Here is a 144,179-nt window from a genome sequence, read left to right on the forward strand (position 1 = left end):
ATAACATCATTCCTAATATGTATACCTGTCACAGGTATACTATATTTTAAGTTACTGTACCTTTTAACGGAATGTAATAATATGCCTACTGTTGGTGATCCAATAAATAATCTTTTACTAATCCAAGAGAGAACCAAATGTATACAAATCATAATTTTATCACACTTGTTTAATTGTTTTCAATTTTAACTTATTCACTATCGCCGGAAGCTATGACTCCCTTTGTAATCATGGTGGTAGTGTACACGACTGCTGATCAGGAGGTCTCGTATGCAATTTTTAGGTCGGGCAATGTGCTATTGGAATTATTAATATTAGAATATTCTCAATAGCTGTAGCTGTATTCTACCGGAGTTTGGCAATGTGCTCAGTATATGGAAATTATTCTTACTCCCTGTTACGTGGAACTAACTTTGTAAATGGCAAATGTAGGTATATTTCATACACCTTTGCTTACACCTTCGAATGTAAAAGGCGTTCTGTGTATGTAAGTGTATAATGCCATATGAAGATTTAAATGATCTAAGTACATGAAATTGTTGGTTCCTATTTAAGGAATCTGATTTTTTGTATAGAATACTAGTTTTAAAACCGTTTTAACCTCAAAATTAGGTCAAAAATCCTTGTATATAATCACAAACCTGACCACAACGACCCTTCCGCAATTAAGCAAAGAGTTTAAATGTAATAAGGTCTTAATTAGACGTCAATCGTTCGCCGAATCGCTTTAATTTCAGTGTTGCTACGCGAATTAAAAGTGTAATCGCGTTTCGGGGTTAATGTCTATGGTGATGGGCGTGAGGAATTATAAAAATGTTTTGCAGGAATGTTTATAATATTTTGATACAGTTTATATTGAATACATACATAAAATCACAACTTCATCCCATAGGTATAGACCAGAGATCGCCATAACATGATCTTATGTTAAAATAAATCAAAGATTAAGAAAGCACATTGATAAAATTATAACCTATTAAGCAGAAGCCTATTACCCAGCAAGGACTTCCTAATCGTTGCGCATCGTAAGAATGCACCTACATGTATACCTATAATCCAACCTCTCTGTAACGCGACGCAGGTTCTACTGAATATCAAGAATTTGACATTTAAAATGTGCTGCAAAAATAGTTCATAGGACGCCCGCTAGGGGCGCTGCTTTTCATGCAAAGTGTCTCGATAGCTAGCCGGTTCTCGATAGTCGATAGTGATAGAGTATCGCGCAACTGGTATCGAAGCAGTAGTGATATTCGCTATAATTTTTAAAGTATGTTAAGTACGTAGATGAAGCTCATTACTCATTTACTACAGACGCCACCACAGCAGCCACTTGCTCCGTTAATTGCAAAGTTCCACGTAATGAGGTGTAAATTAAGTGACAATCAGCTCGATTCGGTTGAATTAAAAATTGTACTGCACTGGTCACTGTGGTTAAGCAGGTAATGTTTCATTTTTAAGTTCAATTAAAGCGTTAATCATATATTGTATATTTCTTATTTCATAGCCTTAATACACTTACTTAACTATAAAAATATAGTTTAAAAATCCTTAAGTAATTTTATTCCTTTGTGTTTTCTAAGGCTTTTGTCAAGCTTTAAATAGACCAGAGTCATGATCTCCTGTTCCCTATGCCTCACTCTAATGCTCTGAAAAACGGCGATATAATGCCCTTACAATTCTAATAGAACCAAAAGAAAAAAGATTAACGATAAACCAATGCAAAAACAAATAGGTAATACCATAAAAACAATTCAATTAAAACAAACCGAACGTTTAAAACCCATCTGCGATTCACAAAGCTAATCCGAACCACTACTATAATCCAACTTTATCTACCTCCACGAATTCTGCAACTACACCAATTTATCATCAAAAACAAATCTACGAGAAACATCACTGAGTCAAAACTAACTTCCCGACAGTTATATTTCATTGGATTAATAATTCAAACGTCCAGCTTTGAATACGCCAATATTTACGGACTAGGTTCTGCTTGTGGCTTTCGCTGGAAATTTTATTGGATAGGAACTCTATTTAGGTAATAAAACGAAGTTTAACCACCAAAATATGAAATTTATTACACACAATTATATTAACATAAGCGAAATTACGCTTTGCTCTCGCGACTATAGCAAAGAATATGTCGCTAGCTATTCCTTCCTTCGTTAAATTTTTTTGTTTATTCACATACACTCTACGAAAAATGTACCAGTCTACTCTTAGTAAGAGGCGGTCGCACGATCTACACTACACACTGGAACAATGCGAAAAGAACACTATGCAATAAATAACTAATAAATAAAAAAAAACAGATGAAACTTCCGTAAACATGAATGACACTTGATTTCTTAAAATCTCCTATCATGTTAAAGAACCTCAAACCCGTAGTAAAGGTGTCAACAAATAGTTTACAAATAAAATGTTTCATAAAGCACTCCTGTGATTGACCAACAAACATCAGTTTAACATTTAAATATCAGGATTGCAACTCGGGAGACCAGTCCTTGCAATAATAATCACAAGTTAATTGAGCTGCGAGTCACTTCAGTGGAACTTTTTAATAAAATGAATTATGCATTTCAAAGGGACCTCCTTGTTCTTAGTCAAAGTGTTGGGAATTCTTTGCTCTGTTACGAAGGGAATTCAGATAATTAAGCGACAATGGAGTTCGTGTCAAAAAGTTATGTTGGGGCTCCCCGTTTACGAGTAAAACGAGGAATGCATGTATATTATGGTGAAAAGAATTCGCGACAGGGATTTGTAATTTAGATGGTTGTCATGACGGAATAAAAATGTATATTTGTAATGTAACGAAATGCTTTAGGCGTATTTTTTGCGTGTATGCCGTGAATCTGTGTGTTTGGTAATTTTTGTAAATGTTCTTGTATTGCATTACGGTTTTCGGAATGATGAAGATAATGAATTGCAATGCAATTACTCTAACTGTGGCGATGTATTATTTAGTTTGAATTTTCCATATTAGAATTACAAAGTATCATGACGGGATAAGATACTGGACAGACAGATTTGAAAGGGAGGACTTGTCCCAGCATTTGGGCACATAAAAAAGTAAGTTCTTTACTGTAGTTCTACATAATGCATTAAAAATATACCAATACAGCATTTATCGGTAACTAGAATGAAATTATGGTCATATATTTTAACGTAGACCACTTGATCTTTACACGTACTATTATAATGCTGACAAAACGATATAAACCAATATCAAAACCTCAAAATAGAAATAAAAATCAAATATTAGTCCCTACACAATAGCCCCAGTACCCCGCCCTAACAATATCAAAAACTGGAAAACGACTTCTAATAATTGAACTCTCAAAACTTATTGTGGAAAGGTTCTATTGTGTCAAACCAATAACTGCTTACTACCACCTTATCCAATTCTCACTATATGCTAGACACTTTGTTGTTTGAGAGATAGAAATCACAAGTGGAATGCTAAAAGATTGGGAAAAATAAAATAGTAACTTATTCTGTATCTGTGAAAGTTTGTGAAGGTGTTTGTCGGTCTATCTCATAAATACTAAGAAAAACTTTGGCAAAGATTACTATAGTAAGGTATTTTATTTTATTGAAAGTATTAGCTTTTCATATAAAATAATTTTGATAAATTTTATAGACGAACTTTACTTGTTGTAATTTAAAGTTCCTATTTTTAAAATTAGATGGCATTAGTGTCTATAATAGTGACATTGTGTTTTTGGGTTTCTGAAGGTTTTTTGAATATCTTCAGTGTGTTGTATTTTTAATAAACAATTTCAACATTTAGTAATCCCTTAAACGTGCAACGGATATCTGAAGACCTTCGTGGAAAAACCGCTATTCTACCTAATCCAATCAGACTGTAACAAAGTTCAAATACGGTTAAAAAAAACAGATTATGCTACTCGTGTATGTATATTCTAAGAACAACTTTACTAGTTCAAGTGTCCAGTAACGCGTCTTTGTACAGTCGGTACTTTCGAGTATCGAAAGTTTGACATTTAAAATGTACTCCAGAAATAGTTAATACGACACCCGCTGGAGGCGCTAAACCGGTTGTCATACATTTTTTTTTTCGAAAGCTAGCCTGTTGTTGGGTGTCGATAGTGGTAGAGACACGCGGTACAGTTCTGTATTTATAATTTTATACAACGTATATCTGGTACCGGACCAACTGCAGCGCTAGACAAAGAGGTTTTTCCTATTCCTGTTGGAGTATTCTCTGTAATATGCTGTTAGCAGCTCGGAGTTTGGTGACAAGCTCCGTATATGGCAAACCCCTTGATAGTAGTCACATAGAGTGACTTACATTAGCGAGTGGCGAAACTTAGTTGTTATGAATATACCTATTTTTTTAAGGTTTATGATCGAAGGTTCATGTCAGCTTCTCCGAAACGGTCAAAGATTATAGTTCATGGCTACATCTAATACTTTGTATGTTTACAAAATAAAGGATATTTTGAAAATAGCTTACATGTAAATTATATTGCATAGAGTTAGGGAGACAGAAATGCGTGAAGCAGAATCGAGAGTAACAGCTAGTGTATATGTCATCGTCTCTTTTTTGATAATAACGTCCGTTGGAATGGAATAAATGGATTATTGTCCAAAAATATTTGTAACGGCGCCGATTTTTTGTTCGCCTTTGACTAAGGTCGCTTAGTCAGATGGCTTTTGTTCAATATTTCGTATTAAGATATGAGTGTGCGAATATTCTTTGACTGTAAGGTCAAGTGGATAGACAGGTGACAAGAGACTTGGCAATTTGATTGAGTTATAACTGGATCTAGATCTCAAATAGGGTAAGTTCTTTTCACGGGTTAACGCGACTGTTAGCAGATTAACTAATACGAATAAGAGTTATTTATGGTATGGTTTTCTTACTTATGGTAACAAAATAAATAAACAAGGCAAAAAAATCGGTCAATATTTAACGTATTACTTAACCGATACTTTTCTGGGGATGCACTTGTAATAAACATAAAAGAAAAAACGTCTATTAGCATTTCGTTACTACACCAACAATATAATATCCCGTTCACACACTGAAAAAAGTAATCATACATTTACAGAGAGAGAGAGAGAGAAAGCTTTAAACAAATACAGAAACAATTCACTCTGTTCTTGCATTTGCATGAGATTAACCTGTTCATAACACAGAGCTGACAAACACTTAAAATAATTATATTATAATTGATGGAAACCGATGTAATACCGTGAAAGCCTTTGGGAGCATTCAATGTTTATTAAATCGTCATTCGTTTACTCGCGGAATCGTCATAATTGTATCAGAAATTGTATTGAATTCACTTCCAATATTCGCTGACAGAAACTGTAACGATTTGATCTGTGTTTCTTTTTATATTATTATCGCTGGTAATCGGCTTTACATAATGGTTGGAAAACATGACAAGTCATCTACGTTTCCTACCATTTCGAAAACTGTTACTTTATTACTGAAACTGGAATTGACTAAAAATACGCCCAAATCTTGCTGGTACTTTTAGCACCTATTCTTCGTATTCGCTATAGAATGTAAACAAAAGATTTATACTTCGTGATTTCAAAGCGAGTAAATTACTTTTACAAAAGATTTGTAAATAAAGAACAAGTGATTCACGTAAACGCACAAACTTCTCACATTTACTTGCACGTGCCTACAAAAACGACCATAAAACATTCTTCGAAGCTATATAAAATAGATTGCTTCAAAAACTATTCGTGACACAGAAAGCAGTTTTTAACGACGAATAGCAAACGCAATGAATACTAAATGGACGACCTTTCGACCCATCCCACTTGAACGACGAAATCGCCTCACAAATTAGAATTCGTTCAAATCAACTTTTCCTTTACACAAAGGATCACGGTATTAAGCGCCAATAAAGCTATAATAATAAAACTTTTATTCAAACCTAATATTTACGTAAGATTCGGAAACCCGAGGGAGATTGGGGCGAACTTAACAACCGACAGGTTTAATTAGAGAACGGAGCTAATTCCCAAGTTTTGATGAATGCGATTTCACGGATACAACCCCTCCACCCTCACAGGGAGTAGCATAATTTGAAATTTTGATTTAAAGCCTTGTTTGGTTAATTGCTGTTAATACTATCTGTGTGGGCTTGGTTATCGCGACCGATGTGATCGTAGCCCCTTTTGTGATTATTATCAGATTCAGTTACGTGAGTTTTTGATTGGATACTCTTATTAAAGTGAGACTCAAACTGAGATTATCTGTGGAATGTAAATTTTCAAGTCGTTTGAGTAATTGCTTGTATTATATGAAGGTTGGGGTTCGTTTTACGGTGACTGTTCTGACCTTAATCATGTGTGTGAGTTATGACTTGGTTGTATCATAATATTCTCCATTTTGATTTAAATGTAGGACATTCAAGGGTAATTCGCAATGACTTATGACTACTCAGGAATGTGAAAGATCTTGCAATTTGACATTCTAATGTCCAGTTTTTTTTATGTTTTATCTTAGAAAGACCGACTGCTGACATATTTCTGCAGAACATTATTATTGTATGATATTTTCATGTCAATTGTATGCTCATAAAGATATCAAAACGTCCAAATGACTAAAAAATACTTAGACAACACGCTCTCAAATCTGTTTAGGAAGATCACTAATGTTTCAATGAAGAAACAAGCAAGTTGAATGACCTCCAAAAATAAAATATTTTAATTACTTACTTTACTGCGCTACTTTGTTCTCTCTTCATTAATAATGTAATGATTACTCCACTCCCGCAAAATGTCACGTGACCTTAAATAACCTGAATCTTTCTTCTTGAATTTGGCAGTCATACTCAATAACATTTTCAAATATGTCTAGTCTTGCCAACTAGTACCTAGATATAGCAATTATCGTGCTCAAACATAAAACTTCTGAGCAAATACATTAATAAAGATTGACAAGAGCCATCAATATTTTAAACTTAATAGATTTTATTTCACGAAATTTCCATGGAATTGCACCGAACCGTATTATGAGAGTTGAGCCGAAGTTATTAAGGGTAAAGCCGGTAAATGTAAATCAAGTGATTGGTTTCAAACAAGATTAATGATAATTTAATGGCGCTTAAGTTAAAAAATGTAAAAACTTGGGTAATTCCCTAAGAGTTTAGAATAATTTAACGATTGGTTTCTCTCGTTTAGTTTATTAAAAAATGAATTTTCGAAGAATACTGAATATCATTAAAATATCTCATTTGTAAAAACTTGAAAGAAAAACATGTCAATATTTTAAATCTATGAATAAAATGACTTTGGTAAATTTGTAGAATAGAAATTTTACTTTACGCATAATTATAGTTTCAGTGCGAGTGAGACGTGATTATTGAGAACTTGGGTTCAATTCTCGGATTAGGATAATTTATAAAGGTGTTTCAATTTTCATTGAAATATTCTCAATAGTACTTTAAAGGCTTATTCTCTGTTATATGGAGCCCATTATAATATTGCAAAACGCGAGTATACACACTTAAACACGTATAACGCAAGTATACACACATATTCGACTGCCTCCGTGGCGCAGTGGTTTAGGTCGCCACGCCGATACCACTGAGTCGGGAGGTCGTGGTTTCGATTCCCACACGGAACAATTATTCGTGCGATCCACAAATAATTGTTTCGGGTCTGGTTGTACTTTGTGCCCGTTGTTTGTATGTTTGTAAAAGTCCCAGCGACACAAGAGCAATTCTTAGTGCGGGAGTTGTTGTTGTTTTTTACACTGAGATACCTTCTAGCCCCTAGTACACGCTAGCTCATAGATGAATAACTGGCGTATATAAAACTAATATTCTGCCTCTTGTATATTTCAATTAGAACCTGCAACTTACTATAGAATTCTTAATGAAGTATCGTTGTAGTCCCACGATGACATTACTGTCTCGCAGAACTAATTTCCTTTGAAACTCTGTTATGCTAACAAGTTATAGAGAACGAACTGTAATGGACAATTCCTGGAATCTGCGTTCCATTACTCGATTCGTTTGAAAAGGCTTGATGGACTCTAAATGAATGAGAGAAATGATCAACGGGAAACGTATTTTGCTCGCTATTAGGTTACTTGGATGCGGAAAGTTGGCCAGATATTTTCAATTTTTGTTTTCTATTGCTTGTGTGCATGAATTGGTTTTACTAGAATGATGTGTGTTACTAATATGCATTTTTCGGGTGTTATAATTTCATCACAATAATAAATAGCGGTTTGTGACAAAAATAAAATCTATGTAACTACACACTGCTGGGTCTCTTCCCGGAATGAGGAAGGGGTTAAGCCTTAAGTCCCAACCTAATTAAAAACAGAACTATCCCCAAACCATAATCTCAATAATAACCCTAAAATTTGTATTTTCATAGAAAAATACACGAAATCAAACTGTCACAATTAAATCAAATTGAAAAAACTTCACAGTTAACGTTTAATGCACTTCATTCGAACAAACGAGTTCGTTATTTCAAAGAATAGCTGAATCGCGCAATGTGACGCGGACATGCCTTAGTTTCTCCTAGATTTATTACTGCTGACTCCGTCCATACGGAGACTACTAAAAGAATTTACTGTTATGTACTACCATATTCTGAGCTAATGACTTGCTTTTTAGCTTATTGTGAATATTTTTTTAAAAACTGCTTCTAACTTAGCTTCTGAAGTTTTTTTCCTTAGGTATAATAAGTGGGGTCTTTTGAAAGCTAATATCTTTATTCTTATCGTCACTTGCTATCAGGTGATATAGGAGAAAATACCTAATCCAATATAAGGCCTGAAAAGACACGAAAAATTGGGTTTTATCGATAGACACTTTTGAGATTTTCTCATAATTTCTACTGTTTTGGGGATTTGAGTCTAGTCCCTCATACATAACAATTTTTTTTGCTATAAAATTGTGAAAATTTATTTATAATAACACATAAATAACCTGACACCTATTCTCATTGAAAATATAACGAAGGAGAAATAAACATTTCATGATAAAACAGAGCCTTTTTATTTATCTGAGGGCTATTTATAACTAAAGGAAACCAATATAATTTCCTTTACCTACTAGTTTTATAATAGCCCAAGTTATTCGAATATAATCTCCAAATAAAATGTTGTGTACATATTTATAAGCCGATCCGTATTAGATTTCCTCGAAATCGGCATTATAGCTGTAAAATTTTAATACGTCGATGTTTGACCCGATTGCGAAAGACTGAGGTTAAAGCTCCGCTATAAATAAAACCGATCGTAAAATTTTGACAGTCGAATCCTTGCTTCAATAAAACAGAAAAGCAAAACAATTGGAGCATTAAATTAAAAATAAATTATTCCGTAGAATCAATTCAAAGTTAAATACACAGATATAATGCAAAACGTTCATCAGTATTTTCAGAATTCAACATAACTTTCCACCCAATTTTAATCATAAAATTTCATCTCCATACCTTCCCATAAAATATTAAACAAAACCCTTGAAAACACAAAAGCCCATTAGCATGATATCAAACGGCTTCACCCGACCGGAACATCTAAAAACTCGATTGAAACATTTATCTTACGATCCTAAAACATTCAGTTTTTCATTCACCATTCACCGTATTTTAAACTGTGACACTTCGGTTTAATAGTTCCCTCTAACGATCCCTGGGTACATAAAAGATAAGATAATACCAGACATCGACACTGTGAACGGAAAATTTCCACAGTATTTGATCGTTGGGGCGTGGATAAAGGTCCATGGTTAAATTTTAAAATTCTCATTTTGATCTTTATTCTTTCAAGCCATTGGACGTTATCGTACACGTAAGCGACAAATGTTTGGTGGGAAAATACACGACTCACATTGTCCAGTTTCGAGGTACTTGTGTGAAATTTGTTGGGTACGGGATGAGGTATAATATTGCTTATGGTTATGAATATTTTCGGCTAGCGATATTATAATTGTGTCTATAATTTTAGAATTTGTTGAGCCCGTTTGAAATGAACGTCAAATAGAAAAGTTAATAACGGTGCTGATATGGATAGTCCGATTGTTTATGTACTTCAAAAGTAGGCATTATGTTATTATTTGAACTTAGTTAGAAAACCGCTTGGAAGTTCAATTATAAATGCAGTGTTGAATTACCGTCTCAACAATGTTACTTAATCCAACCAAAGAGTAATTCATCTAAAGCATGAATAATAGCATAAAATATAAACTTTATTCCTTTGTAACTTAACTTTCATTTCCTATAGCACGATAACATTAAACAGCACTCAATATCAAACTAAGATCGCAATTGCAATTAAATTCTACCTTTGAAATTCAGACGGATTCCTTTTCAACAACTTTAAAGCAACATTGAATGAGATACGTTCACAGTGACCCTATTCTCTAAGGCCAGTAACACACGGTACCGCGCATCGCCGCGGGTGGCGGTGGCGGTTAAACGGATTTCGTTTCGCGCGGCAATGAAGTTTGTGCGATCTCTTAAACCAATTCGATTATCACTACATATTATTAAATGTGATCCGCTCCTGTCTGTTCGCGATAAACTCAAAATCTATTTATAGGATTTTTATGCAGTTTACAGCAATAGGTTGTAATTCTTGAGAATCACTAAGAATGGACGCTAAAATGTAAGTGATTTGTGTCGAGCTCTTCCGTGCGGCAAACTGCTTTGAAAACGATAGCATCGCTTGACCGCGCGGTTGGCAACTTAGAGGGGCAGTGCAATGACAACGAGAGCATCACTTGCCCGCGTGGTTGGCAGTGTAGAGGTTTAAGAGCGATGGTAGCACCAATTGATCACGCAGCTAGCCGGTATGCGTGTGTTTGACACTAACCGGTTCCATATAAACCGCGTGACCGCCTACCGCGGCAATCCTCCGTGTGTAAATCGCCTAAGTCTCATTTGAAAACTTAAATAAAATAGTGAAATGTACTTGGAACAGTTCGTTTGTCTCTAAGGACTTGACACCAACTGAGGCTGTGAAATATGCAAAGGAGCAACTTGTTGGTGTAAAGGATTAACCGTTGTGCCAGATACAACGTCTTTAGTCGATCGCTTGAAATCACATTGTAAATGTTTTGAACAATTTTGTATAATGTAATCGTGTAAAAGTTCATAGGTATACTGTATAGATGGAGGTTTAAAATAATTTTACGATCGATGTTTTTTCAGTTTTGCTACAATATAACAGTTTGAAAAAATCTTATCATCAATGACAGGTCCGTTATGGGGTTTATCTATATACATAAAATACAATATAATAAAAAGAATATTAGTGTATTAAGTGGGATTTTAATACAAGCTTTTGCACATTAGTTTGCATATAAATATTTAGTTATCACATTTTTATATGCAGTTATGTAAGTTATGTGTTTGCATTGAAATACAGAAACATGTAATAAAAGCTTTAATTTGATCAATCACCAATTGCTAATAAACATTCGTTAACATTAACTTGTTAATTCTTTAGTTCAATAGTTCAATTAATCCTAAGTATCTTTGAATATAAAATCTATATCATAAAAAATACAACATCAAAAAAACAAACAGCCCGAAGCAATTAGAATAAAATCTCTATATTACGTGCCAAAGCGAACTACTCGTTTAGCAGTCGAGTAAATCCAAATGAAATGAAGGGTAGCTTGTCTAATTACGGTGGTATTAAGTGTAATGATCGCTGAACACGGCATCCGAACACGCGAGCAATAGACCAACATCACTACTGTACAGATGTTTTATTTTTTTGCGCAGATGCATTGAGTATATAGAACTTGTTTTGTGTATTGCGTAAATTATTTAGCTATAGCAATTTTTTATTTATAGTGACCAGAGTAATAGAACAACATCACTGGAGTATAGATGTTATACTTTTTTGCGCAGATGCATGGAGTATATAGAACCTGTTTTGTGAATTGCGTAAATAGTTATCATACATAAGATTTTATATTTTTAAACCAATGCAAGAGTTATAAGTTTATACCTCCCATGCAAGTGGTCGCAGGCTCGAACCCGAGGCAACACACCAATGACTTTTTGAAGTTATTTGTGAATTAGAAATAATTATCACTTGTTCCGATTGTGAATGCTTGCACTTGCATGCCTGAGAGTTCTTTAGAACAGCAAATTCTTGAAGTTATGCGAAGTCCCCAACCCGCAATTGGCCAGCATGGTGGACTCAAGACCTAACCCCTCTCTAGTTACGAGAGGCGGCCTTTGCCCAGCAGTGGGACAATAATGGGTTAAATTTATTATTATGAAGAACTTGTTGTTTTTTACTCTTACCAATTGTTTCAAATCTACACAATTGAAAATCTGAGGAGTCAAAAAGGTTCCAATCCAATACAAAACATCTGCAATATTTTCTGAATGATTAATTTGATGATATGAGATTTTCTGCAAAAGATATGACGTAAAATAAGAATTACACAAATAGGTATTGGATCTTACAATAGGATAATTATTACTTCTGTAAGAAGCAATGTCATTTTTCATAGTAGTGTGACGAAATACGGTAAGGCAATCTAGATCCTTTGATTTGAAGTAATTGAATATACTGCTGTTTGCGACGTCCAATTTCTAGTTTAAGTTTACGTTACTAAACTGCATTTAACTCAGTGACGACAAAGTTGCAAAATAAACTAGCAAAGACTTCCTACTCGACTTAAAACATATTGGTAAAGTAATCCTTCACTCATTATTCATAAACCCTTTATAGCTTAACTATTTTTATTGCTGTCTCTTTCCCTCTAAGTACATTTTAAGTAGGATAAAGTGAGATGGAACTATTTGCGGTATTAGCTCTAGACACGTCATTGTAACACGCAACCGTTGCGCATCGTTTACGAAGCGAATGGATTAATTCTGCTGTTCTTTTTTCTGTAATATATTGTAGCTGATTATTTTCTTACCTTTATATTTTTTCTAGTCTTTCTTTTATCGTGTGGTTAGTGGTCAACCATGTCAATGCGGTTCATGCCGCTCGAAAGGCCTTTGGTATGGCTTAATGTCTGTTAACACAATTGAGAACAGGCGGGAACGTCTTTTCACATGCATCCCGAAGAACGCATCCATCTGTGGAGTGACTGCGCCAAGGGTTGCTTAACCCAAAGATCGTTCCGACTGTTGAGCGCAGCCACTATGAGCGCTTCAATTTGAAATGAAATATTTAGGGCAATCTAAATCAAAGTTAACGGGATTTCCAAGCCGACATTTTCAACCGTATCATTTTGCAAGAACACTATTTGATTTTATTTTCCTGAAAAAGGGTGTGTTCACCTTTAATCACAGCATTTAATTAAAATGCAATATCAATGTATCGAGTAAAGTTTCTGCTGTGTCGTTGATGTGAAACTAACGCATGTTCAGTCGTGCGTCTAAAAAACGCGGGAAAAAATGGCGCGCGAAACACGCGTGGTTCTTATTAAGTTGTCACTTCGGTGAGGCTAGCAGTTTTAAAACAGTAAAAATATATTTTTGAATGATATCGACAAAATCTGATAGTGGAAATATAAGGTACAGAATTGGTGAGAAAACTAATGATAATAATGATAATTTTATGTGTATAACCACAAGGACTTTTGGATGTCTTATCGAAAATACTTTATGTTCAAACTGCTGGGAACCAAGCTCTTCCGATTTTGGGAGCGGGATTATGCCTTTAGTCCATCATGCAGGTCAAGTTTAATCTTTATTTATTGTTGAGGATAGAACAACAAGTAATGTATTATTTAGCTTTAGCTACCTTTGTTGTACATCAAAGGCAAATCACTCTGGCCATAGTGACAAGCAAAGCACAGTAATATTTCTAAAACAAAATAAAAAAAAATCAGAAACATAAACAAACAATCACAAAATATCAAAATTCATTAAACTGCTATTTAACATTTAAAAGACAATTTCAAAGAAAACTGTCTCACAATAAATAACGAAAAAAAAAACAATAAGCGACCTCGTCCAAGGATATAAATAAGGACTTTAATCTAAAATTAAAAACGGGATCCTCAAAAAAGTTACAACCGGGGAAACGATGTATACTCTTAAAACTTTTTACATTAAAACGGTTTTTATTATTCGGGAAAAAGTTCACCGTTTATAATATTATGAATGCAAGGCGCGTACTACGTGCGTGTTTCAATTATAACCTTGGTAGAATTAAATGGAGCTAGTAAACAATGTAGGAGATAAAGGTAGGAATAACTGCGGAAAAGACCTGAATATAATATGGGGATGTTGATTTTTTTGCCGCTGTTTGCATTTAGTGTCGACGTGTGGATGGAGTTGTTTTGTTTTTGTACTTGTTTTCACTGTAGGTCGGAAAGCGTACTTTTGAAAGTTACCAAAATAGTGTACTATTTTTCCTGCTTCTATTATAAATGCAAACATTTGTGCTGATGGGTGTGATTGTGTTTCTCTTTCACGAAAAAACTACTGAGAATATTTCAATGTTTGATACACACATAGTTTATTACTTAGATTTTCACGTAGGATGAATGTGTTTCATCAATTCTGATATACCAAAAAATGTACACCTTTTGCATTTTTCGGTCCACAAATCCTCTCAAAAGTATTCTTTATACAAATAATAAACTCGTATCTAGCATATCGATCCATCACTATTGTACATTACGGAGTAGATTCAAAACTTCCTGAAGGTAAGAGTATAAAAAGGGAAACAAAACCAAAATGTTTGACGTGTTTTCCAATACTGGCCGAGTCTCAGGAACTAAGTTCCGTAACTTTGAATGGCCCGGTCCGGCAAAAACTGAGCGTAAAGTTTTTAATTTAACTTTAAGCACAGATTTTGCAGACTTCCTTTAATGTAAACATTACTTTCTAGTCAAATTAGTTGTGTTTTTATCATTTAAAGTTGAATACGGGACTACAAGAACATGTTACGTGTAGTTAGTAAGTCATGTATTTAATCTTTATAGACGATGATTGAAAATTAGTTCGAAAAATTCAATGTTTTTGCTGTGGATGTCTGCTTTTATCTTCTTAGGATGAAGTAATGCTAACTTAAATGCTATGAAAAATACGGTCTATGCAGTTTTTTAATTATATGATTGAATTTACATTTCTAATTTCCAATATTGTTATTATAAACACTTATAGATTCTCAATTCACAAAAAAGACACCCTTACAATACAAACCTGCTTCTGCTGAAATCAGTTACGTATGTTCTCATAGTTACTAAATATAGCAAACATTCAAAAATAATGTATAAAATATACTAACATAAGTTATTTTAGAAATAAACTCGAACTTTTTCTTCTGTAAAATCTTTTATTTAACTTCGTGCACTGTTTATAATAAAAATAGCAACACTGTATTGTATTAAAACTATGTAAGAAGAAGAAAAGTTGTAAGTACGTCAAACCTGTCGGACCCGAGTGGAATTTCTTGTTGAACCAAATATTCAAAATATTCCATAGTTTCTTGTTGAAATATAAGTTTTTGCTCAAGAAATATAGTGGCTGCGAAACTTTATCCATATTTTTTTATTTATGTGTCATTTTTGTATGGATTTCTTCTGATTTAGGGAGTACTGAAATCGAATGTTTCGCTAGAAAAAATAGTGCTAATAAGTGATAGTATATTGTAACAAACCATGGAAAGTGACCGGAAATTCAGGAATTTCCTTAGAAATTTGACTTCGAGCCGAGCTATATAAAAATATGATCTTTTGTTGGTGTTTTATGTATCCTATTTGTACCTATGCACGTGTAAGAACCTATATCTAAAGTTAACTATATAAAACTTTCGTATAAAATGTATTACTTAAACTGTTAAATATAAAAATTGGTATGACGATTCATTTCGACCATTATTTTATATAAGGACTAAATATAATCTTATGAGCTTATACATGTGAATTAATATTATAAATACATACATAAACTACCAGCAATTTCAAGTAACACAAACATTTTCCCTAAACAAGATCATTATCAAGCATTCACTCGCTATCACTTGCTATTCGCAAATGAAACTGCCGCACACTAATCAATTACATACACACACTAATAACTCAGTGTTTCTGTGTACGTGAAATATGGCCAGAGGTTTGGCATCATTTTAAGGGGTCGTGCAATGTGGAAACTGTGCCCTGTAGTTCGACAACTTAGTGGAGAGACTTGACATATACAATTTATCTGGATTATCAAGAATATTGTACAAATAATTTGTAGACAAGGTTCTTTAGTAAGTTGTTGGACTATACATTTACTTTTGTGTTAGTGTATAGACACGTCCAACGTCTCAAAAACCATTTTAATATTTTTGATAATTTTTGCAATATTATGTTTTTTATGATTGCTAGCTAAATTAATGTGTTTGGAGTAGGTTTACATTGTACCATCATTCTATCGAAACTTCCCTGCAATAGGCAGTGACTTTTAAGTATTATTGTTGCTAGTATTGTAAAATACAAAAATCAATACCGAATGTTCGGTATCCATTTTCAAGGTTAAGTTTCGCTAGTTTTAAAAGGATCTTAAAAAAACTTTACGTTTTTAGTCAGCAAGAAAATAAAGGTACACTTTGTACCATTAAATATACTTCCTCTGCACATTGACGCTCCACCCTAATACCCGTATAATAAATTTCAAAGAGTCCATTCAAGTTATCTTTGAGGGCTAATATCAGTATATCACGTGAAAAGAAATATTGGACAAACAATCTTAGACCCTCCATGATGCAGCTAAATAAAAAATACTTCATGAAGCTGTGGTTTGATGACCGATGTTTTTTTTATAGTTGCGGCAATAATATAAAGTGTTATTTTATTTAATGACTAGCTGACCCGCGCAACTTCGCTTGCGTCACATAAGAGAGAATGGTACAAAATTTTCCCCGTTTTCGTAACATTTTTTACTGGTACTCTGCTCCTATTAGTTATAGCCTATAACCTTCCTCGATAAATGACCTATCTAACACTGAAAGATTTTTTTAAATCGGACCAGTAGTTCCTGAGATTAGCGCGTTCAAACAAACAAACTCTTCAGCTTTATAATATTAGTATAGATTAGTATAGATTAGTATAGATATTGTGCACTAATAAGGCCATCTCATATAAAATTAACAATGCTACAGCTTACAACTTAGCTGTAGAGAGATTCAGAGATTAAAATTAAATCGAACTATCGACTTCGTATTGAGAATTTAACATTCAAGATGATTTAAAAATAAATGAGTATTTATAAAATAAGCTAGGGGCTGATCAATATTTTTATCAAATACTCAATAATTCCCTCAACACATACATAAAATCCCTCCTTTTTCTATAGGGTTAGGCAGAGACCAGAGAACATCACTTGGTACCCTTCCAAACTACCGATGCCTCATTCGAATTCATACATCTTATGAAACAGGACCGCCGGTTACAAGTGCTACACACCTTTTGGCAAGACTGTCAGTTTCTTAAGGATATTTTTACTTGCTTTATCGGTCACAACTTGCGGTTAAAGTCATGTACAACAGCCAATACAAAATAAAATAATGGACAAACAAAGGAGCCCCCAGAGTTTAGAGCTCCGGGCCAATATTGGTTGAGTGTACACAAAAGATGTTTTGAAGTTCCGAGTATGTACTGAAAGTTTCACAGGTAAAGTTCCACTGTCCAAAAGAAAGAAGGATTTATACGATGCTTCGAATAGTTTTTGAAGCTTTTTGTTGTAAGTTACTGGTATTGGGTGATTATTTTTCAGTGGTTGAAGTAGTCATGTTGCTCTATCGGAAGTGTCGTAGGTTCGATTCCCAGAAGCAAAGAGTGATGAAAGTGTTCTAGTTTCTTTGTGTTTGAAAGTATTATGTGTGATGTTAATAAAATTATGTTTAATTTCGGTATATTTTACAGGTCTTTGTTTTTAGTGAATATTCGAGCTCCTATAATTTTATGCTACAAACATTTCAGGGTAAAATAGGAACTTCTAAAAATGTATTAGTGCGTATATTTTTAACAAAAACAGGGGCTAGCTTTGTCCTCTTTTGTTACAAAATAGTGTTGTATTTTACCGAGTCAATGTGGTTTGTTCAGTTTTAGGACCTTTACGTGGGCAGCACATATTTCCAAATATCTTTAAACATTCCTAAATCGTATAGGATTACAGGCAATCATTTTAATCACTCGTTCATCGATTAGCCCAAAATTTTCGTTGAACGATTTCCTTTTGGAAAATTGCCGTGTCATGGCCAAAGTGCCACCGAACCTGGCCACTCATAAAGCCCATTTTACGATCCATTTTGGACCACAAAATGGCCGTTTGCAGGGTACAATGTGTTTCAGAATCACGCCGACGTCTCTCCTGTAAGCTATTAAAAATAAATATTATGTTCTACATTTTTGATGTTTTTGTAAAGTAATAATGAATATTTAAAATGCCCTTTAAAGTGTTTTGGATTTGGGTAATTAATGAGCAATATAATAACACTAAACAGTATTTAATTTTACCCTCTTGGGTAACTGAGATAATTCGTAATTACTATTTCTAAACATACATACACACATACGCAAAATTTTACAATACGTTTTTCTATTAGTTTCATTACGGGTAGACAGAGACCATAAAACACCACTTAGTACTATGTACATACATCACATCCATACATCTTGCCAATCAGATCAGAACGATCCTTACAAACTTCCTTTGTTTCGTTCACATCCATACATCTTGTCATACAAGATTATTTTCAATAAACATACTTAATAGCTATCAGTTTGCAGTCTCATAATAAAAATCAGGAATCTTAATTATAGCACCTACTAACACGATCCAGCAAACGTGGGCTTCTGTCACCCACGTTTTGTTTCTCAGAATTCACAGTATATTAGATAAACAGTTGATAAAGTAAAGTAATATCCAACTGTTTTAATTTAGTTCAAATATCAGACATAAAGTTAAAGCTTTCAATGCTATAATTAGCCAAGGTTTCAAATGCTAATGAATACAATACGATCTTCCTACGCACGGTACTTGAAAACTAAGACCTTGTTTAAATACTTGCCTATAAAACTATTTGTTCTTTTGGTAGATGTAATATGAAGTAGGTTCTGGTTGGAAAAGGATGGCCTTGTTCGTACTTTATATAGCTATCCTCTTTCACTGAGAGTACTCGGAGCGCTTTAAAATGAAGTACAGCCTCCGATGGTGTTTAAACGCGGAAAGACATGCTATTTCCATTAATATTTTGCGTGAACTTGACTTAAACGCCTGCAAAATTATGTATTTTTTTTTCAGTATATGTTTTGTGCTGCAACATTTTTTTTTTGCCTTCATTGTTACCTAATTCTTTTCTCTACCAAAACTCTCATCCGCTAATAAAATCAATTCCGAATTAGTAAAAAGGTCTCAATGTATTCAATGCCTATTTCAATTCTTTCACATGTCAACCAATAACCCCGCATGATACTTTTGTCTCATACAAAACAAAATAACATGAAACCAAGCTGCGTCATAATAAGACATAACCAACTTTTCCAATCTCTTTCCCCATAGCTGCAATATTGAATTTTGAGGTGGCGAGATTCTCGTAAAAGCACAATGCGACCGAGGTACCCTCTTTTAACGTAATTAATGACAGACTGTTGTTTAGCTGTTTTGAAATTCGTATGAATGTGGTTCCCTTTGCTTGTGGGAACTTTTTGCTGTGGTTTTTTAATGGACGTGAGGTGCATTTGATTTGTTTTTCAGTAGTTTTTCCAAGGGGTGATGTTATTCTTCTGTTATATGGTAGCCAATGTTGCTTTAACAAGCTAGAAAGAGCATTTGATAGGTCTTTGTTAAAAAAACATTAAATATGACTTAAATATGACTGGACTAAATTATAAATGCGACTAAATAAAAAAATGTTATTTCCAATGGTCTTAGAAAGATTTAGGACTGACTTAAGCACAAGAAAAGGACTTAAGGGGTTTTCAGCGGATAATGTCGATAACGTCAATATTTTGTGACCAGAAATTTGTTGTATTGATTCCATTTTGTGCATGCTGTTTATAATATTATAGAATATTTGCTATTGAACAAAACATGCAACCTCCAGAACAAGATTTATTCTTAGCGGCTCTCTTTAAAAAGAACATAGAAAGTTCACCGCTATATCCAAACCAATATAGCATTATTCACCTCTGCTTAAACCATTAGGGAAATAAGCAGTAATTTATATAACGTTAGTACATTAATAATTACCGAACAACGCAATAACAGTATCGTTTTGTTCATGATTTACAAATGCGATGTAAGTACGAACACCAAATAAATTTACAATTTTCAATCGTATTTCAAATAACAATTATAGATACTCGTAACTTTATACTCATATTTCTTTGGTTAAATTAATATAAAGGTATGCACACGTTAGTACATATTCCCCGAACTAACAACGCGATTTTATTGGTAGTATCGAGTATTAAGAGCTAGAAATTTTAAATGTAAGGTACCTGGGTCAAATATGGCTAGCCAAAAAATATGGCCACATGCCATTATTCTAAACACGAAATATTGTAACGTCACTATAAATTGTCGCTAGTGCCACATGTACACTTCCAGCGCTCTGCTAAAATGAAACACGCATGAGGTTTGGAATGATGGTATGTGCCCATATTTTTCGGCTGGTGATTTTTGACCCAGGTACTTTACTTGAAAAATTAGTTCTTTCGGACCACGCTAGAGTGTCACTGGTCACTTTTCTAAATATTTTTTTGTATAGAAGGGTGTTCGGTAAAATTTATCTGATTGTCGTTACCTACTTCTACCTAATTATCTTTATTAAGATTCATAGCGCAGACTTTTTGGTACAGATTTACTAATGAATGACTAACGGATCATAAAATTGTGTTGAGTAAAATATCCATTACGCACGAATCTTATCTTTTGCGACTTGCGCATAAATCTACACACATCTATTGTAAAATAATTATATCAATATCCCTTACACTGTTTGCAGCATAGCATAGTCGTAAATGTACACACACCTTTATTGAACCCCCTCTCATATCAAAGTTATAACATAATAAAATCAAAATGGCTTAATTACGAATTCAACATTAATTTATTCATGAAATTGTAGGTTTAATTGCGGTCTAAAGCCAGTTTCTAATTGCTCCTTTGTAAGGGTAACAAGACTATATTTTGCTTTAAGTGTATGAAACCCCGTGATGGGCCAGCGTTTACTTCTAGCTATGACTTTGGCTTCTTCGTAATTAAATTTAATTTGATTAATAGGTATTGAGTTGGTGTTGTATGAATGACAACATTTTACACGTGTTGGTATATAAAGCGATTTATAAATAGGTTCAAAAATGTAATTAATAAATTAAGCTTTAAGCTTCTTCTTTAAGTGATGGACGCAATGTGAAGCCTGAACAAGTGACGAGCGCAATCTTTACAAAAGCTTACCTTTGTCGCTTATGTCATACGTGGATAACAAGTCCCATTGCATTGCATTCCATAGCGTTGTTTTTCAGTCGTTAAGTGATGTAATATAGAAGAATTATCGTAGTAATCACAAAATTTTTGCTAAATTTAAATGAATTGTGAAAGAATACTGTCTTACTAAACCGAATACACAACATTTTGTGGACGTTTTGTAAGAAGTAATAATGGGATTTCGTGCAGGCTGGCTATTTATGTCCAGAGATTTTCAAACATATCAAAATCATTTGATATTTTTCTCCTAGCAGTCATAAACTCACGGCCAGTTTATCGCTCCAAATCCTCGTAATGTGTTAATGAGTAACGTAATGCGCTACATACAAGAAACTTTAAGCCGTCACCTGCCCAAAAAGCCTGCGTAAGTCTAGGATTTACGCTTAAATGTAAAACATAAAACTTCTATGTACTGGACTAATTAACTTTACTGCATTCTACGTAGTCTGTATTCACTCGGTTAATTTAGGACGGTCGCCGGTAATTTCCAGAGCCCAGCGCATGTCCTTACATAAAATCGTACAAAGCCTAATGACCACCTAAGCTGAAATTTCAACCCACTCACAATTTACCCTCAAATGTACATTATCTGATATTTTTTCAAGCTTCATAATTACTGCGACAGAGAATCTGCGGTAGTTCTTACTCCTTGAAAAGCCATTTCGGTAATTAAAATTGTGAAAGTAATTATGCCTGTAGGTTGAATACTTAAGCCTAGAAAATGTAGCAGTAAACTGGAGTTAGGAATTCTATGAAGACGGACTTATTTGTTTAGAGAAGGGTCAAGAAGTTCCGCTAAAACGAGGTCACATATATCAGCGCTATTACAACAGACTAGACATTTATAATCTAAGCTCTAGGCATTTGCTTGTCTTGCAATATGTATTCCAGGAATTATATCATCTTATTTAAATATTTCTACACTATCTCCTTTCTTTGTCATAGTTACATTTTCTTTAAAAACCTTCTACTGAATATCTACCTTTTCATAAACATCTAAAATTATCTTTTTACCTTTCATATGTTTTGTCTCCTTTACTCCTTTCGTATTCGGTATAAGTTAGAAAGAGAGGGTTAATGTAAACTTAAAGTCTGTAACAACACTGCCCTAGTACCCTATTTACAGCAACTATTCTTTATCAAACCTTTTTTGTATGCTGATGTGGATTAAGGTCGTCTTCATTGTTCTGAATTTTATGATCTTAAAAAGAAAAACCTAACGACATACTTTTGAGACTCTTACTTTGAATACAAGAAAGATTTAAGTAGTACAAAGTATTGTGTTTGAAGTTTTATAGATTTTTCTTTGACCCTCATATAATAGTCGTCTAGACTAATTGAAGCTAAAAATATAAGCGCTATAGTAATTTTTAAATCAATATTATTTGAGACTGTACAAACATTTTTTAAATGTCCAGTCAGCATCGTAAAAAAAATCTTTACAATGTCTAATTTTCAAAAGCATTTTACAGCGAAAATAGTGAAATTACTACTGCATATAAACATTTTAGTATTTTCACTGAAACTGTGAATTGTGTGTTGACAATAGCCATAACCGAATTTAAAATGTCGTACAAAATAGTAGGTACGACAGAAAATGTGTATACTTACTTTTGACGTCGACTGTACATCGGTTCTAACTTAAGATATCGGAAGTAAATAGTAGATGTCCCAGCGTCCTTGCGACTGAATTCAAGTAGTCACGTCTCTGCGTCATCCGGAGCCTGAATAATTTACAAGACTGGAGTTCTTAAAAACCCTTCATCGAAGACTCCAAAAAGCGCATTGCAGAAGTTATTTAAAAATTCGATCAAACACATGTATTAAAGTACTTGTCTGTAGTCCAACGCAATAAAGCCTTCGGTCGAAACCGGCGCAAATGAACTTTTTAATTACACTTCCTCCTCAATTTCGTTGCTGTTTCGTATTGACGTACAAAGCCAGCAATGGAAATTGTATTTTCGGTAATGTCAACGCGGACGATGTAGTGTAATATGTTTTTAATTTTTTCGTTGCTGCTTTTTTATTTTTAATATATTCTCACTGTGGATTTTGAACTGTGTAAAAGTTTAAGTTGGAAGGTCAGTTTATTGTAAAAATACGACTCACGAGTTATTTTATATATAAGGATTTAATGTTAAATTGCATTGTGTTGACGTAGTCGATGAAGCTGTATTTTCTTAAAAAAGACTTAGATTTATCTTTCTCGATACAGAATTTTATTTAGATGACATAGTAGAAAATAAAATCGCCATACCAATACTTAAAATACCGGATTTTATTACAGCAATAAAACAAACCGTGACATATATATAATTTGTATTAAATCAACAATATTCTTAAGTCTTTACATTCTTTGGCATAGTCGTCAGCTCGTTAGGTACAATTAACTATTTTTCATTTAAATTCACAATTTCATCCGACATAATCGAATACATCTACCTATTTATATTTTATTATTTAATTTATATTTATACACATTTTATTTTTCGTATAACGCCTATGTGTTGTTTGCCCAAACGATAATATGAAGTAATAGTAGAAATTGGCACACTTGTAGATTGGAGGCTGACCCCGGTGATGTCACTGGAACAAAGAAAGGCAATTAGTTCGTCAATTTGGTAAATATAAAGCGAAATTTGGCTTTATTCATAAAATGAAGTAATTAAAGACTTGTAGTCTGAATAATGTGATTATTTTGAATATATACATGATTCACGCTTCCAAAAATCATTAAAAATACGGACGTATAAAGTATTTGGGCAATCAAAGGCTCATATAAATAGAACAGTAGCTCGATATTCTACTACTATCAACTACCGACAACCGTCTATCAAGAAATTTTGTATAAAAGCCTGCTCAGCGCCTCTAGCGGGCGCTGCAAGGACTATTTTAGCAGTACATTTAAAATGTCAAACTCTCGATTCTCAACAGTTCCGCCTGCAGAAAATCGCGCTACAGTAGTATTTATTAGCTAAGGTATAGTTAATGACATTACCAAAAAAAATCTATCAACATTTTAAAAACAAACAACAAACGAAACCATTCAACAACTCGATTACAAAGCTAAAACAATGAACCAAATATTCAAACCGTTTCTACGAGGTATGTAAAGAAGAACACATAAAGAGCACTTGGCTCCACCTCTTGAGCTCTAATACTCAGTTACTCAGGTTGTAGTGGCAACGATGGTACCCTATTTTGCCTTTGAAAGCCTTTACTAATTTAATTTACGCCTTAAAGGTTTTCGCACACGGAGGAATGAAACCTTTGAGTTTTATTGCGATGCTGTTCTCACAAAGCCAGTCTTGGAGTATTATGTGGAGTGTCGACACCTTGATTTAATTAGGTGGACTGTAATCTGCTTAGTGTTTTGTTGGTTAATGAAAAACGCTGTGTTGAAGTGCATTTTAATTAAAATAACTTGGTTTTATTTAAGATTATTTTAATTTATCTGATACCTGATATTTGAAAGTTATATCTACATAGTGATGTTAGATTTGATTTGAAATTTGACAAGTTAAATTGTGAACATTTTTCATTCTGTATTCAAGCCTGAAATTAAACTTTTGGACTAAATAAAATTTGTGTTTACAAAACTAGCATGATCAAATTTTCATTTAAATTATACAACGGAATAAATTTGTTTTGAAAAACTAGGAGAAAGTAAAAATATATGAAAAAAGAATAAGTTTGATTTATATAGTCGAGCCACCATAAAGATGCTTCATGTAAATTCGAAACACGCGTCGATTTGTTTTTTGTAGCGGAATATTGGAAATTGGGCAAATCCCGAAGGGCCCTGACATTCCTGACTAACAACAGAGGAGTTTGGTTTGCCAACTTTTTTCTATTGCAATGGTCTGACATGCCCCGAGGGTAGAAGAGGGTTTCCCTCCTCAATCATTGTTATACTCCCATTTTATAAGAACCAAACCAATAAATCGGATAACTTCCCTCATAATATTTACATAAGAGACTCATTGTATCAATATGAACGGACTTGTTCTCAGAAACAATTTCAAACAAGCAACGTTATTGTTTACGAGTAAGCGTGTATCCTGCAACTCTTGCCGTGTGCCAAAGATAAATTTATTATCTACCAACAAACGCCTCAGTGTAGCCCTCAGAGGAAATTGTCTGGGCAAATGAGACGGGAGGCAATAACTCATTGGGCCCTCAATGCCCTCTTTGGTTCTCGTAATCTTATTAGCTGGGCTTCCTCTCCACGGATATTAAAGAGATGCGGGCGTGTTAGAACGTGTTCTGCAATTATTGGAGTTTGCCGCGTGAAAATATTTCCTTTTAGATTTTATGTCACGCTTTGTGTGTTTTTTGTGAGACAAAATTGCCGTTTTCATGTCGAATCCGTTAAAATACATGCAAGCGTTTTTGCAGCCGTTTTGAATTGAAATCACGATATTAACTTTTGGTCTTTTGTCGTTGATATAAATAGACGACACGGGAATTTTATTTAAAGCTGCAATATCATTCGATATCGTAAAGCTGTGAGTGTTTTTTGATATGAATATTTCAAGTATTTCGTATACAGTTGCATTATTGAGCCGATTATCGATTTTATTAAATACTTGAACTCAAAAGATTTACGTTGAATATATCTGTAGTAAAATTAAATACAAAATCATTTCCACCTCTGACGGCTTATTCTCGACAGGATCGAATTTTCATGCAATCAAGTAAAGATCGGGCATATATCAAATCGTACTCTTAAACTACAAACTAGCGCATGTGTGTGATTCAAAGTGAAAATAATGTATATAAGTTTAATAAAGTTTGACTGCCTCCGTGGCGCTGTAGTTTGGGTCGCCACGCCGCTACCATTGCATCGGGAGGTCACGGGTTCATGGTCCCACACGCAATAATTATTCGCGATCCAACTATTTGTTTCGGGTCTGGTTGTACTTTGTGTCCGTTGTTTGTATATTTATAAAAGTCCCCGCGACACAAGAGGAATTCTTAGTGCGAGAGTTGTCTTAAAAAAAAACAGTTGTCTTAAAAAAAAGATTCAAATTGAAAATAATGTGAATCAAACATTCCTCATTTTCACCTCTCTCTATAACATTCCCACCCTAATGTTTGTCATAATGATTATGTATCACGTAATGACGTGCCGTTAGTGCGTTTGACGACGTAATCGGTTTCAATATGGCAGGTGATAGCTTAATTAAAACGTTTATAATCAATTTGGATGACGCTTTGTATACGTCATAATGGGTGGAAATAACATGTTTCAGTTTTGATATGAGAAGTTTGTTGCTATGTCAATCATTAGTTAGATTATTATTTGGAAGGGGTTTGTTGATATTTTTGGTATGAATAAACCTTACTGGAGTATTAAAAGGCAGTATTCTAGGCCCTATTATTGGTACCTTTTAATAAGTTTTTTTTCTGGTAAGCTTTAATCTGATTTTAATCATGCTGGACTCAAGGCTTATCCTCTCCCTTGTGAGGAGACTCTTGGCCAGCAGTGGCACAGCAACAGGTAAAAATATTCAAATTCAAATTGTTTATTTCGTTAACAATATCATAAATATGGTTCTACAGATCATACATTTAGGTAAATCCGGCCCAAATAAGGGTAGTTAGTCCAAGACTGTGACATGTAACGTGATAATCTCAAGATTTAATAACACAAGAACGTTATGGGCTGTCATGAAAATTGCAATTATGCTTGAAGGGAACACGACGTACAAGCCCTTTCTCAGAACATTGTAATGAATAAATTTCCTGAGTGCTGTTGGGTACTTTACATAATTTCACATTATGAATCCACCCTCGAGATTACTGAAATCCAGAATCCAGTGAAAGGTATAATTTTAGTTGCGGTAATTCAGGCAATTGTTGTAATTGGAGTAGGAAAATTCTAATTTCAGTATAACTTTATATTTTGATTATCTCCGTGTTTGCCAGATGTAATAATATCCATATCTATCTGAAGTCATTATGAGAATGTGGTGTTTAGATGTTTGGAATTGTTTTCGCAATGTTTTAACTGGCTATTATTTTTACGTGGGAAGTTACGTTTATACTTTGACTAATTGAATTATTTATTACGTGTTAATTGTTTATTCTATTTGTTGCAGGTTTATTTACTGTAGATATTTTTTTATTTCTGATTCAGAATGTCCGAGTCTAGAAGTGAAAATAAATAGGAAATTTCTTAAACAAGAAAAAAATAATTGTTATTCGTTTTAAAACTTTAAACAACATTTGGTACTTAACATTTTTTGGTACTTGTTACGTTTTTCTAACTTTGATAATATATATGGTTTAGGATATAATGTTTCTAAATTAAATTATGATTAAACTAAGATATGTTTATAAATAAATATTACAAGCATCAATATAATTTAAACTCACCTCTCTCAATCTTAGGATCACTATTTCCAGAGTAAAGAGCGACGACGGCATCATCTTTGTACAGGTCTCCGATCCTGGCCTGACAGCGAAGCATCGGAGCGCCGCGCTCGAACTGCGCCGGCCACAGCTGGAAGTTCACGTACAGTTCGGAGCGGAACAGGCCTTCTGGAGCCGGGTACACTTGGTGAGAGCCTGGAGTCACCTGGTGGAAGCAAAGAAGAAATTAGCAGGTACTAAAGAATAGCAGGTTGGTAAGGATAGGTGATGTCATGGAAAATTCATATAGGGCTGTAGTTTGATTAAAGTGATTTTTTTCTAATTTTATAATGGTTTTTGTATTCCTATTTGCTTAAACGCTAAGCTACGACGCTAAGCTTTAAAAACATGTACAAAACTAATCCTATGTTTTTTAAATTGTGATTTAAACAACTAAATAAATGTAAAGCAAGTGACTGCTGCGCTTATTTATCAACATAAAATCAATGACATGTTTTTTTTTGTTTCCACTAGATATGATATATTATTTTGTTCCAGGTAAGGCACCAGTCACTACATATTCCTCCGAGTATCTTTTCACATTTTAACTTCATCAACATTTTAAAAACTTGACAGCACTGCGCGACAATAATAACAATAATACGACACAATAGCACATCCAGGTAGTTTTCAATACATATTTCATATTAAACATGAACAATAGCAGCAATGAAAAAGAATTATTTAATTTCGTTCCGTTCATTTTCGTTGGCACTCGGATACAGTAATACGGTAATAGAAATTTGATGTTTCAAGCACTGTTAAATACTATTTGAGTGATTTGAGCTACTCGAATCGTTAATTTATGTACATTTGTATAATATAGCAAATGTAACCATTAGTATTAGTCATTTATATTCTACGATGGGACGAATATTTTATGCTGAATTGCACTTTATGAATTTATAAGTGACGCTAGAGTTTTTTACGATTGAAATCTGTTCTTTGATGCATCCAAACACGTGTCATGGAATACATAATTATGTACATACATACATAATATCACGCCTTTTTCCATAGGAGTAGGCAAAGACAAAAGAACGCTTCTTGCTACGATCCTTCCCTTGCCTCATTCACATCCATACATCTTGTCATATAAGACCGCCGGTAACAAGAACTACGCACCAGACTTTTTTTCAAGACGTCGCAGATCATGGGTTTTTGAGTAATAAGAGATCATGAATAAAGCCAGATATGTTATTGACATTACTGAGTGAATTTTACCAACGAACAATAATTCATTCAGCCTAAGGGCTGTACAAATGAAACTTACTTCAAAATATGTAAATACTAAATTTATTGTATTTCGACACTACAAAAGTTATAGCTAAAATAACACAATAGAAGTATTCAACAACTTTGACAGTCCCAAATCTAACAAATAACATAACAGAATAACGTAATTACTCAAGTTGTACAAACGAATTCGCACTCTATACATATTCATATAAAGTTGAAATTTCCATTAAAACGGCCGATGCAGATGTGATTAAATCTGAAGAGCCCTCGAGGCAGACGGAGCTGCTTAACGTAGGAAAATTGCAAATATCAACACAACAAACAATGAGTCAACAGTTGTTGTGTTCGCGCCGCAACGATTCCGAGCGACTGTTTGCTTGTTTGACGACACACGACAATTTTGTTACGTAAAAAGTAACAACTTTATTTGGTTTAATGGAAATATTGTTGCTTGAAGTTACCACGTGGTATTTTTATCAATCTTATCTATTCAGCTGAATCCAGAGAGAGTGAAAGCCTACTCCAACGATGTAGGGAGAAAAGCCAGGCTAGGATGATGATTTTTATCGATTCAATTTAACAAAAGACGTATGATTGGGACACTACTTTTATATTTGGACTGAAAGCGTTCGTCGTAAGACGAAAATAAAGAACAAAACACAATTTTAAACGTGTTTTCAAATGGACCAACGTCTTTACTACAGGCTACTGATTTTGTTAACTCTGACTTTCTGATGATTAGATATGGACTGTAAGTACCTTTGAAAAACATTGTTACCTAAAGATTTTGTTTTCGGTAACTCCGCGTGTCTTTATTTTTTTTATGTTGTATATTATTTGTCAATGATATTATTATATCCAATAATCTTTTCAAAATCCATTCACCAAATGCCGGCTTACACACATGCCTTTCCGTTCCCCTGATGATCAAATTCACATAACGTACTACACAAATATATTGTTCAAACAAAATTTTATACAGCAATGACCTGCGGCGAGTATTTTAATATTTAATACTGAGATAATTGAGTTACCAAAAGTTGTAATATTATTCCGTTTGTTCTTTGTAAATATGAAATTATATGGTTTAGGTTAATTTTGTGCCGGATGTTTTAGGCATGGAGATATTGTTTTTGTTTTCAAAGCTGTAATTTGTTCTGATAGTTTTAATGAGGATGCAGTAACGGGTTTAATGTTGAAATGTTATAGTGAAGCGCAAATTTTAATGAGCATTGATTCAAAGGGACTATCTACTCTGTAATGGAGTTCGTTACAGGATATTTTAATGTAAAAAGATCAACGCTTATGTTGTTACTTCATTTTCGTAATGGGAATGTTACTTGCTGTAGCGCTATTATTATTCTGTATAGACCGTACTGTCGAGAGTTATCGAGAGTTTGACATTTAAAATATACTGCCAAAAATAGTTCTTACGGAGCCCGGTATAGGCACTGGTCAAATTTTCATACAAAATTATTCTACAGCTAGCCGGTTGTCGATACTCAATAGTTGTAGAAAATCGGGCCAGTGATATTTCGTTCATATTGATCCTTCGTTTCATAATATTATGTTGGATGGTACTAAAATGTCTCGTTCGTTATGCTCCTCTGTGGAAGTTACCTAAAATCTTCTGGGTCGATGATTATCTTAACCAGTAACTAGTGTGAGCGTTGAAAATTAAACACGAACAAGACGACAACAAGTCCTTAAACTACTTAACAAAATATTTCAGACTAAATAGTCCCAAAGTTTTACACCAAAAGTAGTAAATAAATACACAAAATGGGACAAAATCCATCGCGCTATTTAAAATAATATCGTCACTAGTAGTTTGTTCAGCTACCGTCGCACAATAGCATCGGAACGACGCTCTAGATACTAAAATTTCTGAAGCATTCGCCGTGGTATCCGCGAAATGTGAAACTGTGAAGGCATTAAAACTTGCCACTATAGAATTTGAGTTGAAACAACTGTAGCTTTGGTAAAGTTATTTTAAGTTGTCTTGAAAGATGGCGAACGTGGGTGCGAGGGATTTCTTAAGCGGATTATTATGTTGGACCTGTGGCAATATGTATTAAGATTGTGTGACATCCGATAAGTACTGAAACTAAGCTGGGTGATGAAACAGATCAGTGTCCGAAGCAACGGCTATGCATAAAAAGTAGCGACTATTTTCTAATGACTAAAGTAAAGCAGTATGTGCGATTAATTTTGTTAAAAGATAGATTATTTTTTCTTATCGTAGCGTAGAATCAGTAAAAAAATCAGTGTATTGATTTCACAATAATCTGGCTTGAATAGCTTGGAAATTAAGACTTTAAGAAGGAATTAGGAATTAAGACTTTAAGGAAATCAAGAACTTAGAATTGAAATCTATTCCACAGAATAACTCATGAAATAAAATCATTTTTGATAAAAAAGTAAGTTCATAACGAAAACATTCTCAAAAACCGCTTAGCGCCGTAAGCTATTTAAAAAATTACGAATTCATATTCAGCCGTCCGCATCCAAAATTTCTAAGAACCGCTTTGCGTATCCTTCATAAACTATGCAGTTATTGTTTGTTTAACCAGTTGTTTATGCCAATAAATTAGCTTTCTGCTAAGCCATAAATACCTACTGTACTAAATATTGCTTTAAGATAAAGCAGCCTATAAGATAGCCGTTCCGGATAAACCGCAAATATCCGGATAGAGAGTTCAATTCTGTTTAATGCTTTCGTAAAATCAATATAAATTGTACTTAATGAGTATTTCAACGATTTCCTGTCGGTATGTTTGGGTGATTGTTAATTACATTGACTTAGTAGCGTCTTTCATACTAGTTTCAAAAACGTATACGCTGCGGAAACGTTGCGTAAACGCTACGTAAGCATTTTTGTGCTGTATTAGCTTTTTATAATCTATCACCAGTAAAGATATAAATCGTTTTTCATAAACGTTAATTTTCATAAGTTCATTTGTTATAGAGGTATTATGGTTTAGTTACAAATTATTTCATTAATATTTCCGCTATTCTATGTGAAAGTACTGTGTATATTTGGTGCTCTCTGAAACAGAGACACTCAAACTACTATACAACCACTAATCGAAAAATTTACTACAAAAAAAATTAAGTTACCATTTATATTACATATTTATATTAAATGTGTTAAAAACTACGCGCACTGCAAAAAAATCAAGTGACCGTTTGCATTACATTAAATGTGTTAAAGCACATGCATTTGCATCGTGCCCGCGCTATCGCAGCATTCCCGTTGCAAATACATTGATCGATTTGTGAATCATAGTGTGAAGGACTTTTAACGCGTGTTGAGATATTTTGTCAGTATTTAGGTCATGTTTCGTTGTGTGCCCACATTTGTTTTATTACCGGCTTTGTGGGGAGTTGCGTGACGTCACGTACTTTATGGCTCTCTCCGTAACAATACGACTCTAATGACATCTCATTTGTACGCTATCGATTGGAACTTACTTTGTAAGTTACTGCTTGTTTATCGCCAGCTTTACTTATTTTGATTGCGTAAGTTTTGAAGATGTGTTTATTTAGAATACAACTCTACTTTACGAAGAAGACTAACTCTATTTTATGGCACCCCTATGTCAAAAACTATTTGTATATTTATGCTATTGTGAATGGCAAATGTGTCTTGTACCTATTAATATTTTTTTAACATGTTTGTTACCACATTTTACGCAAATAAATAATAATTATTATTGTTTTTTCTTCTATTCTACGAAATCGATGATAGTTTACCAACCGGTGCGGACGTAGTTCGCAAGTTTGTAATGGCCCCAGTATAGATACATATGCCTCTACATTTTCTGTAATTGTAACGACTATCATAAGTGTCAATATTTTACCTAAATGAATAAATGATGAAGTTCCATGTTAAAGATACTCACAGGCATATCATTGATGTAGAACTCGAGGTCTGCGGGCGGCCGGCTGGGTCCGACGGAGCAGTTAGCTCGGAGCACGTCGCCCGGTATATAGTAGTGCTGGCTGGTTTGTATGGTCGGCATCGTTGGCGGGAGGGCTGGTAGAAAAAAAAAATAGTTTGAAGTACTAAAGTCATTTAAAATGTTAATGATTGTGTAGTTGTAAGTCTTATAATAATAGTCGTGGACACCTTTACGCTCTGACGCTTCGCAGACGCTTTGGTCGCTCAGGTTTGGCCGAAACTTTAATGTTGAGAGACACTCGGTAAGCATATTTTAAATGAAAAAGTAGTTTATGGAATCAAGTTTTCTTTAAACTCTCAACTTCAAAAACAGCTTCTTGCCGCGGTAACGTACGAGGTAACCCATACCCACGTTCTGACACCCGAGGTTGCTGTATTTTTTTCCACCAAAGTTACTACTTATGTCATACGCTAAAATATTATTTCATGGTCATAATTTCTATGGGTAGTTTACTTAACGATTTTAAACTGTCGCGACTTGTACACATAATATTATTATGTACTGACCTCAGTCTCAGTCAGCTCGTGACCACGGTCGCTGTAATGCGATCGAAAGGTCGGGTGAACATATAAGGTATTCTAACCTTTAATTTTCAATCGCGATTAAGACCCGTTACATTATAATATTATGGGTAGTGTACTCACCAACAACCTCCATAGTATTAGAAACGATGGAGGTAGCGAAGGAGGGCGCGTCGGCCGTCACCTCGCAGCTGAAGTTCCCGGACAGACCGAAACTCACGCGCGTTAGCACCACTTGACTTTGATTCGATCGCGCCAACTGTTGAACAAAAAACAATCGTTTAATAAAGAAAAGCAAGCAATTTATCTATACTAATATTATAAAGCTGAAGAGTTTGTTTGTTTGTTTGTTTGAACGCGCTAATCTCAGGAACTACGGGTCTGATTTGAAAAATTCTTTCAGTGTTAGATAGTCCATTTATCCAGGAAGGCTTTAGGCTTTATATAACTTCATGCTACGGCCATAAGGAGCAGAGTAGCAACGAAAAATGTTACAAGAACGGGGAAAGTTCTCTCTTATGTGACGCAAGCGAAGTTGCGCTGGTCAGCTAGTGTATTATAATACGGTGTCAATAATGTATAATGGGATATGGAAATTAATGCGAGCACGCATTCTACTTTGGAATGCCTAAAGTTTTCGCGCACTGCGTGCACTTGGCTTGGTCACGGCCAGGCCACATCTTGTCATAATATATTAAACATGTATCGCGAAAGTTTAAGAGTCGTTATAAAATAGTTTTAATTATATGTCTATAAATTAAATTATTTGCTGGAAAAGTTACAAAATGGACATGTCCTTCTCAAAAGTGAAAATGCATATTTTCGATAAAATATTATCCAGCTTAATTATGTACAAAGATATAATATCATTATAATATAAAGTCGATTAATTGAATGCCCTTTCTGAATAACTCGACACAAAAGTACTGTAAAATTTTCCGAATACACTACTATAATTTCAATAATAATTCGTAGAAATCAACTCCTGATGCCTCTTTTGTATACATGATCCTTCTTAATGTGAAAAGCAACAAAAAGTCTCTTCATTCGTATTCCGATTTTTTGATTTTATAATCTTATAGGTGCGTAGTACTCCTGCAACCGGCAGTCCTATATGACAAAATGTATGGATGTGAATGAAGCAAAGGAAGTTTGTAAGGATCGTACCAAGTGGTGTTCTCTGGTCTCTGCCTACCCCTATCAGAGGAAGATGTGATTTTATATATGTACATAATGAACATAACAATAAGTATTATGTATGTTATCTCATAGGACAAAAGTATGAGCACTTCTACAGAAAATGTGTTTAAATGTAAGAATTAACCTCAATCACATTTCCTCACTCTTAGTCAACATAAAAACTAAAAATAAAACATTTTATCGTAACTTTGTTCCTCACCAAACTCTAATTTATTGGATAAGGACGCTATGGCATTAATTAAGTTACATTACTTTCTCTCGGTCATTATTAGAGGCCTTGGTCCCTTACTAAGTTAAGAAGTGGAGAAATAAGATAAAAAAGTAGTGGTAACGATTTCACAGGAACTTTTTTTCTTTGGACGGGAGGATATTGGGAAGGAAGTATTTGGAAAAAGTGACTAAGTATTATTTGGATTAACAAAATTATTATATAGAAAATATAATATGCTTATCTTAATGAAAGGAATTATTGGTTATAATGTAGTAGACTATTAACGGCTGATTGAAATAGGCTAAAACATGAAAAAACCCTTCAAACTAAGCCCATTTGTGCGTTGACTACTTCTTTGACGCGGTACATACTGTATGCGACTGCTGCGTAGGAGTCACTGGTTCGCTTTATAGGTAGGACAAAGTGTTATTTGTTTTTTTCTAATTTGCATTAAATAATTCTCAATAGCAGCCAAGAATTTATTACGTGTCCAGTAAAGAGTAGGCTGATGAGCTCCTAAAACCAATTTAGAACTAACAATTTTGGACCCTAAAACGGCTGCAAAATTGCCAGACAAAAAACATCAAATCCTTCTTAGAACTCCCAATAATCGTATTTTACTTAAAGCAAAAGTCAATAAAGATAAAGTACTAAAAAGGTTACTGGAATAGATAGAAAACCTTAGTGTTCTTTACAAATTAACGTCGTTTGTTCTAGTAACAAGTTAACAAGCAAGTTTAATCTAATTCCTTGGCAGGATTGGGTACAGATTCATACCAATTAATCCTTGTTCTACTGTATTTTTCTTAGTGTTCGATTGCTTGTAAGTTTCTATTTGTAGAACTTAATTATTACTTGTAGCAAATATTTTTGTTCAGATTTTTAGGGTTTTCACTGCAAATATCTACAAAGTAAAAAGGTTTCTTAACATTGGTACATTGCACCAATAGGGGCTATTAGGGTTAATGCAATGTACTAATATCAAAACCCAATAGCTGCCAGTACATAATAAGGATTAGGTATTTTGATGACTCGAAAATTATTAAGTTTCAAGTTTACTTGGTTTTATTCCCGTAAGTATAGCATGATTTATAAGTCGTCAGTCGCTGCTTTATATATAACATTTAATTTCTTAATACTAAAAAGAATATTAAACCATAAGTTACACATTTGCTTAAGACAGCACTAAATATACTAGTCTCTCTTTCACTATTCAAAACACTTCAAAATAATTCCCTACGTATGCGTACCACCTCATAACAAATCACCCAACCGCATGCGAACACATCAACATGCGTCACACCTCGGCATGCGTATCATAACTTTGTATTTCCAAACACAATACAACAATAACATTATGTATTGCATAAACAAATGAATATCGGGTTCAAACGCAGTTCAAATCTGTTCAATAAGCAATTGTTCTATGAAATTATTGATATTACTACCGTAATTTAGTGAAACGGTTTCCCTAGAATATATTGTTATCAAAATTAGATTATGTTTTAGTGTTCTAATATCAACGTGATAATATAATTAAGCTCGGATCAAGTTGGGTTAGTTATATTGGTTTATTAATAGAGAGTCTATAGTTAATGTTGAACGCAATCTTGTAGTTTGTGCTTCTATGTGAATAGTGTTAAGTGAACTTTATGATAATAATATTGTGTTCACTAAATCTTGGATAATAAATACTAAGATGTTACGTGTAAACTCTTATAGCGCATTACAATCTGCAGATCGTTATGCATATTTTAGCTTGTCGCAAACAGACACACAGACATACACGCAGACAAACTTCATGGTAAAAATATGATTAGGTAATATCAAATATCATTGAATATTTTTTTTAAACCTGCCTATAAATAAAAGGCACTACTTACAAAACCATTAGAAATAATGTACTTTTAAATAACATTTCGCACTCGTAACACGATCTTCTGCACTTCGGTACTATCGAGTTTCAAAAGTTAGACATTTTAAATGTACTGCCAAAATAGTTCCTTCAATGCCCGTAGAGGCGCTGATCAAATTTTCATAGACAATTTCTCGATAGCTAGCCGGTTGTCGGAAGTCGATAGTGGTAGAGAATCGAGCTATCGATCACGCTGGATTCGTATATAGTAGTACAAAATATTTCCCTACAACTACTGAATAGTAAATAGTGACAATATAACGCCGCATTCTCGCTAATAAGGTTTAACGTCAAAGCAAATAGACATAATGGACAATTAAGTCAATACAAACAACGCTTAACACATTAAATTCATTGGTAGACTCAATAATACACTAGTTGACTCGCACGGCGTCACTTGCAAACATTTTATCCCCCATTTTAACAATTTAAGGGTTGATTTTTGGATAGTTTATTGACTCAGGATCTTAAACTACATACATTAATGTTATCAAGTTTGTTATATACGAAGGTTTGGCAAAAATGTATTGGCAAGTTTCGCTATTAACAAAGCTAATTAGGCAAGCCTATTGCAATTTACCGGACACGTTATCAAACAAGAAATATTTTTATGTAAATTAGAAAAGAGCCATTGTACCCTGCCCGATCCGGGAATCGAAGCGGTCGGATGCTGTACTGGCCGTGCCCCAAAGGCATTCTAAGTTTAACTATCTCCGTGCCAAATTAGATGAAAATCGGTTTAACGGTTTAGTTACGGCTATGGTAACAAACAGATAGACTTTCCTATTTATAATATTTGTGTATATTCGCAACTTCCATCTGACTTTTACGATAATAAAGTTTATTAACTGAAATTTACCGCAAATTGTCATAGCATTTTAACCGCTAAATATTCAATGTACCCTCTCTGTAAATTGCTCAAATTACCGTTAAAATTCGATTCGGTGAAATTTTCTGACGAGTTTCGTTCCAAAGATTGCGTACAATGACAATGATGTAGTCAAACAGTCGATTTGTTCTTAATGTGAACGCGCATTGTAAATTAAAAATGTACAAAAGTCGTTTTAAGATGTAGGCTTAGAGGTAGGTAGGCTTTTTTTGTTAGTAAAATACAGTAGCGATACGGTGGCTCTATATTCGATGATTTAGATGCCGCTTATAGTGGAATTTTGATTTTGAATCCCCTAAGATGTAAAATCAAATTAAATTGTTTGTTGCTGGTAATGTGTTTATAAAATAATATCCAAGCCTTTCAAGATAAAATTGAAAGTAAAATTGCCTTAAAACCTGATTGGGCGTTTCAATAATGGGTCGTGTCAAGGAAATATATAAAACGAGATATATTTTTTATTTTAGTATCATTTGAGCCGGAACTAACATCGCCCACGCATGTGTTGTCTTATGTAAAAAGGTTCATATAAGGAAAACTGGAAATAAAAACGAAACAAAACGACCCATAGAGTTATTATCGCAGCGAGACTGCGAAATAAGAGGCAGCGATAAAGGGTTGGATTTATGAACATGTGCTTCGTAGCCGACTACGAGAAATGGCTCCTTTCTAAGGGAAAAAAAATGCTCAAACTCCTCCTTGGGACATGGTATAAAGTATGTGAAAATTGCTTGGATTTCCTTCATACTGAGTGAAGTGAATGGTTGATTGTTTTTTTAGGGTTGACGCATTCGGAATGGGACGCAGCTGCCCCGAAATTAACTACAGAATTGCCGAGTTTATTTTGCTGAAATAACACATGTTTGAGCCCATTGTTCTCTCACGTCAAAGAGAGGGTTAACATTTCTTCCGAAAAATGTGACTTAAAATGTGAATGCATATTTTTGCATATTTTCTCCTCGTGAATAGGATTATGTGCATAGTGTTTTTCAGAGTATATTAAGCGTCTTTTATTTAAGGTATCAAGCCTGGAATGCTTTATGAATATTTAAAATGCGAACAAAGCACTTCGGATGGAAAATAAATATCAGTGCGAACGTTTCTTTCATTCACTAGGAATTGCAACAGCAAATAGAGTTAGGTACAGATAATTATGAATATTAATGAATGAGCAGAATACTTATTTAGACTATATATCTATGTATCGAATATTATTATTTGCTTTCATTAGTTATCAATTGATAAATTGAAGCAATCATTCATAATTTGATGTCTTAAGGGAGTCGAAAATCTAGATATCTAAATCTTAATCATCTTACTCAACATCACACTATATATACTTGGATAATTACTATGTATTATCATTTTATGGGGCTTGCTCACAGACACATATTATGACGTAGTTCACACATTCATAATGCGTCAATGCGGGGGAATTTGAACAGCACAACTAACTCAGAAACAAACGAACGATACCTTTAATAATACAATTAACCGATTTCCTAAGCTCTTGAATAATTAATCACAAATACATTGACTCAATACCCATTGTGTTCACAAACAGTTTTTACCTAAACGTCAAAGTATCATGATCATGATCCTTTGAAACTCAGCCAATCCTCAATTAAAATTAATAACGTTTGAAATAAAATATCTTTTCAAAATATTGTATTCAATGGAAACTGTCTTCAACAAACAGATTTTGGTTGTCGTTTATTATTTGCATTATTTTATATTTAATTTTGCCGTTTTCCCTTTGAATTAATTAAATTCGTAGTTATTTGGGCTCGGTTTAAAGGGACGGTTGACGGGTACATTGCTGTTGAGATAGCGGAATTGATTTTAAACAAATAGGCAAATTGTGTTTTGGAGCAGATGGTATTGCTGTGTTAGTAGGTTTAGTGTGACCTTATTTAGGTTAAATTTGAGTTAATATGTTACATACTCCAATAAAAGTACAGTCCCACACTTGAAGCTTTCTTGTACATTCCTACTTGGCAAATTTTATAATTGTTGTATCCATATTTAAAAGTAACTTATAAAACTGACATCTGCAGCGTAATTCTTTACCACTATCGTTTATCGGCAATCGCTTAGCTAACGATAATGTTGTATTGTTACTAACTATATTAACAAAACATTCTTAATTTCGAGCTCTTGATACAACAGTTTGTAGATGATCACACCACTGAAGTCAAGCAAGAGTAACCGATATTCTAATAATAAAAAATAAAAAAGACACACTCGTATAATGTCTTTAATTTCAAAATTGCATTGTTACATAGGATTGAACTATTATTTCCTTATTATCTTCACCCACATTATTTTTATTAAAAGGGTTACAAGACTTCACACCTTACGTAAACATATCTACCAAACACTACATAACACGTCAGTCCTAAAGCTTTCACGCCCTACACCTCCCACAACTTGCGCCACCTTCAACACAAAGCAACGGTTCAACGCCTCTAAACAATATTCTATAATACATAGTAATTGTTATCTTTCCGTCCCTTTGTTACAAACACACAAGCATTTAGATTAAACTATTTAATTGAATATCCTAATTGTGTTTTGCATAGTTCTCGTTAGGTGAACGGCTTTCGGATACTATTTTCTGTAATTGGGTATAATTTTGTTTAGCTTGGACGGTCTATTTTTGGTTGAAAAATAATGTCATTTATTTTTGTTTAAAGTATCCAAAATTATTTTTGTACGTTAATATATGTGTAGTTAAAAAATGCATTGTCGTTATTAAATTTATTATAAGTCATCGGACTCGACTTACCCCCGGTTTCTGAGGTACATTTAGCGGTAGTTTATCTTTTCAATAGCGTTTAAACTCATACAAAAAACGCTATTGAATAGATAACCTACCGCTAAAAGCCTAAATGTACACGGAAACCGGGGGTTAGGGAAAGAAAGCGTCTTTTTTTTCAATTATTCATAACTCTTTCGTTTAACTTTGTCACGGTCAAATATATTATTAATTTATCGTGACGTGGGCTTTTTACTACATTATTTTGAATGTTGCTACCGCTAACTAGTAGAAAGTGCAATACAATTTATTATTATGAAATTTGTGTAAAAACAAGACGTAACTTTTCAATCTTCAAGATAATCTAATGAGAAATACTCTTAGAAACACTAAACAAACTAGACAAGGCCTAAATTTATTCTTTTGCTAGAACTAAGCACTTAAACTTGATAATTTGCTTTGAAACTAAAACACTACAGTACTATTTTGTTTTATCTTTAGCCTATATCTTAAATACAGCGCACTTTTGCGTTGACTTAAAAATTACTTCAAAGAGTTGGAAACTGTTTGCATCGATTGCAAATAAAAAAATTAAGTGAGTCAATGTCTTTAACGTATCATGTTTTGACACATATATTTTGAGAATTTACGGACCACATTTTGTTACTATCATTTTATTAATAACATCATATTATTTATAGTATCACAGAGTGCTTTCACGTTTTATTAAAGGGGCTTTCATTCAAGTTCGTTAAAGGGATGAGTAGGCACTCTGATGTGAGATTCGAACCCACTGCTCCCTACGCAAATGTGAACTCATGATAGCAACATCAACCACTAAGTATCGACTTAGTATAAAATACACCTTCTACAGTAGCTCGATTCTATACTACTATCGCGACAACCGATCTGTCAACGAGAAATTATGTATGAAAATCTGATCCGCGCCTCTGATGGGTGTCGTAGGAATTATTTCGGCAGTACATTCTAAGTGTCAAAATTTCGATACTCGACAGTACCGACTGTACAAAATCGCGCTACTGTACAAAGCAATCATAAAGTTAAAATACTCGGCACAGAATTGTTCCACAAGATGTCCTTTTTCATTACAATCTAATAGAATATGGCTTCAGCAATTGAGACTTGAACAGTAACATAGTTAGTTTTTATTTACTTAGGAACGAAATAATTAAGAGCTTGTTGATAGTGCGGTCTCGAATATTTGTTTTAGAAAATGTAGATGGATTCACGCGCTTTTAGGTCTAGATAAATTAATACATCAGAGATATTTATTTTTGAATCAACTTTTGAGATGTAATTATGTTTGAATCAACGCCTTTATAACCGAAGATGTATGGTACCGGTGTAAAATAAACCTGCGTTTTGATATTTCTAAAATATTAGGTCCTATAAAATGGTAACACGTAACCAAACTGCGGGCTGCTATTGTATCACATTTTTACATAAATTAGATATAGAAAAGTATTTATTTACCAAAGAACAGATCCTAAGACCTCGTAATTAACAGCCGTATACATTTTCGCCTGGGCCAAGAATATGAATGAAAAATAAATAAAACGTAATGATAACATTTTATACCCCAGAGCTAAAATTCAGTTCTAGTAAATGAAAAGTAAAATTACTATGTTTTCATTCAACAAAATTCTGTCCTTTCCGTTTACAAAATAACTTTGTTTGTCCTACGACAATGTAACAAATGTAATCATCACAAGTGACCTAGAAAGGTCTAGAAATGTACTTCATGAGTTTAAGTAAAAGCTTAGTCATCTTAGGTCCGGCGCCCACTGGCGGGACGACGCATCGGGGCATCTAACATCAATCCTCATGTATGTATAAAATGTAGGCGTATTTTGGTACGAAATTTATCCTGTGTACTATAAATAAAACAAATAACAAATAAAAAGATGTAATATAACAACAATAAGTAAGGTGTAATCCATTTGCATAATAATTAGGCAAACTAAAAAAGGAAACGTTGTGCGAGGAAGCAGGTTACTGGCTTCTTGCCTCTAGTCTTGAAAGCTGCTTAAGCAAAGCACGAATAAATATCAGAGCAGCCCAGAGGATACCAGTTATATCTAAGCATACCACGATTTTCAATTAATATCTATAATAATTATCATTTAAATTGCAATTTTGTCATACTGACGATTCAAACAAGTCCTATTTGAATTTTTTGTCTAAATATTCAGTTTTTCGCGATGCCGCCAGTGAGCACTATACCTTGGAATTCTCCTCGAATTTAATCAGAAGTAAATTGCAGATGGTGAAACAATAAATCCACTTCTCTCTTTAGCAACGGGATACGAAGGAGAATAACTGATTAATTAAATACAGGAATAAGCAAGCTAGCTTGTTTTGTTCCGGACATTTACATTTTAAATTAAATTAAAACTAATTTAGCATTACACGATGACCAAGATTTTAGTACATTTTGCTACAAATGGTTTTGTTGTGGAGTTTTCAGTGCTCTAGATTTTCGCAAATATTATGCAACTGCTCAGACATTATGACGATTCTCTACCATTATTGTCTATCGACAAACGGATAGTTCATAAACAAAACGTATGAAAATCTTATCAAAGCCTTTAGCGGGTGCCGAAGAAGGAACTATATTGGCAGTACCTATCAAATATAAAGCTCTCCACAGGTGATAGTACTGATTAGGGAATAACGCTACCTCTACCTACCTACTTTAAAATAGTTGTTGGAGCAATTAATTGGGCATAAAGCAAAAACTAGTATTGTACACTTTTAGCACAATCCTATCCATCGCGTAAGTAGTACTTAAAAAGCAAAACCAATGGCATCCGCTTTTAAAACTGCAGCATTATTTTACTCTGACATATATCTCCCGTAAAATTTACGTAAACTATAAACAAAACACTGTCAGTCCCTCGCCGCTGCGACCCACACACAATCGACACTTACTTGCAACAGTTGATAGCCAACATCAGCATGAAAATAGCTCTTAACTGATATAACACTCCATAAATCCCTCATATTTTTACCCTGGTATAAGGCAAAAAGGAAGAAATATATCCCGCGCGTAAATTTTACGTAATACATGTACTGTGACGTCAGAAGGTGGATTAGCTTCGGGACCCGTGTTACGGATTTTACTGTTACTGCTTAATTCAATATGGAACTTTCGTGAAACATTTTTTAAAAGATTTTTGACGATATTTTGGTCTAATTTTAGATTTGAGAACAGAGAGCTTATATAGTATACTTGCCCGTACTGTTTTTTTTTCATGAGATTTTTTTTTTGTTAATTAGTGTCCGACCGAAACCAGTTTTACGACGAACATTCGGTCGGACACTTTTTTGTGTAGCAAAGCATAATAATTTTGCAAATGAAATACCTTAATTAAAGCATTCACATACATAATCCCAAAAAAAATAACAATCCAAGCAAAGAGAGCACTGAACAAGCAGATTACAAAATTATTTAACCGCAAACATTTCGGAGATTTTAACAGAGACTCAACACATTTTCCCTTCCGCTAAACTGAACCAGTATATTAACCAAATTCCACACCATAAAATACATTGTTCTACCAACTCAACAGGTAAAAATAATTGCTGCGAAGTTTTCTCTGGTCGACGACAAGAATAATGGCCGTTAAAGGCATTTCGTCTGATATTCAACATTTTTCTTTAGTACCCTCCGAGATTCGCATATTTTCCCCCCCGACAAGAGTTTTTACATTAGATATAATAAATCTGTTTTGTGAAATGAAGTTTTAAGTCGGTACAACACTGAGGCGAAGATAATGCGAGTTTGATGCGATGCGAAGTTTTTTTAAAGTCGGATTATAGAATGTTCTGTTTTGAATTAAGTTGGATTGTTGTTGTATTAAGTATTAAAGATAGTTCTAGATTTATCTTGTGCTACTTGAATACTAATTTTTGGTTTTTATTAAGAAATATACACAAATCATTGGTGATTTTTTCATTCGGCGTCGATTATAAATTAAAGCTTAGGCGACCCTTGAAGCGTAAGAACAAAAAATGTAATATTAATCAAATAAACATACGGTTTCCTGTGTTAAAGAATTTCAAACGACATACCCTAACACAAGTTGGTCGCTTAAATGACACAAATTCACTAAACACTCAACTACTCCTGATCGCACTATTAACATTTCATCTTCACACAAAAACACTATCATATTTATCCAACATAACCGATCAATACCCCATTACTAATTTAATGCACATTTTCGATACTACACTTGGCAAGCTCCATGCATTCGCTCCCATAATTTATATCTTCGTATAGCTATAGCGCTCTCATTCGCTGCAGACTTTACGTACATGCATTTACATGACATGAGCAGTCGTTTGTGACAGTCTTGCGAAGACAAATTGTTCCGTGTACGAGTTCCCAAGAATTCTGTATACAAATTCATTGCAGTGACTTATAAGAGAAATTTGCTTAAAAGCCCCACAATGTTAATATGTAGAATTTTTAGCGACTACACTGACAAATGAGGTGTGTTTGTTGGGATAACTCTGTTTGAGTTACTTTACTGTGATACTATGTATGTTTTGTGGATCTGCGTTATTGTGTGGATTCGGTTTTAAAATACATACTTTTACTGAAAATCATTTTTTTTTAATTTTGTTGTTGTAGTGTTAAATTGAATATTGTGCGGTAGTGTAAAAATAAAAATATAGCTTTTTATTTTGTTTTTCTAAACGTTTCAAATTAACACGTATTTGGACATTTTAACAAAATTAAGTGTCAAATCTGTTGAAAATTTTACACGTATAGTTAGTATGATCAATAACATTAAAGGCAAATAAAAACAATTTAATGTTAAACATTCGGTGTATCCCATTTTCTGATTCCCTCCGAAAGATGTGTATATGTGTATAACAACAAATATCAACTAATACACGACCTCCTAAAAAAGCATCTAAATAAAATACAATAAACTACACTCACATCAACATTAATCCCAGCAAAAGGGAATATCTTAGTCGTAGGGTTCTCAGTGGGCGAGTAGCGGTAGAACTCGTGGCGGCCTCGGTACCACTTGACGGAGTAAAGTGGCGCGTCCGTCAGCTCGTAGAGGCACGCTAGAGTCGTGTCGTTCCCTCGCTGAACTACGGGGGGCGATATCCGAAGATCTGTTGCTCGGAGACCTCCCACTCCTGGGGAAAGAGAAAATTGTTAAATAGTGATTTTAACTTTTGAAATTAGGGTGATATTGGTAGATTAACGCGAAAGTATACGGTAATGCAAATTTATTTTCTAAGATGTCGAAGTCGTGACATTGGTTTTAAAATTTAGGTGATTTTGGTAGATTAACGTAGTATACGGTAAAGCAAATTAATTTGTAAGGTGTCGAAGTCACTTGGCCAGTGTAACCTAGACCAAAATATTAGTTTACTATTAGATTTCACTTATACTATAAAGCGAAATCACGCATCGTTTGCGATCATAGCAAAAACGACGAATAATCCAAGGTTTCTTTGTAATAACTTTACGTCGACAAGTTAATTGACAAAAAACATATATTATTATGTTTTTCGTAATTACTCGTAAAGCATAATTACTATGTTTTTCGAAATTACGCGACAATTTATGATGATCTTGCAAAATATTATTTATCTGTAATTTCAGATTCTAAATATACACAATGGAAAAAGCCACCTTTATTTACATTTTGAAAGTAAGTATTTTATTTTAGAAAAAACAGTTTAAGGTATCCAGTATAAATATCCAATCTTTAATTGAAGAAATACTTCTAGAAAAAGCTTGTACTCTATTATATTCAAACTTCAACATTTCGTGTATCAACATCAAAATATTCGCCAAAACTTTCATTGTTTTCAACTTTGCTAATACTTTATTTAAACTAGGCGGTGTGTAAACCAAGAATTGGCAAGACAATGCTTATTCAAACTTTATTACGTACAATACTTCGGTTTGAAAGAAAAACAAAATGAATCAGCTATTTGTGTTATTAACTTTCAAAATCAACTTGCGGTTTGTAGGGTTTATGTTTTGAGTTGGACCAATTATTTTATAATAACATGCCTGTTTTTGGTTAGAAGCTAATCTTATGTTTATGCACAATAATTGGTAATTACTGCTCCTATTATTTATACATTCATTGTAACGGTTAGTAGTCAACCTGGTGTCAAAGTTCTCATCATCACTCATCCATAAAACATCCGCGCAAAGGTTACTTAACCCACTGATGGTTTACCGACCGGTGATCGAGGTAGTCGAGCAACTCATCATTGTGACAAGGGCTCTATTCAGAAACTTGAGTAAATTTTAATCAACACTTAGCCCAATATGTAAAAATCGAAACTAAAATATCTTAATCCACAGTCACATATACGTTGGAAAAGCCGAGATAGTTACCCTAGAACAAAATGCTCTAGCAATTTTCTTTGTACACTACGAGAGCAATACAATAGGCAACAATCATAAGTCCCTTAGGCCTTGTACAAATAAAACTAACCCAACAGCAGTAAAACCTACGCAACTTCCTAGAAACAGAACAAAAAAGCAACTATCATCTAATCCAATTTTGACAGTTTTATCAGATACTGCACTTACGACTTTTTTCACGCGAATTTCGGAAAATAATGTACTCTACACTTAATTCCTTATTTATTTTAATGCTGATTTTCATTAAAGCTGATTTACGGCTGCTTTCAATGCCCGTTCTATCCACTGTTTATTTATAACGAAAGTCATGCATCTATCATTTTATCGTAACTTCTTCCTCTATACCTCATAGAAACGTCATTTAAGATGGCATCTATACACTAAATTTGACAGAGCGTCTGTTAGATTTAGAATTGGACGGACGGGTTAATTTTTAATCTTAGCGAGGAATACAGCAATTAATTCTACACCACTTCGTACAAAACTTACAAAAAAGCAACTAACATCAAATCCAATTCCGTCAGTTTTATCAAATATCACAAATTCTACCTCACCTCACGTGTTCTTGAAAAAAAATATAGCGAGACTCGTATTATTAAAACTCTTTGACCGTAACAGACAATGGGCAACAAAGGCGGAATCATAAAAATGTGATGTGAAACACAAAGAGAACGGTAGGTTGGTAGTAAAATGGAAGGCGACGCCACCTGTGACCTCAACCCGTCGAATGGAATAGCGAAAATTTAGAAAATTGAATGTCAGGGGTCAGCTTTAGAATTATATGTCGGTACATTTTGTTTTATTAGTGGATTCCTCAAGATTGAGAGATGTTAAGAATTTGACGGTTTAATGTGGGTATTATGTCGGCTGTTTCGTGCTTTTTGACGGCTTCGCGTTTCATGATTTTTCCTCTATTTGTACTGATTGAATTCGTACTACTTTTTGTTAACTTGTTAAAGTAGTTGAGCTATCGGTAGCATGTATTTTTTAATATGTATTTAACCGTTCCTAAATCAATAGTTCTAACTCGAGATATCTCTTAAGTATAAATTTTAATATATTACTGACTTTATCGATACTTGAATGACACATCGGTTTCCATGGAAACTCAACTAAGAACTAGATATTGAATAGTAAGGGTTTCAACTTGAAATGCAGTTGATAGGATTTTGTAAAAAATTATAATGAAGTTAGCTTGTAACATAACACATTTTTCCCCGAAAAATCTTTTCTCATGGACGAAGTCGCGGGCAGAAACAACTCCATAATATACTTAAAATAATCAAGCCTCCGTGAAAGATAATAAGAAACACTCTGATATCATTAGGAGAGCCAAAAGAATATTTGGGTCAATTATAATACTTTGATTTGCTAAGGTTTTCCTTCTACGTTGCTAAGATATACCAATGATCAGCTTATTGGAGTCACAAAAAATGATTTTTATATAAACAAGAGCTCGTTATTTTGAAATTGAGAGCCTTTTAAGATGCCGCGGATCAAAGTATCAATGTTTTGGATTATTTGCTTTAAAAGATTTATGAGACGGACATTTTTTTGGAAGAAAATAAAATTGAAAGAGTTGGATTTTTTGTTTTTATAATTGTGATGTTGTTAAGATTAATATGGACGGTAACTTGAATTATTATTTTTACGACATTGTTAGCAAAATTTATGAAAATAAATTGATATTTTCTGCTGTTTTTTAAAATGAAGTATTTTGGGTTTCATTCTTCATTGTTATTTTTTTAAATAATCGTTTACTATTGGCGTATGCAAAGGATTTTCGCAATCCCCTTACAAAAGTTTATAAAAGACGGTTTAGTTGCCTAGCCATGAAAACATAACTAGAAGAAATACTTTTGTGAGTTTATAATATCACAAAATAGATTTGTCTTTCCCGTGTACTTGTTTTAATAATCTAAAATTACATCAGTAATAATTGTAGAAAATATACAACTTAAGTCTAACGACACACCCGCGCAACGTTCGATGCTGAACATTTTGTACACCACGCTTTTTGTTAATTAATACACCCCAAACTATGAAAAATCAGCCAAACCTTCCGTAGCTAAATATTATGTTCCGCAATTTCGGCAGGTGTGTCGCTTCCCTTACTGTAAAAGCTAGATTTTTCGCCTAAAATGTATGTCGTAACTAATAGTCCTTATCTCTGTAAGTTTCATGATATTGCCTAACTTATATGCAACTTAGTTCTGAACGCAAAATAGTCTGGTAAACAAGTTTGGATAACTAAGAGTTTATGGAACACAATGTTGTTACTTTAGCGTTAGTAAGTTGATTTCATTTTAGTCAGATATTTTAATATTAGTTTGCAGTTCCTGAATATCATTTAGTGAATCGAACTATTGTTTCTTTAGTAAGTGTACCTACTGTTGGAATATTTTGGTACAATTTCCGTATCGATAAAAATGTCATTCGTTTTATTTACAGTTAACGTGCATATCAATGCAATTTTTACCAGAACTTTTCAGAATAGTATGTAGTAGGAGTAAACTAACTACAAAATTATGACAATTTCATTTCAAGTATTAGTAAGCAATCGGTAATCTTCTTCGTTATTTTTATTAAAGTCTTACCCTCTTATTCATAAACACACTATAAACCTATTTTAGTTAAAAAACTACTATAATATGTTTTCTCTTTTTCATTTTGCTGAGGAGTGAAAGAAACAAAACCCTATATATGAGTTTCATAACTTAATATATTTTTATGAATACGAGGATTATATTTTATTGCCAATAGTATTTTTTTACCTTTGTACATAAAGTTTATTTCCGTTTCGTTAAAAAAAGTAACAGCATTCTTTGACGCTGCTATCATTCTAAAAATGCTGGTTACTCATGAGTAAAATAGTTATAACGGTGGGCCTAATTAAACTAAAGATACAACAGTATTATAGACTGGTACATACCAACAACATCAAGCCTCGCTGTGGCGGTGTAGTGTGGGTAGGACGAGGGCGCGTTCAGTATCACCTCGCAGCTGTAGTTCCCGCTCAGGTTCGGCGTCACCCGCAGCAGAACCACGTGGGTTTCATTCGATCTATACCTCTGTAATACAAAATATTGTTAGTCTTTGATCCTTGGGACCCATATAATTGGTTTGAAATCATAAATGTGTTATTTATTGCAACACTAGCTGACCCGCGCAACTTCGCTTGCGTCACATTAGAGAGAATGGGTGAAATTTTCCCCGTTTTTGTAACATTTTTTACTGGTACTCAGCTCCTATTGGTTGTAGCGTGATGATATATAGCCTTCCTCAATAAATGGGCTATTTAACACTGAAGAATTTTTCAAATCGGACCAGTAGTTCCTGAGATTAGCGCGTTCAAACAAACAAACAAACTCTTCAGCTTTATAATATTAAGTATAGATTTGACTGTCATAAAATTAGCTTTTCTACTATAAAACAGATAGTGCTGTGTTTCAAGAGGGGTAAACTCAGTATTTATAGTGCTGGGATTCGAATCTTATACATTGAGAAGCAACACCTCCGAACTTGGTAAGACCGGAAATGGATTGTAACACACAATATAAGTAAATGTAAATTCTGCAATAATTACAATTTCTGAATCCTGAATCTAATATTTTCAAAAGTAAACTATTAATTGAACAAAAATAATATTTTTTAGTTTTAAACTAATATTTAGTAAATTATCTTCAAAAACTATACAAGTTTTAAAACACGACACTACTTTTCTTGTCAAAAAACCTTAAAACTCTACGTAAAACTCTACTTACATCAATTTTAATCCCATTTACGGGCAAGCCCCTCGTCGTAGGGTTTTCCAGAGGCGAGTATCTGTAGAACTCCTGAGTACCCCTGTACCACTTTACTGAGTATATACCATAGTCGTGCAGTTCGTACAAGCACGCCATCGTCACATTCCTTCCTCGTTGAACGACTCGCGGCATTATCCGCAGTTCCGTGGTACGGAGGCCGCCGGCACCTGAAGAAAAAAAAAGTTGAAACAAGTTCGCTTTGTTAACTTCATGTTTGGATTTTTTGTGTCTACGAAGTAGTTTAATAGGAAGATGTCATTATGATGTCATTTATTATCATTGGAAGATTTGCTGTCTTGTCAATGCCGTCTTTAAGTTGATTGATATTGAAACGTTACCTATATTATTTTAAGTCGCTTTATCTGTAATAATATCTGAATCTTGCACAAATATAGCACAGGTACTACATATTATGAACACATGTAAAAAATCTCGTTTAGTTTACAAAATGTATGTGAATAAATAAACCCCTTAATGTCCCACTGCTGGGCAAGGATAATATATACTAACGGCAGTGTCGTCCATATTAATCCTCAAAGTCACCTTTTTGCTAATGGCCCACTGTTTTTGCATTATTACATGTTTAGAAACAATCTTTATCTACGAAATAAATAAACAAGCAGTTGGAAAAATAACTCAACAACAAAGAAACTCTCGTCTCAAGACATATCTAAGCAAACTGAACAGGAGCCAATAACTTGCTCTGCGAAAGCCCATTTATCTGCAGAACGATTTCAGTCTAACTAATAAATAACGTCACTACCAAAAAGCCGACAAACAAAACCACTTAAGTTTAAGTCACATTGAAACAATGGTTTCGTAATTATTTTATACTATTTTAAAGAACAAAGTACAGATAACTAAGTATTTTCATCATTTTTCTCCCATGAGTGTAATCATGGCTACCTTAGGCTCCTGCTAATGACTTTTCGAAAGTATGTCGTGTATGACACCAGAAATAATTATCAATAGCCTCAAAGACTTTTTCAAAAAAGTTCTCAGGGAAGGGATGCAATGTACCCACATATGACCAGCATGACGGACTTGAATAACCTAAGGAATTATACATATAAAGAGATGTAAAAAATATTCGTTCTACTGTTTGCAATGTTAGTCCCATTTAGTAGAGGTAACCTATTGCCATAAAAAGGTAACGTTTAGTGCTTTTTTTAAACTGGGTAAACCTGAAACTTTGTATTTAGCACTTGTATACACAACTTCTACGATCACAGAGGCAGCAATAATATAGTTATAGAAAGTAGAAAAACTCCATACCACCTTCCTCGATCCGGGAATTTAAAGTTATATTCTTCAATTATGAAAATATCACATTTACAGTACCCTGATTCTCTACCAATATCGACTACCGACAACCGGCTAGCTATCGAAAAATGTTGTATGACAGCGCCTCTAGCGGGCGTCGTAGAAACTATTTTTGCAGTACATTTTAAATGACATACTCTCGATACACGAAAGTACCGACAGTAGAGAATCGCGCTATTATATGTCTCAGATTCAAAGCCATCATTAGCAGCATCTCTTATACCCACTCCTGGTTCATTTCCATTCAGTGAATTCTCAATTTCGTAATAAGATATAAGTATTAATTTCTCCGTTACCCTTATATTCTGTAATACAGTTCGTGTATTATTAACGGAATTCGGCCAGCTGTTGAGATAATTAGTGTTGTTGTCTAATAAATAGTTATTTGCTGGATTAATAATGTTATATTTAAGAAGAATATTGTGTTTATGTATTAGAGACGGTAGCTGTTTGTTAGTGCTTATTCTTCGACATTTAGTTCATGTTTTCTGAGCCTACAATCTCAATTTCTATTCAAATTTGCGCTAGCAGCGTTTAGCATCAGAGTTATTCTTTATTGATGTACGTTATTTAAAACTCAATTTGATATAATTTCACGGTTAAACCTCTGAATCGATTTTAATAAAAAAATGTATTGTTGAAGACCTGTGGCCAAACACAGGCTACATTTTTGTTTTAATGTTTAATTCTCGAAAATTGTGATCTTGATAAAAAACTTGATCAAATCTTGATAAATGCAGGCGGAATCGCACTACCTAGTTAGTAAAATATAAATGTGCTTCATAATTAAAAAGACTTATAATTATTATCATACAATTATTACTTTATAATTTTAGTTCATTTATCTGATGATAAAGCTCATAGTTTCTAAATTAATTACACCAATTAAATTGTTGTTTGAAAATGTGAAAATATTTTATCTGTCATTTATTTAATAACGCCTGCTTTTTATATGAAATGCTTTTTAATTATTCGCTGTCATCGTTCGTTAGTTGTTTATTTATATTTATTTTAAAGTAAATTCTCTTTCAACTGTCCAAATTGAGTTGATTGATATCGTAATTATAGTTTTATTCAACATTAATACGTCAAAAGTATTTTTGCTGTATATTTTTTATACACTTTCAGGTTTTAATTTTGATTACGGATATGCATTAAATCTTTTGCTATAAGCTACTCACATGAATTGATAAAGGACATGTAGGCACAAAGGATTTATCATCATTAAGGCTTAATTTCTTAACTGCCTAATATATTTATTATAAGTACCAATTGTTGTATTAAGTCTTATATGATATGCTACTTGCATGGACCTCTTCAAACATGAAGCAACAAAGAATTAGTTAAGGCTCTGGCTTTTAACTGCCTTATACAAATCGATTAAGGTTGCTAAGGTCGGTACAGCGTGCTGTCTTTCTTAATTAATCTTTTTCAGTTCTCAACATGACAATTCACTTGTGTTTGGCAGTAGAGTACCCGTTTTTAGTGACGCCTAAATTTTAGCGAAACCGTGAGTCTTTTTTGGCCCACTTTTGCCTATCATTTGGGTTAAAGAAAATATACCCAAACACCGTAAACTCTTATTCTTGTAATTCAATTCAAGCAACAGCCTCAAACTCGTATCTGTACAAGGAACGTTGTCGTCCGCAATAAAAAATGTTCCAAATTAAATCTCGGCCATTACGAATGACCTTTCTCGACTAATTCTTCTGTACGTGATGCATTGTTCTAAGTGTTGCGGTGCAGTTGTCCTTGGACAAGAATAATTGGTAGCACAGTTTCAAGTAGGTTGGCTTTTATAGCTAACGTGGTTCTTTGGGCGACTTTTTTGTAAAGAACAATTTTTTGTATGTATATAGCTTTTTTCGAGTTATATTTTTGACAGATTATTAAATTACATTTTATGTTGCAAAAGTCCCATTTAAGCACATTGCTCATAAGTCGGAGAGTAAGATTCGATAACACCTATCATGATTTTTAACTCTCGCGGTTTGTTCACATAATAAAATGGTGCAACGGGTTTTAAAACAAAAAAGGTATTGTATTCTTTAATTTCCGATCATCAATTAATTAACACCATCGTCGTCTTTGCAAAAAAGGAAATTACAGTGACATCTAATAGATAAACCAATATCGTAGAAAAATTTAATTATGACAACATTCACAGAACGTGATTTTAACATCGTAACTTCTAATGACCACATTCAACGGCACCCAATAAATGTACTCATTCATCTAGGACTTACTAGGAAAAGGGAGAACAAGAAATTCCTACCATTCTCAAATAAATACGGTATACAATACCTAAACGTGTAAAAGAGATGTACATAGATAATTAACTTCCTAGAATTTAATTTCAAATGCCACAAAACTTACAAGAGTGAAAGAGACGTGAATACTATGTTTTACTAGCTAGTAAGTGACGACAGATAGTAAGATGCGTAAACTGCAAGTGATGCTGAAGGATTAAGAACTTGTTACTGCTACTGGGTATCTACTTAGTGCTTCACGGGCTCTTAGTAATGGTAGATTCTTAGAAAGAGGTTTAAATTTTGAGACGCGCTATTTAGTCATAGTATATATTTTTTTGCTTGATGTGTGCTACTGTTGCACTGGAGGTCTTGGGTTCTATTTCTGTGATAGTCAAAGTGTTAGTCAGTGTTTTTAGATCGGGCAAGATATTAAGATTATCTCAAATGATGAATATTTTTAATAAAAAAATTGTTGCTTGGTGACAAGCCCAAAATATGCTCGCTTACAAATAAAATAGTCTTGCATTTTGTAGCACTAAAAATGTGCATGGTTAATTTTTGATAGTAATAAAAAAAAGAAAGTTAAAACATTGCGTAATATCTAAAATATGAATATAACTTTAGTATTCAATTTAGAAATGAAAAGCGCAAACAAAATAAAACAAAACTTTTCTATCAGCATAAATCAATACAAAATATTATATCAAGCGCAATATTTTACAATATATCTAAAACTGATGACCTGAATTTCGACAGCTAGTCATAACATCAGTTAACCATTTATCATCAAAACGATTCGTTCAATAAGCTTTGAAAATACACACGAATAACAATATTATTCTCATAGCTATTTGAATTTTCTTTCGGCTTATAGAAGTACGTTTTGATTTTTACAAGTTGGGAAAGTATGCCCAGAGTTGCTTGCCAAGTTTGAAAAAATCTCTTTAAGAATTGTGCCACGCAAGGTATCTCTACGATATTATTTTATGCCATGTATTCATTAGCATTCATAGAAACCACAGAATTTTCGTCAATAGAAGTGCAGGAAAATTTAATAATGTTCAACATCGACGAACGCGATGTGATGGTACCGCGACTGCGACGCAACAGCGACGCAACTGCAACTCAAAATTGTCCCAATGAACGATTGTCAAAGTCTATGAAAATTATTTCGTTACTTTAGAAGGTAATGTTTCGCAATTTAATTGATTATTATTATAACTCTTTACGCCACAAGTCACCGTGCCTTCTAAAAAAAGAAAGCGACGCTACAAACGCATCAAACACTATTTTGTACAGAATTTAGTTTTTAACGTATCTTGCATCCACGGGACTAGACAATTTTTTTTCATATCCTATACAATTTTGACATACACTTCTCTCTAAAATGCATCGCGTCGCATTCTATGATCAATCTCATATCATGCATCAAAAGGTTCAATCTAACAGAACGATTGTCTGTACATTATTTTGTTCTTTGGCGTATCAACGTGTCTAGTCAAAGTTGAGCCCGATATTCTAAAATACGAACTATTCAAGCATTTGATTCAGTAACGCAATATTGAACTATGCTTGGAAATATCCGAGAATACATATTTTCCTTGAGAAATGCGAAGATACGCCGGTTCTGTGTATGAGTTATTTTGTTATGTCATTCTTTGCTCGGGTATCAACTTAAGTATTGGATTTTATAGTATATTTTCTAGGAAATACACTTTTATTTACAATACATGTATAACATGAAATATTTAAAGATTAACTTCGCTGTGCTGTGTATCGTTACTATTTAAAGAACTGTTATCTTGCAATCAAATTTTGACAATATAGGTACCCTTACATTGGTATAGTTTAAGCACATTACGATAAATAAAATATGTAATATTTTTTTTATTTCGTTAATTGAAGTGATCCAAATGTCGGATAAACAAATAAGGTTTCATGCAATTTAAAATTGAACGAAATAAAAACTATGTGTAAAAGTCGCGAGAGTTAAAATCATTTATTTTCTGACAGTTGTTTGAAGACGATGCATTATTTATGAAACGAAGTCAATATAATTGTGATGTAGAATCACGTACAATATACATATTTGTTTTAGATTTAAGTAGTTTCGTAAAGTAAATTGTCAAAGTTTTCACACTTTCAAAGAGCTGTTTATAAAAATCTTTGTCATATTTTCTTATGACTTCGAAAAGTCAATGAAGCGTGCTTTGAATACAAACGGAAACTTTCTTCACTAAATCAAAACTACTTTAAGTTTTAAGCTAATGTTTTTGAAGTAAACCAGCTTAGGATTTTGAAATATATATCTATGTACAAAAATAAAAATAAATTGCCGAATGTGTTGATCGAAACAGCTAGCCGATTGCGGCTTATATTTTGTGTCGTATTTTCTTTAGAATGCGCAAAAGATTTAAGGAGAATAAAACATAAACATTAATAAGATAATAATAAAAACAAAGGAATTTGTAAGCAGCGGAGTGGTTTAAAGTAAAAATTATCACTAATTAATTTGAATGTCGAACTTCAAAAGACTTAAGTTTCAAATAATAAGCTCAAAATTAAACAAGATCAGTTTCTAAATATAACTTCAAAATGTTGTATAAGTCTATATTGTTTTCTATAATTAACTAATTAAATTAATGTTGACGTTTGACGCGCGTAGGCATAGCCATTTTTAATGTTTTAGTTTCTGCGTAGGTATCAACAAAAATTTACCCAGTAGCAGGATTCACTGCAAATGGTCTTGTCTTATATTAGGGGTGGGGGTTGCGGCTAATAGCCGGCTGACACTTCGACCACAATTGATCCTTTATGAACCCTCTCCTTTGCTACTTTAAATGTGGGGGGCAGAGCAAAACTTATTAGTTTTGTTATGCTCTGCATCGGTAGCAGTCTATAATCTTGGTTTGGGGTATCCGTATCCTAGAAGATTAATTATTTTCCTTCCTGAAGCGTTTCATTTACACACTGGTAGAAAATCGCCCCTCAGAATATAATAAACACGTTTTTTTTTTGTCAATTTCAAAAATGACATATCTCACATCAATAAGTGAACGACGTGTGCCCTTTTCAAACTGCGTACTACAATATCCTCATCTATTTCTTTTAAAATATTGGAAAGTTTTATAATCCAAATTATTATTAGCACTACCATTATTTTGTATTTTATTGGCCTCTTCGATATAACAACGGACATTATTTTTAGACGAAATCTTTTCATCCCCGAATTTATTATTAGGTAGGTACTAACACAATATAAATCTTCGCCAACGGCAATGTGTATCTATTTTACTATTAAAGGCCTTATAGGTCACGGCGTCTGGGGAGATTATATAGAACATTTGTACCTACTATTTTATTTCATTCATAATTTTTGATGAATTGGGCTTTAGCCTCGTCTCGAAGTTCATCAATGAAAAGCTTATATTCTTTTGCTAACGTACGAATATTTGTTATACCAACATCGTGTGATCTGTCATCCACACCTGGCATGATCGGCCTGGCCTGTCCTTATAAATGTGTATCGATTATAAGTTTTCAATAATCGAATTGCGTGTTTATTGTTTTATAGCTGATCTGCGCAACTTCGCTTGCGTCACATAAGAGAGAATGAGTCAAAATTTTCCCCGTTTTTTGTAACATTTTTACTGGTACTCTGCTCCTATTGGTCGTAGCGTGGGTAGGTGAATTATATAGCCTATAGCCTTCCTCGATAAATGGGCTATCTAAAACTGAAATATTTTTTTAAATCGGACCAGTAGATCCTGAGATTAGCGCGTTCAAACAAACAAACAAGCTCTTCAGCTTTATAATATTAGTATAGATAAAATATGGGCATTAACACTAACACAAATTTCACCGTGGAATATCTGACGTTTCGACGCAGGTTGTACTAGCCGTGGTCTCAGGCAGACATTTTAACTTTCCTATATTTCTTCACGAAATCGTTCTAATAACTTCAATTGCATTTTTCTTCATAGCTGTCTAAAATACCAACATTATTTACCCCTGTCGTATTGATTTATTTTTAAATAAGTCCACCGTTATTTACAGCCGAGCTTGTTATTGCGATAAGTTGAAACTGAATTTATGGGACAAGCGACACGAGCGTAAATCTATATTTAACCTGTACAATACTATCAGGGTTTATTTGCATGGACGTTGGCAGGAATTGCGAAGGCTAACATTATATTTACTTTACTGCTTGTAAGATATTATTATCTCCATCTACGTAGAGAATATCATGACACATGCTTGCTTACAATCTATTGCCTTTTAAGTAATGTTTACTTTGTTCCTCGGTTTCTAGGAACCCTAGTAATCAGACTTTGGAGTCAGGGTTTGTTCTTTTGGATCATAGAACAAAGATTATAATGTGATTGAACGGCTAGAAGACTACCACTATAATGTGTAACAGCCATAGAGATCAATACAGCCTAGCTTCTAAAAAGCAGCTATGAATGTATGACCTACACTTGCGATTTGATAACTTTATGTTTGGTACTGACAGTCTGGAAAATGAGAACTGCAAATTATGTGCTCTACTTTTCAAATATCTGATGATAATATTCACTAAATACGTATGTAATGCTCAGCAGTACTGATCACATTACACCTTATTACACAAAATGGGCAGAAAGTACTAAAAGATAGTCATCATACTTTCTTCCACGTAATTTAAGCTGTACCCATCAAAGTATCTTTATTAAATCTACCAGCAAGACAGTTTTCAGTCCCTTGACCTAATTCCGGATTGCAATGTTGCTTTAGAAAATTCTATTAAACTAGTTGCCCTATCTTTTCAAAGGCCTTTAGCAAGTCCAATGCATCACAATGAGTTTTTTCGTTCCTTCTTTTTTCCAGATATCATAACGCGAACATACCCTAGAGGATTACCAGTACAATGAATATAGAATGGATTCTTTTTTGTCGGTCGTAGCAGAGCCTACCGTTTATTTAATTTTGCCCTGTGATATTTATCTGGCTTGTATTTTTTTCCACGTTTATAGAGAGGGTTAAATTGGCTTCGGATATGTAGGTTTTGTTTTTGCGTCTCTGTTTTTAAAAAGGTTGGTTTGAACAATAATTTCTTTTTTATTTTGTTATGCTAACTGTTGAAGAGTTAGCATAACATGCTTTTGTTTAAATAAAAATGTAGCTTTGTTTTTTTTAAGTTCGTTTGAAGTAGGATTATCTTAAAAATAATATGTAAAAAAGCAAAAATACATAGTTTAAAACGTATCTATAAAAACATATAAAAGTACTGTAGACTGCCAACTGTGAAGGAAACTTGCGCAGGACCTTTCATTAAATTGATGACATAAATGAACATGAAAATAAAATACCTAATGGCTCAATAGATAAAGATGTCGCTTTACAAGATTCTAGGATAAGAATCAACTTTGTAAAAAAATACCAATAAAATACCGTTTGAATTCCAACAAAGATCCTTGACACTTGAATTCAAATTTATGACTTCTAAATCCAAAAATTACAACCAAATGCGTTCAAGTCAAAACAACATTTTTTACCTTCAAATAAATATCCACATAAATCCTCTACTAAATGCTCGAAACTCGCTTAATATCGAGCAATAACCGTAAGTTTGAACGAATATAGACTGCTTTAGTTCTTATTGGTGTGGAGACACACCTGCTACAGTCCAAGTGGTAATAATTTCTCGCTATCTTTGCGTTTCGAGTTGGTACGTGGTAGGGGCGGTGCGCGAGCGATTTTCAAGAAATTTATTGGTTCATAATTTCGTATTTTTGAGAGGGAAAGTTATAATTATCATTACTTCGAGGTTTTTTCGCTGCAAATTTTTGTTTGGTTATTTATTTTTGTCGCGTGTTCAGATTTGGTTCTGTTTGTTATGAAAAAACAATTACTTTGCTTTCTAGTATTATGTTTTGGCTAGTTAAGTCATTAATACCACTACTAATTATGGTGTGATTTACCATTAAAACTTATTTATTTTAGTGTGTAGTGTAATTTATGAAAATCTGAAAAAAGATTTTGAACGCGATTTTTTGTATTATCTGATCGATATGTCTAGGTCTAACAGAAGGTCTATGAGCCTATCAATATAGTCATCAACCATAAGAAACGGTTCATCATCAAATCGCTATCTCTTATAACTGCACAACCCACAGTTAAAGATATACAGACTGTCAGTTACAAATACGATAATAATTCAAGACAATATATTGTTTTATTGGTTTCCATCGCAATGTATCATTCGTGTTTTGTGCTAAACTTGGCGTGTATGTAATGCGAGTGTATTTGATACAAGTGGATGCGTCTTGAGCTTTTTGTAGACATGTATATTTGAAAGACTAAGGCCCGCGGTTTGACTACTTTTAAATAGACATTGACAGTACTGCGATTCTCTACAGACGGTATTTTCGAGTACCGAGAGTTTCACATTTCAAATGTATTGCAAAAATAGTTTTAACGATGCCCGCTAGAGGCGCTGAACCGATTGTCATACAAAATTTCTCGATGGCGATCCCGTTGTTTATAGTCGATAGAGGTAAAGAATCGGGTGCAGTCTTCATTAATTTGCTGTCATTTTATTAAGCCGATAGGTTATCTGACTCTTATCCATAAAGTGTGCAGGTATGCGTATATATCACATTTTTGTTTAAAAAGATATTTATAAGAAATAATAGAAGCATTTCGAATTTAACAGTAATTTTATAGTATGAACTTTATAAAAAAAACAGCCATAATATAAACGGGGAAATCTGTAGAAACTTTTTCGATGTAAACTAGCATTCAGAAACATAAAGAACCGATGTCAATCACAGGCTAGGTTTTGTTTTCAATCAGTCCTTCTTTCCTTTCCCTTTTATTTAAACCTAATTACATGTGAGCAGAACCGTGCGTGTCAGCATGTAATAATGCTAAAAAGTTAATACTATGTCTTAAGACAACGAAAAAATTATTACACGAGATCACAGAAAAATTAAAGAGAACAAAAAAAAGAAACATTTTATCACACTACAAAACAGTCGTTACAATCAACAAACGATCTCATCAATCGTTCAAATCATGCCATAAATTAATATATTCAAATCGAATTCAAAGCCTATAAACATGAGTTACGCGTCACGCTATTATTCAGAGTGGAAGTCACGTCTTCACGCCGAAGTCTTCCAACAAACCAACACGCGCGGAAGAACTCGGATCGGTGAATACGGCAAAAATAATTTGCACGACGATGTAATGTGTTCCTTTAAGAGAACATACGAGGATGGAATTGGGATGGTACCGTTTTCAAGTTGTTATAACAATAAATGTTTGTTTCTTCATTTACCGTTATATTTAACACGTTAAAATGTTACCGTGCAACACGCTGGCCAACTCGCAGTGGGCCAGCGTGGTAGACTCACTTAACCTTTGCTTCGTTTGTTTGAGAGGAGACCCTTGCCCGGCAGTGGGACATTAACAGATAGAAAATAAGACATGTTATTCCTGGAATATTTTGTGGAAATCTACTAGCATAGAAATTATGAACCATTCGCACTTCACTGGTCAGTGTAAGTGCCCCAGTGCTGTGTGAATGCTGCTCTGATTTTCATAGATAAAATATAAAATCAAAAGTATAATAATTATTTATCTCTAGAAAAGGAGAGAAGTGTCGAACTCTACGGAATACCGGATAAATAGCAAATGAAATTAGTTCTAAACTACTAGTCTTTGTATTCACTTAACGACTTTCAGTGACACTGTTTCTCTAATACTGAAAACACAGACACAAAGCAAAATGTTTTACACTAGAGCCAACGATTTGTGGATCACGTTTTTTCCGATCCTAAATCGCCAATGCACCGAGTGTTTGTAACAACAGCACATAGACAATCGCAAAACGAATGTTTCAACACTAACAGTATTTTATCTAAGGTTCTAAACAAACATTTTTTTGTATTATTTTGAGTTAACACGAAGTAATTTGTATTTAATTATCTCAGGTATGTTGGAATGCATTGCTATTAGTATTATCAATACGAAAATCTGTATTTACTAGCAAACGAAATTTGTAAGGATCGTACCAGGTGACGTTTTTTGGTCTCTGCCTACAGTTATTGGAAGAAAGCATGATTTTATGTATGTGTATCCCAACTAGCACACAAGCGCTATAACAAGCTGCACAATGGCCGGTTAAAGGATTTTTATAACGCCTTAGGCTCCTTAGTAAGAAGTATAGTGGTTCTATAAGCGGCTACAGATCTCTTGTAGCGTCAAATAGGCCCATACTGTCCAGCTTATAGCTCGACATTGGATCTACAGTGGTCGTAAATAGTAATTATAATAGTACGTAGTATAGTAGTAATACAGGAGCGCTAAAATAAGATGAAGGTGGTATAATCGCGCTACAAGAGCTTTTTCGCAGCTTCGTGGCGCTTACCAGCTGTTGTACAGAGGTGGTTAGCGCCACGAGCGTTCGAAAAAGCTCTTGCAGCGCGATTATACCACCTTTACCTTATTTTAGCGCTACTGTGTAACGGTTATAAATGCTAACGCTCTAAATTAGTAATATAGTCGGTTTATTATGGTGTAAACTAAATATATTTTTTTAAAATGAATCATCAGTGACAAATGAGGAGACATTTTATTTTTACGGATTGGATTATTAAAATAACAAGTAGTCTATCGCTTTTATTTCTTTGTGTACGTGATATGAAAGTGCGAGTTCAAGTTTGCTGTCAATATATATGTATATTATCGTCAATATTTTCATGCGCCCTCAAAATATTCAGTTTTAAGTGCAAAAATTATATAGATATGTGGATTCGGAAATTGTATTTTGAACATAAATAAGACTTTGAGGGTTACAGATAATTTAATTAGGGTTATAGGCAATAAAAAATGATTTTAATTATGTTAACGTTACCAGGCTATAGATTTATATGATCTTCAAAAGATCGTAATAACCTCAAAAAATATGTTTACCAAATGATATAATGGCGTCTCGATCAAGCAGCTCTCAGAGTTGGTTACATCTGCTCTAGCGCCTTAAGCTGTACAAAGGCTCTAGTGTTTGCTGTTGTAGACCTCAAGGTTTTGCAGTTGTGGCATAGGAGTGCTTCAATATAACTGTTTTGGTCGCACACCAGCATTTTACTCGTACTTTTAGGGGTCAGTCGTTGAATATTAAAATAGTTTGAAAATCATTTTTTTTTATTTATATTTATTTTATTTATTTTATTTATTTTATTTATTTTATTTATTTTATTTATTTTATTTATTTTATTTATTTTATTTATTTTATTTATTTTATTTATTTTATTTATTTTATTTATTTTATTTATTTTATTTATTTTATTTATTTTATTTATTTTATTTATTTTATTTATTTTATTTATTTTATTTATTTTATTTATTTTATTTATTTTATTTATTTTATTTATTTTATTTATTTTATTTATTTTATTTATTTTATTTATTTTATTTATTTTATTTATTTTATTTATTTTATTTATTTTATTTATTTTATTTATTTTATTTATTTTATTTATTTTATTTATTTTATTTATTTTATTTATTTTATTTATTTTATTTATTTTATTTATTTTATTTATTTTATTTATTTTATTTATTTTATTTATTTTATTTATTTTATTTATTTTATTTATTTTATTTATTTTATTTATTTTATTTATTTTATTTATTTTATTTATTTTATTTATTTTATTTATTTTATTTATTTTATTTATTTTATTTATTTATTCTTTAAAAACAGTTGACAGACTGAACCACCACTGCACCTATGTAAATATATTATGATAATAATTTTAAGCTTTAGTATAAAGGTATATTACTCGGTTATAGCGCTTTAGGTGCTTAACAGAATTCTGTAATCCCCATGGCTGTAAAAATGTTTCGAATGATACCTTATACATCTATTTGCCGTACAGAAGCCATATAAATATCTGATATAACGCTCAAGGCGCTATTAAAGACCTACGCAACTCTTTTATAGATGAGTAATACACTAGCCCTAAAAAAATCTGTTATAGAACCTAAGGCATTACAAAAAGCTTATTTACGCTCTTGAGCGCTATAAGCGCAACGCATAACTCCGTTTAAACTCCTTTATCTCCTAAAGTCCGCTTATACAGTTAACGGTGTTATAGAAGATTCCATTAACTCAGTTATACTTCCCTAGGCTGTCTAGCGATGCAATTACATGCTCATATATCACTATAAGTCATTAGTTTCCTACTAAACGGCTACTGTCCCGCCTAGCTGTTAAAGGGTTTTTTAAATAGCTAGTATACAACTTATAGAGAATTGTACAGCATTTGAACGACTCTTATGCAACTATCAGGCTGTATAACGACTGTATAAGCAGCTTGTGTGCTAGTTGGGATGTATATAAGATGCGACCACTAAAATATTTTTGATATAGCATGAATGTTATTAAAAATCTGTGGTCACGGGTCAGCTACATTTTACGATTTTTAGCCGCTTAGACTCCTTTTTTTCTTGTATATTATACAATTAGTATCTTTGCTCATTGTAAAGTAAACTTATTTGATTCTAAGATCATTTTACAATCGTATCTGCAATGAAATGCAGACTAATACTAGTCAATGATCGAATTTCAACAACAGTATTCCAATGCTTAGTGCCATTGCCAGTTTTGAGCTACATAATATTAAACCGGAGCTAGCATCTAGACTAACTGGATTAGACTGAAAATTAGTTATTCTACGGAGCAATTGCCATCCAACCTCCGCATTCCGCAGCCAAAGGAATAACTGATATTCTAATTATTGATAGCGCCGCAACCATTAATAACTAACCATTTCGTTTGAATCCTAACTTTATTCTTCATTCATTTTCGCCTAGACTTTCTATGCAATGTTTGGTTTTTAAATATTATAAAGTTATCGTCAAAGTGATACTGTCGTTTAATACTTAAGTTGAACCTATAGACAGATGCACAGACATACTTCTTGATTACTAATAATGGTATAGAGCCCTATTTTTAAACCAAAGAGATAAAGAATCAAATCTATCTTTCAAGATTTCAAGAAAGATATCAAACATGCTTCGGTACATCATTATATAACGAACTACTTACCTACTCATTTTTGTAACAAAATTGTGAGCATCTTTATTGTTGTCCTAAACATTTTTTTATTTAATATTATAATTTCAAATATATTATTGTCGTCTGTAAAAGTCTATAAATCTCGACATCTTTTTTGTTCCTATAAAACACAATCCAAAAATAGCGAGTAATTGTATAGTTCTATAAATAAATCGTTTGAAGCGTAAATAAAAACAAAGCAAGGGACTTTTTACGGTCGTTATATTCCCAAATAACTTTGTAGTAATTATGTTGACGGGATGGCTCATTTAAATCTAATCTTACGAGAGACTGCCGTAGAACTAAGGTAATTGTAAAATTAACTTAATTACCTGTATATTTTCGAAATTGGGGGAAAGAAGAATGTTTTGGACATTTTGTTTTTAGTTTATTAGGTAAACGTATAATTAAAATTTTATAATTGTTATTTTTATAGGTGCCCATGCTTTTTTTAAATGACTTTTTTTTTAATTAAAAGTATTTTAGGAAAGCGTTTAAAGCGGTGATCGTTATAAGAAAGTCTATCTATAAGTTATAAAACTTCTTACGTGTACAAGTATTTTGCTGTTATATAGGTACAAGCAAGTGAAACATAAATACTGAAATTTTATTGCAGGTACAAATATTTGAAGACAGAATTTTTACGAACCAGCAAGAAAATCAAAAATTATAAAATAAACCGTAGCGTTTTCTGTCAGAATTTCTCTCCGTATGTTTTAAAGTAAATAGATTCAAATTACTCCTAAAATTGACATTGGTGTCGATGCTATAGATTGCTCGAAGCTTCTTCAAATTTCAAATAACGGGACATGTTTTTCTAACAGGAAAGTAAGAAATAGGAGAAAATATTTATTAGAATTTTAGCTAAAAATACGAAAGTTTGTTTATCAGTGTGTTTGCTTTTACATCTATGGTACAGAATCAATTTAGATAAAATTTGCGAGAGATGAAGATAGATAACGTCTCTTAAAATGATATAGGTAGTAGGTTTCCCCATTTTCGAATTATCGTACACAAAATGTGCTATTACCTTGAAATGATCTCTCACCAGCGGGCTTATCACGTATCTCAGTTGACAGCTAGTGTACGTCAAATTGATGGTCATTATTCAGTACATTGCTGCTTTGACGTAACGTGCTAACTACAGTATTCTAAGGGAGAAAACAATGTACAGGGTAGTGTCTTTCAAATATTTGACAACTGAGATACGTGATAGCCCCCCTGAACAAAAATTACCCTAGGTACTGAAGAATTTTTTTTCGTTTTTTCTTTTCTAAAACACAATTCCCGCACTATGAATTGCTCTTGTATCGCGGGGACTTTTACAAACAAACGGACACAACGTACAACCTGACCCGAAACAATTATTGTGGATCGCACAAATATTTTTTTCCGTGTGGGAATCGAACCCACGACCTCCCGTCGCAATGGTAGCGGCGTGATGATCTAAACTACTGCGCCACGGCGGTAGTACTCTAATCATCAAAAGTAGTTTTCTTCCAAGTAACAAATTTAACCTGGCATCAAAGTTTAGATAAATTAATATTTCAGTATCCATTCCTTTTGAACTGGCGTCCCAAGACATCTGAATAGGAATAATGTAATTGGTCAAGTAATTCGTAACATTATAATAATCTCAACCGTGCTTCATGCGGGTAGGACCTTGAAAACGGACTTATCTTCCACTAGAATACTCCAAGGGTAAATTTATACTAGCGCAGTTTCGAAGCGCAGCGAAGCCAATTTTTTTACAGGTAGGTATAGCAAAGTTTAGAAGTATTCCAGCGCGTTCGCATTTTTTTATATCTAGTACTAGCTGATCCGCGCAACTTCGCTTGCGTCACATATAGTATAGGTCATAATTTTCCCCGTTTTTGTAACATTTTCACTGGTACTCGGCTCCTATTGTAAGTGGCGTGATGATATATAGCCATCCTTAATAAATAGGATATCCAACAATAAAATAATTCTTCAATTCGCATCAGTAGTTCTAGAGATTAGCGAGTTCAAACAAAACAAACTCTACCATTTTATAATATTAGTATAGATAACGACAGATATTAGTCGTCCGTTGATTCTCATGGTTAAACAACATGAAAGTTTGTCATTGATTCTGGAGCGCAATTCACCACAGACAGTACTATCGAGTATCGAGAGTTTGACATTTAAAATGTACTGCCAAAATAGTTCTTACAGAGCCCGGTAGAGGCGTTTAAAATATTTTCATGTAAAATTTCTCGATAGCTAGCCGTTGACAGTAGTCGATAGTAGTAGAGAATCGAGCTACTTCTATGATTATACGTATATCGAAAGTGATTGACTGCGTTAATTCGTACTATACTTGGATTCTAGCAAACGCACGCCCTTTTTTGCATCAGGAAAATGCTTTACTGCATGTCCCGCCCCAAGGAGGAAAGCGGGGGTGTGCTCTCCCGCCGGCTAGGCGTTCCGGCTAACGTGGGCATACCGACTAAAACCTGACGGTGTTCCTTCCACGGTCACCATAAGGTGGCCAGGACGCGGTACCTCCGATCGGATACTCCGTGTCCCAAACGCACGCCTACCAGTCAGCGTTGGTAACGCTTCTACGCGCGAGTTCGCATGCGCGTCTTTTTGCCTGCGAAGAAATACGCGAATTATGTTGTCAAGATAACTGTGAATTTGCTGTGTTTCAGATTGTCGCTCCGATGCGTTTCGACTAAACCCTAGTATGAATTGCCCCTTACAGAAACGTAGACTTTACTAAAGGAAATATTCAAATCTGTATTGTATTGTAGATGTCTGACATCTGACTCGCGCTGCCTCGCTCCCATTGTTTCTAAACATTCAGTATTCCAGTTTGGTATTCATATTTCAAGTATCTTAGTTCTTTATACTTTGTTCGATATAGATTTGGGTTTCTTGATACTTTTGGTTTTTTATTTTTGGATAGTGAACGAGATAGACTTGGTATTAGTTTTCGAAATATATATTTTAGAATATTGAAACAGGAATTAAGAAAATATTATCATGTTCCTCTAAAAATTTTTGTATCCCTCTAAATGATTTAATTCTCATTATACGTCATATGTACGCACATACATACATAATATCACAAGAGCAGTTATTTTATATGAATGTATAAACATTTATATCCAGAATACAACAATAATAAAATAAATCTGCCTGTTCGAACCCATATCAAAGATTAAAAGTTATGTTGCGAAATCTTGCTACCATCATGATTCATTTTCTTAAGTCCAACATAATCTTAATTTTCAAAGTTCATCACTCATCTTTTATATGGCAAAAGATTACTTCCAAACAAAGTTAGAACTAAATAACTTAGAAATAGCTACAAAATAAACAAAACACTTTATCTAAAGTTATCTTTGTAGTTACTTTCATAAGATAATATTAACCCCTAAATAATTTATCTTGGAATTTTCTCAAAACGAAGTAAGAGTATGTAGATAACGTAATACATATTCATATATACCTAGAATTAAATAACAAGACTTGCTATTCTTCGCTTAACGAAAATGTTGTAAAGTAAATCGTGATATGTTACAGTACTAATTTAATCTATACTAATATTATAAAGCTGAAGAGTTTGTTTGTTTGTTTGTTTGTTTGTTTGTTTGTTTGAACGCGCTAATCTCAGGAACTCCTGGTCCGATTTGAAAAAATCTTTCAGTGTTAGATAGCTTACTTATCGAGGAAGGCTATAGGCTATATAACATCACGCTACGGTCATTAGGAGCGGAGTAGTAACGAAAAATGTTACAAAAACGGGGAAAATTTGACTCATTCTCTTAGGTGACGCAAGCGAAGTTGCGCGGGTCAGCTAGTAAATAATATAAAAATAAATTTAACCCATTTAGGTGCCACTGCTTTGCAAGAGTCTCCTCCCGTAATGAGGGAGGGGTTAGGCCTTGAGTCTACCACGCTGGCCAAGTGCGGTTTAGGCACAATTTATCGTGTAACTACGTCTACAGCTCAATTTTACTACTTCTTCTTCTTCTTAGCGTGTCGATGGCAAACAAATTATAGTATATTATTAAAGCTTAAAATAGTGTGTGACACTTTCTGTCTTGTTATATACTGCCAGCCCAGTATTCAGCTACGTACTACCGTAGTACGTAGCTGAATACTGGGCTGGCAGTACAGAAAACGCCGTACGTACGTAACGTACGTACGGCGTTTTCTGTACAGCTCATAAGGTCCTGGTTTGAGCAAGAGTCAGGGCACTACTAAGTAAAGGTCTATGTTTGCCTTTTCCACGGTCGTCAATCCAATGCGAGTCTCATCCAGTCATGCTATGTTTCCAGTATGGTCAACCTAGTGTGCCATCATATGTTAATAACTGCTGTTGCCATACATTGGATGCAATTTAGTGCTATCTACCATCATGTTCTGTTTGAAGGTACAATGCTCGCCGAGTATTTTACATGCACGCCACTAACCTTGCCAGCTATGCGCAGAGCGATCTCTGTATTGCCTTTTTTCAAAAAGGCACTCCCAGTACCGCAACCGCGTAGACGGTTATTTGAACTATATGAATATGAACGATGAACAATTCGTCAGTTCACAGTAAGCGGACGAAATCAAACGCTCACAGTGGATTCGTTACGAATGTAGTTTTTACGCTTAGTTGTATTCGATGTTACGTTTCATATTACATACTACTAATCTGTAAGCGCCATTAGGTCTTTCGCAAACTAGGCTATCACATCTCCGACTTTTAAAAAAATTAGACTTCAAGCAACTACCGTCATACAAATCCAGTAGCGGCACAAATGTTCGCGACTCGTGTACCAACCTCAATAGATTTGTATGGCAGCAGTTGCTTGAAGACCGCAGATTTGCGTAGCCTTGTGTACGAAGGGCTTAAGAACGTAACAATATATTATATTACGAAGCTACTCGAGAGCCCGTATAAATCTTATAACGCGATACGCCCCTAGACACAGCCTTTCAAAACGGTTGGAACCTTCCAAGGAATACAGAAAGTGAGTGAAACTATTGAAATATTACTCTTAAACGATTCGAGTCGAGGAAGCGGACTCTTGATACAAAAGATGTCTCGATTTGAAATGTTAAATGCGATTTGTTTTGTATTTGAGATTTGTACCAATCCTGGAGAGTCGTACAATTTGACTGAAGCGATCCAAGAGACACAAAATTCTTTGAATAAACTTCCCTCAAGAAGTTAATTTTGTTAACGGTACTGTCCCAATTGTTGCCCAAAAATGTCCCCTATTCTTTTCTATCAGCAACATTCTTCAGCCGTTACTTTCATATCACACGATAGGGGTACAATTCCAATATTTTCTTTACAAAATAAAGAAAACTTGCTGCCTCTCTAGCCTAGGCGGTTGTATATTCGACTGCTGGGCGTAAGGTCTCGATTTCGATACCCAAGACGTGCAAAATGCTATTGGTTACTTTTTCAACCTTTTACTGCCTCACTTGGCAGGGGTCTCCACCCAATCAAGGGGGAGGGGTTAGGACTTGACTCCACCACGCAGGCTGGCAAGTGCGGGTTGGGGACTTACCATGCCCTCAATAAATGTATTACTATTTTAATAATCTAATTAAATATTCATGTCATAATCTAATTTAAATTACAATATTTATCAATTGTAGCCTGGGGTTTAATTACTTGGAAATATATAGCAATAGATTCACCTTCTATTACAAGGGACTAACATTGTAAAGTTAGTGATTTTCGTAACATTAAATAAACACAGGCGTGATTTTATGAATGTAAGTTATACAGATCAGTAGTTCGTACTACAAGTTCCTTTAACTAGAAGACGCACAATAAGATGTAAATGTCATCTACAGAACTTCATGGAAAGTTGCTATCTCAGAAGCCTACTTCCCAAGCCGTTACGCTTCCATACAAGCCATTATCATAGTCTACCGCGTCGATATTGTGTCGGACAGTCCATCAAACGGCTGATTGCAATCTCGCGCACAACTGACCGGAAACTGCACGCAGCGTACAATGTTAGCTGTGACGTCATCGTGTGCCAGTTGTCAAAGCTCGCTGTGGTCATTTTGAACAGATAAAATGGTTCTTCAGTAGTCATTTTCAACTTACAGCAAAAAAAAATGTTTCACTCTACACAATTTGAGAAAATTTCATAAAAATAGATGGGAATGTTTTTTACGCCAGCTAAAACAATAAACGAAAACCTTCTCATTTTTATAAAATAGCGTTATATTTGAATAAACAAAACTAATTTCATTGTGAGAAAAGACTAGTTTAAAATGAACCATCTTTTTATTTTTCTCTAGTAAAAATTATAAAAAGTATCTTCTTAGTCTTCTCCTTATTCTACGTAGAGTCGATACAGCATGCTTCTGATTTGGCTAATATTTTATAAGAGCAGCGGAGCCCACGCCTTTTTGAGATTTTCACAAAAATATTGTTTACAATTTTACTTTTTTTTACAAAAATCAATTCCCACTATAAAATACTTTGAATCTACACACGAAAGCCAAACACCACGGCAGCCACCTAGTAAATATTTGTAATAGAACACAAAAACGTCACTATCTGATGTTATCAACGCCACAATGGATGTCAAACGCAAGGCCACTGGTATCCTCCATATTGTCATGTATTCTCCTCGCCGTATGAGTCGTATCGCGAGCACGGCAATTCCAGATACTTGATAGCTTGGAAAATGTTTAAAGAATTTTCATACGTTTTCACTTGACTTGGTTTATGATTTTTGTTTGGGAATATATTTGTGATATTTATAATATTTGGTAATATACAATAACTACCTAATGAAAAGCTAGTCCATTTTGTAAAAACAATTGTACTAAGAAATAAAAATCAACCTTCTAATTTAGCATCCAGAATTATGTAATGAGTGGGTTCCAAAGTCATGCCAGACTCGTAACACTACACATTTTGCTATCACGCTGATTTAAATTACAAAGAAAAGGGATCCCATTGTTAAAATTTAACTAAATCATTACATTCAAATTAAATCATCGTCACTACTATGGCAGTAATACAGCAGATTCACATATTTACCATAGCAACCACGTCTTCCAAAATTCCACAATTATGAAACGAAACCAAAATAAAAGCAAAATAATCACTCTTTTACCAAAAGTCCAAAACCTTAATTTTACTATCCTTGTAGAAACAAATTCAAGTCCTCTCTCCTACAACGCTATCCATATATCCATAGTAAGTCTAGTAAATTGCACACAGGTCATAGTAGCCTCCATTAAGGACAATGGGACACTACGTCAGTGAGCACGTGAATGTCAGAGGTGAATTCAGCGTTTTGAATAGATAAAGAACGTCTATTGATAGCTAGTATATAGTTCTATACTTTTGATGTAGATCAAAATGTGTTGTGTGATATTCGTGATAATATTTTCTTATAGAATATAGGTATCTAAAAAGACACATAAATGAAGCCATGTAAAACCATTTTTAGGTCTGAAACTAAAAATGAAAAAATATTTTGCCACCGTTGCTCAGTAGATTGATTTTCTACTGCCAGTACTAGCGAGAGATTGATGTTTAAAATTTATTGAAGGAAATAGTTCTCGCATACATCGCTAGGGGCGCTGATAAGATTTTCATAAACAAATTGTCCATAGTTATTCGGTTATTGTGACTTGATAGAAATAGGACATCACATCACACATGTGTGTGTGTATGAGTGTTTAGGTTAATTATGAGGGATTTTAGTATGATAAATTATACATAAAATTTTAAAAAAGCTGCTAGTTAACAAAAACAGGGTGATTTTTTACGCAAAGTGATTCTACAATCTAAAGTTAGCAGTATTTTGTCTTTTCAGCATGTTTGTTTTTAGAAACTAGACTTTTAATTAAACTCTGAACTTGATCACAGTTTGGTAATTAACAAAGGACGTGATGCGACAAGAACCGTGAAGCATATTTGCATCCCACTCTCTCTTAACCTACTGATGAACGAAAATGAGATGCACTTATTCATTTATGCGAACACGTGCCACTGACGGCCTTACCCGTTGTCAGTGCGCTGAGCAATGAAAAAAACAACGTTATACAACGACCGATAACGGCATAAAATTCTAGTAAAAAGAAAAAAACCCATCAAGTTGATTTACTTCGCTAACAATATCATAAACTGAAATGTTTTCTTCGAGATAAACATTGGAACAACAGCTCTATACTTATAATTTTTTCTTAACAAAAGTCTTGCTGAGTTTTCTGTTATTGGCAGGTTCCTTAGGCAGCTAAATATATAGAAAGCTAGCTTGGCTAAGCAAACTCGCCGGCGATGCGGAAAATGTTAAACTCTTTTTGAAACTCTTCAAAGTTTTTTGATTAAAGTAAATACGCCTCGTTAGGAATAAAAAACAGGGCTCTAGTCTTAGATTAGTTTTGAAATGTTTTAGCAAACTGAATGTCGAAGAATTTGGGTAAATATTTTTTTGAACTATACCGCTTTGTGTTATGTAATTGAGGGGGAAGAGTTGATAAAAAACTGATTGCTCGATTTTCTATAAAACTTATAGTACCTATAACATTTTTTCAAACAGATTATTTGCTATTCCATTCGGTTTTAGGAGTAAAAAATAACTGTACAAAAATGTTCTGAACCACCGTATATCAAATTCGCATGTTTTCACAAACGTATGAATTTTTGTATGTTGAGTGGCTTTACAGACAGGAATCACTCATAGCTGTTGCACTATTCATAACGTCGAAATAAAAATCACTAGTACATTTAATAGAACCGTCATACGAAATACTAAAAAAAAGGCTAGATGGATTGATTAATTGGGACTCTCTTTAAAAAGAAAGAGCTATTTTACGAACTGAAATGGCGATCATTTATGGCCTAAAGTGTTATATTAAATCCTCATTATATAACTTTAATAACTCTCTCCGTTACAATCCAGTTTTCAAAATAATCCATCATTTTCTTATTAGAAAACAAATAAACCCTGGATAATCGAGAAAAGAGCTTCAAAGTATGGAAAGAACATTTATCATAAACTTGAAGGAAACAATCTTAAGTCTTTCAATTTGAATGCTCTACAAAAAAGTGTTTAACTTTTAGTTGGACGACTTTGCTCGGCTAGTGCAGTTTTTTTTAATATGCAAAGGAAATTTTCTTGAAGCGTTTCATCGGTGCAAGACCGTGGGAAATTCGCTTCCACTTCGCGAAAAAAGGTTTTATTGAACTTTCCACGAGTTCGGCGCAAATTGTTTGTGTTCGTTTTGCCTTGATTACTTTGTGTATGTGCGAGTTTGTGTATTGTTATTGATATTTCTGGATCTTTACCTTCTTCTAGTGCCTATGCTTTTGAAAACTGTTTTATTAAATTTTTTATTCTGCCTGTGGACTTGGTCTTAGCAACTATCTAAAGAGCATCCAAAAAGGAAATAAATAATCAATTGAAACTGTACGAGTATATCGTTTAATTTCCAAAAAATGGCATGTGGTTGTATTTAATCAATCTATACTAATATTATAAAGCCGGAGAGTTTGTTTGTTTGTTTGTTTGTTTGAACGCGCTAATCTCAGGAACTACTGGTCCGATTAGAAAAATTATTTCAGTGTTAGATAGCCCATTTATTGAGGAAGGCTATAGGCTATATATCATCACGCTACGACCGATAGGAACAGAGTACGAGTAAAAAATGTTACAAAAACGGGAAATTTTGACGCATTCTCTCTTATGTTGCAGGCAAAGTTGCACGGGTCAGCTAGTATTAACATAAAATAGACCTGTCATAGTGACTTCATAGACTCTTTTCATATCGGTAAGTAGGTAACTCAAGGTCAATATGTACTACACAATGTACTAAGCTAGGTCACGTTACGACACTCTATCCAAAATGGCCTCCAAAAGCGTTATCAGTAATTTCATATTTTTCTCAAGATTTTCAGATAGAATTTAGGCAGACTACAATATATTTTTAGTTCAAATATACGTCAGGCATCACTTGCTTATCAAACGCACGTCGTAAAATTGTCTAAGGGAAAAGGTTAGCGTATCTCCTTATTGTAGCGTTACCTATCTTTACCACCTTACGTTGGCAAATGTTTTCTAGTCGTATATCTTTCTGTTTACTACTACTTTTATCTTTTGTGTGCTGTGGAGCAGAATTAAATGTTATGGGAAGTGAAACTATAAAGTTTATAACTGTTTTTTATCACAATTTCCTTGTCACAATATGAGTAATACGTTTATTCAGTTGTGGTTCATTGATTCACAATCAAATTGTAAGAGATTTACATGGACACAAAACATATCACTCGCATTATCGTCACCAAACCTATAAACCTAAAACTTTTTCATAAATGAGTGATCAATGATTCTGTAAGTCTTGGCTTTGTTGATCACACAATTTGAGGTATAAGAAATCATTGACAGTAGTGTCAGTTCAGTACAAAGTTTTAGCATACACTGAATGTAGATTAAAATTGACAATTATATTTATTCTAACAGAAAATCACCCACTTATTACGACTTTGGTCACACATATTTTAACAAGCCAAAAAACAAACGACTAAACACAAAACACACAATTCTCTGAAGCACTAAATCCGCGCAAACATCATATCGCAACAAAGCTCATGACAGCGCCATCTATGTGTGGCTTTCGTCAAACTTCAAGGGAGCGGATGACATATCGTAAACACTTAACAAAGACTAACTATTTGTTTATACAACGTTGAGAAGGATTGTGAGGGGAAACACCTTTGCCATTAGCTTTTAATGCGTTTTTGTTTGTGTTGAATATTTCTTTTGGATTTGGGTGAAAGTGAAAATATTTTTAATTGCTGATAGTGTTATAATAACTACATACCTTCTCGCCGTTGAACCATGGCCGTAATTAATACTTTGGTAAGTTAAATTACATTAGAAATATGACAAATATTTTTTTCTTTCCCAAGCCATAATCTAACATGTACAAGAATGTGGTAGATAAAAATGATACAAGAGAAACGCAATGTTTAATGACGTACCGTAAAAGTGGCTGAATAGGGACGGTTTTCAACTTTACGTCTAGTTTAGACTTACTTCCGCAGGTTTTAGGTTATTATGTTCCTTGAAGAAAAGTTGTAAGAGACGGTGTTTTACAATTTGACATACTTAGAATTTCCATAAAGTTTTCAGGAATTGAGAAATATTTTAAAATGTGGCAAATCCCTATTCACACTGATTTGGGCTAAATAGGGACGCTATGGGTGTTAATAGGGAAATTTGGCTAGGGTTGACAAAAAAATAGTTGCCGACGAATTAAAAAACCTCCTCATTTTTTGTGTAGTCGGTTAAAACATGGTACATGAGATAGTCTGTTGACAGATAGACTGACGGACAGACATACAGACAGACGGACAGTAGACTCTAAGTAATAAGGTTCCGCTTTTACCCTTTCGGTGAATAGTTTCCAATATACCTACCCATTTTAAATCTTTTTTCTTATTATTTTATAATATTAGTAAGTAAAAAAATTGTGCCAGCCCTGTCCCTATTGAAGCTTTACTGTCTCTATATACCCCTCGTTCGTCCCTATTTACTTTACTCTCGTCCCTATTCAGCCATTACCGTCCCTATTAACTACAAAACTTATGAAATTCAAGTGGTGTTTTATATTTAATGTTTTAGCGAAAACTAACAAGAATTATGGCTTACCTTCTTCAGTGCTCGTACGTGAATATATATATGACAACTTGCCACAATTCACACAATGTAAAACTAACTAGTTTATTTTAAAAAGCAAAGTTTTGGACAGCAATTTTTGGCAGGAAATTACAGTCCCACTTTGAAAGAAAAAAATTACATTTAGATGACAGTTTTATTTTTTGAAATGGGTTCCTATTTAACAAACATATAATCTACTTTAAATTTCCTTAAAAATTACAACCTGTGTGACCACTGTTTTCTCACAAATCGAACGAATATTTCGTTCCTGGTTTCGTCCCTATTCACCCCTGCATCCCTATTCACCCACTTCTACGGTACATATTTATAATCAGCTATTTATCAGTCCATCCACATTAAAACAGTAAATCAGTTGCCGTCGATTAATGGCCGTTTCAAGAACCAGCTTAATATACTGTTCGACAACAATAATTTGGTTAACAGAATATAAGATTTCAGCTATCTTAACTATATTTTTGGGGTATTTTTTAAAATAATTATCAAATTTTGGATATTATAACACCATGTTTATCTTTGTCCAAACATAGACAATGACTTTAAGTAAAGTACTAGACGATTAATATTCAACTACCTCTACAAATTCTTAACATACGATTATACCAGTAAAAAACTGTGTAAAACTATTATTGAACCTCATAAATAATAAATAACAGAAATAAAATAAAAACATGATAATAACACCTGCTGTTACAGCCATAAGTCATTCTCCCCACAATTGTTTTCTATTTGAGACTTTCTTACACGGGACATCTTTTTATAGTTTGTATTATGCTGATAATATGCTGTTTACTAGTAGTTTTACTGAACTTCGAATTATATTTTTCTTTTTTATATGTTGTTGATAATATAATATTACAGCGGCAATTAATTATTCCATCAGTTTTTTACTTACCTACTATTTAAAAATAATCTGTATTATTATGTTTAGAGAAGTACTTTTTTTATTATACAGGTTTATTTAAATTGTAAGTTAGTTCAGTTTATAAATGTCATTTATCCATATAATTACGCAGCTACTAGCCACTGTTCTAAATCTATTCAACAACAAACTACTTCACAGTAAGTCAACTCTAAAACTCAACAAAGCGTTCGCGCCGGAAATAGTCTGCCACGAACTGTTTGCTTATTTACGCCGTATCCTAAACAAAGATAAAGTGCCTGGTAATCCTTTTTTTATAGTTATTTAGAGAGCAACAAAGCGCGTATTTGGAATATTCGCGGCAACAAATCATACGCCGCCTTTAGAAGCCATGAAAGCATTCTTAAAACAAGAACATAAAAAAGAATCAGAACAACACTGTTAAGGAAATAATCAAGGCACAAGCGGTCGCGGGAGCGATTATAGTTTAGACAAGATATTAGTTATTGAACGTTATTACAAACGGACTCTAAATCTCACTTAAAAAAATATGTATTAATACTAAGATGTTTAGAACCCACGTTATTACCAATTTGAGGACAAACTACAAAACAAAATTTTGACAGTTATAATATATTACTATGAATAAACAAATATTCTATTCCCATATTATTATGTTATATTTTTCTCCTATAAATAGAATATAAATTACAAAACATTTATTGCTTAACCTAACGATAATTTTGTCAATTAACTCAAACTGAATGCACCATTATTAATTATTGGTTATTCACACAATTCATTAGCAGAACTCGTATATTTAGATTCACTTACAGTTGATATTATAACAATAAATCTACTATAATCATTTAATTTCAACGTGTACCGAGATATTCATTATCATATTTCCAATCCTGATTATTTATTCATAAATACTGTAATTGCGTTTTCCGAATATTTATCACTGTAGATTATTTATTGGAAAATTTTCATTATAATTTATCGTATTAAGTTCATCCAGGCACAACATGTAATGTAAGCTAATTTAATTAACATTTGTACTCAAAATAAATTATATTTACTTAACTGTAAAATGATGATTCTATAAATATGTGATCACTTATAGGTATACTATTAATATAAGTATAGGTTAAATTAATTATTACTTTAATGGCTTACATTATCAGTGCATTAAAACTAGTATAACGATTAAATGCAGTCGCTACTAGTTTATTAATATTTTTATTTTTATTAGTTTTTTATTAGTAACTTACTAAGCACAAACACTTTAAAAATGCATTTCTACACTATCATAACCTAGAAATTAATAGTGTATTTTTTTATTCAAAATATTTATTATTTCGTTTGTTCGTGTCTTTCAAATTATAAAACAAAACAAATCAACATATTTGCATAAAGCGGGAGATAACAATGTATATTAATTAAAACATACTAAACAAAAAGTTTTATTTATAAAACTAATCGCATCTCCTCTCCCTTGTGCCACTCCAAAAAAGAAACGTTTGAAATACGCCACTGAATCACAGCGGGAAGTGGGGAATGCGATAATAAGTCCCGAGCCATCCCGGATTCCGCCTTACCATACCTACGTACAAAATAGATGTCGCTATACATACATCTTGAAACGAAACCTTACTGAAAAGGGAATGAAGCAAGATGATTAAAAAAGAGTACGTGTGTGGCTTTGATTAATGTTACTGAATAAACAATTTCAGTTTTGGATGAGATTTTGGTTTTTGAATTTTGATGTCGTTATTTTTGGTTTCATACGCGGTTTGTTTGTAGTGAGTTATAATTATATTCGATGGTATATGCAAAGGTGTGTTATAGGTATGGTGTTTTATATGTACACATCACTTATTTCTACGCTCTACTAACTACAGTATTAGTTTCATGAAGTAGAAGGCGAGACTATTGTTATAAAAATAATAAAATAATAATAATTTTCATACACAAAGCTATGAAAAAGACTACTCAGTATTTGCAGATATTTCGCTAAAAACAGCCTATTTCGTATTCTGTGATATTTGCAAATATTTTTACCATTTATGGTACTTACGGTACATAATTGTATAAAGTATAATTCAATGTTTTTTTTTGGTACGATATAATGAAATATTTATTGTTCCATTCTTCCGTATGAAAAGAATATCAATAAAAAACAACAGATAATTTGATACCTCCACCGTAAACTACACTACCAAGAAGTACATTAGCAAATGTAGGACACAATTTCTTTCAACAGAAATGCCTTAAGGGTGGACAAATAAATAGAGCAAAAATATTACTCAATAGATCATAGGTTTATGAAAAAATACGTTCTTATTACCTTTGTATTATATAAAAAATTGTAGTAGATGGAATTTATTTTCACAATGTTGTTTCACTAGGAAAGGTCGTAGAATATATTGTGGGTTCGCGTGAAATCTTGATGAGTTTTGATATTGTCATGCAATAATAATATTTATTTTAATTGGAGTATAGTGGCATAAGTCCGCAACTCGCACTTGGTAAGGGCGGTGGACTCAAGGTCTAACTTCTTCCTCGTTCCGGAAGGTGATCCTTGTACAGCAGTGGGACATTAATGCCTTAAATTTATTAATATTTAAGCGGCGAAATGCACTCTGCTTACATTTTAGGATGTAGCAAACGTGATACTATAAATACTTCAGACTTAAATATTTAAGCGTTTTTTGGAGGTGTATAACATATATTTACTTAATTATAATATAATAAACATTTGAAGGATAAACGGCTAGAGAATAATTTCCTAATTCATTTGTAGTTTCAAATGTTTAATACAAAAGCAATACGATATTGTAACCATTATTCCTTTAACAAATTGGAATAATTTCAATTGAAACATAATCTCACTTTGCTTATAAAACAATTAACAGTGAGTTGATTGAACTCTAAAACCCAATCTAAAACGTCTTAAGCCTGAACATCTGTTTCAAATAAAAATGATAAAGCTCTCCCATGGGACACATCCCTCGGTAAATCCGGTCCCCTCAGAGCATTCGCAAATCCCATAACAATTATTCGAAATTGAAAGCAATGCCTATAAATGTCAATAAACTCGACCCCAATGAGTTACCTTGATTGAGGATAGTGCAAGATTAAACCTATAGAAGGCAATGTAAGAGTTTGCTAAAATAAATAGAATTAAGTAAGTAAATGAATGTAATGATCATACATACTATCATAAACATTTGGTGCTAAAAACATAGGTAGAATAAGAGAAATGTTTTACTACTGATGTCCACACTTTAGTGCCAAAGAACTCATAAAACAAAAATGAAATAATGTATTTTAAGTTTTATACTCATGTTTGCCATCTCGTAATTTGCCGTTCTAAAGACTTAGGTACGATTCAGACCAACCGGCTCGCGTCGGGCCGGGCCGGGCGGCATTTTACAATGCGGTAAAGAACATTGAAATGTATCAACAGTAAATACAGTTCATATTTGCAAGCAACTTACGCAAAGCTATCTCCGTCGGCATCCCGCGACGCGTCGCGACCTGTCGCAGAATGCATTCGGCTGTCGCGACGGCCGGCCGGCCCCGACCGGCTCCGAACGGCGCCGTCGGCATCCAATCGCCTGTCGTCGGGTCCGTTCGGAGCCGGTCAGCTGTGCGTCGTGAAATACGAACGGAGATTACGGTGCAGCAACTAGCGAATCATTGAAGTTGTGTTCTTCAAGCGACAGTTAACATATTAAAATCAAAAATGGATACGGAAGAAAAACTAATTTCTTTAGTCCAGACATATGATTGGATTCCAGCGGACGCTGTCGGCTGCCGCGGCACGCGTGCGGCTACCGCGGCAGCCGTACGCATACCGCAGTAGCGGTACAGCTCCGACGGACGCGTTCGGCTGCCGCGGCACACGTTCGGCTGCCGCGGCACGCGTACGGCTCCGTTCCGAGGCGGCGCGACGCTAGCCGGTTGGTCTGAATCGTACCTTAGGCTCGGACTACATTAATAGGGTTTCATAATATTATAGTGCATGTTTGTTTGCCTGACCTTCTTTCGCATAAAAAACGGCTGAATCAATTTGATAAAATGTGACATGGTAAAATCAAATCAAAATCAAATCATTTCAAAATAGATTATATCCTCGTAAAGGAAATTAATTTACAATGCAGGCAAACCAGTGAAGCATAAGGTACTAAATAAGTAATCCTTGATTTAATTATCACCATTTCGAATGCCTAGCAGTAAAGCTACAGATTAGCAAAACTGAGCGAAATTAAGCTTGAATTTACAGATCCAAGTTAACAGGTAACATAGGAGATTAAAATCACTCGCTTTGCGTAAGGAAAATATTGAAATGAAATCTGAATGTTTGAAAGCTTCAAATTTTATATTTTATCGTGTAGTTTTGTGAAATCTGCAAATACGTTGGCTACTAGGTACTATTTACTTTTTTATTTTTATTTATTCAGAGATTTTCGGGTGTGAATGGGTTCTGATATCTCTCATTTGGAGATTAAGTCCATAATTATTGCCAATAAGAAGTAAAACCTTATTACCATCATCGATAAATTTAACTATGAGGTGTAAAATTCTGCAATAAAGAACTAACAAAATACTCGCTTAAATGATCAATTCGAAAGGTGGTTGAGGAAGCAGAATAAAATATAGCTGTTTTTCAAAATTATACTTTAATATAATATTATAAATTATAGTTTCTAATAATACAAAATTGAATCTGGTGTCTAATAAAACAAGCGCCAAATACAAGCATATTCTAGATGATCATTCGATTCGATGAGTATTACAGATATCAAAAACCAACACAGAAATTATGACCGCAAAATCGCAAATTACAGATGATATTCCATCCGTGTAAGTAAGACATACGAACGTGGAATCAATCCTAAATCACTTGGCAACGGCATCGGAAGCACCGCAGGATTAGATACATATGTACATAAATATCTACGTAAGCCAGAACATGCAGTGTTTCCTTTGCAAAGCTCTCCGGTTTCCCCCTTTATACGTTTGCTGTTGCTTCAAACGTTTAATAGAGAAGCAATATTGAATAGACTGTAAACTGTCTGAAATAGTACGGAGGTGTCGTTTTCAGGATTCTTGGGAATAAAGTGGCGACAGTTGAGATACGGAGCGTAGGGAATTGAATTTGTGCGATTTTAAAGGTATTTTTGAAATAAAGAATATTATAAAACTGAAGTCTATTTGTCTATATATTTGTTGATATATACGCCACAATTGCTGAATAGATGTTGACAAAATTCAGCATGGAGATAGGTGATGTTCTAGTACAGACAAAGTTTCCTTTTTTCAATATTTCATACAAGACAGAGCTACGCGAGGTTTTTCAAATTAAGATTATTTGTAATTTGTTTTGTGACCGATAATATAATAGCATATGCCTTGTCACCGATATGGCGATTTGGAAGGCCCTTTGCCCAGCAGTGGGACACTCAACCAGATTAAAATAAAAACATCAGTGCAGAATTTTCAAAATGTCTTCACTTTCAAAGTAAGAAACTTTTAGATAGGAATTTATAATATGATTGACGAATGGTAGGTGTATAATCTATTACACCTACACTTAAACCTACGGAAAACAGACGCGAAGTAATATCATATATATAGAAAAGTAAAGGTTAAATTATTCTTGTGACTTATTTTGTTTGAAGTTAAAGAAAATCTTTTACGATGTATAAAGTTTTGTCATTAATGTTTAGAAATAATCCATATTAATAGTAATAAATGCAAAATCATGTTATTTTTAGCTAAACGTTTTGTTGCAATTTGATCGAAACCTTAAATACCCACCAAGATGCTTTTTAAAATTTAATGTATTTTTTTGTCCACCAATCACGCGAAAACAGTTGCATTTACTTTGTTAACAGCTCGTAAGTTATTTTTATGTCCGATTTTCAACAGGATAATGCTTCTGGTACAAACTAGTTTGAAATAATAAAAGAATTTAATAAAGATAATACCCTTTCACCCTATCCTTAAGACTTGGAACATATTTCTGTAGAAAGATTAGTTCGCGCCAAACTTGTAGAAATGAAGCCAATATGTCGGCCCGCAATAAGTTGTGACGCTGTAATCGAATCGTGTTTTGGGAGTGGGCCAACAGATATCTATGATAAATACGAAAAAACCGTATAGTATTTTAGACAGATCAATAAATAAACTACTATCTTAGGTATCAACAACACTGCATTAAAGTTTATTTCCATTTATAATTTTGAAAATTTGTTTTTGGTAGTATGACATTGTGAAAATTACGGCTCCTAAATTTATTTATAGGTACAAAATTACGATGACGTCATTTGATCTGTTTTATTTTCAAACTCAATATTATAAAGTCAAGTTATTTTATCGAATCCATCCTTTGTTTTTGTTTTTCACTTCATTCCTCTTACAGCAATGCAGTATAAAGCGCAGCGTTTTGATTCATTTCAAAATTTGTTTATCCAATAAAGTAGGATTCTGCTGCAAAATCATGCAAATATTTACATGTAATATTCCAAGAAAGCATATTTCAAACAAAGGCAAATTCCATTGTATGCAGTTGGCCAACAACAAATAAGCCAATAGCAGCCAGCACTTGGCTTACCACAACGGTTACACAGATAGAACTTGAGCACACGATCTCAATAACCAAGAGTAACTGATTTCATAAGTACCTCTTACACGCCTACACGAATAAATTTCGTTGAACTTGGGTTGAACCCTTAAGCCATTATACCTTCTAACTTTATTCGTGTAAACCAATTTTCTGCGTTACTTGGCATCTATAAAAATCCATGCAATGTTACAAACAATACCTATAGTGATCTCGAATGTAATAAATTTTTATTAACCATAATAAAAGGTAATATTTCTGAATGTAGAGCGAGTGAAATCATTTATAACAATTCAGACATGGCGACCGACGACCTCTCCTAGGTAATAACGACGTTATGGAGTGAAGAATATATTTCAATAGCTGTGCATTTGCGTGAATGTGATGTAGATGCACATTCGAGTGATGTAGTTCGAGTTAAAATAAATTGAGAAGCTACGTTTATCTGTATACCAAATTTTCGTTGTAAATATGATTATTTTTCCTTAATACACTTTACAGAGGAGTCACAATTCTACATAAATTTATTTTAGTCAAATGATATTGAAGGAATTTGTAACGTAAAGATACATTTTCTCCATTACGTAAGTCAAGCCGAATAGAATTTAAAAATTTATTTCTAGATTAATAAACTACTAACCGTACGTGAATTAACGTGCTCCATTTTCAGTAACCAAATTCAACAGAACTTCAAATAAATTCAAAGTTATAGAATGTAGATCTCAATTCAGGCGATATCAGACGAATAGAATTTATGTTCGTAGTTTCAATATCCGTGAATCAAGGTCTTGGTGTATTAAGATATATGGAAATGGCAGCCTGAATCATCGTAGATCAATCTATGAGGGATTGAATAGAGCTGGAAATGGTGCCAAAATTTCAAGTAAAATTTCAGAAGAGATATTTACTTACGTAGATTCGACTAATGGAAATGTTCAAACATTATTCCAAATCGTCAACTGTAGCGTAGAATCAAATGAGGTCTCCAATTTTTCACGCACCAATTCGTTCATATTTGATCCATGTTCCTGAATCCTTAATATATTTTCATACCTTTGATAACCTTGGCACAACAATTTGGATACAAATGTCTTTATATACATGGATCAACTCCATTAAATCAATCCATTCAGACAGCTTTTACGGCTTACGTCAGTAGGTGAGTCGCTTTTAGTGCCCAATTTTATTTTTATGTCGCCGAAAATGTTGTCTGCTGTAGGTACAAAGTATTTCCCAATAAAGCTTTTATCCTGTTAGACTTATAACAGAAATAAGTAATACCTTTGCTCGAAAAATATCAGATTAATGACTGGGGAAGTCGGTACTTTGTGTCCAGATTATTTTCCCGTACCTTCACAAATATCCAATGAATAAACTTGTGACTCCAATATCATTATGGAAATATTATAGTTTTTTTCGCCATAAGATTCTATTAACATAATCAAATACACAAACACCACATTCAATTTCAATAAAACATAATCTTGTTTACATTTAGTCATTACGTTTACCTTCTGAATTTACATCAGTTATAGGATTTCTAAAGGTCGCTTGTATCTTCCTTATTACTTCCGGCATAGGACTCAAAATCGAAGGATCGATCGTTATTTTTGTAAACATCGAAATCAGATACCGTTGAGTGTTTGCTAACAAGATTTTTTCATGTTTTTTCGTCGTGAATACCATTATGTGTTATAATGTCGTAAATAGGATACTTCGGCAACTCAAAGGGATTTTATGAGTTTATTATTTCCGGCATTCGCCCTTTGAGCTCTGTCCGGCTCCCAATGTTTGATTTAATATATTTTTTCGTATAAAATTCTGTCCTTTCAAAACAGGAGTTGTGTCAACAAATCGTTGTTTTTCGAACATTCATATTTATTAAATCTTAGATTATTTTCTTGAGAATGTTGACTGATATGAATTAATGTTGTAGAAAATAACGATGATATAAATATTTATTGTTTTAGTTCTAAGATCCCTAAAAGATACAAAATGTTGGACATTTTGCGATAGAATATCTAAACGACGAAAATATTGCTGGAAATTTATAGCGGGAGTAGAATCTGAAGACTAATTGGCTTTAGTGCAAATCCATCAATCTGTGTGATCAAACATCGTCAATCTTTGGTTGAGTGACTGCTATTTGCGTATAGAGCCTTCGTATAAGCACGTCTAAACATCTTGTATAATTTTGTATAAGGGCCAAATTATTTTGGATAATGCTTGATAGTGTTCATTGAAAACAAGGACCTAAACTAAAAGTAAAATGTTTCGAAGTTATATAAAATGACTATTTTATTTTTGTACCGAATTTATTCGTTGAAAACATTCCGGCGATAAAATTAAATCTAAAGTTTAAAAGCATTACTACAATAAAACAAAATGACAAATAGTGAAACTATTCCCCTAAAATAAATTATTCCGAGTGCAACGTTCAAACAAACAAATCTTCTTGCACTCACAAATTTTCTTTAAGACTCTCCCGAGTGCTATACAAAAGCATGTCTTGAAAAAATTAAACAATAGAATTGCAAATGAAGTCGTTTTCTAATGTTGGATGATCCTCGAACCCCTTTGTAGAACAACTTGTGGAATTTAATATCATCAAAATGCAAGATACGAGATTGAACGCAAGAATGCTAGCGATTCGAGAGGTCGAAACTAAATAAGTGGGCACATATCTTGTAACTCTTATTTGATAAGTTGAATGTTCCTTTGACAATCTCCAAGAGATTTTCACTGGGTTTATTTCGTACAGGCTTTTATTCGATTTCTTTGTAAAAGGGTTCGGCCACTTATGGTAAGTTATCCAATTTCAATATGTGCAACTTCTTGAAAAGTTTCCGAGGATATTTACCGGAGGCCGACCGTTGAAGACAAACACGGATAAAAAGGCCATCTTATATGGAAAAGGGAACTTGAAAATTTTCTAGTGGGTAATTTTTAGTGTAGTTTGAGACGTCCATTCTTAATATGACTTCATTAGACCTACATTTTTACCTATATGTATAAACTAGTCTAGATACTTAGAAAGAGAATTTTTATGGACAAAATTGGATGAGTAGTTTCCCTTGCCGGTCAATAATCTTATGAAGAATCAAATAGACAATACCTATATATAAAAGTCTATTTTTTTGTATTGGACTCTTATATGCCTAAAACATGTAACCTGAAATAACGTATGCCCACCTCAAAAATTATTTAAAGTGGTTTCATATCCACCTGTTTTTACTTTCAACTTTATGTACGTAAAGATGCAAATATTGTGATGAGTGCCGAGCTGTTAAACATAATATTATTATTTAAACGACGCAGTCAATATAAATATCGTAAAATATTCATGCATCTGATGGTCGAATATTGATGGTGCAAAATTGTATTTTTATTCAACATTTAACGATCTTGAATGAATCATTTTGTAAATTACTTTACAAGGCAACAAAGAATATAAGAATAGTAACTGTTATTCTACACATGCATTGGATGTGAAACCTACTAATATTTTTCGAGGAGAGTATACCATTTTTCAGGTTAGTACTAAAGAGATTTACAAATACCTCAGCGGTCCGCGCTGACTTCGCCTGGTTAAAACAGTTTTTTTAGAACTTACAACAAAATCTTTTCAATTTTACAAATAACCCTTCCTCTTGAATCATCTATTAATAAACCGCATCAAAATCCGTTGCGCAGTTTTAAAGATATAAGTATATGAACATACAGACATACGGACAGACGCGGGAAGCTTGGTTTTATATTATGAGTGAAGCCCAATAAGATATCTACAACTTGGTTAGGAACTGCTATTTAAATAACATCAAATACAGGAAGAAATTGAAACCGAGAAGCAACAAGAAACACAATACCAAGAGACCAGGAACTCGAAGGTCAATTGCAAGTTATTACACAACAACGAACTTTATACGTAAACGTAGGCGACAGTCCGAGAGCGTCAGAATACGCACGGACGCGTCTCACGAAGTTACTCCTAGTATTCGGAAACGAGAGCCGTTTGAACCGAGCGGCTTAGAAGCGTGGACGATCTTTGAACTCGATCACGTTCATATTATAGTTGAATGTGGACCAAGTTTCTATGAATTTATTTATGTCTTCTGCTAAGGACATTATTATTACCTAGTTGCTTTTTCTGGTTTCGGAACTAGAATTAGTAAGTATGCAAGTTTTTTTAGATTGCTATTTTCATGGTCAAAAGGGTTTAGTATCATCCTTTCAAAAGTGTTCTATAGTAGTTAATTTAAAAACACAACGTTGCTTTTTTGTGTTTAACTTTTTTGTAAAGTATCATATTACAAGTCAGTGAAAAGTTTATGACAGACAGTCGGAAGCCACAAATAATCACTTGTCTAAACTAGTTTTAAATTTAGTAACACCATTTGTTCGCATTTGTAATAGATCATTCAATATTTTACTCACCTACGCTTATTTAATCATATATAAAGAAAAATACTCATAATTAATTTACTCCGTCGGTGAACTAAAATTTAACATAGCAATTTTCTATTTCACATTTTGTCCTTGATCCATCAACATTTTCTTTGCCAGATTTCAATTCAGAAGTCTATCAAAAATCCAGCCTACATTATCTCGCAAAGATTTTGTCGGTCACGCAAATCCGTAACTGCATAGTACGTTAGTCACAAGAACATCGATGTTTACATTGTCACGCTTGGATGCGTCGACATACGTTCACGGTCGAATGATTCCGAGCTGAGCGGTAGGCGTATTACTCCGAATAGACTATGCTTGATTGAAACTACAGTTGCTGAATGTAGGCTCTGAGCAAAATGTTCATGTTTAATGCTAGCCTTATGATTTGATGAACTGCATAGGGATTTATGAATGTAAAAAAATGTAGATTTTTTATAATTTATGTGTAGTAATAGATTTTTAGATAGAATAGATTTTTTTATCGTTTTGTTGCAGAAACTGGAATTGTATTTTAAGAAAAGTAACATCGAAGACCTCACATGTCGGATGCAATTGATCACATGATAGATCAATTGCATCTGGAACTTTCAGCACTTTAGCTGGAAAATTAAAATAAACTTAATAATAAACATTGATAGTATATAGTTACTTAGAACGTAAGTGACAATCCGGTTCTCATCTTTATCTCTCAATCTAATCAAAATTAAACTAACTAAGCTAGGTAGATCACATATCAAAATAGAAACAAGCTTCACCTATGCAAACGAAGTGTATTGAATCCATACACATCATTATTTTATGCATAAAAGTGGCCAGTTGTCACGGCAGACACGGGCAACTACACGAACGAAATGGGACGACCACACGATGAATGAATTTACAAGAGACAACGAAATTCAATTTATCGAAAAATGGTTTTTGTTCATCGAAGTTTTCGAATAAAAATAATGGACATACCCTGATGTGTTGCGGTTGACGTTATTTATGAAAGTGATTTTTTTATGTGCAGTCAATAAAAGGTTTCAAAAGAGTACCTTCCTATCTGCCGGGAAATAATCTCATATAGAATATTGAAAATAAAATTGCTAGGTATTGTATAAGATATTGCCTAGGGAGAATATATCTTTTTTATAGTTTTTCGATATTGTGTATGACGAAATTATTGGTATATAAATATTTCTTCGGGTTTGGGGTTGAGGCTTATGTCACTGTGCATAAGTTGGAACAAAGAAAAGCTGGTGATATTTATACGCGTTTGTATTCAATATGTCATTTATGAATAAGTTTTTTGAATATGTTTGCGTTGCTTTCTCTGATCTATATACGCTCTTTTTCATTTTAGCTTTATAGCCATTTGATAGAGTATAATTGTTTTTTTAATGTTTTAACCGCAGATATTCATAGAATTGGTTTAAATACCGTTTAAGAAGACAAAATAAGAAAGTATACGTAACTAAAATAAGTTTTAAATGGAACGCAATACCTATTTCCCAAACGAAACATGGAAAACTGCAACATTTCTCCAAAAATCGTACAAAAATAAAGCAAAATTCTTCCAGCGATGTAACATGTTTAAAACCCAACAGAATCAAGATGGCGTGCGTCTGCAGAAGCCGTTAGCATATTCCATATATCACAATCATCAAGCATAACGTCTATTAGTCTAATCCTCTTCGGATGGACGGAAATGAGAACAAACGATTATGTATATTAGATACAAGAGATTTATCCCCATAGCGACGCAGTCTCGAGTCTGAGATGTAAATATTAGAAAAGGGATTAGATGTGTTTTATTATTCTGAGTTGATTTTGTTCGTTATTTTGTTTTTGAGGTAGTTTAATAAGTTAAGCTAGTTTGTGGATGGTGCTGTAGGCAATGCTTTTATCAATCCTGAGACACAAAAATATTGTAAACTTGCACATTACGTGTGTATTATCGAATCATATTTTATCATGCATACGGTATTACGCGATAAATGTTAAATACTATCCTAAGTCACAAAAATATCGTAAACTTACTACATTTGGTTTGTATTATAGCATCATATTTTGTATCGCAATCGTAAATTTTGATACTCAGACTAGGCTGGTACAATTAAAGAAAGTCATGTTAATAAAATGAATTGCCATCGTACTATGCTAAGATGCATACGGTATTTAAGGCTGCTGCTAAGTTTTAAGTGATACTATCAGCGATTTTAAACAATATTATATAATATACGCTTTTTAGCAAATATGTGTGTCACGTGTTACATTACATCAAATTCTTGAAATATAAAATTAATTCCATCATAAATATTGTGGTTTTCACCGATCATTACAATTACCTTTATTTATTTATTATTCTCCGTCCAATGAACCACATAATAACCACATCGGAATATTTTACTAAAGCTATGCGGGTAAAATGATGCCCTGTCATTTTAATATTTCATAAAATACACAAAACCATACACAAATATTTTTTACCATGGAGGAAAACAAAAACTCCATATGCTACTATACCTATAAACTTTACATCAATCATATTAATACACCTTGTAGTACATGACAGCCGGTTACGAGTACTACGCATTTAACTGCATTAGAAACATCAGAAATAGAAAAATAATGAAATAAAAAATCGCTAAATTTGTTCCTAGGCGCAATCCGACAATTTTTTATAGACAACTTTCTATAGAGAGTTAAAAAAAATTGCAAAGTATAAAGGAAAAAAAAAAACATGTGACTGGAGTAAAAAAAATCTACTCCATTCCAACCGTTTCATCTCTCCCCACAAAGGATCGAATATACCGAAAAACATCTGAACATACAAAACAACAAGTGCTTTGGCGACACAGTTTTAGTTTAAAATACTCCCGACTGACATTGATCGACGGCTTGCAGACGAATCAACTCGTTCTGCCTAAAATTGAACAACCTTACTGATGCATATTCTCTTGACTTTGTGTATCACTTTGATGTTCTTTACAGCCGGTAGGTACTATCGCCTGTCGCGACTCAACATTTAAAATGCGCTTTGAAATTAGTTCCTAAGGCAACCGCTAGGGCGCTGATTAGATTTTCAAGCAAAATATGGGCGATAGTTAGCCAGTTGTCGATTTGCAATAGTAAAGCTACTTCAATCGCGTTACTGTTTTAAAACTGAATAGGATTTTGAGCACATCTTTAAAATATTATATATTAAAGCAGTAGTTGCTTCGATTATATTTTTAGCTTAGATTAGACTTAAGTGTTGGATTTTTTTCCGTTTTTATTGAGGCAAACGAAATTTTATAAGTAAAAATTAGCTTTCAATTAAATTTCTTATCTCTCAATCTATCTTCTGTTTAATCACTTCTAAATCAGTTGTTAACTTTAGTGTACTTAAGTAGATATGAATTTTATTTCATTCAATATAGAAGCAAAATAACAAAAAATACTTCGCGGCATATTCATAATATTCGAGCTAAAAAATCCGGGAGCAATTCGACAGTCGTAGTTAAAAAAATATTCAAAGATACACAACCAAAAAATTGTTAGATAGAATTTCAATATTATTTTGTTAGAAAATATGACATTTCATATAAAAGGTTTGGCACGCGAAGCGAAATATTCGTTCACTTTTTTTCAAACACTAAAGATGTATTTGCATTCGTCCCTGATTTTCCTACGAGCATATCGTGTGTGTGCTTTTGGATGTATGAAAATTTCTGTGTTTCGTATTGGATAACGTTAGAAAAATTTCGATGTATTGAATTATACAAAATCAATAAAGATCACACGTACCGATATCGTTTTTTTTTTCAATTATCCTGAGAGGTCCCAGCGTTGGGCAAAAAACTCACCAAAAAAAGATAAGTTCAATCCGAACTCACGTCAGCATTATAAGAATACATTTAAATTATTTAAGAATATTTTATTATCTGAATAATATATTAACCTGTTTATATTCATTTTAAATGTGAGTTTCCGAAAATATGTGTTAATTTTTATGATTGTTTACAGTGAATTAAGATAATATATTTTCAAAATTCGAAGTAGTTTCCCTCCAGGGCCAATATTTTAAAACTCTCTATACTTATACTCCTTTCTAAAATTCAGGTTATACGTTGAAGACTGTAAAAGAATCTCATTTTCTCGTTTTTGTACGCAGTTCTTAAAGTCTAAAGTAAAGGCGCATGCGTCAAGAATCAATTTCGTAGTCTCCAACTTGATTGATGAATCTTCCTATAAATATCTTTTTATTAGGTTTCTATATGTGAAGTTAGAAACCAATATCTTTGATGAAATCGATACGTGTTTTTCTTCTTATTGTCTTAAGTATTTAGCGTGTATTATGTTCCACGTTTGTTATTGAAGAGAAAATATTTTTACAACGAAAATACTATAAAATCAGTCATCAGTATTGGTGTGTAACTTTGAAATATTTTATTTCTAACAAAAAAATAAAATATCTTTCTTTGCTAAATTATACTGTACTAGCTGTCCCGACAGACGTTGCTTTGCCATAAAAATTAAATTAAAAAACATAGTCTAGCAGCTGCAGACAAAATTGTGAATCTAAACCATTCTCAGATCCCCTTGAACACACACAAAAAAAATCATCCAAATCGGTCCAGTCGTTTAAGAGAAGTTCAGTGACATACACACTTACAGAAGAATTATATATATAAAGATGATGAACTAGTTAAGCATTCGCATTAATAATTCACCCCTTTAAATACAATTATAAAAACAGAACTTGTGTAATTTTCAGCATAACAAAATGTAATACAATCATGTACTTGAACACTGATTTTCGAAATACTAATTAGATCTCAGTCAAAATAAACTTTATTATTCAAAACACCAAAATTAAAACTTAAATCAGAACTTTCTAACGCAGCGAAAACTTCACCGTCAGAGGCAGCACCATCAAAAACTACACAACAGTTCATAGTTTATAATAAGTTGTTCATAAGTTCTGATCTAGCTTCGCTTTATAAAGCCAAATTTTCTATAAAATTAACCACCTATTTCGGGTAGAAAATGGCTGCTTTATTAGTGGGTTATTTTAACTCGCTCTTTGTGGCCATAATGTTGCTACAAATTAGTGTTGACAACTAATTCTGAGGGAGATTATTTTCGGGCCGTTAAATTTTTTTAATGAACTTGGATTAACGTGTTGTGAAAACATGGCGGGGTACAGGAGCCATTATTTTTTGGTTGATGACTAATTTTGACGTTGATTTCTAAATTGTGTGTTTAGAAAATGTGTTAGATGTTGCCCGCGCTTTGATCTGATTCTTCGAACATAGAAGCTGTATTAATTTTGTTTTGGCATTTCGGAATTTTATCTTTTTCATCTATTATGTTTATCATTATTATTTGACAGATGTTTTCATCCCAAATCATAACTTTGCAGTTACTTGTCAAAGTCGAAACTACCTGTACCTCGATTATCTACTACTATCGACTACCGACAACTGGCTAGCTATCGAAATTTTGACATTTAGAATGTACTGCCAAAATGTTTCCTACGACACCCGTCAGAGGCGCTGATCGGATTTTCATACAAAATTTCTCGATGACAGGTCGGTTGTCGGTAGTCGATAGTAGTAGAGAATCGAGCTACTAAATACATTTGACTTCGTTGGACGTTGGACACTTGCAAATAAACACAAACCGTGAGTAAATTCAGAACGTTTCATCTCTGCACCTATGAATACAATATACTGGCAAATAACTTCTCCAGTACCCCAATGTATAAACAATATACTCTATTATACGTTATATCAACAAGTAAACCGATACCAATATCAACACATCTCAACATCTCACTCACCGTTCATTAGCAACCTCAATATGTCCTTAGAGAGGGGACACTACAAACATTTACACTAGCATTGACCTCCTGTTAACATAATAACAAAGCTTTGATGTCAAAAGCGCCCATAAACATAGGTAACGGTCCCTTTAATGATGGCGAAGGCAATTTTGGAGGCTAGAATGTCTAATTAATATGTGTCTTAATAACGCAAGTATAAATAGATAGGGTTGGGTGATACTCGTGCTGATGTAGAAGCAATTAGGCGAAATGCAGGACGTTCCCCTCTCCGGTCTAGCCAAGATATTAGCCAGACATTTCTGTAATTTATAGTTCATTTGAGGTTGTGTTTATATCTGTTATTACTTTATCGTTCAATTCGAGTTCAGTTAATTTAAGCTCCGACTCATAAGTCATTTACGTTGCTACGATTCCATTTTATAAAACATTTATTTTCTCTGGTAGCGCTTGCGAAATTTACATGGAAATAGAATTCATACATGCTGTGCGCCAAAAATGTGTTTCCACACAATTCTATAGCGAACATATTCCGCGATTTTCACGCTACATTACATTTGTTGAAAACCTTAAAAACGTCCATTGTGCGCCATCCTAATTCAGGCAAACGACCGACGTCGAAAAAGAAAAAAAAAACAACTTTTTCTGTCTCAGAACACGTGTCAACTTCTAAAAGGTGATTTAATGAATCTGTGTTAAAAAAAGGCATAATTAAGGTTTAGATATTCCGGCCGCGTTGCGAGGTCCCGATAATTTTGCCTCCCTTGCTTCTCATTAAAGATTTCTCGCTTATGTTGATTTACTACGTTTCAGATCGTTCGGCATTTTGATTAATACTTTTCAACGGAGCAGAAAGTTGGATGAAAAATTTTCTCGCTAATTACCCGAGATTAAGAAACGTGCCTTTTTTTCCAAGAAAAATAAATGTTCGACGTTTGGAAATTTTGGGAGGAAAGTTTGTCGGGATATTTGAGTCACGGTAGAAAGTTTTTATCTTCCATGCTTTTGAACGGTAAGCAGTTTCGTAGGAAGTCTGAGCTGCGAGGATGTTCTTTTTGCAAGTCGCGCTGAGTGCTGAAGTATGCCATTACTTAGTAGTGCTTAAGTAGATTTAGGTTGGCGGAATATCTTTGGAAGACATTTTATCGCACAAACTTCTCGCATTTAAGTACTAAAATACAAGTAAGCAATTTATTTTTTGATAAACTGAATTATGTATTTTCTTTACTATCTCGGGATAGAATATTTTTAGACCGTTTTTACTACTCTAAGCTTGAAATTAGATTATTTAGGTTCGTTAATACTGTAATTTTTCTTCTACCTACACTACGGTCCATCATGATAAAATAAAAAACGATATTTCGCAATTATACTTACAGTTTTAACGATCACAATTTGTGGTTTACCATAAAATTTGTGTAAAATGTTGACCGTCTATTCGTCTACAACTTTGTATGTTTCATACAAAAGCATAAAATAAAGGACGTAGTATAAAGTATTCGATGTAAACTCTGTCATATTTTTCAGGATTACGTTCCTCGAGATTTTTCAGCCTTAAAACTTTAGAGCGGTTTTACGACGTCAGTGTTTCTGTAGGTATTAAAACTGTGCTGACATGTTACGAGAAAATTCTAGAAGAAAATTTAATTTTTATAATTGCTTTTCTTTGTTCCTGAATTAATGTGAATCGTATCAAATTCTGCTAGTATTAAAATTATGTATATTTGTTATTCGCTTCTGCGTTTGTATCATTTTCTTAGAACTCATTTGCTGTCTTCGTAAATTTAACTTGGAAACATAATTTAGCTCAATCATTTTTTTTAGTGGAATAGAATACTATCACAAAATTGCTTCCATTGATTTACTTCTACAAACAATAAAACAGAATTTTAATTAGGCCGCCCATTACAATTTGCTTTGTACATTGACCCGTATACAATTATTTTCTTGACTGGCCATTAAGTTCATGTCCTTCCTAAAATAATTTTCATTTATTTCACCGAATACTTCATAACAGAACTTGGGTCAAAATATAAGTCAGAATTTATTTACTTCATGAGTTTCTATGTACATATAAACACATCATATAAATATTCTACAATTTTAAATCCAACTATACTTTTGTATGCCACAACAAAACAATCCGTGCCCTAAAAAGAAAAAAACCTAGTTATTAATTGCCCAGTTGTTTTGCAACTGTTTAAATGGCTCAAGCTTTATCTCAGTGCCGGTTATTTCTCTAGTCTTGTACCGTAATGACTCTTTGTCACGGATAAACCTCCATAGAATTTGTACGTAGAATATTTTCCTTTAGCGTAGTGTTATGAAATGTAGGTGGAAGTGTTTCCTAGAAGTCTTTCAGCATTACGCTTACTTTGTACGTCGAAAATATTAGATTTTAGAAAGAGATTTACTTTTTGGAATTGAGTTTATTTACTTTTATAAACCTGCGTTACTAGAATACTTATATATTTCTAAAAAATATTTCTTCTTCTTCTTTAAAAAAGACAACTCCCGCACTAAGAATTGCTCTTGTGTCGCGGGGACTTTTACAAACATACAAACAACGGACACAAATTACAACCAGACCCGAAACAATTATTTGTGGATCGCACAAATAATTGATACGTGTGGGAATCGAACTCACGACCTCCCGACGCAATGGTAGTATGGCGTGGTGACTTAACCACTAAGTTAAAGAAGGAACGCAAATCCCTCAACATCATAGCCAGTAGTTGCTAGTACTATTAATTTTGACAACTGCCCATGTTACGTGATCGATATGCGACTGCTGCGTAGAGGTCTCGATTTCGATTCGCCAAAAGTCTTTCCTGAATCTTCCTGTTAAGAATTTCTCAGAGATTAACCAGAGTTAGGAAATTGAGGGTACCACCGAGCCTCAGAAAGCAAGTAAAGCCGGTCCTACGCCTGAACTCTCTCTGGTCATGTCGATTATCAGTCCCACAAGAGACACCAGAGAATGTACCTGTATATTTGTGCACACACTGAAAAACGTACGCGTATATTTGTACGTCCTATTTTTAAATAATTTAAGTGCTATTTCCATCGAAATAACAATCCGCATTTCCCTTTAATTTCGGATTATTCGCATTTCTTCTAAACGTAAGTCAGAAGTGTATTCAGAACAATTCTGAAAACATCTCGAGCAGATTACACGTACACAGAATATTGTATTAGGTTACGTTATAAGTAAATCTTGCATTTCTACTGAAATATGCTTACCGGGTTTATTTTAAAAATAATACATTTCTTGGAACGTCTTTAAGTTACAAACAAAATTTACTGTTCCTGTTAACTTGTTTTTTGTATGCTGTACCTGCTAAAGCATCAAGTAAATTAAGCAAATAATTGGATAGTTAAAGGCTAAACCGCAGTTAAAGGCGAGATATTATGAGTGTATGTAAATACATAAAATCTCGCCTTTAACTGCATCCATAATAATAATAACTAATATTATAAATGCCAAAGTAACTCTGTCTGTCTGTCTGTCTGTTACTCAATCACGCCTAAACTACGGAAATAATTAGCATCAAATTTGGTATGGAGATATTTTGATACCCGAGAAAGGACATAGGCTACTTTTTACCGAAAAAAACTTTTACTGAAAATGATGCATAATGGGAAAATTAAGGTGGTGGACGAAGTCGCGGGTAAAAGCTCCTATGTATTATAAATACATACATAATATCTCGCCTTTTCCCAGAGTGATAGGCAGAGACAGTATGCAGTTTTATTTTGTCTTAAATTGATGTTTAAGTGCCTTTATAATAAAGCTTCTTGCTTTCTCAAACTTTTATTATATAAAATACATTGTTCGTGTAATAATTTATTTGCACCAAAGCTGAAGCCTAATGTAATTTGCTTACAAGCCTATTAAAGAACCTTAATATAAATAAAATAACTTAAAAAAACTTTGTAGTCTAAGAAAATTCAAATTGAATAAGTGCTTTGGAATTAGGTAGGCGGCACGAAAATATCAAAAGTCTCTAACTATTAACTGTGCAAACTAAAGGTAATTTGGAACATTATGATATAATGAAATTGTAATTGAAAGATAACACGTTAAGAAATTTTTAAGCGTCTAATTATAAACTAGCAGACCCGACTTCGCCCGGGTATGATTTCAGAGTACGCAATATCTTTATATTGCATATTTTATGCATTCCTACTAATATTACAAATGCGAAAGTTTATGAGTATGTATGGATGTTTGTTACTCTTTCACGCAAATACTAATGAATCGATTACGATGAAATTTGGTATATAGGTAGCTAAAGACCCAGAATAACACATAGGCTTTTTATCCCGGAGTTCCCGAGAGATCGGGATTTACACGGGAAGGGTTTCCACGCGGAAGAAGTCGGCCTCTAGTATAAAGATTATTGTGCTGTGCCACAATTATATTATAGAAAGATAATCGGTAAACGATTTGTGATTTATGCACAGCGCGGACATTCCATAGATGGGTGGCCGAATCGTGGTATTCGAACTATAAGTCTAGTCTAACGTCTATGTTTCGTAGGTCTAGTAAAATATTGACCCTGGTTGTTAAGATAGCAGTCCATGTCACAGGTCTTTAAGTGACTTAAACATATGACACTAGGTTGACCGCTAACCATACGATAAATGATTCGAATAATCAGAAAAGATGTTATATTTAAGAATACGTTCAAATTGCCTTATTATAGCAAAAAAAGAAATAGATTAACAAGAAGGTATGTATTTTATATCCGTAACTGTAAAGATAATACATAATTTATACAATACGTGCACTCACACAAATATATTATTTTCTTTGTAGTTTTTTTGCGTCCTAATGAGGCAAGGAACAGATAACATCTCTTTATTCGCTTCAAAAGACGCTTTTATTTGTCTTGCTAAAAGTCCTTTGTGAGCCAAAAGAATTCTACGTCCGTTTTTAATCAAATTGTAGCTAAATTGTCAGTTATTTTTATAATTTGGGATTTTATTGTGTTAAAAGAAGATTGGGAGATGTTTCTTCTTTCCTAGAAGTTAAAAGGTCAAGATTATAGCAACGCTAAGTGATTGTTCTAGTACTTAAAAGAAATACCTTACATTTCTTTTAAAAAGCTTTGGTCCTTATATTGGGTCAACGAACTAGAGAAAACGTCTGCTATCTATTGTCTAAATATACAATAAAATTGAGCTTAATTTACAATGTTCATCAACGAAATTAGTTTAAGTAGGCACTCATTTCTAGCACTGATCGTTTCAGTCATAACAGTTCAGTTCGTTGCAACCACGAAAAGAAACACAAAAAAAAAAAACAAAAAATATAGCTACTAAAAGTATATCAAAATTCAATGAAAACATTTAAAACAGATACTGCAAAAGAGACAGAAATACACAGAAACCGTTCGAGTGAAAGAGCCAACAACAATAGAAGGGGAAGTTGGGCGGAAACAAACCATGCAGTTTCATTAGAGACGTCGGCAATTAGTCCGAGCCACACGACTGTGATGGGACAATTTCCATTCCTTGCTAATTGTGTCGGAGAATTTTTACTGTGATTTATTAAGAAATTGCTTATTTTATGCCTTTATTTGTGCTGTTTGCGGAATATCTTGGACGCGGTTGTAATGGTTTCTCCACGCCGTTTTGTTTCGTTGTGGCTATGTTCGATTGAGGCTATGGCATTGCTTTCTATTACGTTATAAGATATTTTTAATTATAATGCTTTTTCTCAGCAGCGTGTTTTGCTACAATCGAAACCATCCAATATCCAGGGTATGAAATTCTCGAAGTTTCTCGATAACTAGCCGGTTGTTGGTAGTCGATATAAAGAATCGAGCTACAAGACTGACATTATTATAAGACGGCATGTACTTTTAAAAAACTCAAATACCATTTAATTTATACATAAAACGTACTATAATATTGTCTTAAATTCTCGTATCACGTCAAACTATTTGATAAAGAGGCTATAGAAATTCAGTCTGCTTTAGATGTATACAAATGAGTACCATTCATACACAGCAATACAGAATTTGTGCAATTAGTGATCCCCTCTCGTATTCGTCTTTTGTGTAAAGACATTTGGGGACCTTGTGTGATGTTGGTTAGGGATTTTCTTGATGTCTTGCTTATGTATAAGGTTGCATTAAGGTAGTTATATGTTTTTCCGTTTCGTCTTGATTTAGCATCATTTTCAGTTTTGGATTAGATTCAGTGAGTTATTATTTGTAGCCGTTTCTATAGTAAATAGGGGATAGTTATCATATTAACTGCTAAGGTGGCGGCGTAGTGGTTAACGCCACTACCATTGCGGCGGGAGGTTGTGGGCTCGATTCCCATAAGAAAAAAACATACGTGTAATTTACGAAAAGTTTTAAGGGTACTTTGTGTTCGTTGTTTGTATGTTTCTAAAAGTCCCTGCTATACAAGAGCCATTTTTAATGCGGGAGTTGTCTTCTTAAACAAAAAAGAAAAACATTGTAATTTATATGTCAAGTTTTATTTTGTAAATAAATAAATCAAGAGCTGTTTTGACATCACAAAATTGAAGAAAAAATGATTGCTAATGAATATAGAGAATACAAAAAGTACTCGTATGAGGAAAATAAAAAACCAAATGTGAATTGGTTTTTCTTTATAAAGAATTGGCATTTATTTAATAAAATATGTTTTTTACTTTTCAATTTTGTTTTTACGTACATATTTAATGAGATCACACGCTTAAATTGAATTCATGATGACAAATCTGTAGAAACATTTATCATTTATTTGAATACCAACTTCGGATGTATCACTGCAAAATAGGGTTTTTACGATTCAAAACACAATCCTCGATAAAAAACAAACTGCAGCATTGAATCCTGACCTACATTCTAGACACTTTCCGTCGATTACACCGTAACTCTATCCTTCAAAGAAAAATAGCTTCAAAAATATGCAATCACAGCACCCAACAGTTGAAAATGACTTTGTATGGAAGATTGATGGCGTTCTAATGAGATTTCTTCCTGAAACAATGGACTTTTCGGTATTTTTGTCTTTAAATACAGGTGAGAGGGAATTTTCATTTTTTGTCTTATATAACTTTTTGGCGCCCCAACAGGGACTTGAGGTGAAAAATTGAAATTGGGGAGAGTAACTTTACAAGCCCTAGTTTTGCATGACTAATTGAACACGCCGTTAGAGATTCGAATATAAAACCTAAGTATTAAAATTTCGATAATGCTTGATAAATGGAACATTCAAAAATAATTAAACATAATAAATCAAATATTAATATTTCTATTAATAACTCCAAGAAGAAACAAACAAGCAAATAAAACACTTTGATGTATGTATACGAAAGTCGACTCTCGGAATTGGGAGTTGCCGAAAAATTTGAATAATACATGAAATATTTATCAAGTACTGGTAACGTCATATGTAAATGTTCCCTGGACTCTGAGATATAGGGCTTCACCTTGAATAACAAATGTATCTGATATATCTGAATAATGATGAACGAAAAAAACATTTTCATAAATCTCGAAGATCATTATCTGATTTCTTGAGGTGTGATATTTATCATCTCTTGCAAAAACATCTTCAAAATTACCTCGTTAAAATTTAGTTCTACCCGTATTCTCTTAATTCAAATCATTTATATTATACCAATTTATATTTCAGTCTGTAATAAGCTTTCGTGAATTTGATATCCCTCATTTCTCTAAGCCAATATCGGGAACTGTCGTAAGCCCTCCGTCATTTAACCACAGAGCAGCTATACCTTGCAGGTAAGTAGAATTCAATTCGGTACTATTCGTAATTGAATTGACTGCTCCAAACCACATGCAGATGAGAAGTGACCGGATACCGTCTTAGTACAGATGTCTAGTTACTGCTTCGTCAGAATTGGCTACTTAATCTACTGGTGTAGTTTATTACAGATATTTTGCCATTCAAAGCTTGAATATTAACAGATATATTATTATTCCTGCTAATATTTTGTTTATTAAGCAATTTTAGTGTCATTTAAAATAAGAAAAGGCTTTTTGTTTTTGGTTATGTTGTTTGTAACTTCAAATATTTATACATTTCTTTCCGATACAATTGGACAGTTTTTTGAAAAAAGTTGTCGTGTTTTCGATTCAACTTATTTATTTTTATTACTCTCACTTAATTGGAATTGACGTCAAATATAAATATAATTAGATTTGGCGAATGATATTTTATTTTTAAACTCGCTATGAGTCGAGAATCCGTTGTAGTTTTAATTATGATCATTATTTTATTTATCGCTATCCGGTTTCCGCTAATTATCTATCCTTGATGTCAGTTAGAATCAAAATGATAGGTTCTAACTAACCGTATAAGCCTTAATATTACTTAACATATACAAAACAAACAGTATTATCCAACTCTGTCACTTCCAAGATAACATTTGTATCGCCGTCATCTGAGCCACCCACGTTGTAAGAAACGGCCGTAATTATACCCAAGAGAAGACAATACATGGAAATAATACGGCTATTTATACTAATAAGTTACAATACAGTGTTTATGTCAGTTCGGATCTTCCAAGCGGTAACAATGGGCGACAGCTATTTATCCCTCGGATCCATTCTTGAATGTGAAGGTTGTATTTCAATGATACTGGTTAAAAATAGATATATAACATCTTGCCTCTTTTACTTGAAGGCAAGCAGGATTGAATGTATAATAGTCTCGCCATTATCAATGTGAGTCTCATGTAATAGGGGCCGAGTCTTTTGCCATATACCAAGCACGATTACAGACTCTGGGCTACTGTTCAAAAATATTCTTATACAAATTAGAAAAGCTTAGCTTAGCTTAATGTAGCAAGGTGAAACGATCTCGTGATCAGCAGTTGAATACAGATCACGGAGGTAGGCACTGAGTAAAAATAGAATGAAATATTCCATTCAGGTTTATAAAGGTGTATAAAATGGAAATACATATTGTAAAAGTGGGTGGTGCTTGAATCCGGTGACACTTACGCATGTATAAGTGTGAATGAAGCAAATGAAATAAGGAAAATTTATAGCAACGGAATTTTCCTAGTACGTGACAAATCCTACTACATTGTTAGGAACAAGGCTTTGAATTGACGACCTACTTACACAACAATATTTTTGTATAAATAATTAAAAAGAATCCGGCACAAGGATGTTCAAAAAAGTTATTTTAATTGGTCGAGAGGAAGTATCACAAAAGATACTTTGTTAAATAATTCTTAATTGATTCAAGACACACATTTTTTGCTCCAAAACAAAATTTGAGGAAACATATTCCTATCAGAACCCGAAACATCACCGAGTTGTAAATATACATTATATATGTATTTTAGGTTAAAGAGGCTAAAGTTTACCTTCAAACCTCGCATAATATATCTAACAACTGATGTGTGAAAATATATAAGAAACTGAAAGCAAGGAAGTAATATCCTATTCAAAAACACGAACAAAACCACAAATTTCGGAGTCTTCATTCATATAACTATCCACGAAATGCCTACACTAGTTTCTCGAAAACCCATTACCAACATATTTGGCAAATTAAATCTTCAAAAGTTGGAACTCTTATCACTATATCAAGGTAGAAAGTTGCCAGTGAATTTCATTGTGTCAAATAACGTTGCTAATCTGGCTTCGCTGACGTTTTACATATTAACTCCCTAGACAAGTTCTTAAGAAGGAAGTTTAAGTCGACAAGTGCAGAGTGCTACTAAAGAACTTTCCGGAACATTCTAGGTCTTGCAAGTTTGTAATTCGTTCTTTAATCAGTGGCGTTTATGAATAAAAATGTGTACAAGTTCTGTTAAATTAATTGTAGTTTTAGTTTCTGAGATTTTCTTGTTTAACATTTAGAAAAAATCTGAATTATTACTTGGAATGGACCATTTTTTAAACTTTGTGTGCAGGTTTTGTAAAAAGTAATAATTAGTAAATATAGAAGCAGATTTTTTATATTTCAGTGCATAAGAAAACACTATCATCAACCTATAACCAAATAGCGATATTTTATATGATTCGGATCACACGAACGCAAATTAGCAAAAAACATCACTGCACTTAATAATAATGCATTACAAGAAGACAAGATCTTTGCATAAATATGCAAAAAATATCAGGTCAGTAAGTCAGTACAAAATATGAAATAATTTGGGAAGAACAAGCACAAAACACGAAGAAACATAATAATGAAAACCCCTATAGAGTTGAAGAAAAATACAAAACAGTGGTAAGGATTAAGGATATCAGGGTCCGAGTCTTAATTAATAACGTCAATGTCAACTAAATCCAATTTGTTTTGTTCTTTATCCCTTAAGTAGCCCTATTACATAATAGCAAACTAGTGGCCTATTATTGTCATATTTTAGTTCTGAAGAAATAGGCATTATTTTCGTAATTGTAAGATTACTTTTTGTTGACTCTTTTTGGTAGATATACAACATTTATTGATAGAAAAGTTTTGAAAATAAGTAAAGTCGAGTGATCGAATAATAGTACGGCTGTGCCTAAGTTAAGTAATTTGACGCCAAACACGTTTGTTTGCAGTCAAATTATACCAGATCTCTGTCTAGTATAGAATTAATGTTCAAAATGAAATAGATCTCGTCAAAAATTTCCAGCTTATTGGACTTAAAAATATATTTGTGACCTATAAAGTACACACAAAGTAAGCACTAATTGAAGTTTTACTTTCCCAAATCTTGTTGAGCTCACAATAGCAAACCGCAGAAATAAGTGCACCAGTCGCAGTCTTCTTAATTGTATTAAATTTTATTGTAACTAGCTCAGACGACGCCGTAGGTTTTTAGGTCGACAATTCAATGAGCCTTGCCAAGATTTTTTGAACAAGATGTTCTAGGAAAATTCTAACCGAGAACGACGTAGACGAACGTACAGATATTACCACGATATTGTCTGCAATAAACTTTTCCATGAAGTTTCAAAGGAAAACGTAAAGTATGTCAGCTAGATAGAATTCATATAGGTACATAAATGGATGTTGTTGTGCACGCTTCCATCTTTGTTGCAATGAATGATGGAGCAATAACTGCAAAGCAGGTTGAGATACTACATTGTGATGTTATGCTGTCTGAACTTTATAGTTTAATGGTTGCATTTGAAAGACAATGCCAATTTATTCTCATACACAACGACAATTTCTATCCAAAAGATATTATATACCTTCTAGCAACAACATTAATAAACAGAAAGTCGTTTGAAAATTTAATGACAGTCAAAAGACAAAAATAAGGTCATGTAAAGGTTAATTTATTTGCCATATTCTTGGGAATTGTACATAAATATGAAAAAGCACTTAAAAACAATTTCTGTCTAATTTGACTTTTTCATTTTGAAAGGTTCCTGGAAATCGTTATGGTGCAAGATACGAAGGATTATATAACAATATTTTATATTTACTATAACAAAAAGTTCTATTGATTCTAACAAATATAAAGAATAAAACAATGCTCCAAGCACTGTATCAGACAACGATTACGGTACCGCAATTCTGAATAGTCTATACCATTAAGTATCGAGATTTTAACATTTAAAATGTAATGCAAAAATAATTCCTACGCCATCCGCTAGAGGCGCTGATCAGATGTTCATATAATATTTCTGGATAGCTAGCCGGTTGTTGACTCTATAGTTGTACAGAATCGTGCTACAGTACTTAATTGTTCATGCCCTAAACACAATTTGAAAGCAATATCGATACCTAGAATTTGCTCAATAGATTCCTTTATACGGTTCGAAGTGTTCAATCCATAGGCACTTGCCTCAAAACTTGTGCATTCCGTTACAGCCGTGTGTGATTGAATAACTTTCTCTTGTTGAGTATTTATCAGATCGTTTGCCAGATATTGGCTATTTCGTTGTCTTCTTGTTTTGTTATTGCATCGTTTGTCTTTGGCTTATCAAGTTGTTTTGTTTTGGTCCGTGTATTTTCTTATTTGGTATTTTGGTATTTGGTTTTATTGCTTGTGTTTATTTGTGGTTTGGTTATTATCTGAATTTCAATACATATTTGTATTTATTTAAGTAAGTATCGATATTCTACGATTTATCGATACCGTGATGTCTCTTGCATTTTCAAGTTGTACATTGTTTTCCTTATTATACGTTTCTATATTTATTCTTTGCATATTTTTAAGACTTCCTTCTAACAATTCTAATGACACAGTACACATATTTCATTAGAAAAATAAAAAGAATTCTTGTTGGAACTTTGTCAATGAATCATAGAACTATGTACTACAAAACAATCTAACTACATTCATTAAACTAATCATTACTAATAAAAAATCTTCAATTATGTTCAATTATATAACCATCTCGTCACAGTCAATCGATCGCCATAATAACAAGCCCAATATCAAAATGAAATTGTAAGGTACCGTCAAAAAACCAGTGACCCGAATAAACTATTGTTGAAAAGGGAAATGTTGCAATATTTAATGCACTGACACGGTTTCAATACGTCTTTTCACGGAGCTCGTCGTTAATTTTAATAGGTATTAAATAACATGATCAGTTTATAATTCAGCCATTTTTTATTTGCTTACGCGGTAGGAGATAACGAGGTTGGAGTCTCTATGAAAGACTTTTAAGTGTTTAGTTGTAGAACTTATACTACACATTTTTATGTAATCTCATTTTTGGTTAGAGTATTGAGAATTTCATTTCATGTTTTAGGTGGTTTCTTTTTTGAGAAATGATTTTTTGGATCAAACGCTTTATCAAGTAGCTATGTTCAATTATACTATGTTCGTGTTTCAGAACTGATATTAATGCCCGATTTCTGAGTACCTACATATAGCGGTAGTTTATCTATCCAAAGGCGTTTTTATATGAGTTTAAACGCTATTGAATAGATAAACTACCGCTAAATGTGCCTCAGAAACCGGAGGTAAGACTTCTTTCGTGAACCTGTGATTGTATTGAGACTACAACTTTGAATTTTATGCAACATGTATCACACGGAGGAGCAATTTTCTGATAATACTATCAGAAAATTGCTCCTCAGTATCTTATTATGATTATCTTAACATGACATAATTTGTATGAAAATTATATATTATATTAATTAGCGCATCTAGCGGGCGCCGTAAGAACTATTTCTGAAATAGGTATATGCTCAATATTAAATTCTCAATACTCGGTAAAACGGGCCGTATCGAATAATTTGAACTATTATAATATATTCACACAAAACATGTATCGTAATAATATCGGTACTAACATTATTACTTGCAAGATTGATTGACGACGCTCCCTCCAGTTCTAATCTTACTCCGTTAATTATAGTAATGAATTCGCTAGAGCACAGGATATTGTAGGCATTATCTCTATCTAAGGATGCTGTTGTTTGTTTATCATGTGCATCGAGGATTAAATGGATTTGAATTACTAGTCTACATCATACTACAGTAGAGATTCTGTTACATTTTGTAGGTATATTTTGGTTAAACATATTTTGGCTCGATTTAAAGTCAGAAGTTATATAATCTACATACAGTTGTGTATGCCACAAAAAGCCATTTTTTCTATAGTCTTACTCAAAAGAATTTTGATGGTTGTGTTTTAATTTCGAAAAATATCATTACCATTCATTGTAAAACAAATAGTTGTGGGTATTTTGTTTTATAAATAGGCAAAAATATGGCAAAATGACCGAAAAAACAGACTATAAACTGTAGAAACTAATTAGTAAGTTCATACAACTCAACACATATCCAAATAAAATATCATTCAGTAACAAATCCTACAAAAACGTGTCCAAACAATATCATAAAATAAATTTCACCCACAAAATTGTAGTCAAACAATCGTAAAATCAATTTCACGAAATATTTTCTGCAGTCAAAACAGTAGAGAGCATTGTTCACTTGGCCGCGACATAAACTCATCTAAAACCTACATACTCCGGCGAATGCGTTGCCAAACATCCAAAGATAGGTACTTCAACTTTGTAAACCTCCATTTGAAAAATACCGTTAATAATATCGGAGCACTAACCGTACGCACTACATTATATAACATCGAACCAATCTCAACCTTAAGTACAAACGATAAAGTTTAAAACACATTGAAGCAAACGGAACAACTTTGGGCGCCGTTTCGACGTTTCCCTCCATTAACATTTTACAGAGAGTTTCAATAAGCTTTTGCTTTGAAATTGGCTTTTTCATAGTTTTTTTCTTCTTTTGATAACATTATATTACTTGGATAAATAACGTCATTATTCCTTGTATTCAAATTGAAGATCAAGACCCTTGTTCAATTGTTCAGTTCGCGAGACTTTAATGTGTTCTCGTTGAATGAGAGTGTTTCAATGGAAGCTTTGAGATAAGATGTTTAATATCCATTGCTTATAAATAAGAATAATGAAACAAAACATGTTCACGAGCTGTTTATCTTTGGTTACAATTTGTATGACTTTGTCGAGGAAAATGGATCATCTTTGTGTGGTTGGCAACAAAATAGCATTGTTTATGAGCCATTACACTTTATTCCGATCTGCCGGTTCTACATATCCCGGTCATATGAATTACATTAACGACGATTAAAGCGTTATCTTCCAGCGTATAGGAAAATATATGTGTTTGTTGTATATCTATATCGGGTAGCTATAAATTTCCTCTCTCTTTAAAAGTTTGTTTAGCTGAGTTCTTAGTTCAGATGAAATTCTTCATATTGGCGTAGGATAATCGATGTCGTATTTTTTTTAATTTAGTTATTTTATTACTTTATAAAACATCTAAATTATGTCTTTGACAATCTATCCAATTTATTGTACCTTTTTTTTCAGACAGTAAAATAAGTTCAAAAAACTCAAGTTCTGTCAAAGTTTGTATACTTACATATTTTTTTAACCTTTGTAACATGCCAAAGAGATTTTGTTCATAATTTTCACGTAGATTTTTATTTTATTCGAGCAAAGGTAAGCGGAGTTTCATTCAACATCAAAGCATCTCTCAAAACATGTCTAGCGAAAAAAAAGACTTTGTTTTAATGATCGTCGTAGTGTAGTGTGCTCTAAAGAATTGTTCGCTCGTAGTACAAGAGCACCGGAGCAAACAATTTCTCACAGTCAGCTTAAACCAACGTGAGAATATAAGAATAAAAATATACGAGAGGTTTAAGCGCACCGAAAATATAATACCTACCTATACCTACGGCAACATTCTATTAGGCACGACACGATCCTTGTTAAATGGACTAAAACTGCCACTTTCATAAAAAATAGTCAATACGAAAAAAATCAAAAGAGACCCCGAATACAATAGAAAACTCTTAAATTCGGAGTAAAGTTTAGAGCTCGGAAACCTTTTACCGCGACGCCAAACTCACAAAAGTGATTTAATTCCAATTCATTCATGACCCACCGAAAGAGTCCATCTTAATTCGTTCCCTGCTCCTCACTTCAATAAAAGTTACAAGATTCCGAAAATTACTTGTTCAATTGAAAAGTTTTCGGATTGCCAGCGAGCAAAATAATTAAATTTAGCTCAAAACTCTCGTGGAAGTGACTAAGTTTTATAATGGTTTACGACAATATGGATTTATTAATTTTACATGAACAGAATATGCTTCAGTGGCAGGAGTCAAAGTTATTCTTTGAGTTTTATTATATTTTCTGGTTGTTAATTCATTCGAAAGAGCGGTTGTTCTATTAGCCGTTTATCTTGGTATTAAGTCAGGGGAAAGTAGGTTGCTATGGTACTTGTAAGCGAGGGCCTGTCGAGATAGGGCAGTCACCTGTCAATGTATATAGAATTCAATAGAATCGTAGCGCTTCAGGTTTGATTCAAACCCACCTATATTTAGTTTGCAAAAGTGTTTTCAATAAAGTAGCGTATTCCCAATTAACTCGTGAAGATGCCTCGTGTTTTTCTTATAGAATGTAGAGCGGAAAAATTAAATTACGTAAATGCAATAAGTTGTGAGACGCGGCCATCAATATAAAGTCTTTAGAAGGTCATGATGAGAGGTTTCAAGAGTACTCCACGTTACGAGAGCTTCAAGTGGGAAACGCTTTTAAAGAGTTTTATTAATTAGTACGAGGTTTGAAGAACGATTAAGTAGGAAAAAGATAAACATTCGTTTTTCGACGAACATCATTGCTTATCTAAGTTTATGGTTTCGGTACTTGGAACTAACATAAAATGTGTTTAGACAGTCAAAATTGTTCTTAACAGTGTTATCTCTTTTGATATTGTTGAAACAGTTTATCTCTGTAAGCTAATATTTTATAAACAAGTCAGATAAAATCCAATAAATATTTTCTCATTCAAGAATAAAGCGTGTCTTAATTATTTTTCAACTTTTTCATTAGATGCAATCTACCGAGTTGTAAAGTCAATTGAACCGATTTAATGAACTTCTCAAACTCGGTCACCACTTGAACTCATAATAAGAAAACTTACACATTCACTGCATTAATTTGTCGAACTTAAACGTTCCGGATTAGAGTCTAATAATGCAATAAAACTGGAGTGCCGCAAGGGTGCATTCTAGGTCCATCACAATAATTACTCATACGGGCTAACTGTAACTTCATTTAAATGAGTGGGTGAGCGTAAAAGCTTATCCTTTAGAGATTAATGTTGAAAGAGTACTACATTACTCGAAGTAATTACTGACAGAAGCAATTAATCCAGCCACGGTCTTTCCTCGCTCCCGTTGAAATATTGTCGGCGTACATAAGTTTTCAATCTGCTCGGATGGATTTTGGTCTGATTGCACAGATATCTTTGTATTCCCCTTTCATACAAATGATTGGTATTTCTCATTTATAATGCGGGTATTTGTTATCGGATAGAGCCTTTTCAGTATTAATCGCGATTGACTTAGATTAACTGCAATTTTATAATTCCTTAACAAAATAGGAATTTTTGATGACATTATCGCACAATATATTTGTATCTTCCAATATAGGTTGTCTTTCAGGATTCTGTTTAATATTGTATAGCATTTATTCATTCAAAATATTCAATTCACATTTACATTTTAGTAGTAAAATCCACACCACCACAAAAAAGGTTATATCTAAATCATCTACTAAAAGCTTAACGTTATATTACACATATAAAATAAAGCATTTTGTGTTATGCAACATTTCCAATATTGCAGATATCCACCATTTCAATATCAATCAACGCTTTAATTAAAAGATCAAGCGTATTCTAATTAAGTCGACGCTACATTTGTAAAATACAATCACTCACCGTAAATCATCGAGATGAATAGCAGTATCGCATTCAGTACGTATGAATGCCGCTTTATTCTTTTCAAATCTCCACCCATTTTGATAAACATTATTTTTAATATTTAATTTGACACTCTTCTTCTTTTCATCGTCACTTAACACTTAATTTGTTCCTTATCCTACCATTTACATCTATCTCCTAATTACCAAATAGCTAAACATGTTGTCACAACTTATTCGCTTCTACTCTACTGGGTTTCACTAAATACGTCAACATTTATTCTACGTGGTAATTAACGCGCTGACAAATAGTTTTATGACACTTAGTTAAAACGAACGTCGGTTCATATATTAAAGTTCCTACTTAATGTTCGTCTATTTTTATTTTATCCTTAACCGATGTTTGACGCATAAATTGTACAGCACTAGAGACTTTACTAACGCGTGCTTGGATTACTTTACAGAACATAATGAGTAAGGAGCATCTAAAATTAACTTGAAAATCTCCGTTGTTTTTGATGATAAATCTTATTTAATCCCTGCGCGCAAGTTTAAAAGAAATTTTCGCTTTTATACAACATTTTCGGCGCAAATTTTACGGTCACTTCGCGCACTGTTCACACTCGTGTTCATAAAAGTTTCGCATCACATGAAAATTCACTGATATTATTTGGCTTGAAGAACAAGTTGTATATCGGCATCGTCGGTGGTGTTTTTTTCTGTGTGAGCGCGCGCGTCCGTTTTGGGAGGCAGCCGCGAAAGCACTGACTTACATAAGGGAATAGCCCGGTGCCAACCGAGCGCCTGTCGGAGAGGGATGGCAAACGATTTTCGTAAGGGTTGCAGGTCGCTTGCGGTGCGAAACGAAAGGGACAGAAGAGATTTTCGCATTCAGGCCATGGTCCGTTGAAACGTAACGTTGAAATCTTGTGTGAAGACGCAATTAAAATGTACATAAATCTGAAAGAGATACGTTTCACGAGTAACACGTCGAAGTTAATAAGTATTTAATCTGGCAGTTAATAGCTTATCTACTTGTATGAATCCTAACGAGGGATAATTATCCACTATTACTTTGATATCGGGTTTATTACGTGTTGAAATATTGGGAAAGAAATTCGTGCTTAAACGATACAATTTTACTGAGAGACTTTAAAGCGAAAATTTATTTACGCGCCTATAATTTTATATTTATTGCGATCATCAAGATTTCCTTTAAAATTCTAAATAATTTCCGTTATATAGGTATAACTGATATTTGTTTTACAAATTATGCCCGAAGAGGCTACCTAGGACAATGTAGCATTTTTAATAGAAATACAAATAAGTATGCGTTTATTGTGCTCCTTCTATTTCATAAGCATTTCGTATCTTATGAACAAAATTTTATCAATAATTTGCAAAGGTATGTCAAAAGCGAGACAAAAAAGGCTTTGATTAATTTCTCACAAGAATTTGATGTAAAAATAACGCCAGACTTAGTTTCATCAGCTCCAATAAGTTTTAAAAGCGAAAGAGTTATGAGAGCTTTCTGAACTTAATGATGTTACTTAGTGACTTATTTCTTTTTGATGTAAAGATGGCTTTATGTGAAAGTTTTCTTAATTATAGTTCGTTGTTTTAGACTGTTACTAACATGTATTATGAAGTGCTAGAAAATAAGGTTAATTGGCACTTATACAATGATGTTACCAAAGGTCATAATTATTGTACAGATTTATTAGAAATACTAGCTGACACGGCAAATGTTTTTTTGCCATATATATTATACTAAAATGGTTGTTAGAAAAGGGGTTGGTGCTAGAAGGGTAAATAAAATACGGCAAGATTTTGATTTCAAAACATTCGATTTTACTTGTGTTACGAACAATAAAAAAAAACTTAACAAATACCTAATTAATAATACTACCACGTTCGATTCTGTTTTACATTTCAACCGAAAGGAAATATTGAACATAGAAATTAAATTCAAATTAGACCTGTCTTTCATATCATTATACAATTTGTCACCGATTGTCTTGTCACAGCCCACAATGAAACAGTACAATGTCACCCTTTCTAAATTTCTTTTTTTATGTTAATTTTTAAATCTTTTGTTTAGAATTACCATAAGAAAAATCTTTCTTTTTTGTAATTACCTTCATTAACATTATTGTCGACAGTTTTCCTGGAAGCTAAGATTATGATGATTGCAACACTGATTTAAGAGACTGTCTTTATTAAAAACAAACTTTATTTAAATTTTTTACTGTAATACCTTTATCAATAAATAGACTTGTGCTAATATTCGAATCGGAACCAGAGGCGAGATATCTATTTACAATTTTTTTGGGATAATCTGATGAGCGATTCTAGCTAGTACCGTAGGAATGAATAGTTCAGTACATTTTAATTGTCAAATCTCAATACTCGTTTATACCAACTGCAGAAAATGGTGGTACAGTGACCATGTACGAAAAGTTGTATGAATGTAAATTGCTCAATTTTTTTTATGTTTTTCTTTGGTCTGTTCCTACTGCCACGGGAACAAGACAAAAAAAAATAATCTATTACATTTATATTTATTACACAATAACATTTATTTAGATTTTCCAGTTTCCCGTTTAGGATTGAATTTGTTGTTAAAATGTAATTTATATTTACATTACATTACACCTTAGGTCTCGAGTAAAGTTATGTGAGTATAGCAATTAGTAAGCTTACCACGGAAGTTTCAACGCCTAAAAGTTTTTAAATTAGGTCTTACAGAAATGTTTTGCTAACTTATTTAGCATAACCGAGTGGAATAGGTATATCAAGAAAAAGGTAAATAGCGGACGATACCTAATAATTAAAGTTTTTTTTTTCTCTTCAATGTGGCATCTCCTAAGTTAATTAGTAATGTATGTATAATTGCCCTCATTTCTGTAAATGAGGCATTTCTATTAATCCTTACAAATATAAAATAGGTTACTTATTGAGATGTCCCATAATGAAATACTAATTATATTTGATAACTAGCTGACCCGCGCAACTTCGCTTGCGCGGACACATGAGAGACGATGGGTCATAATTTCCCCGTTTTTGAAACATTTTTCGTTTCACACACTCCGCTCCTAATGGTTGTGCCGTAATGTTATATAGCTTATAGTCTTCCTCAATAAATAAAATATCCAACAGTAAAATTATTAAAATGAAAAAAAAAATGAATTTGCACCAGTAGTTCCCGAGATTAGCGTGTTCAAACAAATAAACAAACTCTACAATTTTATAATATTAGTATAGATGATCTTAACTAATATAACAAATTCTAACCTCACATCTGTCAAGAAGAAACAACCCAATAAGCAAAGTAACACGACAAACTGTAAACCCAAAAGGGCAAAACTTAGTTAAGTTAATAAGTCATTAACCATGCATTCCCTCTCGCCCAACTCAAATTTAATCCTTCGTGTAAGACCGATAGGAAACTAATCAAACGATTGTAAACCAAGCTCGCACTTTAAACACAAGTTCCGAAGGTAAATTACAGAATGATAAATCGAATTATAAACAACTTAGAAACCTGTGAAGGCTGAGAACATTATAGCTTACGTAATATGATATTAAAAATGTGTAGGTGTGTATGTTTGTTCGTCTGAGCTGACGTCATAATAAAGTAGTTATATCGTGATAATTGCACGCTGTAGAGCGTCACTTTATGATACTTTTCGAGAAAACGATAATACCATGATTTGGTAAAAGACAGATAGATTATTTATCACTAAATGACCAGTTTGGATGATCATTTTATTTTTAAAATAGTAAATAATTTCAAAATCAATATGACCAATATGGTCACCGAAGACGACTGACTTGTTCAAAAAATGCGTAAAATTTTACCGGATAAATTTCACACGGAACAAACTTTGATGTAGAATTGTAGTGGATGTACAATGAGCATTTCTTCGAGCTTATACTCTACATCATAAATTAAATTAATTTAGCTATATCTGGGTTACGCAAACATTCACTTTAATAAGTTCTATGCGATTAAACGAAGGCTATAAATATTAGTACCTAGAATCGAGAACGTTGGAATAAAGTTCGTATGCGCGGTGCGTGTATGGCTTTAAATTCAAAGAAGAGGTTATGAAGTTTCATACGTATTACGTTTTGCTGCGTCAAAAACAATGGTTACCAATAGTATAAAGATTTTTATTTGGTAAAGCCACGCCTTATGTCTCCGATAGGTGAAAGCAGGACAACATGTATTACGGTTTAAAATAGTATTACCATGAACTATAGTTATGTCTCATACTATTGCCATACACAAAACCTCATAACTTAACTTCGAAAAGCTATAAGGAGAGAAATTTAATATCAAAGACTGGCGCTAAATAAGAAAATTTGGGGTTAATTTGATTATAGAAATAAGTACGAGTACCTAAATAGCTAACGTAAAAGCTAGCGACGAGTTCAGTTTTCTAGTTCTTGATACTTAATATCGCTATGAATAAAATTGTAGCATTCCAAATAGTGTAAGTGACCTTAAAGATGCCTATTTCTTTCCATTTTAAAGTAACCCTGGTATTCAAAAGTAACCCTGTTCTCTCGATACACCTAAAAGTTACGTGTGTCGCAAACCCGTGATTTGCAGTCACGGAAACTAGGTACTATTAGGACCACAGCATAGATACATTTAAAGGCGAAATTGTATAAAAAGATATAGAAGATAAAATAAGAATAAGTAGTAAGGGGATTTTGAAAGATTTTTCTGTTATAACGTGCAACGGCGCTCAACTTTAACACGACAAAGAAAACGTTTTAATGGCGGAAGTAATATCCTTAAAGCTCTGTACACTGATTTAGATTTGATTTAAGATCACTATACTTTAAAGAACTTAAATGTACTAAACACGATCAAACTAAAAATAACTTTACTTGCGAAGAATAAGGTCGAAATTTGGTTGAAGATGAGAAAGTAAGTATGGACAAAAATAGACTTGACAATGTGAGGGGACGATTTTATAATTAACTGCAATCAACACTGACGTATAGAATTACAAGTATTTGTACAATCGCTGACACATGTGAATTTGAGAATATAAAATTAGTAGTTCGAAGTAATTTTGTAAATATTGACATTCTATTGCGTCATAAAAGTCGGTTTTTGGACGCGATTGTACAAGAATGTGATGACACAGTTTCTTAATTTGAAGACAGTCATATAAATTATTTGAATGACAAACAAAATGTTCTGAAAGTATTTTTATTAATGCGATTGACTAATTTGATGTACTTTTTATGAATTGGACATTTCTAAACTCCATTGTCACTAATTTTATGAGTTTAAAAGATAACTAGTAGTTTGAAGGTGCCGGTTTTGGTCCCAAAACGGCTAACCCGATGTTGACAAAACCTAGTTAGGCCTTCGTTATATTCCGGGAAATAGTAAAGGTTTCTGAATATTTCTATGACTGACAATAATTAGAGGAGTAATAGAAATAAAAAGAACATAAATTGTAATGATATTTGAAATGTAAGAAGCCATTTCATACAACTTGTACAAAAGAGTTTATTTGCTTAAAAAGTATTTTAATTGATAAAAAACAATACAATTCTTCCTATAACAAAATAAGTCTGGCGGAATAAATATTTAATAGCGACTATCACTTTCCAATAACGTTTTATTACAACTGTAATACGTATATTGGTTTTCTGTCTGTCACAATGAAAGCACAGAATAATTTCTCAGCAAAATATTTTCGTTCAAAATATTTGCATAACAATACAATACTTAGCTAAAAGAGCAGCTGGAATAAATCTTAAAAGTACACAAATAAGAATGACGAACAAACTTCAATTTATAAAGAAAACATTAAACAGACAAGTTATTATTTTTATGTTTAAATGCAAAAATATTTCAGGACTTATTTTTTTAAGCTTTATGCTTAAGAAAATAAGTCATAACACTTTGGAATTTGACTGATGTTAAAATCTGCACTTATTTTTTTTAGAAAAGAATAATGTCGTGGCACTTTTTTGATGAGACAAAAAATTTCGCTTTGTCATAAAATTACTAATGTTAGTCCCATGTATGTAATAAAGGGTGAGCCCTTTTATCATTTTATCTATTTAATTTGTCTGTTTTTTTATTTATATTTACAAACTAGCTGACCCGGCAAACGTTTCTTTGCCGTATAGATTATACTAAAATGGCTATAAGTCTGTATTTTTGAATGCGACGATTAAAAAAAAAAAAAAAAATCCTACGGGTGGAAAACTCTTATCACTAAGGGGTATGAAAAAAAGATGTTGGCCGAATCTCAGACATACTCAAAATGCTCACAAAATTTCATGAGAATCGGTCAAGCTGTTTCGTAGGAGTACGTGAACGAGCATATTGACACGAGAATTTTATATATTATGTATAAGATACGTATAAGATGTGTCATACCCGCTAAGTTACATTTAAAAAAATAACTTTATTCCATTACTTCCATTCTTCTACAATACAACTATTTAAACTTGCCGAAACAACTAAAACTGGAAATGAGAAGCAATAATTCATCAAATGTACGTTACTCGTGCCCCTCGACAGATGTTAACACGCGTTGTTTGTTTTCTCAGTTCGAGAGATATGTTTGTTATTTCCACTCGAAGAATGTCTTCCCCGTTCTGTTTTTATTTATGTCGTTAGAAATTAACCGGCTCAGTTCGGGAGTTTGTTAATACGGTTGTTAGTTTGCGAAGTTTGGGATTTTTATTTTTGTGTTTTTTTTTTATCATTATCGATGTATTTTTCAACAGTGAATTTTGTTAATATTTATAGAACACCAAATAATCTAGAAATCACTTAAATGAAAAAATATAAAGTTTAATGAGTTAAATAAAGAACGGATTCATTTTTCAAAATGAAACTGTTTGAATATACTGGTATTATTTTTAAATTGGAGAAGTTTAAAGTAGTAGTTTAAATTAAATATCATTACTGCACAGCTTCATTATTTTTAAAAGCGCTTTTATAACACGAGGAATTAATTTCAAACAAATATTTTCTTAGAACAAATAGAAAATCCTTGAATTTGATACAGAAACATTTATCCTTATGACTAATCAAAAAACCATTTGACTTGAAATTACGTACAAACCCACATATCAATACAAAATAATTCAATAACAACTACTCAATTCCAAGCAATACATTCCCCTCTACAATAACAAGGGTAGAAATCCGTGTTATTTATAGAATAAGACGATATACATTGACAAATGTTTGACATCAAACATGACTAAAATCAGTGAGAGGGGGAGTTTTAAAAATGACTTCATCTCATACGACATGAACATTATTTGAGAGCTCTCGTTTGGTTCAAATTTAAGTAACAATTTGTCTTTGTGAGTCACCGTTTTTGGGGACGTGTGTGTGTTAAAATAATTTGCATTAGGTTTACGACTTTTTGAGGGAAATGTTAGTTAAATGTTTGGTATCTATAATAACTTAGGTAATAAATCTTAATTGTAAGTAGTGAAAATTGTTTCTTTTTTTACCGAAAAGATATAGTACATCTGTTAAGCTAGCTGTTTTTCTACGCATTTTTCGAAGTAAGACTGATTGTAGCTAGAAATTTTTTTTTTCTGTAAAATAATTTTAAAGACAACCGAGACTTAAACCTTTCCAAAAATATTCGCTAAAACTTATTTCTTTAATATATGAAAACCACAGAAACAATTTGCAAACAATATTATAGATTAAGCTTTTATTATTTAATGTTGTTAGTAGAATTAGTTTTAAATGCAACAATTATTTCGATTTCCTAGTATTTTAAAAGCCAAATAGGTGCTAATTTTGATCTCATTTAAATAATACTATTACGTCGATTCTAAGAACCGTAATTTCAATAATATAAAATTATAACAATAGTGGTATATTGTAGTAAGAATAAAATAAAGCTATGACCGTATTATTGTAACATTAAACATTTCGTTTAGTCAAAAGTAGATTGAGAGTTTAATGTCGAAATATGAGTACCACTGTTTTCTAAATAAATTATTAAACTATTTATTTTTTATTGTTTGTCACTTTTGTTTTTATACAGAACTTTTTTCGATTCAGGACCCTTTTTAGGTCAGACAACGATGAAAAATTTAATAGTAATTCGTTGTAATATTAGTTTAATTTAAACCAGCATGCATGCATTGCACGCGTGTGTGCATTGAGCAATGCATTATGTAGTTCTTTATTAAAATGATCACCACTACCAATTCTTAATGCGGAACTTCACTTGTTTTATTGTGGCACAACTCTACATATATTTTCTTTATTGTTAATACTAGTCTAAGTTGTTTCTAGAGAGTCCTCCAAACATTTCCACTGTATTCTGCTCCATTCTACTCTTATAAAAACAAAAAAGCATCACAACAAACACACAATCAGACAAAATTAAGGCTTTATACACACTCATCGAAATAAGTAAAGTATATTAAAGAAAGTTATCTAAAAGTACGTCATTCGTGTCTCAGCTGCACCTGACTTTATAGGTAATTACAGTATTTTTACGACTCGCCTCTTTTTATTCGTTTCCTGAGGGGTGACTTTTGTTTTCCTTTTTTCCTTTTTTGTTTATTTCTATTATTTCCTGCTGATTTGGATGGAAATGCGTCAGCTGATTCCCTCTGATTGCTTTTCTGTTTGCTGCCGCGTGAATAGTTTTAAATGAATTTGTTTGATATTGTGGTTAATGGCATAGATCGAAGCTTTGAAGAAGAACTTTACTGAGGTCTTGTTTAGTTGGATGAAATATTGGCCTTTATTATTTTATCAAACTACAGTTCACATAATTTTGATCTTCTCCATTGAACTGTGACCCTTTTCAACGGTTTCAATAGATCTAAAAATTATTTACTAATCAGAAACCATAATTTAAAAAAAAACACTATATTCAGTAGGTACAACTGCGGAGTTACTTATCTTAAAGACAAAGTTCAAATTTAATGGATTTTTGGAGATTTGCATCACACACTGTCGATACGAACCGCCATCAGTTATGGTGGTTAAAACACAAAACTATCGGTTCAAAACTCCATACCCAATTCTCAATCATTTACCTTTCTGTCCATCAATCATTTCCTGTGCTATATAGGTCGGAGTAGCATCACTATTTACCTTTTCTAACACTAACAAATCAACGTAAACACCGTACAAAAGAACTCAAATCGTTCTAATGTATTCAACATTACACTTAACGGTCTTAAAACGTTTATTGAAGGAAACAATCCTAAATAGAACATATAAAATGCACTTTTAGTACCATTTGATTTGTGTTTTAAGTAAACAATGAGATATCTTTAAAACAAGATATAGGAATATCAACCTTATGGACGTAAAACTAAAGTTGGTTTTGCCTCGTGTGTGGTTTCCGAAGGGAGAATTTTATAATTAGCTACAATACAATTAGTTTGACTTATAAACGATGTTTAGAGGGAACAGATTCTGATGGTCGTGATTGTTAGAAAGTAATCAATGTTTTAAATCGTTAAACTGAATGATTTTAGTTTTATTAGACCGTTGTACAAATCTGGTAATTTTTAATTACAGGATTTTACAGACAAAATACTAGTACTAAAACACTTTAACGATGTTTAAATACAATCTGCTCTTTTGCAGTATTTGGACCATTTTAAGTGACTCGGGACACGAATCTAGAATTTATTCATTAGCAAGATACTAATCAGCACTACAGAAGAAAATAAAATAAATCTAGGGATACAAACTTATGTAACACTACATTCTAGTAAAATGCTTCAACTATGATAACCACAAAAATCTGGTTTCGGTGTCGGATTTCGTGGTATTATATCATAAACACCGCTGTTTACTGTTGCTACGGAGCGTCCTAAATACATACCTAAAAATATAAAAGTGAAGATTCTTAGTAAGCTTAGGACACATCAGCGCTTACTAAGTTTTGACGAAGGGTCAATGAACTCAGAATTTTTGTGAAAGGACGGATGATATTTAAACTGTCTGGCCATTCGCTGTCAAGAAAAACCTGTAACGATACTCTACACAGTCATAACTATCGACCGTCGGTCTGCAAAATAGGTACCTGCGGCGCCCTCTAGAGGAACTAATCAAATTTTTCACAAAATTTCTGATAGCTAACCCGTTGTTGATAGTTGATAGTTAGTTGCAAGAAATTACCGCTTCGATATTGAAATTTAACCTACTTTGAATCGGTAAGTCAAAGGCTGAATTTACAATTTTTTAAATTAAAATTTACAAGTCATATCAAACAAAGCACTGTGAAATGCATTCGTATTATGATGATTAGATAAGTCTCCGCCTGCCATTTTCACGTGTTTTCAACATTGTCGTCGGCAGGCGCCATAGCACCCGTAGTTCCCATATTTTCAATCCATCAGCACCCCATCCAATAGCCCTAGTAGTTTATTCCCGTAGTTATATCATAGTTCCCCGCAGCCCGGTGATTGTCCTTGGGAGCATTTCATAGTGTTCACAGGGATAATCACCGGATTGTGACACCTTACATATTTTTTGCATATTAAAGCTGTCTAAATGGGCCTCTACGTGTTGGCTTCGGCCCCACGCACGCCTCCTAAAAGTCCGGGACTCTATAGTCCCGAGATGTTAAACAGACATACATAATAATAATAATAAAACTCTTTATTGTACACAATGTATCAGTAAAATATAGGAGTAGATAAAAACTATAATCTAAGGCTGGATACAATTCCTATGCACAATCGGCGGCCTTATCGCACAAGGCAATCTCTTACAGGCAACCATGGGATGGAAAGAGATGTTTACCAGAAAAGAGGTAGTACTGCGTACAAGTCACGTTAACCTAAATGTATGAGTTATATAAAATAAAGAATAAATACAAATCGTATACATATAAAAAAATATATATATATATATTTATATATATATATATATATATATATATATATATATATATATATATATATATATATATATAAATATATATATTTTTAAATATACATGTAATTATATTAATACAGAGATAGCAAGAGGAGTTTAGACAGTCATGGGAAAGTAAAGAACTTAGGTTAGTGAAAGCAAAGAGTGAGAAGTATTCAAGTTAAATCGTTTTGCAGTGATAAGTAGTGCTCCCTCACCCGATTTTTAAAAATTGGCAAGCTCTGTGCTCGCCTAATGGATGACGGTAGCGCATTCCACAACCGCACAGCCTGCACAGTAAATGATTTGTCTGCGAATTTAGTGGAATGCACAGGCATCTTAAGTCTTAAATTCTCTGATGATCGTAAAAACCTTGAATGTGTGTCATGTAAGAAAACAAAACGTTGTTTGAGATAGAAGGGAGACAAAGGATTAAACAAGATATTGTACAGAAGATAGAGAATGTGAGCATTCCGGCTACTACAACATACGTAAAAATGTAAATGTAATGTATAACAACCCGTCGTATCTTTCTTTAAACAATATTCACGAAACTTATCCTAATGTAAACGTATCAAAACATCCAGCAGTTTATTCTCAACATAAGCCCAAAAGTAGTACAACTCATCAAATCTACTCAATGTCCCGTCAAAAGTTAATACATTAGCCTGTACGTATCTTTAGGTGTGGGTCCGGAAGACCTCAGTACACCCTCTGGGCGTTCAAAAGAGGCATTCGTTTGAACATCCCACTATTTATATTATGTAAATGTGTCGCTTCAAACCGTTTTGGTTAGACCTGTTATTTTTTGCTAAAGTTTCAGGGTTGCTAATTACATATATAAGGTATATATTTATTAGCTTAGCCTTTGTTCCAAACTATGTTGGAGTCGGCTTCCAGTCTCACCGGATGCAGCTGAATACCAGTATTTTACATGGAGCGACTGCCTGTCTGACCTCCACAACCTTGGTTATAACACGATACCTGTAAGACTGGTTGTCAGACTTTCAAGCTTCTGACTACTGTTAACGTCTGTCGAAAATTACAGCCGGAACCCACAATTTAACATGCCTTCCGAAAACACAGAAGAACTCGATATGTATAAGATGGTCACCCATCCACAGAACAACCTCGGCAAGCGTTGCTTAACCTCAGAAATCGATGATGTTAACTTAAGTTTACTTAACTTTGTTAAGTTGTTGTTAACTTCCACACACGAAATATTGTAATGCGTTATAAATTGTCACTAGTGTCGCATATATCCGAACCTTACCTGTCAACCCTTCCAGCACCCTGCATGAGGTTTGGAATAATGGTATGTGGCCATATTTTTCGGCTTATATTTGACCCAGGTACGTTATTATGAAAATGTGTCGCTCCAAACCGTTTTGGTAAGAGACCTGTTATTTTTTGCTTAAGTTTCAATGTTGCTAATTATATACTTAGTGAAGGTTGTACATTGTTTAAATGAAGGTTTTTGCTGTGTTGAGGAAATAAAGCGTGTTTTGGACGGTTAAATCTAGGTTAATAGTGGACCTAAGTTGGGTAGAGTTTGAATAGGAATGATGTACAAAGATAATGTTTTGTCGCTCGGTTTGTATGATCTCATTTAGAAAAAGGTCTTTAAAAAAATAAAATAAAAACTCTGCATAGATTGTTACTAAATATTTTGTTGTTGGCAGAAGTGTCTGGTAAACCATAGTATTATCTCTTGCTCACTATAGAAACATAGACGCTTGTATGCATAGAGCTTTAATAATATAAATTCAAAAATAGTCTAGCATTATGTTACTCTAATATATTGATTTACTGCACAAATAATCTTTTTTCAGTTTCTATATAGAATAATTATATTATTGGAACAGTAAATGAGCGCAATTATGAAAAAAGTATGTATTTTCAAATCTATGTAGACCTAAATCTTATCCTAACATTAGGATTATAAAGTTTAAACAGGTCATTCATATGATACAAAATATTGTTTTACAAACAGACTAAATTAAATTTCAAACCAAACAAATATAATAAAATAAATCTAACAAGTCTAAAACATTATTAAAATAGCTTCTCAATTTTGTTTATACAAATGAACGCGTGTTCGTAACACGATATGAATGTGTTGTGACAGTAACTCACACTAATGGTGGCTTATTAATATTTTCTATTTTGTTATTCATTTAATTTATTTTGTTTTTGAATAAATATTTATTTAAAAAAAATGTATCTGAAATGGTTTTTTTTACAGTTTAGAAGCTTTAGAATGTATGATGGAGATTGAACTACGTGTTCCAGAATGGGTTGTTTAATAATTTGTTATACTTTCTTACAAATCATACAACTGATATCGAAAACCTTTTTCATCAGGATAATTAAAGGCTCGGGATTGAATATTAAGAAATTGCCTTTTTAAGGTCTATCACCGAACTGAGATTGGTAAATTAATTTCATATATGAACCTGAGTTACGTTTTACAAATTTATATGCAGTTCTATAATTAGTATTGTGTTAATAGCCAACTAGCTCCAATAAACATTTAATAAACTGTTCTTCACTAAATCAATTTAAAAATCATTGATAAACATTACAAAATATCCCAAAAATACTATATCCAAAATTAAACAAAAATTATAATATAGCAATAAACTTGCCCATTACTAAACACAACGCATAAGTAATCAGACGAAAGTTACGAGTACAAGCAAAAATTAGCCATCAAAAACATTCTGTAAAAAACCTCAAGTCTCGCAGCTCAGTCTCTCTGCCGTAAAAAGTGGTGAGATCTATGTAATATCAAGTCGATTAATCTATTTAGTCTCTACTCAAAGGACCTTCTCTCTTAAGTTTTTACATAAGTTATTATCGTACCAATAATAAAAATATTTTACGTTTACTGCACTGCCGTGCACTGCCGTGCCCCCAGATAATATGGCAATAAACTTGCACGCTATTAAAACACATACGCATAAGTAGTAATAACCATAATAAGTAACATACCGTTCTAAGTTCAAGACTAAAATACTCCAATACTCGATAAACACGATTAACAAAAGCCACAAAGTAAGATGGCCGTGGATATTTATAGCACCGAGTGTGCGCGACTGTACTTAAGGGATACGCTGTAAAGTAACGCCTGATATGTTTATATCTGTAATTAATGATTGGAGATAAATTGAGAGATTTTTATATTATACCCAAGAAAGGATGGTAAGAAAACCGTTTTGAGAAAAAATATACCAACTTATTGTCTTGTTTTTTTTTACCTTTTATGTCCCACTGCTGGATGGGGGTCTCCTTCTGAATTAAAGGAGGAGTTAGGTTTTGATTTTAAATGGAAATAAAAAAGGTAAAGACTTACTCTCTTATTCATAAAAATATATGAAGTTATGAAAAGCTTTTGTTTCTTTCGCTCCTTAGCGAAATGAAAGAGAGAAAACATATTATAGTAGCTTTTTAACTAAAATATGTTTATAGTGTGTTTATGGATAAGACGGTAAGGTTTGATTTAAATATTTATTTTCTTTATTTTAATCATGTGCTTATATTTTTTTAATTTCCGTATTTTAATAATCCCTGCTGAAAAGCAAACTCAAACATATGTATATAAGAAATTAAATGTCACCAAAATTACCTTCAACTCAATATGCGAACGAAATAAGAACAAAAAGGACACAGAACACAAGTTAAAAAGACAGTCGAGTGTTCTTTCCGGGCGTAGGGCACGCGCGTAATCAAAACTGTACTCACTAGTACCGACAGCTGTTAACATATGCCGGAATAATTACATCGTAAAAAATGCGACAGAAACAATCTTAACACAGAGCATTCTGCAATTTACACACTTAATATTATAATGCATCAGGTTTTAAACGCGATTCAAAATTAAAGGTTAGGATACCTGATTTGATCACCCGACGTTTCGATCGAATTACATCGACCATGGTCATTGGCTGACTGTCCTAAAAACGTTAATTTACACACTTTCGTGAAGGAAAAATAATGTTAAGAATTCTTCACCAAAATCACTCCCTACGATCTAAATATGCTCTAACAATAAATTACTATATATTTATTTTGTTTACACTTTAATTTTAAACATGAAATAGTTATGAAGAGTCAGTGAAATAATTACCAACTCAACATTGAATGAACAAAAGACAGTTTAGTCTTCCTTCGAGGCGTAAACTTTAAACGTAATTAAGATCATATACATAGATTAAGAGTCACCAAAATTACTCTCAACGCAAATTAAACAAAAAAAGACACAGAACAAAAGTAAAAAAAAGATAGCCCAGTCTTCGCTTCGGGCGTAGGGCACACGCGTATTCAAAACTGTTGACTGTACTCGCCAGTACCGACAGATGTTAACATATGCCCGAATAAATGCAATAAAACAATAAAAACACGCAACGAAAAAAATACCAATCTGCAATTTACGCCTACTTCTAAACTTATAATTATTATTACTTACTAAAGTGTCGCCAAAATTACTACCATCTAACTCAAAATGCCAACAATTACACTATGCGTTTATTATTTCCATATGAAAAGTTATTAAGAATACCTAAATTTACTACCAACTCAACATTTTAATAAAAAAAGGCAGTCCAGTCTTCGCTCGGGGCGTAGGGCACGCGCGTTTTCAAAACTGTTGACTGTACTCGCCAGTACCGACAGATGTTAACATATGCCCGTGTTTTCTTTATTTAAGAGATCTGTTTGTTACTTTTTGTTACGTATCCGCGGCGCCTCCGGTCTCTCACTTATTATTTATGGCGGCGAATGTACCGAGAATTGTGATGTATTTGTACTGGAAGTGTGTAATAAAGCGATAGAATTTAGATATTTGAATGTTTAAGTTATTTGTGGATTGGAAATTGTTTTGTGGCTTGTTTATTGGTAAAAGAGAAAGTTCTGTATTATAAACTATTGCATCCCAAGGTGCTATAGATATACAGGAATAGACCAGTGACTTTTAAAATTATGCGTATACTCATGGAAGTAATGATGACGACAATAAAACTGATTAGGTAAATAAAAGATTAATTGCAGCAACTTGTACAGCTTTCACAGTTAACCTTACATAATAACAATAATAATACCTGATTATTAAAGGATCAGGAGTACATCATGGAAGTCCGAAATTCCTTTAAAATATATTTTTACCCAAATAAGAGACTGTAACACAAATAGTTCATCTACTTTCTAGAATTAACGGCACAAAACTCATAGATCCAGGATCATTATACAATTAGCTTTCAGATGTTATTATATAACAAATAATCATAGATCTTCCTACTCATAACTTCGAGTCAAAAAACACAATAATACTCAAAACTACGGGTTAATTACGTATTACGAAACCTTTTGACCCATTTCATAAACGAGAATTACAATTAGTCAACAAGATCTTTTCCAATTCAAAGTATGAAATAACAACGAAAATTATTAATTAGTGCTCTGATATTTTACCTTTGACCCGAAAAAGGTTAACAATGTTCAGCTTTTAGATTTTAAAGAAGCGAATTTTGAGAGGAGAATTAAACTTATCGTATTATTCCGTATTCATTACAAATTATACGATAAACTGTTTATCCCTTTTAAAGGCCGATCTTGGGATTAACAAAGCGGTTAATGGGAATAAAATAATAATATTTTACACAGGAATTTCGTTATTGTTACTCAGTATAATGTGTGTGCAATATACAAAATGAATTTCGTAATTAACGACGCCTTTAAAATAGCAGTTTTTTAGGAAACCTAGTTTTCTCATAATATAATAATATAATTTGTCAACAATTACCACACTACTAAATTTAATCTTTATCTCATCAGCAGTTTAGTCATCAAGGCATCAGATGGGTGGATAAAGTTACTTGTGCGTTTCGAGAGGCTACATACAAACATCTAAAAAAACCGAGTCAATTTAACAATGCGGCAAAAAATATAATAGAATTCAATTTTTGTAGGAATCAAACCCACGTTGTCATAATAATATCCACTTTCAAAAACTTCATCATTAATTTACTCAAATCGTACAAATGGATCATCAGCAACAAAACTTGACCAATCCCTAATAAATCATTCATTATGACTGAAGAGCACATGTAAGAAAAACATAACTTTATTACGACTCAACCATAAAGAAAAATAATAGACAGTATAGAGGAAACGGAAGTGCCCCCATAGATGACCATAAACAATGGGAAATGACCTCTAATACTCTTTAAGTATAATGACCTACTTTCTAATGTCACAGACAATGAACTACTCAGAACTTTAGCGTTAATCCTCGCTTCAAAAATAATTCGTTTGTTTAGGTATTAGGGATCTATGAATTATTTTTCAAAAAGGTTTTCTAGTTTTCAAAACACATTCGGTGGACCTCAAATGTGTACGTTATGGTCGAAAAGCCTTAGGTTTGATTTGTCTAACTTCTAATGAAATACTGTCATAGTAGTATTGTTAATGTTGAAGCAACAATAACTCTGCCTACACTTGCGGGTATAGCATGTGTGATGGTTCGAATAATCCGACAAAAATCTCATCTCAGTCAATCTATTCACTTTTTTATAGTCTATAAATGTAAAGGAACTAACTCTACGAGGCTTAAAACAGTTATAAAGGTTACCTATCAAAATCCCGACCCCACATAACATCACTTAACCCAGAAGCTTTTATCGAATTTCATAGTTATGTATATCCCTTCCATTATCCATAGTTGCTTGTTCCAAAATGTACGCTCGCAGGGGTCGGACAACTTTTCACATAACTCAAGCCACTCGATTTGGTAGCAGAGTTTATTATTTGTGCTCCCGATACCCGGTACGTTCCTACATATTTCGTGTTTTATCACGACCCACTATATCTTTGTTTCACTTCAGTCAGTAAGATTCTCTGCATTTTTAATTGACTTTTTGTCTCGTGATGAGCAATTGAGATACAAGTGCTATTTATTTCACAGTATCTTACGTTCCCACACATGCATAGCATGGTTGACAATTTCAAAACTGAAATTTAAATGATTGAGTATCACTTCTTGAACCGAAGATTGACCATAACCGCGCAAATATGCTTAAAGAAGAGTCTTTTTGAAAATTATATTTTCTTCACACATTTTCACGTTTGAAAAATAGATCTGTAGTTCCCAATGATAGTTCCCCGTCCACCATCGTCCCTACCATCCTCAAAAGTTACTAAAGATCTGATATAATTTGACATTAAGTACCAATAAAAAATTGATGGTGTTTTTTATTCCATATCTAGGTTATTTTATACGAAGGATGCCAAGGGCTCTACAGATCCTTTTCACCTGTCCAAAAAGTTTACACCAGTAAAAGGGAACAAATAAAAACTTTACAATACAGACACCACCAACGATACTTTGAGAATGTTAGGGCAGAATCAATATTGCACACACATCGTATGAACTGAGGAAAAAATGTGTAAACATAATCCACGAATTTCGGAAGTTCGGTTCTTATGTTATTTTTCACACATGTAACGTCCTGCGCCAAGTGTGGCCTTGGCCCGATTGTTTTGATCACCGCTATTTTCTGAACCGCGAAAAATCGATTGATTTATTTCCTTTTTCTTTGGGCAAATAACGTTGCCGTGAATCTTATATTTGCTTGATGTAATCAGTAATGCGGTGTTCGTAACAATATGTTTTATTTTTCTATGGTACTTGGAATTCTGGCTGTGTATGCTTCGTGTATATTTTTCACATACTTCCTTATTATTTGGTGGGAATGTGATTGTGTATTAGTTATAAGAATTAATGTACAGTATAAACCGTATCATGTTATACAATAACTAATTGCTCAAAAACAGATAAAGCTATCCCTTTTTGCGTACAACTTACCGCAACATTGAATTCTTAATTAATACTTGACAATATTATCTTTTAATTGATAATATTAAGCACCTGAAGGCAAAAAACAGTGCCGTAGAAATTTCATAATAATATTCCGAATACAATGCCGTAACGTGCATAAGGCACAATGCACGAAATAAATTTCCCCAGTCACTTCTGTTTATTAACATGTAAAACTCGAAAAATAATATTGTAAACATGGAAAAGGGGCATATTTTACGTGTCCAATAGAATAAGTCAGAAAGGACCTGTAAGGGACATACCCTCCTCATTTCAATATCCATTTATTAGATTTATGGTCTCAACCAGTATTTGTGTCGGGCAGTCGATGACAGAAATTGAATATATATAAAAATGGCCAATGTTTTCTGTTTCTCCTTTTTTCGGGAGCAGATGGCATTTAGGTTTTGCGGGGAAAAGTTTTTACGTGACATGAATAAATCTAGCAGTGTTTAGGAAATAAAGATGTATTTTGGACAATTTAAGCGTGTTATATGTTGCTTTTTAAGTATGGTATTACCATTTATCTGTGTCCTGTTGGATCATAAAGATAATTTATTATCAATCCGGACAGAAATACAACGGTAGATATCGGTTTTACAAAGAGTTGCCAGACGTCTAACATTTAAATCAAAACTCGGCATATGGAGACGGTTTTGTCTCCCACCAATCGTTCATAATTAGCAGCAGAAATTTACATATACAATCTTGCATACCTTCTCACAATCCTCACAATCTTGCAGTATATTTTTTTATCATCTAAACACATTTTTTGCTTCTAAACATCAACAACAATTTTGGTTCACGACGAATCTCAAAAAAATCTCCTATGTAAAAATAGCTTCATCTTAACAGTTGTTACACAATTTTCCGACCAAATTTCGACAAAGGTTTCTTCAATACTTCAGCTTCCATAGACTCATAACTTCAAAGTGATAGTAAGACATCAGAAGCCGACGTTCTTATCTTTCCTTGTCAAGGTCACGACCTTTAGTTGTCAATTTGTCATTGTCCCTCAAGGACAACTAGGTTAAGGTGGCGCCAACTTAATCAGGACAATGCCAGTTTCCTTATTTAGGAACATAAATGGATTCTCTGAACTCGTACTTGAGATTTAGTTAGTGGACAGGCTTTTAATAATAGCAAGATAATCTTATTGCGAGAGAGAGCTGGTTGTATCAAATAATTTACTATAACCGACAAACATATCAAAAACAGTTGAAACGTCATTTTGTTGTTCTTCATTAGTAGAAGAAATGGTTTTCCTGTCCCTTTATCTTTAAAACAAAACGCCTAAAATATTACATGTACAGAAGGGATGAAACTATTCGTTAGCAATAGAAACTTAAACTCTTTTTTATTCTCTTTATACATAAAACAAAACACATATTGGTGTAAATTCACACAAACTATAAACACCTAGCGAAATCTAGCGACCAAAAGCCGAACTGTTCACAAACCATGTAAAAAAACTATAGACTCAATTATTAAAACTGATTACTGGCAAAGTTCTGGCTGTTTCTTATTTATCCCTAGACACTTTCCCACATAGGTCCTTAGGAGCACTTAAATGAAACTCAGACCTTACAAAGTAAACTCAAAACATTTCCTTCCTCAAGTGTCATGTTTCTCACTACACTTAATGCACTGCTTATTTTTAGTCGTGACCTTAAGTAGCTTTTAAGCCTAAGGCACTCTTCGATTCTGTCCACCCACACTCGAGTTTTTATTTTGTAAAGAAATTCCGCGTTATTTAATACATAAGGAAAATTGTCAGTCTGAAATATATTCTTACGTTTAGGCGTATTAAGTGATTAAACGGATTTTTACCCCACAAAATGAGCGTAATCTCGTTCTAATTGATGTACTAAATAGCTCAACACGAATATGATGATGATTAACTTGTGGTTTCCTACCTACATTTTAAATAGAAAATCTGCAGAAATAACTAACATTCTCAAAACGACTGTTTATTTTTAAAAGCAATTACGTAATAATCTCATATTGCCGTAGCGCAGTGTGGTTTAGAAAGTCGCCACGATATTAACAGCAGCGTATCGAGGGGTCGTGGATTAGTGTCTGGTTGTATTTTGTGTCCATTGTATGTATGTATATTTGTAAAACTCTCTGTGACACAAGAGCAATTGTAAGAGTAAGAGTGGTCTCTAAAAAAAGATACAATATGGCATAAATATTTTTGAGCGCTACTTACAGTTTATTAATTCGTGTGTTTGTTGTATATATTTATATTTATTTCTATTTCAACGCTTAACCGAGAGTCAAAAGACATACCAAAGGTGCAAGTCGAGAGCGATTCAACAAAGTCGCAAGTAGTTCTACGTTATGCATTTGAGATGAACCTGGTTGTTGATAGCAAAGCCTTTTGACAATAATCTTTGGCGCATGCATGATATAGTGTAGCACGATTCAATGGACTGTGGGATTGTTAACAGCTTATGTAACGTAAAGGCTTATTTTGTGGTTAGGGTGTTGATAGAGCTTGGAAAATGGTTTTGAAAACAGTTTTTGTACTTTTAGCTGTTTTCATCTCCATATAAGTTATTTAACTCGTTTTTGGTTTAAGACTTATTTTGCGGTTCATAGTTTGGAAAATGATTAAAAATAGTTTTTGTGACTACTTATCAAACAGATAGCCTGATGTCATATTTTGTCAATAAGGCATATAAATAAAAAATTCCTTTGGAGTTTTGGATTTTAATGTCGATTTTTTTGTGAATACTAACTAAGCTTGGTTAATGTAAGTTGTTGTTTTTGAAAGTCAGTCATAACTAAAAGTTCTGGTATCGTGTTGTATTAGAATGGCTCTCTCTTTATTTATATTTGAATGTTAAAAGCCATGCTGTGATCTGCAATAAGCAGAATGCTACCAGTCTTAATAACTTGCTATATATACCTTACCAATATCGTATATAGTGTTATAACAAAGCGATTTTATTACTTACTTGTTGTTAATAAATTGTTACTTAAAACAACATCAGTAGTCAATACTATAACGACTTATATCGTTGTGTCATGAGTTCAATCACCTTTCAACAATATGTTCACTATTTTATAGAGTCAATAAAATAACACAAACAAACTTATTAATTCTGTATACATAGTTTACGTTTCTAACAATAAACATAATAATATGAATACTAGGCAATATAGGCTATTGAACGCTGAGAGCAGTTTAAACAATAGTAAGTATATGTTGTTAAACTAAGTTTGTTATTGTTAATTAAAACGTTTGTTTTATTATTTTTCTAAATGATATTTGAAAGTAATGCTTGAAAATCCTATCACAGACAAAATGAAAAAGTTGTAACAACCGTTCGTAGTATGAAAAGATTAATTTATAAATCAAATAAATAACATTATATGTAACGACAAAATCCATACAATGGCCTTGTCAAGCAAATATATATTTTTTGCAATGTGTTTTTATCTGGAATTTGTACTGCTGCCACCAGAGCAAAAGTAGATAGAAAAATTGTTTTATGAGATTAAAACATCTGATATAAATACATTGAAGACCTAAAACATATTCAAGTTACTCTATTCTCTTCAAACACTACCATTAAAAGGCTGCAACTCTATTTGTATAGAAAACCACGTCTATCAGACAGCTAATAAAACAAAGCTATTTATTCTCCATACATATTTATCTAGTAGTAACAATAAACACACGCAGTAAGAGATACAGTAACAAAGGGGTAGCACTTGGCATGGATCGGTGGCGCTACAAGCTATCCACTGCGCTGTGTAAACATACTACAACAACGATTATGTTTGCAGAAGGGACAGTTGTATGACAGCCTCACAGAGGCATAGATTAATGTGGTAAGACTTTTGATATTTGGATAATAATCGAATAGTAATAAATAATAAGATACTTTTCGAGCCATCCACTGCGCTGTAAAAACTTACTACAACTACGATTATGTACAGCCTCACAGTGGCAAATAATATAAACGAAGATAGACTAACAAGAAGGTTTGTACTTGGCATGGATCGGTGGCGCTACAAGCTATCCACTGCGCTGTGTAAACATACTACAACAACGAGTATGTTCGTAGAAGGGACAATTCTTTGATAATCGCACAGAGGCACAGACTATATAAGTAGCATAAATATGGTAAGATGTATTTGTATAATAATCAAAAAATAAAAATAATTAATCAATGGATTAGAAACTTTTTCGCTGCGCTGTGTAACATATACTTTTCAGTAATTATGTTAATAAAAATGGATACAGAGTAACAAAAAGCTTGGATTTAGTTCAAAACGGTGGTGTTACAGGTTATCCACTGCGCTGTGTAAACATACTACTGCAAAGATTATATTCGCAGAAAGGACAGTTCTTTGACAGCCTCACGTAGGCTCCTTAATGAATAAAAATGGATATACATAGATACTATAGCAATGAATATACTCACAGAAAATTCTTTTAGAGCCTCACATAGACTCCGTAAGGAATAAAAATGGATTTAGATTGACAAAAGGTTTGTACTTGCCACAGAACGGTGACCCTACAAGCTATACGCTGCGCTGTGTAAACATACTACAACAACGAATATGTTCGCAGAAAGGACAGATTGACAGCCTGGCAGTGGCAAAGAATAATATAATGGATATAGGGTAACAAAAAGTATTGGCACAGATCGGTGGTGCTACAAGCTATACACTGCACTGTGTAAACATACTACTATCAATGAATATGCCTACAGAAGAGGCAGATCTTTGACAGCCTCACGGAGGCAACATATAAAAACGAAGATACACTAACTAAAAGTTTGTACATGGCACAGATCGGTGGAGCTACAAGCTAGCCACTGCGCTGTGGAAACATACTACAACAAAGATTGTATTCGCAGAAAAGACAGTTGTTTAACAACCTCTCTGAGGTAAACAAGAAATTGCTATGAAGATAGTTATATATGGTACCTAATACTCATGGAACCAAAACTTTATAAGATGAAGTAATAATAATCGATCACGTGAAAACATTGGCTTGATAACAGTAGTTTTCAAGCCTTTATTTTTTTATTTTAATATAAAAAAGAATGCATAAATAAAAGAAGTTAAATGATGTGAAAGACCTATAAACAAAACGTAATTCTAAAGGAACTAATTATGCCTTCAATATAACAAGATAAATCTACCTTTGTAAAACTTTTCTGAAAGGAAACTTTCAGAACTAATTAATCAAACAAAAACATAGTTCGGTAATGTTTCTTAAATTCCTGTAATTTATTACTTTTGCTAACGATTTAATTTTAATAAAATCTCATTTTTTCCTCATAACTTGTCAAGAATAATGATGAGGGCACAAGACTTTTTGTTTTGAAACTACGTCAATTTGATCGTCTTTGCAGACACACTTCAAGGTATCGGTATGTTTCCGAGCTTTCGGAGAATAGAAAAAAATATACATTTTTGTTTTTACATTTTTTGATTAGGTCTAGCAAAAACACAATGGTTTGCTTTGGATGGAAGAAAAGTCAAAAATTACTTAAAAATTAAATAAAGAAGCAAAAATCCATGACATGATATTTTCAAAGTTGAACATGTTCAAAATCAAAATAAACCATCACCAAAATAGGTAAAAAACAATTCCAACGATGTAATGTCCCTTCTACATTCAATGTATACTCTATGTTCGTTTTATATTGGGTTTAACCGGGCGTCTCTATACGCAATATATTTAGGCGAGTGTACCTTACAGGCCAACGCCCACCGCCTATCTGAACGGCTATAAAACTATTTTATGTATCTTTTGGAAATGTTCAAGATAGCTAATCTTCTCGTGTTTTCGTTGTAGGTACGAACATTGGCTTTACGGTTAAATAAATAGCGGCTATCTGATCTGTGATGTATTTTGTTGAATAAAAAATGTTACGCATTAAGTGGTTTTGATGCCAAGTAGTTTAGGCTTTTAAAGACTAACGCACATTTATTTAGACTGTGACGTATTGCTATAAATAAATCTGCTGATACACATTTGGATACTCAAACCATAATGTAAAAACCTCATTTAGTTATTTATGCGTTCGTATTTGGTAAACTTTATTTTTCTATCTCCATAATTCATCATGAGAGTATGACTAATAGAATGAAATGACGAATAAGCAAACAATTAGCCGCGTCAAAGATAGCTAGCGTCTATCGCTGCTGGCACTGCTACCCACTGCTAAGCAAGAGTCTCCAAACGAAGAGACCCTTCAATATTTTTTTATAGTGTATCAATAAGACTACTACTTCTTTTTAACATTTGCTTGTATATTTTTTCTTGTAAGTTCGGATACTCTGAAATTATACAACACTAGCTGACCCGCGCAACTTCGCTTGCGTCACATAAGAGAAACATAATTTTCCCCGTTTTTGTAACATTTTTCACTGGTACTCTGCTCCTATTGGTCGTAGCGTAATGATATATAGCCTATAGCCTTCCTCGATAAATGGGCTATCTAACACTGAAAGAATTTTTCAAATCGGACTAGTAGTTCCTGAGATTAGCGCGTTCAAACAAACAAACAAACAAACTCTTCAGCTTTATAATATTAGTATAGATGTGGAAAAAAGACTTAATCTTATGTATATGCGTATGTGGGTAATAAAATGCTCTACACTACAACCACAAAAACGTTGGCCCCTGAATAAATGGTTGCTAGTACAGTGCAACCAGTTTTCAACGTCGACGCAACTACTGAACGACTCTCAAGAGACTCGTCTGTTACATTACCAAGTAGCTACAGTTTAATATACACTTTTTAAATATTACTACATATATTATTATTATACTTTAAAAGGTCAGCTGCTCAATACTTATAAGACACGGTCTCGAACGAGAGTGATAGTGATGGCACAGCTTTCGCATCAAGAGGGGGAAGTTTCATAATTTCACAAGGAATGTAATCTCACTCAAATTAATTTTTAAACCGAGCAGATTGTCTATTATGTTTGCTACGCTTTATAAATAGCATTTTTTTACAGTACAGCACTCTAGTCCATATCTTCGCTTGGGCATACTTTGGGCCTACTTTATAACACAATTCAAAATTAATCATCTCAAAAAATCAATATAGTATACAACGAACTACAATTACGTGAAAATGTTTACAAACCAGATTCCGAAAACTTCCCATAATTGAATTACCAGACTGTTTACATCGGTTAAATACCAAGAAATGCCAACAGTAAATCATTCAAAATAATTGGTTAAATAACTTTTTAATCGTGCAATCGTTTCGTGGTGGCGCTACGATGTGACCACAACATGTCCGTATTAACTTTAGTGGTCGTTTTACAACTGCCCAGGTTTTGTGGTGATGCTGTTATTGGGCTTTTATTTACAGTTTTATTTTACTACAAACTAAAGTTTGGTTTTAAAAACTGAGTCTATGTCCCTTTGGAATTACTAAACTCTCTCAGCCTTTCTGCCAACTATGTTGGAGACGGAGTCCAGTATTATCAGATGCAGCTGAATCCCAGTATTTTTCATGGATTTACTAAACGTGTACTTAAAATAATAGAAAAATAATATTTTTATTTATTATGTACTCAATCTCAAACTCACACTGGTTTATTGTTAAACGTCGTGTAATCACTAATTACACAGTGTTTTGTCACTTTTAATCAATTTTGAACCTGTGTATTAGTGAAAAAGTCAAAACATTGTTTTACTAATCAGAGGTAACACGATGTTTATTAATAGGAAAGCAAAATTATAACAGTATAACCTACTGAGAGTGTAGTTCTTTTTTAAGATATTATTAATTGTGGCAGATTATGTCTTGGTAAAAACATTTTATAAGCTTAAACAAATGGATTATGTTTTTTTCGGTTCTATTCATAGTTGTATTTTTTTTTATTCACGTCGCTCTAAGGAATATATTAAAGTTTCCTAAACATAAAATTCTTTACTATCCACAAATTTACAACACGTTTTACTTATTACATCATCCCTTAAAAACGATAAGGATAAAAAATGATAGGAGTCCAATGAGAAGGAAACATTGATTGATTCGTTCATTCATAAATTCGTTTTATCATAAATCTTTGACATAATGGATGAACATTACCAAGATTTCTGTTGTAACCTTAAAAAAGGGACGCTTTGGTCCTTTTCAATCTGCAACGCAATGTTAGTAAGTATACTTGATAGTTGTATGAAATGAAAAGAAATGTAAAGACAGAAAAAAATATTGAGAATTATTTGATTTACTACTTCGTGTGGTAAACGTTAAACGAAGGTAGTCGTAATTTTATTTGTTCACTGCTGTTATACAGTTAGTTCTAGTTTTAACTACAATATATATATATATATGCCAGGATGAAGGAAATCAACCAACTTATGTTATTTTGGTAGCCGAAATTTCCTTATTGTCTTAAAATACTTTTGTAACCAGAAATTGAAATAACATAACTTTAACCTTATTTGAAGATAACATGATAACAAGATTGACAATACATACTGAATTTGATCGGCAATTTATTGATAGGCATTGGTAACTAGTTACTCAGTTTAACCTAATTTTGGTTGTCAACACCAAAAGTTGTGAACCTCAATCAATTATAAATGTGCCTAACGTGCACTTAATAAGCCTATAGCAAATATTATTATATTATATTCTAAAACAATTATTAAAATGTATATGTTACTGTAAAAGCCCGAACTGTGGTAAATCCTAAGATTTTCCGGTAAAACCTAAGATTTACCAACTCTCAATGGTAAAAGTCCGAACAAGTCAGAGTTTAAAAACTATGTTACGATATACAAAAAAATCCTCCTTCATAACTATATTTATAACTATTTCACGGTATAATTATATACTGTGACATAGTTATAAAGAAGGAGTTGTGGGCATAGCGACATGGGTAGGTTAGGTTAGAAGGCTAAGGTGGGAGCGAGCGAAGCGAAGCTCCCACCTTAGCCTTCGTGGTTATTTTTTTTTAACCACCCAGAAGGAGGAGCCCCGCGAAGCGGGGCTCCGGCGACATCTCGATATCATCAAGTGAATATAGGTAAAAGTTCGAAATAAAAGAATTATTCGGACTTTTACCATTGCGAGTTGGTAAATCTTAGGTTATACCGGAAAATCTTAGGATTTACCACCGTTCGGGCTTTTACAGTAACATATACAATGCATATTATTATGTATTGTCATGTACTAAGGGACATCAAAACTCCCTTACACAAGATAATCTTGTAATCTCGTGATTCTTGAGCCTAAATCGACACTTACCATCATGTGCAATGATGCTTGTCAAAGATCTTTATCTTGAAGGAATGAGGAAGAAATAAAAGGGCAAATAGGGCTTGTTTTGGGAATTTAGTACTATTTGTTGCTTGTGAATCTTTATAGATAATTTTTTAGGTTCAAGAATACGTACGCTTTTCTTCTCGCTATAGATAGAGCTATACTGAATCAAACATCGCTTTCCTTCCTATCTTTAGGAGCTATCAATCTATTATACATGATTTAAAATCCCAGGATTATGTAACAATCGCAAAGTTTTAAATCATGCTTGTTGTATATAACAGTTCGCTTTATATTTGTGGGTTTGTTTATAATTGACCTGAACAAATTTAAAAAAACCCGATATAAAAAAATAACGCGAAACTTTAGGATCAACATTCTTTATCTTGACCTAACGCACCATGAAACGTCTAAAACAAGAAATATTTTTTAATACCTCTTTTGAGTGTCTCACAACCAGTCAATAGCCAAAATTCAAAAAAGAAAAGTCACTAAGTCCCAAAAACGGAACACATAACCCCCAATCCATTCAAATTTAATCAGCTATCTCATTACAGCGGTTAACCGACCAAATGTAAAGTGTTGTTTATCTAACCATAGATCTGTAGACGCGAGTGGTCCGCGCTCATCTCTCTGTAACGGCTAGATTGCTTTTTGCTTTAGTCGCATATTTGGTTTAGTAAGAACGTTTCGTGGTTACAAATTGGAAGTGTGAAGTGTTGGGGATACGGTAGTTGTTTAGATATTATTTTTGTTTAATAAAAAATTTGGACGAGTATTGGATAGAAAATAAGCTAGAGAAAGAATTTGCGGTGATACTTAGATGTGAAAGAGATCAAAAATGTTAAGAATTAAAAAAATACCGATGTGCTTGCTCAGTTTTTAACAAAAGCAAATCCTGACGCTATAGATACTAAATTTAAGTATGAGATCTATAAGAAAATTACTTTTTCAGATTTCTTCCGATACAATATACTTGTCTATCTTACTTGACTACTCTCAGTAATAATAAGTTCTGTGTAGCCATGAAGACTGATAATCATTTCTAAAATTACTAATTCATAAAAAAATATATTATCTTCTCTGCTACAAATCAAGATCCTAATCGCTCATAATATTTGGGGACCGGAACTATTTTGCATTTTTCCCAGCAGTGGGAAAATTACCAGCACTGGGAATTCTCCCATGTTGGGAAAAAATCCAAAACTGACCAACAACAACCGCATCCAGAAATCGCTTTCCCCGTTATCGTTTTCCCTTCGTCCACTATTTACATTTTAATCACCTGTTTACAAGCGTCGAAATTAATTTAAAATTAACCGTGTGCCATGAAATCCAATTATGATGATAGCTAATTAAAATTTTCATAATGTTTACACCTTATACTGTCGACGTTCACTAAACGTGTTTCCGAACTTCATTGAGATACTGTTAATTGTATTAAAAGACATTGTTAGAAAGATAATGTTGGCTATTTTGTACAAAATTGAGTAAGAATTGAATTTTTATATTCTGTATTGACTGTTTTGTTTAAATAAATTGTTGTATTACGATTGTGGACATTTGATACCATTGTATGCTCATCTACCGTAATTTGTTCAGCTTTTGATAGTGATTTTAAACAAAAAAAATAATCCGGGCAATCCTTCTATCTTAGTTTCAAACCAGAACTTAGTGTTGATTCCTTCCCTGTCAAATGATTTGACTTTCAGTAGCAACTCACCGTTGTCCATAAACACAGAACTTTACATGTAACAATTATTTATATAAACTTTGTAATAATATTACGATTTAAATACTAGTTAGTCACTGATAGCCCTAATCACCATTAGCCAAAAAAATTCAACTCAGCATTCATCAAGCAAAATCATTTAAGAGCTGTAATCAACGTACTCATACGTTTATATACAAATACTTTTACATACGTCATCATTCAACCTGATTCAATTCACATACCATCCTAAATTCCGCAAAACAAACGACAGATATTTACCAACCGGATTCGAAACAGACTTGCACCAAATAGTTCCTTAAAAAGTATTTCTCTCGCATAAAAAGGAACGAGTTGGGCGGGACTTCGCTCCCTGCCCTTCAAAGGAAATTGCCGCCGTACATCGATGTTTATCTGAGGATTCACCTCTTAGCTCCGTCGCGACGCTGCTTCCGCCACGAAATTGTATCAGCTAGAGCTTGTCTGCGGGTCTGTCTGTATGTATTTTTTTCTTGATTGTATATATTTTAGGTAATGGCTCTAAACAACGTTCTTTCGGGTCTACTGTGAACATTATTTTTATTTAGTGCTGTATAAAATGTTTGAAGATATATTTGTATGTACCGCCTGCGGCTGTGTCAGCGTGCATTTCGTTGTAAATGTAACTTTATTTGGCCTCGAATCGTTAACTAAATCTTTGTCGAATTTGTGTTAATTAGTTCAACTGTCAAGCCACGTCAAAGGCCTTCGGGCGGCGTGAACAACTTTGACACTAGATTGACCACTAACCATACGATAAGAAGAAGAAGTTCAACTGTCTAGTTGCAAAAGCGTTACACGCAAAGAGACAGACATTCAAAATCGTATTAATTAATAATATCGACAACTAGTGTCCATCAAAACAAGTGAACAAACCAAACAGCTAAAATCGCCAACAAAACAACCACAAAGCTTTATCATAGCTTAATGTCGTTTAATCTCATTTATATTCGGTGTAAAAATAATTGTAGCGCATAAATAAAGGCCCACGATGTGTGGGTGAGCAATTTGCAAAAAGCAATTGCCGCTATACATCAATGTCTTATCGGTGGATCTGTGCGTCGATTGTCACCGGTACTGCACAGAAAAGTTGCAGTACATTTAGGGGATTGTACATAGCAAATAATGCACAAAAATGTGGAGACTTAAATGTTTTTTAAGAGCATGTGTGTGTTTGCTGTTATTCTCTCGATATTTATACGTTGATAAAGGCATATGGTATGAGTAAGGTTTTTGCAATGATATTAAAACATTTTGAATTAATAAATTCGCGCTTATATTATGACCAAAAATTTATAAGTTTTTGCAAGAAACAGAAACGTATTTTTGCTACTTTATAGCTAGTATATCGTAAAGTCAATCTAAGTAAAATTAAATTTATATTAACAGCTTTTAACTGATACCAACGAAATACAAAAATCAGGAGCCCATTTTATCTACTTACCTAATACCTTGAAAACACCATTATGTACTAATTTCAACGTACTTGAACTACTGCAAATCATCTGCCAAATACCGTAAAAGGCACCGTATCTGTTTTTCTAGCATTTTATTCAAGCGTTCGGAACGTTTTAACTAAACGTTGCCGCTTCTCAATAGAATTTGTACGGTGTAGTTTAAAATGAATGAGGACTGTTTCGAATGACGTCACTTTTTATCGGAAATACAAGTGGCGTTGAGTGCAGTTTGAATTTTTTTCGATCTGGTTGTTCGATGTTTTTGGAGGTTGTTGAGACTGTAAATCATGATTTTATTTGGGACTATTACATACTAGTTTCTCCCCGCGACTTCGGCCACGTGGTTTACCCCCGGTTTCTGAGTACATTTAGCGGTGGTTTACCCCCGGTTTCTGAGTACATTTAGCGGTAGTTTATCTATTCAATTGCGGTTTTTTATTTGAGTTTAAACGGTATTGAACCTATAAACTGCTAAATGTACCTCAGAAATGGGGGGTTAGTCGTGACATAAATTCCTGCCTGTATTCTTTCTCAAGGTCAACTCTATCTTTGTCCCAAATTTAATTATAATTATGAACGGTTCAGTGGTTTACACTTGAAAAAGTACCAGGCAGACAGAGTTACTTTCGCATCTATAATATTTAATACCAGCGATAGTAGGGAGGTTGGGAAGTAGGTATATTATTATGACAATGAGTTTTATTAGGATGGAAATGCATAAAATCTTCTCAATTTGTGAGACAGTCTAAAAGACGAATTATTTATTCCACCACACGGAACGTACACTAGTTTTATGTTATGTATTATATATTACAAAATAATACG

The 144,179-nt window shown here is 33.2% G+C and overlaps 1 protein-coding gene across 1 annotated transcript; it reads right to left on the reverse strand.

The window, feature by feature from the left end:
* Nucleotides 1-23,716: 23,716 nt before the first annotated feature.
* Nucleotides 23,717-112,857, reverse strand: LOC142976720 (uncharacterized). Its single transcript, XM_076120236.1, has 8 exons — nucleotides 112,125-112,857; nucleotides 50,730-50,938; nucleotides 49,898-50,036; nucleotides 45,505-45,713; nucleotides 33,680-33,815; nucleotides 32,976-33,109; nucleotides 27,796-27,997; nucleotides 23,717-24,000 (listed from the first exon to the last, which is right to left on the reverse strand). The coding sequence occupies exons 1-8, from the start codon at nucleotides 112,213-112,215 to the stop codon at nucleotides 23,915-23,917; spliced, it is 1,206 nt and encodes a 401-aa protein (XP_075976351.1). The 5' UTR covers nucleotides 112,216-112,857; the 3' UTR covers nucleotides 23,717-23,914.
* Between the last annotated feature and the right edge of the window lie 31,322 nt (nucleotides 112,858-144,179).

This window comes from Anticarsia gemmatalis, chromosome 11 (assembly GCF_050436995.1).
Source record: "Anticarsia gemmatalis isolate Benzon Research Colony breed Stoneville strain chromosome 11, ilAntGemm2 primary, whole genome shotgun sequence".
In the NCBI taxonomy this organism is placed as follows: domain Eukaryota; kingdom Metazoa; phylum Arthropoda; class Insecta; order Lepidoptera; family Erebidae; genus Anticarsia; species Anticarsia gemmatalis.

What these genes read in the sequence shown, in the direction of transcription:
- LOC142976720 (XM_076120236.1), bottom strand. Translation starts at nt 112,215, where the DNA reads ATGTTTATCAAAATGGGTGGAGATTTGAAAAGAATAAAGCGGCATTCA. An exon ending in AGCGAGGCTTGATGTTGTTG is followed by an intron (nt 45,714 to 49,897) that starts GTATGTACCAGT and finishes CTCTTTCCCCAG; the next exon opens with GAGTGGGAGGTCTCCGAGCA. An exon ending in TCTACATCAATGATATGCCT is followed by an intron (nt 27,998 to 32,975) that starts GTGAGTATCTTT and finishes TGCTTCCACCAG; the next exon opens with GTGACTCCAGGCTCTCACCA.